At 39.9% G+C, this 134,741-nt stretch overlaps 12 protein-coding genes across 37 annotated transcripts; 6 read left to right on the top strand and 6 right to left on the bottom strand.

Moving 5' to 3' along the window:
• Positions 1 to 251: 251 nt before the first annotated feature.
• On the top strand, positions 252 to 9,527 carry LOC105183208 (protein kibra; the record flags this gene model as incomplete). The annotated part of the gene is made up of 7 exons (XM_025307706.1): positions 252 to 1,957; positions 2,491 to 2,577; positions 3,394 to 3,583; positions 3,775 to 4,239; positions 4,336 to 4,551; positions 4,893 to 5,371; positions 5,700 to 9,527. Coding segments are annotated over 7 exons (3,660 nt in total), but the record flags the coding sequence as incomplete, so codon positions are not given.
• A 569-nt stretch (positions 9,528 to 10,096) lies between these two features.
• NdufV3 (NADH:ubiquinone oxidoreductase subunit V3) lies at positions 10,097 to 11,139 on the top strand. The gene is made up of 3 exons (XM_011141622.3): positions 10,097 to 10,264; positions 10,373 to 10,490; positions 10,564 to 11,139. The coding sequence occupies exons 1-3, from the start codon at positions 10,229 to 10,231 to the stop codon at positions 10,707 to 10,709; spliced, it is 300 nt and encodes a 99-aa protein (XP_011139924.1). The 5' UTR covers positions 10,097 to 10,228; the 3' UTR covers positions 10,710 to 11,139.
• Positions 11,140 to 15,499: 4,360 nt separating this feature from the next.
• Positions 15,500 to 24,581, top strand: LOC105183507 (Farnesyl pyrophosphate synthase). Of its 2 annotated transcripts, none has more exons than XM_011141752.2 (7): positions 15,500 to 16,076; positions 21,729 to 21,897; positions 22,692 to 22,832; positions 23,291 to 23,494; positions 23,605 to 23,769; positions 23,930 to 24,142; positions 24,331 to 24,581. In XM_011141752.2, the coding sequence occupies exons 1-7, from the start codon at positions 15,916 to 15,918 to the stop codon at positions 24,529 to 24,531; spliced, it is 1,254 nt and encodes a 417-aa protein (XP_011140054.1). In that variant the 5' UTR covers positions 15,500 to 15,915; the 3' UTR covers positions 24,532 to 24,581. The 2 variants fall into 2 exon arrangements, with proteins under 2 accessions (XP_011140054.1, XP_025163479.1); XM_025307694.1 differs by lacking the exon at positions 15,500 to 16,076 and adding an exon at positions 16,956 to 17,318.
• Positions 24,582 to 24,964: 383 nt separating this feature from the next.
• Positions 24,965 to 27,795, bottom strand: LOC105183581 (nucleolar protein 8). Of its 6 annotated transcripts, none has more exons than XM_011141946.3 (8): positions 27,772 to 27,795; positions 27,388 to 27,432; positions 26,755 to 26,870; positions 26,491 to 26,658; positions 26,210 to 26,409; positions 25,774 to 26,027; positions 25,443 to 25,700; positions 24,965 to 25,362 (listed from the first exon to the last, which is right to left on the bottom strand). In XM_011141946.3, the coding sequence occupies exons 3-8, from the start codon at positions 26,860 to 26,862 to the stop codon at positions 25,211 to 25,213; spliced, it is 1,140 nt and encodes a 379-aa protein (XP_011140248.1). In that variant the 5' UTR covers positions 26,863 to 26,870; positions 27,388 to 27,432; positions 27,772 to 27,795; the 3' UTR covers positions 24,965 to 25,210. The 6 variants fall into 6 exon arrangements, with proteins under 6 accessions (XP_011140248.1, XP_025163544.1, XP_025163546.1 ...); XM_025307759.1 differs by lacking the exon at positions 27,772 to 27,795 and adding an exon at positions 27,539 to 27,661; XM_025307761.1 differs by lacking the exon at positions 27,772 to 27,795 and adding an exon at positions 27,545 to 27,661 and having other exon boundaries at positions 27,384 to 27,432.
• Positions 27,796 to 36,681: 8,886 nt separating this feature from the next.
• Positions 36,682 to 42,423, bottom strand: LOC105190525 (sodium-independent sulfate anion transporter). Of its 6 annotated transcripts, none has more exons than XM_019844783.2 (12): positions 41,782 to 42,423; positions 41,342 to 41,620; positions 40,473 to 40,668; positions 40,138 to 40,358; positions 39,887 to 40,067; positions 39,280 to 39,444; positions 38,934 to 39,095; positions 38,575 to 38,715; positions 38,326 to 38,471; positions 37,550 to 37,720; positions 37,312 to 37,468; positions 36,682 to 37,144 (listed from the first exon to the last, which is right to left on the bottom strand). In XM_019844783.2, exons 2-12 carry the CDS (start codon positions 41,549 to 41,551, stop codon positions 36,966 to 36,968), a joined length of 1,929 nt encoding a protein of 642 aa, XP_019700342.1. In that variant the 5' UTR covers positions 41,552 to 41,620; positions 41,782 to 42,423; the 3' UTR covers positions 36,682 to 36,965. The 6 variants fall into 6 exon arrangements, 5 of the variants coding, with proteins under 5 accessions (XP_019700342.1, XP_019700343.1, XP_011151607.1 ...); XM_019844784.2 differs by having other exon boundaries at positions 41,342 to 41,615; XM_011153305.3 differs by having other exon boundaries at positions 41,342 to 42,423.
• Positions 42,424 to 42,588: 165 nt separating this feature from the next.
• LOC105190522 (uncharacterized) lies at positions 42,589 to 59,078 on the bottom strand. Of its 5 annotated transcripts, none has more exons than XM_025307722.1 (15): positions 58,612 to 59,078; positions 55,529 to 55,766; positions 55,198 to 55,316; positions 51,777 to 51,868; positions 51,591 to 51,650; positions 50,115 to 50,141; positions 46,825 to 46,934; positions 46,499 to 46,621; positions 46,146 to 46,298; positions 45,883 to 46,064; positions 45,279 to 45,587; positions 44,862 to 45,052; positions 44,528 to 44,716; positions 43,606 to 43,662; positions 42,589 to 42,861 (listed from the first exon to the last, which is right to left on the bottom strand). In XM_025307722.1, exons 3-15 carry the CDS (start codon positions 55,289 to 55,291, stop codon positions 42,628 to 42,630), a joined length of 1,821 nt encoding a protein of 606 aa, XP_025163507.1. In that variant the 5' UTR covers positions 55,292 to 55,316; positions 55,529 to 55,766; positions 58,612 to 59,078; the 3' UTR covers positions 42,589 to 42,627. The 5 variants fall into 5 exon arrangements, with proteins under 5 accessions (XP_025163507.1, XP_025163506.1, XP_025163509.1 ...); XM_025307721.1 differs by lacking the exon at positions 58,612 to 59,078 and adding an exon at positions 56,628 to 57,172; XM_025307724.1 differs by lacking the exons at positions 43,606 to 43,662; positions 58,612 to 59,078 and adding an exon at positions 56,628 to 57,169.
• Positions 59,079 to 59,186: 108 nt separating this feature from the next.
• Positions 59,187 to 76,011, top strand: Npl4 (nuclear protein localization 4). 2 transcript variants are annotated; one of them, XM_011153304.3, is made up of 13 exons: positions 59,187 to 59,207; positions 59,885 to 59,965; positions 60,037 to 60,238; positions 60,482 to 60,623; positions 60,691 to 60,828; positions 61,836 to 62,139; positions 62,478 to 62,615; positions 62,702 to 62,849; positions 63,072 to 63,232; positions 74,892 to 75,043; positions 75,256 to 75,394; positions 75,480 to 75,805; positions 75,915 to 76,011. In XM_011153304.3, the coding sequence occupies exons 1-13, from the start codon at positions 59,187 to 59,189 to the stop codon at positions 75,919 to 75,921; spliced, it is 1,959 nt and encodes a 652-aa protein (XP_011151606.1). In that variant the 3' UTR covers positions 75,922 to 76,011. The 2 variants fall into 2 exon arrangements, with proteins under 2 accessions (XP_011151606.1, XP_019700336.1); XM_019844777.2 differs by lacking the exon at positions 75,915 to 76,011 and having other exon boundaries at positions 75,480 to 75,908.
• On the bottom strand, positions 66,192 to 74,768 carry LOC105190523 (uncharacterized). Of its 9 annotated transcripts, none has more exons than XM_011153296.1 (4): positions 74,495 to 74,768; positions 70,324 to 70,653; positions 69,289 to 69,438; positions 66,192 to 69,142 (listed from the first exon to the last, which is right to left on the bottom strand). In XM_011153296.1, the coding sequence occupies exons 1-4, from the start codon at positions 74,555 to 74,557 to the stop codon at positions 67,748 to 67,750; spliced, it is 1,938 nt and encodes a 645-aa protein (XP_011151598.1). In that variant the 5' UTR covers positions 74,558 to 74,768; the 3' UTR covers positions 66,192 to 67,747. The 9 variants fall into 9 exon arrangements, with proteins under 9 accessions (XP_011151598.1, XP_011151601.1, XP_011151602.1 ...); XM_011153299.2 differs by lacking the exon at positions 74,495 to 74,768 and adding an exon at positions 74,340 to 74,448; XM_011153300.3 differs by lacking the exon at positions 74,495 to 74,768 and adding an exon at positions 73,800 to 74,030.
• Positions 76,012 to 76,281: 270 nt separating the features above from the next.
• On the bottom strand, positions 76,282 to 77,628 carry LOC105190521 (EKC/KEOPS complex subunit TPRKB). The gene is made up of 2 exons (XM_025307725.1): positions 77,318 to 77,628; positions 76,282 to 77,191 (listed from the first exon to the last, which is right to left on the bottom strand). Coding segments are annotated over exons 1-2 (549 nt in total). The 5' UTR covers positions 77,319 to 77,628; the 3' UTR covers positions 76,282 to 76,643.
• Positions 77,629 to 78,529: 901 nt separating this feature from the next.
• Vps52 (vacuolar protein sorting 52) lies at positions 78,530 to 82,130 on the top strand. The gene is made up of 9 exons (XM_011153288.3): positions 78,530 to 78,941; positions 79,134 to 79,309; positions 79,390 to 79,774; positions 79,849 to 80,031; positions 80,154 to 80,279; positions 80,440 to 80,624; positions 80,731 to 80,815; positions 80,923 to 81,126; positions 81,201 to 82,130. Exons 1-9 carry the CDS (start codon positions 78,696 to 78,698, stop codon positions 81,624 to 81,626), a joined length of 2,016 nt encoding a protein of 671 aa, XP_011151590.2. The 5' UTR covers positions 78,530 to 78,695; the 3' UTR covers positions 81,627 to 82,130.
• A 182-nt stretch (positions 82,131 to 82,312) lies between these two features.
• On the bottom strand, positions 82,313 to 108,375 carry LOC105190527 (uncharacterized). 2 transcript variants are annotated; one of them, XM_025307683.1, is made up of 8 exons: positions 107,658 to 108,375; positions 88,970 to 90,768; positions 87,873 to 88,390; positions 85,048 to 85,163; positions 84,662 to 84,799; positions 83,875 to 84,076; positions 83,407 to 83,631; positions 82,313 to 82,917 (listed from the first exon to the last, which is right to left on the bottom strand). In XM_025307683.1, exons 1-8 carry the CDS (start codon positions 107,778 to 107,780, stop codon positions 82,829 to 82,831), a joined length of 3,210 nt encoding a protein of 1,069 aa, XP_025163468.1. In that variant the 5' UTR covers positions 107,781 to 108,375; the 3' UTR covers positions 82,313 to 82,828. The 2 variants fall into 2 exon arrangements, with proteins under 2 accessions (XP_025163468.1, XP_025163470.1); XM_025307685.1 differs by having other exon boundaries at positions 88,958 to 90,768; positions 107,658 to 107,844.
• Positions 108,376 to 115,466: 7,091 nt separating this feature from the next.
• On the top strand, positions 115,467 to 120,770 carry Stam (signal transducing adaptor molecule). The gene is made up of 10 exons (XM_011153287.3): positions 115,467 to 115,715; positions 116,351 to 116,511; positions 116,588 to 116,833; positions 117,152 to 117,224; positions 117,317 to 117,526; positions 117,610 to 117,729; positions 117,839 to 118,027; positions 118,108 to 118,334; positions 118,574 to 118,824; positions 119,460 to 120,770. Exons 1-10 carry the CDS (start codon positions 115,670 to 115,672, stop codon positions 119,572 to 119,574), a joined length of 1,638 nt encoding a protein of 545 aa, XP_011151589.1. The 5' UTR covers positions 115,467 to 115,669; the 3' UTR covers positions 119,575 to 120,770.
• The last annotated feature ends 13,971 nt before the right edge of the window (positions 120,771 to 134,741 follow it).

Genomic DNA, 134,741 nt, shown 5'->3' with positions numbered 1-134,741 from the left:
ATAAAGGACAAGTACAGGATCAACGAAAACCTGAGACCGAAAAACATACGTGTTTAGTTAATGAATTTATATTAATTCTTATTGAAGTCATTAATTACATTATATTTGATTTGCGTATCAGCTTCAGTATACAATTATACCCTTATTAGCCCTCACTCTGTACTTATTCTTCTTAATGATGGAAAAAAAGTTTTATACCAATTTCCTATGAACAATTTTCCCTGCGAATTATTTCAATGATCCAACATTGACTCTCGGATGAAAACGTTATTCAAAAACTTTCTTCGCGCTTTCTTGGTTATTATTTCCATGTTCTCCACGAAGAGAACTCTGACCTCTTCACATCAACCATCTTTTTTAGTGTGGAGCAGAAATTGAGCGGGCATCATAGCGGCTGTTACAACATCACGGAAGCGCAGGCGATCATGACGGAACTACGCAATATCCAGAAGTCCCTGAGCTCCGGCGAGAAGGAGAAAGCTGAACTGATGCAGTCGCTGGCTCAGCTTAAGGATGAGCTGACGAGGCTTCAGTTTTGCGAAGGCAGCCCGGAGGCCAGTACTCTCAGTCTGCCACAGGAGAAACTCAGCACGGCCTCCCAGACCGATCTATCGGGCGAGCTGGTGCCGATCGGCACCCGATTGGCTGAGATGGCGCGCATGAGACTGCAATATGATGAGGCGAGGAAAAGGATCCAGCACATTCAACAGCAGTTGGCGGATCTCGAGGAGAAGGTGATGCCGGGTCAAACCGAAAGCGACAAGGACAAGTTACTGTTGTTCCAAGAGAAAGAGCAACTGCTGAGAGAATTACGTAGCATTACGCCGCGCACGAGGACGCAGCAGGACATGAAGAGGATCCAGTGCGAGATCCGTAGGCTTGAGCAGGACCTCAACAACGCGTTTGAGCTATCGAACAAAACCATCACCGACCGCGTGCGATTGCACGAGGAGAAGCAGTTGCTGTTGCAACAGCTCAGAGACGCCCTGCGTTCAATGGCAATGTTAGAGGGTCAACTGAAGACTTTGAGCGCTAGTACACTATCAGTGAGCAGCAGCTCGAGCCTCGGTAGTCTCAGTACCACCAGCAGCAAGGGCTCTCTAAGTTCGGGGTTGAGTTTCACGGACATTTACGGCGGCCCACAGTGCTTGAGCACGGGTAGCTCGCAACAGGAGCGACCGGTCGACATGGTGGACCTGCACAGACGTGTAGAAAGACTGTTACGAGGTTCCGAGCAACAAAATAACCTAATTGGCACACCGTCGCCCGGCAGGTCTCAGCCCAGTCTCTCACCGCGGTCAAGCTTGTCCAGTGTGAGCCCTCCGGTGTCGCCGTTATACGAGAACGCGCCGATAGGTCCACCACCTACATATGAGCAAGTGGAATTGCAAAGGCGGCAGCATCAGAAAGTAACACCAGCCGCGACAACGAGCGGTATTGCGTCACATCTGGACGGAAGCCAGTTAGAGGATCGTTTAACGGAACTCAGGCTCAGTCAGCAACAGCAACAACAGCAGCATCAACAGCAACAGCAGCACCAGCAAGGTGTCGTTCCTCAGGAGCAGATCTCGTGCTCATCAAATGGTTTACAGGAGCGTCTGAAACTCGTGGTCAGTCCTCATCCGCCGGTTGAGTTGCAATCGAACAACATGTCCCAGGGTAGCGGTCTTGGCAGGCCCGGGATGCAGCTACCAGCGTCATTGCCTCAACAGGAGCCGCCACCCTTGTCACCGATCAGTGAAACACCACCACCTACCGGGATCAGGTCGAGGGCTAGTAGTTCCGGCACCAACACCAGGTCCGTGTCCGCTGCGGTGTCCGACGAAAGCGTCGCCGGTGATTCGGGCGTCTTCGAGGCGTCCAATCGTAAAAGACTGTCTGGATTGATTTCCGACGTGGACCTATTGGCGTCGGGTGAAATGAGCCTGGAAACGGCGCAAGTGCAGATCAAACTGAGGTGCGTGTGCTTCACTTTATTCACTTGAAATTTGCAATTGTTGTACGAGTGAATACTTTTTTACGCGATATACCAGGTAGCCCACTTAAAATAGCTCGAGAAAAATGCGTTATTGTTCGAAAAAATATTTAGGGTAAAAGTTTGAACCAACATCAGGTCAAGGTTTTATCGCCCCCTTAAACCCAAATAACTTTCATCTGAGACATTCCTTCGAATAATGCATTTCTTTCAAAATATTTTAGATAGGTATTTAATGGATCACTATATATGCGTGTGTGTGTGTGTGTGTACAATATTGAATTATTCGATAAGTTCGTAGGGATTTGTGCAAACAATCTGAAACTAAAATTTTTATAATTAGGCATAACTTTATTCGGTATTGTACATTGTGACCGTTTTTCTATGGTAGAAGATTGTTATGAACGAACTTATTGAACAACTCAATTGCTGTGGGACTTGTGTGCGTGCGATAAGATTTTGGAATTGGATCTTGGAATGTGCGGTTGAATTAAACTCTACAATGTATTCATTAGGTATTCAGTGAGCGACGGATTACTTCACGTTGGCATTGAACGCGCGAGGAATCTGGCGGCGCTTTTCATACCCAATAATGCGGAAGTGTAAGTTTCCTAATTATATCCAAACGACATATTTGAGATATCCGTAAGCGATGATTTTGATGATACGGGGGTTAGCTGCTCAATCACCATTTGAGATTCCACTGATGTAGCTGCGATTGAAATGTAATTATAAAATTCTCATCGGCTGGATCATCGGCCGACCGTTGCCTTTTCTCACTTATGTTGCATAAGAATTCGCTATTATCAGCGATATCGTGTCTCGTAATTAGCTTTACGGCCTCACTTGGGAATTCATCCTCACGGCCATTGTGCATTCGGCCAATGACCATAAATTCGCAAAACAGCGTGATGCTTCGATGGATGGTGAAGGACAGACAGATTAATGTACAGTTACTCGCGAACGTTTGATTGATGATCCACCTTTTGCGCGTGATAGCGGTGAGTTAACGTTTTCCAATTCCACCAGTGAATAAATTAGAGAAAGAGAGAGAGAGAGAGAGAGAGAGAGAGAGAGAGAGAGAGAGAGAGAGAGAGAGAGAGAGAGAGACGGCGAGAGAATAACTCACTCTCTCTCTTTCTTTCTCTCTATCGCTTCCCGTTCGAGTAGTTTAGAAAATAATTGATAGTCAATGATGATGAGCAAGTGATTATGGTCCGTCGAAAACGAGTGAGAATCCCAGTAGCACACATCTCAATTGAGCACAAGGATCAGTCAGATTAATCAAAACGAACTTGACCCAATCGGACTGCCCAACTTCGATTGGTTTGCATCTGATTAGTGATATGTGCAGTCGCAATGATAGTTCCCCGAAAGGTAACCTTTCGTAATGAAAATAATTTCTCCCTTCATTTCAGGTACATCAGAGCTGCTTTGCTGCCGATGCAATTGCCCGTCAATCACATGTGTTGCACGAAACCCGTCGTGGACCTGCGAAAGCCAACCTTCGGCGAGACATTTCCGATCGCTGTGCCGCTCAATAAATTGTACACGAAAACGCTGCAAGTGAATGTTTGGTGTACGAGCAACGAAGCCGAGGAATGCTTGGTAAATCTGCTCAAATGATTTGTTCTTGGACATCTTTTTTATCTCGACGTATTTTAGAAAAATTTGAAGAGTATTTTTTTGCTCCCGACCTCATTAAGATGACTGTTTTAAGAATCTTCCCAAAAGCTTATAAGCACGTTGCATTTGATTGTGAAATTAATTTTTATGTGAACACCATTATTCTGTTACAGGGTTCTGCGCAAGTCTCGTTGGCAGACTTCAGCCCAGAATCTCCTAGCGTCAAATGGTACAACATACTCTCCTTCCGCTTCATGCAACCGTCTGACAGTCCTAGCGCTAGCACCAGTAACAACGCGTCCACAAGCGTCGTTCGGCAAGCCAAACACGACAAACAGGAGTCAGATATTTCGGTATACAGGAGCGCGCAAAACACCAAGGAGGAGAGCAGCGACGAGAGCACAATCATCAGTTCTCAGACGTCCACCTTGACGAGAAATCAAGGATGCGACGAGTTGCAGACTGCCGTGTCGCTGAGACTAGAGGAGTTGGCCAATTGTCTGGGTAGCCCAGAAGAGGAGGACGAGGGGGGAGGCAGCGGTAGCGGAAGTGGGAGCGGAGGCAGTAACAACGAGGAAGACATGGCTGAGGATTTCATGGCAGAGGACAACGTTCTGGAAGATGTTTTGGAGCACGAGGTACCGTCAGTGCGCTGAGAATTTGATCTCGAATCCTCTCTTCCATGAAAATAAATTGTTCCACTGTTAATCTCCAAATGGTTCTCTTATCTTTAGGAGGACGAGGAGCTGGACGATGAAACGAGACAAACGGAAGACAAAGAGACGAACACCGAATGTGTGTTTATTCCGGAGCAAGGGAAGCAGAGGAAACTATCCGCGGCTGGCGTTGCGCCCGGCGCCGTGCACGACGACAAGAACTCAATTGTCATCAAGAGGAGTCAGACATTCTCGCCGAGCGCGGCTGTCAGTAAAAATCATTATATATGTCGAGTAAGTTTTTCTTCAACGAATCTTTCTGTCAACTTCCTTTTTTAGGCAATTTCGTCTTGTCGCTTGCCATTATGCGCGCGCGCGCGCGTCGCATGAGTATTTAACATTTAGCTAGGAGAGAATAATCTTCAAATCCTTGTAACTTAAACAAAATTCTTGTTACTTCCATTATCTATTTATTTATTATCTCGTGCTGCTCGTGTCAGCTGTCGTTACTCATTGGCTTTCATTACCTACTGGCTTTTGTTACTTATTAGTTTTACTTAAGTTTCCTCGCCACAATCAAGATATAAATTTTTACAGACAGTCTGTGTAATTCTATGTCTTCTCGTTATTTACAGCTTAATCGCAGCGACAGCGACAGTAGCATGCCCCTTTATCGCAAAGGTGGACCTTTCCAACGGAATTCGGTAGAAAGACGTTCGCTGCGATGGCGCCGACCGTCCTCGGCCCTCAGCTGCAAAACCACCTCGAAGAAATCATCCCATCTACCGCCTACAGCGAGGACATCGTTGGACCTTGAGTTAGATCTCCAGGCACAGCATGCCAAACTGAATAATCTCCAGGACGAGCTTATGAGGTTACGGGAACTGAAACAACGGTTGGAGCAAGCGCGCGAGAAGGGCGACGCCGATCTAGCGACCTGGCTGTTAGAGGATCACAAGTTCCAAAATCTCATGGCGCTGGCTGAGAACGGCAAAAACGGCAGGAGCGCCGAAGAGAAGAAAGTAGATAAAATGCTGAAGAAAACTTCGAAGGAAATCTACAAATTGAGGAAGACGAAAGTCGCGAAAGGAAAACCCGATATAATATCCTTCAAGTAAGTGACGAATATCAGACTGTAGTACTTGTCTAATAATATAGCAGAATTTTAATTATCCATCAACATACGAGACCGAGATTATGATAGATAATAGAACATACACGTTAAAAAAGTTATATATAGCCATAGAAATTATACAACATGGATCGAAAAATTAATGTCGGAGTCATGAACGATTATTTTAAACATCCTGTATACGCAATAATTCATCAACTATAGAATTCTAATTTCTCATTTGGATCAATTAGGTTTATAGATAATTCAAGTTCATTACTCCAGTCTCCGTATTGAACAAATGAAGATTATCATTGCTTCCTTGTTTCAGGGAGAAAATGGCCTTCTTCACGCGCGTGAATTCGAACGTTCCTATTCTGCCGCCGGAGGACTTCGGACCGGACGGCAATATATATCCGACGATGGTGGCACAAGCGCACATGCATAGGAGGTACGCGTCGGAACCCGTAACCACTAGCACTCACAATAGCTACGTTGGAAACTCGACGATGCGACCAAATAGCGTTCCTAGCGGCAGTTCCGCGTCGCCTTCGGCCGTGAGGAGTGTCAGCGTCACGGTGGACCGGAACACGGCCAACACGATTGTGTCGACGAACACCGACGAGGACGTCTCAACCGCCGCCAACGATATCACTAACAAGTCGGTGTCTACTAAAGGTCGGCCAACGGCGGTCACGACATCGCTGGCGACGACGGAGTCGAGCACGCCGGCTTCGGGGAACGGCGAGGATGAGAGTGCCAAGTCCATCGAGAAGAACAACGGTGGTAACGGGGAGCCAAAGAGGTACGAGTACGTTGTCGACCGAGTGTTGGGCGTGGAGGTGTGAGAACGGAAGATCGTAGGGATGGAAGTTGTCGACGAAGGCAACGAAGTGACGAAGCGACTCGCGCGCATGAAAGCCACGCGTTCGAAGCTGCGATCTTCATCCAGTGTCGTGAACACTGAAAGGAACAGTGTCTCCCGAAACCCCTCAGAGCGCGCGGTCTGCAAGGAGGAAAATTGAGTCGATCGCAGCGTGGTTAGAACAGGCTTCCTAATTCTCAGTATCAGGTGCCATTGTCCTCGGACTCTCACTTAGCGCCTTACTTTCCACCGAATGCGATCGTTGTTCGATTTGCGGCGCATCTGTGCCAATGCTGCGTGTGCCTATTAGAAGCAATTTGCCGATGGGCGTATAATATATAACGAGGGTGCGCGAGTGCGCGGCACATTGTGTATATATAAATACATACACGTATACAATAACGCAAATTATTTAAAGAGAAAGAAAACACAGTGCACTACTCTTCAATAGGTTATTTAATACTGTTAATCCGGCTCGTTCCCGGATCCGCGTTTCGCGATTGCAGTTGTACGCGAGATTATTGCGATTATCGAGATTATCGTTCGTTTCCTCTGCGTGTGCGTCGAAGCACATAACGACCCCACCGAGCAGCTGGTCTGCAACTCGAAAATTTTATGAAGGGTAGGAATGGAGGATGGGAAAGAAAAAGGGAGAAAGAGGGGGAGGGAGAGGGAGAGAAGGTTGCATCGAATTGAAGAGCTCATTTCCAGATCAATATTCGTATTCTTGAAAAATCGGGTTTGCGTCTCGTGAAGATTCTTTTTTTGTTATGCTAATGTGGAAGCGTCTGTCATCTCTTAAAAATCAAAACTTAAAATCTAGAGAAAGCAATTTAATTTTGTCTGGATTATGCAGAATTATTCGTTTTATGGAGTCGAGTTCTAAATAAGTTTTCAAAATGGGTTCTTCCTGACTTCCTTTTTTATTTATTTATTTTCAAATAAAATATTTCGTTACACATATAAAGTCATTCGTTGAACATAAAGTTTTCCAATATTTTCCGTTATTACTGATTTGTTCCAATCCGATCGTCAGTTTATCATTTTCTCTCTGTATTAACATACAGAGAAAGATAAATGTATACATACGCTATTTAATTTAGATCTATGTATATATTATCCATATGATCACACGTCAAAAGTTATTTATGACTCATTCGATATAACGCATGTTTCTTTTTTTTTCTTTTCTTTTGTCCTCAATTTATCAAGAATTAAGCATATTCATTTTAAGTGTCCCTCATGTTTCGCATCGATTTCGGCGACGAGGATTATTCAATATAATGTGCCTTATCATCGTGTGAAAGAAACGCTCTCAAACGCATAGGATATCGTCTACATCTGAAAGTACACTGATATTTTGATACTCGCGTGTTGATACAATGAAGATACAAGTTCTGTTGATCGGTCGAGGAGCTGATTTTGCGAAAAAATTAGCAGAGTATAATATTTGAACATTTTCAGAACATTCGTTTGAAAAATGGTGTATATTTTTATTTTTCTTCGATGCCTTCCGAGACGAGTCCATGATAAAATGAAAGAACCTATTTTGCAAAAAAATATTGAAACATAAATACGATCATTAAACGTTGATTATGTTACAAAAGTGCGTCGAGGAAAACGTTCAAATTCCACTGCAAACAAACGACAAAACAAACAGAAAACCTTTCTACATCCTGCAGCAGTTGCATCGCAATTCTCTATTGTACATAAGACGCATGTAATTGGCGTTTGGGCGAAAACGCAACAACCCGAAAATACTCATCGCTATTTCTATAAACAAGCGACAACGTTGTGACACGGTAATCTAAATTAATAATAGCTTTTTTCTTTTCTTCTTCCAAGGCGGACGCATATTTTTTATGCCAATGTAGAAATTATACTTCTGTCTAAGAATAGAAGTTGTCTTGATTGTAGAATCACGATGAATAATTATTTCATGCAGAATGTTTCTTCGGGTTTCCACTTCCTTGTTGATGATGTAGTTCGATAAGAAAGAAAAGAAAAGAAAAGTGGATTTAGTTAACCGTGGCTAGTACCGTGCTATGCAACTGATTTTGAAAAGTGAATCCCGAACACGTCAGTTGCGGCGCTTCGAAACATCGAAAGATCGTTTGTTGACCGCGACAATGCGAGAAAAAAATGTATCGTATCTGAGTTATATGTCGAAAGAAGAAAAATTCCGAAAATTGAGGTTGACATCGTCCTTAACACTGGAACGGCCGTCATCTTATCGGCGGTTTTTTTAGTAAACCGTTTTTCCTTTTTGCTGAGAGCTGAGAGATCTAACGATTGAAAGCTTTGATTAGTGCACTTTAACGAAATTAACGACGCGCACATGGTAAGAGAGACGCTTATTGCTCGATTTGGAATATGAATTTTTTTATTTATTTATTTATTTATTCTTTTTTTATATTCGAAGTGAGCTCGGCCGTTCTAATGTTAACGTAATGAAGTATGTTGAAATCGTTTTTAATGCCGCTGATAACTTTATAAGAGGTATCATCAAGGTAACGGATGCCATATTATATATATACCGAGGAATATGGTCAATTTTTATAAGGAGTTTGGGAAGGTGGGGGTTGGCGAAAAACTATTGAAAAGATTTTTGTACATATTTTTGTACATACGCATCTCAACGAATATATACGCGCGTTTATACATATATAAATAAATAAAAAAAATATATATATATAAATTTTAAATAATACAAAGAATGTGAGAGGACGTTTCTTGTATTATTTACAGATGTATTTTTATTTCGGTGAAACGTGCGTTCGATTTTACAGAGCGTCTCGTAAACCTGCAAGTTCGTAGAACTTTAATTACAAAGTTGAATACGAAAAAAAATAAATATATTGATGTGTGTGTGCGCGCGCGTACACGTGTATGCATGTGTGTGTGTGTGTGTCGCGCTCGCGCGATTGAGTATGTGTGGAGACCGATATCAATATATGTAATTGTTTTCTCACCCAAGTGCCGGATCTATTACGCTCATGTATTTAATTAATGTTATATTATTGTATTATTTACTACCACATAGCGCCTTTCTGTATCAAAGTAGGTATATAATGATAACATCGAAGTAACGATGGCGATTTAATAGTACTACTAAGAAATGCTAGACGATAAACGTAATTTCATAAAGAGACATATCTCACGCAAAAATATACACGTACACACCATTACAGGAGACACGCAGGCCTCACACGTACAACCACAATCACAGTTTGATTTGTAAGTAACGGTTCGTATGGTAACGATTAAAAGGACAAAATATACTCTTGCCACGTTCGTTTGCGTGTAGTATACGTTCCCCTCACCACCGTAAAAAGAAAATTTGGAGGTAAAAATTCTCAAATAATATTTATTTCATCCACATCGAAATCTCTAAGTGAAAGTCGCATTCTCTAGCTCATGTACATAATACGCCAAATATATTGGTATAGTAAAAAAATTAATTCTCTCATTTATAAAAATATACAATAAGATACATGAATGTGAAATAAAATTGCTCTTTGTAAAGCAATATTTAATTTCGTAATATATTTTTCATTTATTGCGACCTAGGCACATTTTACTGGCTCAAGTTTGAAAAAGTAATGCAATTTTAGAAAAAAAATATTTAATATACTTTATTATAGGTCTTTAACTCAGACAGAGAAATAGGTAATTTTTTTACTTATTATTTTGATAATTGATCAGCTGATTAATTACGGAACGTATTTAAACCAGTTTAGAGCCTACCAAACCTTACAACTAAAACCAAAGTTTCCAAAACTGATTTCGGAACAGGCCTGAAGTTGGTTTAAGGCCTACCAATCTTATAACTAAAACTAAAGTTTCCGAGACTGATTTCGGAACAGACCTATTATAAGAAAATCGGTCATAACCAGACTTCTGCTAGTACATACATGACACGACTATAGAATTCACCTGGTAATCGGTGTCGAAACAAATTTATATTTATTTCTCGAATATTAATAGTTATCAAAATGTTACACGTAATAGTAAAACATACACCGTTGCAGGTATGTACTGAGAATAATTAATCCGTGTTTAAATGTTGTGATCAACTCATTGTTTTTAACATCTTCTCGACACATTTTTTTTTTAAAGAAAGGGATTATTGTTTTCAGGGATTGATTTCTCTAAGGATACTTAGTGTACAAATTTTGGGCCGATTTACTAGTCAATCTACTATAAATACAAATGTACAGGGACTCAGCGAGAATTGTGTCAAAGTGCCAAATACTTGTAAGACCTTATGTTATTGTCTCATGACATTGTAACAAAGTTAAAATGCTGATTCTAATTTATTTTTGTTTAGCTGTAGGACCAGATGCTTCTAAGGAAAAAGAATATAAAAATCCTGAATATTTTTGTTATCACGTGAATACAATCGCAGAAGCAGAAGTAGAATTAGCAAAGTATAGATTACCAACACCATCTAATAAAGAGCCATTTCATACATAAATATATCTAGATATATGAAGTCACAAATTTGTTTAGCTCGTTCATATGCTAAAGGTACTTGTAAACATTACTATCATATGATGATGTTTTTGAATGATGCTTTTATAGAGCTTTCTGTTTTCGTATAAAGTGATAATCTTTAATTAAATATATAATTCTTTTACTTATCATCTATACTTGTTTCTTAAAAGAGATAGAGTGACAAAAGCATAAAAACTTTCAGCTGAGATGAATATTTAAGCATATTTAGTATATTATTCAACAATATATATATTTTATTTATGAATGAGCAAGCAAATTTATCCCAGATTTCAGTAATAGTACTTTACCTATTCAAATTGTAATATGTTGTGCATTATGTTCACATATTTACCATGGACTGTAATGGTTCATGTCTTTTATTGTAGAAAATACAAAAAATAATAGAAGAGAAAGCTTAACGAATATTATTTTCTTGCTTAAAGTAAACCAATCTAATATAATAATATACCAGGAAGATGCAACTGTATTTTTGTTTTAAATAGGACCTCCCTGTGTTTTTGTGTAAGTTGATTGTTTAAAATATTTATTTAAAAAACCTAGCATAGTACAATGAAATTAAAATGAATAAAAAATGAATCTCAATATTGGCATACAACTGAAATATGAATGAATTGGCAATACTGTACAGCAATACCAATTGTGTTTAGAATGTGTATCGATTCGACACAGCGCAATTGGACAAAGTACGTGATTAGTTGGATCTAGTGATTTACCAGATGAAGCTTTGTCTCGGCAGAGAGAAACCTGAGAGCGGCCACTGGGCCGGTTATGCCGGAACGCTTTTTCCGACGCGCTCCCGGAGAAAATGGGTGTGCACTATGCCCGTCCTGACGATAGCGGGGAAGTGTGCACGGTTCTTGTTCACTTTACTTCCTTCAGGAAGATAGTGAGATAGAAAAGTATAGACGATCAATCACTTTCTGTCTTTGACTACGTTTACACGGCTTCTAACTTCGACTTAGTAACTACCGTAGTTAGTGCAGTTTCGAAACCGATTAGAGTATATTTCTAGATCTAAAAGAATACACCAATCGAATCAAAGAATTCACTAACTAAAGTTGTTACTAATCCGGATTAACTTTGCCATGTAAACATAGTTTTTGTCGCACCACCGATGAGCGTATGCACGGCAGGAGAAGACACGAGGCGAGTCAGCGGCAAATCTTATCGCTAAACTAGAATCTCTTGTTTTGCCCTTTCGCCTTCTCATCTTTCACGCAACGCACTACCTGCAATTCGGGAAGAAATATTTCGAGACCGCGTGGACAACTTCTAGCAATGATACAAAATGACGCTAACAGGGGTGGCCATTTTTATAATTTTTATATTCAATTTTATAATTTTCATATTTAATTATGAACATATACATGCATATGCGTTGTAAACTTAGCCCTGATTGGTTAAATTTCAATCCAATACTCAATCCCAATCCGTAGTCCGATCACAGACTTCTATAGTATAACTAGACTGTTAACTCCCTTATATACTGTAGCACAAAATTGACTCCAAAAAGTATGTATTACATAAGGGAATCAAACATCTGCGTATGCGTGAATTGGAGTCCACAAGGAAAGGGGATATATAAGCAATATGACCCATTCAATTAGAAGAAAGGTGTTTTGATTCAATCAATCAGACATGAATGTCGGACACCAGGACGGTACATACTTTTCGGGGTCATGTATTAAGTCGGAGTTAGCAGTCTAGTTATACTATAGAAGCCTATACTATAGAAGTCTAGTTACACTATAAAAGTCTGATACGGACACTGCGTGTAGCTCCGAATTAAATCAATCTATCATCAACAGCCTTCATCCGCACCTCGTGCACTCTGTGCAGATAAATAGTTCCACCACGGAAAGAAATGAATCACCGCGATTGGTCGGCTCAGCTTCCTGAGTATCCCGCTTGTGGCGCTGTTCGCAGTTGCCTTCGTATTTAGTTATGGCGCCGGTTACGGGCTATGTTAGTATGCGAGAAACTGTCGCTTATGAGTTTTCATGATTTTGACTCGCTGAGTCGTAGCTGAGTCTCGTGCCTTAAATCGTTACCGGGAGTGCCGAAAGTAAAGTTCGCGCGTGTGTTATAGCGGAATGACGTTCGTTCCGCCCGCGCGAAGTAAAGTGAAATGAATCGTCGGAATGCCGAGGAGAAAGTTGAATGCGCCAGTTGCGTAAGGGCAGCTCGGTTTTTGCGTCGCGGAACTTCGTTTTCGATTCGTCAACCGAGTCTCGGCCGCGAATTATCGTTAAACATCGAGCTATGGCACAACTTTCATTAAATATTCTCTGAAAATGTGCATTGTTCGTCGGGAGGGTCGAGTAAAGTTTCGGGGGTTTTTCCTGTCATGGCCGACTTCTTGGAATATTTCAAACGGAACGAACGGTTTCGAACAGAATATTTTGATTGGCTAGTACGCTAGTGATACGTATTCACCGATATACGCACACATTGCAAATTGCGACCGTCGCATTGCAACGCTTAGTACGTGAATTCCAAAAGCCGATTGTGCGTATTTTCCGCGATTTTGAATTACCAAAGATCAATATCGGCATGTATTGTTTCGTCGAGAGTACCGAAAGCAAATTTCGGGCATTTGTCATAGCGAAGTATCGTCAAGTAGTCGAAAGTAAATAACGAACGGATCGTAACGAAACCGGGTCGTCGGGAGTGCCGAGTGAAATTACGCGCGTTTGTTGCTTAAGATTTGTGTTGTGATGAAGTGTTGTGGAAAAAAATGGCCTGTTATTGTGCAAAGTTAAATTTAGTGTTTGTGTTGTGAAAAATATTAAGTGCCCGAGGATATATTTTGCAAGGAGGGACATCAGGAATCATCGAGGGGTAAGTTTATTTTATGTACATCACGCTATAACAATTCGCAGTTACTCGTTTCGCGATATTGTGTTTTTTATCTTACGATGAAAAAATTATCCAATGAAAAAATTGATGAGGCTGATCATGGTTGTGAAACGAAACATAAAAATCTCATTTAAATATTTTGAAACAATACATTTAATGTTTATTGATATTTTCATTCTTAATACGAGTTCATCACATTTTATATCTTTAATTGCATTTTATTAACCCATTCTGAATGAGCAAACGAAATGTTATGTTCAATCTGAAAGCATTACTTTTTCAACGAGTACGCTTGCAGGTCTCCATGATTCTTAGAACTCACTGCCCGTGTAAATGTCTCGTCAATTTTTGGAACTCGCGCCGTCACGCGCTTACCCAGACGACGTGTCGTAGCGAATTATATTTTTTTATTTACTTTCTCAAATGTTTACTTACTCTCTACGCTATCCCAAAAGCTGTATTAATCTGGATTTTAGGAAAATTATAGTCATATTGCCTTAAAATTAAATAGTATCATTTCTTTCGATTAGGATAAATATTTCCATGATATGACGTATAACAAATCTGCCTTTTTGCTAACAAGGTAAAAAAATGCCAAATTCACGCGTTCCCTTTCATTCCTGTTCATTTATTAATATTATAACTAACTATAGCTAATATTATAATTGTAAATATACAAAAGCAAATGTTTCTAAAAAATATTATTTTATATGATAACAAATCTAAAAACGTTAACATGAAATATTATTATTCAAATTCTATTTTTTAAAAAAGGATATTAAATAGTTTAACCAAATAAAAATAACAAAATCAAATTATCATTTTATTTGTATTTTCTACAAAAATAATGATATCACAAAATTTATTATAAGTATTGTTACAAATTATTATTTTCTTCATTATGTTTTGTTATTGTTACCTCAACCAAATAAAATTAAAATATTAAAATAAAATATAGTTATTTAAACTTATATTTTACATATATATAAAATTATATATAAAACATTGTTTATAATGTGTTATTTATTTTACATTTTTAATTGATGCAATATTTCAATGTATATTTATTTTTGCAGAAATTATTGACACTCAACCTAATTTTCTATATCATGTCTTTTGTGGGAAATATAAGTTTAAATAACTATATTTCATTTTAATATTTTAATTTTATTTGGTTAAGCTAACAATAACAAAACATAATGAAGAAAATAATAATTTGTATCAATATTTGGCGTAAATTCGGGACTTCGGTGTCCCGGGGGTGTGTATCTATTCGACATAGCACAATTAGACACAAAGTAAATGATTGGTTGGATCTAGTAATTCACCAGATAATACTTTGCATTGGTTGGTTGTGTCCAATCATGCTGTGTCGAATTGGATGCTTCTCGTTGATTAGGAGTCTCTCTCGTGTCAATTTTAATTAACGACGCTGTTTCACTCTAACTTATTGCACCAATTCGAAAACGAACAAACCTATTGGCTCAAAGTTAATCGAAAAAAGTGAAATCGGTTTGTAGTTGATGTATCATTAATGTACATATGAATCAGCCTTAATTCTTACAAATATTTATGGTCTGTTCTTTGTAGTTGCACTATTAAACTGGTGCAATAAGTTAAAGTGAGACAAATATAGGTTTTCTCATTCTAGCTTATTGCACCAGTTCAGCAGTGCAGCTACAAAGAACAGATCATTAGGCTGTACTCCAATGTTCACTGCCAGCATCGAAGGCTATAGTTCATGTCACGTATACTATAAATTTTCAGCGCTGTCAGTAATTTTGAAACACAGCCCAAAGCGTACGATCATTTTCAAGCCGAACGCTAACAGCCGTCCCCCTCCCCACCATGCGTTTCTGATAATTCCTAGTCATGCACTTTGTTGTCTCGTCCATTTAATTCCTCAAGACCGGCACTGATATAAAAGAGAGGCGTCCGAGCGAGCAGCGCAATGCGTTCGCGCGACTCGCTCCGTTGCAGTTGGAACGATCGCTTCCGGCCTCAGTACGCACGTCAAGGCGCTTAAACTCTTTCCTTTTCTCCTGTTACTTCTCTATCCTTCACGCCGTGTCGCGTGTCGCGCAGCACGCCGAATTGACGTGATCGTGACTCACGTTTAGTGCAAAAGTTCGGTCCGGTTCGGCATTTACCTCAGTTCGTGTCGACTGCGCGCACGTTCGGTGTGCGAACGAACCGAACGAACTCGATTGATCGAGAGAACTCTTCTCGCTCTTGTCGCCGTCCCGCTTCCTCGGCGTGTGTATATACCGGAGAGGCGAGGTACGTGAGCAGGTACACCGTAAATATGTCCGTCGCGCGGAAACGGCTGCTGTCGGCGTTCGGTACCGCGCGGCGTCACGTCACCGTCGCCGCCGCCACCGCCGTTAATCGCGCGCACGTCGCAGGAACGGGCGTGCAACGCGCGTGCTCGACACATGAAAAATTGAGGAATCCGTCGTACTGGAGGTGAGCCTGCGCGTAACTTAGAGCACGTTCCATATGAGCTTGCATAAGGCGATTTTTGGCGATCATTTGGAACCTGTACCAGGTTGTCACTGGCCTAGTTTACATTAAACATTTAATATATGTACTAAATATTCTTAAAGCACAAGTGTCCAAAATATATTCCAGAGATATCCAAATATTTCCGAGACGTTTCTATAATATATTTTAAACATTTATGCCGTATAGATATTTAGTACATATGTTAAATATTTAGTATGAACTAGCCCAATGATAACCTGGTACATGTACCAAACGACCGCCAAAAATCGCCTACAGCCATGCGAGACGCGTACAAGTTACGCATGATGCATCCTAAGGATCTAAGGTCTTATCCGTTAGCATTTGCGTCACTTATGTATATTTGTTTTTTCTTCCCTTTTTTAAAAGGATATTTTGCGATGTTATCCTTCATCGGAATGCGCAGCGCTAGCTGCGATCTGCAATTCAATGTCTTGCTATCTAAACATATCTACAGCTGAAACTGTATCCATGCGTCCATACGTGACGTTCCGAAATATTAATAATTCATGTTAGGTGCCGCACACAAATATGCTACATTATCTGATATGAAATATTATGTAAATAAGATAAGATAATGAAATCGCGCATTACGATTGGAATATCGAATATCGAAAAAAAAAACCGATCAGTCAAATGAATTGCGTTTCAAAGTAAAAAGGAAAGAAAATTGCAACATCATATGTAAACTTTCTTATCATTAAACAGTCGTTTATTATATAAAGAAAGCGTTACATCAATAATTTCCCATCCAACAATGTAAGTGCATTGTAATAGGCATTAAATATAAACATTTTAAGACTCGCCATACAGTTTATACGATACTTTTTGTAAGTTAGGGCGCGATTACGATAAACTGTACGTAACGGGACGCGACGGGACGTGAAGTGACGTGACGTGAATTTGGCGTTTGAGGTTATATTTGATATTACGATCACCGTAACGTGCCGTAATAATGAATTCTGCTGTGAGGCATTATCAATTTGTAAATTTAATTTTGGCCGGGTATTTGTATCTTCAACTGTGGAAGAGGAAACGAATACGAACCATTGGTGTGAGAGATATTTTTCGAAGAAGATTTTCAGTTTGGTGACGGACGGGCATAACCTGGCATAACGTTGATTGACTGAAAGTGTCACATGAACAATCCGACTTGACGGAACGCAACATCTACACTTGATATTGGCAAGCTTCACGTCGCGTTAAGTTCCGATATTTGTAAAGTCAATCGTAACTAACCGCATATAAAACAATGTGTTTTAGGTTTTGTGTCACTTCACGTCCCGTCGCGTCCCGTTACGTTAAGTTCATCGTAATCCCGCCCTTAGATCGTAATCGCGCCCTTAGTCGGCGTCATTTCCTTGATAATCATTACGGAAGATATGGCTTTACAAGTTGCAAAACATTTTGGCCGTCGCTCTTTGTTTATTGCAAACTTATGAATCGACAAGTATGTCAGGGTCATCGAGGGTCGCTACTGATGTTAATATTTATCGATGAAGCTGTGATACATTGTCTGCCAAGACGGCAAAGGCGACGATAAATATGTATGATCGCGACCCTCGAAACACAATGGCATCTTCTTTTATACAAGTGTAGTTTTTTATACAAGCGAGTTAATTGCACAAGTGTACGTGCGATGTGCATCAGCGCGCTTATCAGCTGACGGACGTGCTGTATGAGATGTACAGCGTAACGTACTTACACGTACAATTAGATACGTCATATAGTGTTTACTTATTGTCGGTTTCGCACATTGCTGGAGAATCTGTGAATCTCCTTCTCTCTTGAACTTGCGTGTTCGCATGTGGCCGCGAATCGGTGTTTTTGTCGCATCCAACGTGAGATTCAGCGGATCACGCGAGATCTTTAAAATGCTCGACGAAAACAATTTAATTTGACTTTCATTCTTATTTCTCCGCTTGATATTATAAGAATTTAGTTTTTCGGGATGATGTGGGAAGATTTTCATCTGAGACTTCATTTCTGGAAGGATATTTAAAGCGTTGCCAAAAAAAATGACGGATGTGTTTTTATTAGTCTTTTATTAGTCTTTTATTAGTCCTTTTCATCAATTTTTTATTAGCGTTTTTATCCACCTTTTTTGACGGTAATGTCATGTGAACCATGGACGCATATATGCAAATTTCGAACTATTTCGGTACATATTCTTGACATGAGCAACAGTCATTAATTTTTGTGTCCAACTCTCTTGCTGAACATTTATGTTCGTGTCTTTTTATACATGTTAGGGGTAGCAATAAATAAGATTTTATTCGTGTTGGTCTATTTCTTTTCTTTCTTTAGTTTTCAGGAAGTTATTAGAAACCAACCAGATTGGCATTTTGAACTACCTGTTATATTATTATTTATATCATACCTATTATATCATGTACCTCATATACCTATTATAATACCTATTATTATATATATTATACTATACCTATTATTTTATCATTACGCAATGAACTTAGACTGGTTTATCAATACTGATTTATTGAATTATTGATTTCCACAAATATTCAATAACTTAAATTGCTTTAAAATACATATCAGTGTATCTCCGATAAATAATATATTATGTAGCCGATGTACTTGCTGCAGTTGACATTTTTGTAACAGATGGTCTTAGTACGGAATTTGATTCTTCCCGCGATGCTTCCTGCATTCGTCAATATCGAAAAGTAGAGATGGAGCATATGATCCCAAGAAAAAAGATAAAAATAAGAATACATAAGAAAATATCGCGTATATAAGCATTAAGTCATTGCGCATGTATATTTTCAACGAAAAGCTGGTATACTAATTTGCTCTTCTCTTCTCTCCCCCCCCCTCTCTCTCTCTCTCTCTCTCTCTCTCTCTCTCTCTCTCTCTCTCTCTCTCTCTCTCTTTTACTTCATCTTTCTTGACAAATATTAAGTTTAGACTTAATATTCTATTTTGCATTACTGGATATTGATATTTTGACTAGATAGTGAAAATGCATCTTTTCCTCAAGAGCAGAAACGTGAAAAGTTTCATGTGAAGAGTTTAACATTTCCATAGTTCGCGAAATTATGTAATCATGAAGATTGTCGAGTTCCCGTGACACATTTTATATTTCCGCTTTTAGAAAAAATTATATGATTGCTACCCTGAGCATGTTAATGAACCTTGTCGTTGTCATCTTTACATCGCATTGCACCGATGTTTGCGCCTCAACATCTCTCTTCCCATCGGCCGGTTCTTGCCTAAAATTAATAAATTATTTTCACACAAATCGCAAGAAATCACGCGTGAGTAAATATTAATAGATAATTAAATAACGCACGCACACACATATACACACAGAGTGGTTCAAAAGCTGAAGGCGGTGCGTGCATGCGCGCAACTAATGAAGCATAACGTTGTGCTACGTTTTTTTGTTGTTGGAATTAAACAATCTGCATATCTTTAATTAATACATTTTCAATTGCAAGTATGACGTTAACTAATAATTTTAAATACTTATCAGCGGTCAGATCAAATATATATAAAAGTGAGAAACTAGAATACTTTATATCTTCTTTTTTGCCATTTAGTTAAAGAATAGAAAATACGCGAAGAGAAAAAAGAAAGGATAAAAAGAACCGATAATACCACATTGACGTACACCTGCTCTGCATATGCGTTTGCATGCGTGTAAAATATATATTTAAAAGATAAAGGAAGGATAAGAGAGAAGAATTCATGATTAAAATCGAATAGGAATAGTCGATCAAAAGGTTTAAGGATTGCACACTAGACGAGACTGATATTGAAGTTTGAACGATATAAAATTCATTAAAAAATATTACAAAGCGAACGCTTCGATTCCAGGTTTAATGACATCACGGTTAGGATTTGTCATTTCATACATGTGGTTTCAATTTTATAAATTTCCCGTTCTTTCAATTTTCGACTATATAAACTTTATAAGAATGTAAAAAAGCATTTAAAGAAATCAATTCATAATTTCGTCAATGCAGACAGCCTCTGTCACGTTGATTTAATCTTTTAATATATTATGTAAAAACCTTTACAAATGACCACTTAACTTTTCATTTTTTTTCTTCAGTCTTATCGCTCGTGGTAGCATGGCAGCTTTCCAAACTCTTGCCCACTCTTTTTGTGCTAGAAAATGGGCTAAAAATTATGTATTTATTAGTTGTGACTATATTATGTAATTTTGTAACATTTTTTTGTGGCTGCATGCGGCTGTCATCGTTTTTCTGTCATTTTTTGTCATTTTTTTTTGTACCTAAACTTTAGGTGACAGTTCATCTGAATGGTTAAGAGGTTAATAAATAGGTTTATACTTTATATTATTAATTTTATATTATTATTTATATAATATTAATTTTATATGTTATATGTTGTAAAATTTCTACCGTAATAAATTTTAAATAAATCTACAAAGTAGATATAACATAAGTATTGTAAAAAATATATATAAAAGTGAGAAACTAGAATACTTTATATCTTCTTTTTTGCCATTTAGTTAAAGAATAGAAAATACGCGAAGAGAAAAAAGAAAGGATAGAAAGTGAAGAAAATAGGAAACAGAGAATAAGCTTCGAATTTATTGAAATTATATTCATGCTTTATATAAAATACTGCTTATACCTGTCGCGATGGCGCCTTGGCCGCGTTTTGACGCCGCGCGACGATCAGCGCGAGGCGCGTTATCACTCAGCCCCTACGCACACAGCTTGCCGCGGAGCGTCTATAGGCCGCGCTGGGCGTAGAAAACGCCTAACTCTGCGCTGTTATAATTAAAAAGCTATTACGATTTTCACATTATGGCACAGGACTTTTTTGTTCCTCTCACTCAGCTCTATATCCTTACGGAACCTGTGTCCCAAAGTTCTGAGACACCCTGTATAGAACATACATTTTAAGGTCTATAGTATTTTTGAAGCAAGTTCTTTTGTGTGATCTTTCTCTGTACTCCCTTTATACATATGGTCTTTTGTTGAACGATACATTGTTATTCTAATGTACTTTAATATCTAAACCGAGTTAAAATACAATAATTATTCAGTTTCCTGATTTTCTTTGTTGAAGCAAAAAAACATTCTTTGTCGTACTCAACAAAAAACTTCAAAATTTGCAATATACAAGATAATGAGTATTGATTCAATGTTATTCCATCGTTTGTTATTTAAAGCCTTTCCTTTCGGTCATAACACCGTTAAGCATCAGTTTAAACATATATATCGTACGACGTTAATTTTACAATAGGCCTGTTTCGAAATCGGTTTCAGAAATTCGGAATTTACATAATATAAAAAATGTAGAATATTTTGTATTTTATTTATCTCATCAGGTAATTTGAAGTTAACGTAAAAAATACACTTCTTTATAAAACATTTATTATACATATTTATTTTTAAAATATACATACTATAAAAATATTATAGGATATTTATTGCAAAACCGTACCCAATGATTTAATAATGTCTATCATAATATGTATTAATCGAATCCTATATATTATAATATCCTGAGCGGTTTACCCCTTATCGCAAACGAAATATGTTGTAATTTTCTATTGTTGTTTGTAATATGTTCTAATTTATTTGTTAATTTCTTTAGGACAGTGGACGGTAATATACGAATGGTCCATTCCATGACACAACCGACATGGGTAACAAGTAAGGACGAAAGCCGCGAATTGATGGCCGTGTGGCCGGATATTGTTCGGGATCTCACAGAAGTTTGCCAACATTCGGACATTCCAAATATTAGTAAATGGATAGCGAAGGTAAGTCATTGTTGATTTAAAAAGTGTAGATCAGGAAAGAACAAATTGATCATTTGGGCAAAATAAACACATTGAAGATGAAAATTGATTCTCAATGAATTAAAAGTGAAAATTAAAATTTATGCAATAAATAAACACGATTAATAAATAATTTCATCCTAGCATAAATAAATTTCACTAAAGGGGTTAGAAAAATTACATAAACATTATGATTCAAAATATATAATATGTAATGTAATGTAATTAATGATGATATTATGTAGGAGGGTAAAATTTAAATATTACGACTTAAATTTCCTTTTTCTTTATGTGATTCACAAAAATGTGCGGTTTGAAAAACCGCAATTAAATTGTCATCAAGACTTCAGAATATCTGAGCGGAAAATCAATAAACGAACTGGTGTGATATAACAGTAAGATAAGATGCAATGAGAAGATAAGATCTAATGAAAAGAAAAGTCAAGTGTTTTTCTGTAAACTGGACGTAAGGTAGCGTTCAAACGTCAACTTTGTAATCCACAAAAGGCACAGATTTAATTTATATACTTAATATGTTATAGCAATACAATAAAGCAACGTAAGAAAAATTCCTTATCAAGACTTCTATGATATATATACATATATGTGATTATTGAAACAATATTATCAATTTTGCGCGCAATAAATTTTATGTCATAACACTTTTCTGTTGCAGAAGATAAAAAAACATTGTTGAAGGTTTCACTAAAGTTTAATAAGAAGTTTATAAGACGAGAACGATTTGTAAATGTATATTTTATATTTCTCTCGTATAGGTGTTACAGTATAATGTTCCTGGAGGGAAGAAAACTCGCGGTTTAGCGTTAGTTTACGCTTATAAAATGCTGGTATCCAGTGATCAAATTACAGAAGAAAACATTCGGGCGATACGGATTTTAGCATGGTGTGTGGAATTAGTGAGTAATTTTTTTTACCTTCCTTTTCTTTTTTTGCCTATTTCATGTAAATCAATACTAAACTAATTGAAAATTAATGCTCTTGACTCCTAACCGCGGAACTCTTGATTGATCTCATCAGAAGTGAAGAAATTCTACTAAAAAAAATTTTTATAGATTACTTAGAAACAGAGAGATATATTCATAAGATGATACTTGTAATACAGTTGAACACATTTCCTATTCCAAAACTTTTCTTTTACTCTAATAACTAATGAATGATACAGTAACCGGATGTGGTACCGTCTTAACTCTCGTATTTATTCTTCGTGGCGAATCTCATGAAAGACCCTGTAAACTCGTAAAATTTAAATATACTTTTATAAATATCTATTTGTACCCGTATAATTTATACGAACTTTAGTAAATCCACCCACGATAATCCCATGTCAATTTTGATTATATATTTTCTTGTACAGCTACATGCCTTTTTTATTATGATTGACGATATTCAAGATCGGTCTCAATTTCGCCGAAATCAACCGTGTTGGTATCTACATAATGATATGGGTTTAGCTGCAATTAACGACAGTTTAATGATAGAGAGTATTATGTATCAGCTACTTCGGAAGTCCTTTAGTGGGAAAAACTGCTACGTCGACCTGGTAGAAACATTCCAGGATGTGAGTGATGGATATATTCCTCTTGTTTACATACTTCAATAAAATTGCTAGTTCACCTATCATGTCTCTTCTTTTTAATCGACCGATTACTCATAAAAGTATTTCAATAGATCACTCTGAAAACTATTTTGGGCCAATCTTTAGACTTGCAGTCGACTAACTTTGGTAAAATGCCGAATTTGAATTTATTCACCATGGATCGTTATAATTCAATCGTCAACTATAAATCGTCTTATTACACGTTCATTCTACCAGTAACTGTTGCCATGCATGTAGTAAGTATTTATTCGGGTTTTGTTTATATTATGCACATAAGTGTTATTGCATATAAATATGCAACAAATTTTTTACTACTCATGCTTGATAATTAAAGTAAATATGTAATTATTTAATTTAATGACATCTTCAGCAGTAATTTCCATTGCATCGTTTTAGGCTGGGATAAAGGACCAAGAGATGTTCAGGCAAGCAAAGACGATTCTGTTGGAAATGGGGCATTTCTTCCAAGTACAGGATGATTATTTGGACTGTTATGGAAAACCTGAGATTACTGGTAAAATTGGTTCCGACATAGAGGAGGGAAAATGTACGTGGCTGGTCGTTGTGGCTCTTCAACGTGTCACACCAGAACAGCGAAAAATTCTAGAAGTGAGTATAGAAGTGAGATTTACTAAACGACACTGTCCCTGTTACTTACAATTAGATCTTTCTCTAAATTCTGCCATTCTATTAAAAGATAGGGAATCGATGGAATAAGTAAAATAATTTTGTAAATATTATGCATTTTGTGAAAATTATCACTGTTATATCAATTACCTCTGTTTAATATCATGCAGGAATGTTATGGAATCTCAGATCCAGAAAAAGTAAGATGCGTGAAACAACTTTATAATGATCTCGGCCTAATGAACATGTATTCCATGTATGAAGAAGAAACATACAATTTATTAAATACCCACATACAACAGATGTCACGAGGCCTTCCACATGGTATTTTTTTGAAGATATTGGAGAAACTTTATCATAGAGAATCATAAAAGCGCATTTTTTATATTAAAAGCACAGACTGATATATCGAAAAAGATGTGTATATATATATATAATAAGTAAATATATATATATATTTGTTTGTATTGTAAATATATACTTATATATTTACTTATACATGTATGTATATATGTATATGTGTATATGCATACATACATACACATATATATATATATATATTTACTTTATTACATTAAGTTTAAAGTTACTGAAAGATGAATTGTGTCAATATAGAAAGATATTGAATTATTTTATTTTATTTCTCTCAATATTATGTCCATCGGATTCTTTCTAAGAACATTATCAAATATTATTTAAATTATATTAATAATCTCAGGTGCTCTTGGTAAAAATGTTGTGTATAAGAAAATAATTTTTATTGAGAAAAATTAAAGATTTATAAAATATTCTATATTGTGTCACATGGTATGTATAAGAATTCCTTTTAATACATAAACAGCTATGTATTTTTGTCGAAAAACTATATAACTTTTATTAAAAATGGATTGCAATTTGTTAAACTTGTTAAATTATTTCTGTATAAAAATCGTTCTTCATAAAAAACGGTCAATAAACTCATAAACTTGTATATATACAAATTACAATATATATAATATGCTATTTTACATATCAAACTTTCATATAGAATCGAAAGACAATGGAAAAATATTATGATCTTTTTAATTTCCTTTTCTTATTCCATGACTGATATTTTCTTTCATTTCTGCGAATCTTTGTACGTACGATAACTTTCAACTCACGTCTCAAATTCTTAAACTCATCATTTGATACAGCTTCTATGTTGAAGAATCTCACAGCCTCTGAAAATATATTTTCTGCCTTACCTACACTGTAAATAACGTTTCTATTATTTTGATAATCCGCCGTTAAATATACATACCGTTAAATCGCACATCATCGTCTTTTAAAAAGAGAGTATCTTTATATCCAAACAGGCCATTTATACAATTATTATCTTCAGACTGCTCAACCACTTGTATATCCATATCGAATGTTTCATTTATATTTTCATTATCAGATTCGTATTTAGATGTATTCTTCGCACTAAAATGAAATTTAAATTGTTCATCTTTATCATTTTTCCTAGATATATCGGCATGATTAATATCATTATTTTCAGCGTCACGGTCATCGACATCTGAAAATATAAAAATTAGAAACAATCAAAAAGAGCACAAAAACATAAATATGTTTAATGTTGAAATAAATACCTGTATCGTTCTTTTCTCTCCTGCATGTTTTCAGTAAACTAAATTTTTCGTTGTTTTTCAAGCTTTCTGTCAGAGTTTCAGATATAGTGTAATATATATCTTTGGATACTTCCACAGGTACAGATTTCTCGATTTCTGCCTTTTCAGATTTCTTCTTCTTGGAACTTTTCTCCTTTGTTTCAGATTGTATAGGTTTCATTTCATACTCGCAATGTTTTTTTTCAGTTGGATCATACCGTATCATCAATCCTTTTCTATAAATTTGATAATTACACACAATATTATTTATGTACAATAACTTAGAAAGTTAAATTTGATGGTAGATTTTGTAAACTGTATGTTGCATGCTATGTTGAATATAATTTTGACAGTAGTAAAACAATTTGATATTTCAGATAGTATACATAGAATCAACCAAGCTTTTATATATTCCTACTTAGATGTTTTTGCTTCTTGACTTTTCATTGTGTGTGTAACAGGTGCTCCCAAGACACTTTCTAATATATTTAGTTCTCTCTCCTTCTCTTTTTGCAAGTCACATTCATTAATATCAGCAATAACTTCAACCTCATTCTGATGATCATTTTCAGTAAAACGTTTATCTAAGGTAAATCTTGCATCATAACCAAGAATAACCTGTTATAAGAAACAAATTGTATCAATAGCCAATTAATCAATGAATTTGGAAGCCAAGTTAAATAAATATAAGATATCAACTTTTTTATGTTTTTTAGCGTTGAATGTATCCTCATTCCATAGAGAATCTTCATTATCATTATTGTCGTCATCAAACAAATTAACTTTTTTTTTCTCTTCTAGTTTTGGACTTTGCTGATTTTCACCAAAGTCATCGTCAAAAATAATTTTGTTATTGCGTGTGTTATGCTGTAAAAATAAGATAAAGTAAAAATAATCATAGAAATAAAGATCATGAAACACATTGCGTTCATCACATTCTTACGAAGTTAGTCAACTTCTTACTAAATTAGCTAATGCATTCTGTATAATCTTCTCCCTTTCTTGAAACACCAGTTTCTTCTCCTTTAAAGATTGCAAACGCTTTCTTTCAGCTACATCAATTACATTCATTTTTAAATCTGTGATTAAAAGAACATCAGTTAAGAAAATTACAGTTTAAACAAGGCAGCATCTTCTTATGTTAATACTAATTTTATTCCTTAATTTGGTAATATTAAAGAAAAGAAATTTCCTTACCAATTTGGATACATAATATTTATGATATTATGTAATTTGGTGCATAAAATATGAATCTAAAAATCAAAATTGTTGCTCTTAAGTGAAAAAAAAGTTATCAAATGTTAAAGGAATACTATAATAAATGTTAAATATTCTAAAATATTTTAAATATTCACCACATTTCGAATTGCCCGCACTTTTACTCACTGTGCATGCTCATGTGTAGTCAACAGATTTAACTACAAAATTGTCATCAATTACTTAATAACTTTTTTCTTACTTGAGAGTAACGATTATAATTTTGAAATTCATATTTTATGCGCCAAATTATATCATGTTGTAAACTTCCAGCCAAAACAGTAAGGAATCATTTCATTTTTTCAATATTAACCTTAATTTATGAAAATACATACATACATTTTATTCTTCAGTAATATGCGTATATGTGTATTACACGTGTTTCTAAAATAATTCCAAAATATGTTAAAAGGTGAAGTAGCACTGACATAAAAAAAAAAAAGCAAACAAGAGCGAAAATACGAGTATTTCTTATTAATTCGTCACGAACAAATACTATTTGATATTCTTCTTCTTCAGTAAATGGCTCTGTGCATACAATAGATGCTCCAACGCCACTCACACACTATTTGATATTGGGTCTGTTCTTTATAGCTGCACTACTGAACTAGTGCAATAAGTTAGAATGAGAAAAAATATAGTTGTCTCATTTCAACTTATTGCACTAGTTCAGTAGTGCAACTATAAAGAACAGATCCTTTAGCAGCAGAAAGAAAACTATACCGGCGTTTTAGTTGACAGCTTTCCAATGGAGAATTGAATTCTCCATTAGAAAGCTATTCTCCTATTGGACGTCGTACGTCGGACATCGGACGCAGTGTGAATCCTCCATAATTTTCAGGACTGTTTGATGTGCCATCTACATCAATTTTAAGTTGGAGAACTACGTCATTATACAATACCACCAATAAGGGCTGTGTTCCAAAATTCACTGCCAGTACGGAAAATACATGGTTTGTGTCACGTATATTATAAATTTTCAGTGCTGGCAGTGAATATTGGAACACAGTTAAGATAATATAAAAACTGACAGCCCTGAATAAATTTTCGTATCAGCCGAAGAATATGGTCGTCGAGCATTTAATTGCCGAGCAAGTGGACGACAAGTACACTCGCGGACATAATAAGCCTGTTCGTTTTGTCTGCACTGCTGAACTGGTGCAACAAGTTGAAGTGAGAAAAACTACATTTGTCTTACTTTAACTTAACGCACCAGTTCAGCAGTGCAGACAAAACGAACAGGCCTAATAGTTGGTGAGCTTGTTTTAGTAACCTTCGGAACGCATTCCGACTCGAGAGGGATGAGAGCTGCTGCTCTGCCTGCGGAGCACGCCTGCGCAGTGACTCACAACGATAGGCGAAAAATGACATATACGAAGTGTCAAATAAATACTCATTGACGTTCGCGTGGAAGATATTCCGCAGAACTTGCCGTGGCTGCGCACCGTGGATTTCGGGCAAATATTGAACTGAAAAAAAGATACATTTCAGTTCATAACAAGAAACATAAATTACGTTGGAAATTGCTTTTAATATATGTGATATATGTGATATTTGTCTATAGCAGAACAGAATTAATGATAGGCATCACAAGTAAAATGTGATAATTATTTGAGACCAATATTTGTAGGTAAGAACTTGCGTAAATGTAGATAAAGGTGCCTCATAGCCTCACTTCTCCTTTAACTCATCCTTCGCTATCTCTGTGAGAGGCTTATTCTTGTCCACGATACCAGACAAAGTTTCGAGGACAGTCCCTGGAGAAATGAAATATATGCGGTGGGACATATTGACTTGTGCATTCGTGGCAGCTAATGATTCATCTCGTCCATCTCTTTCAAAAGACTTCAAAATGGAAGTCATATCTTAAAACGATATCTCACGTATCATTTCCACGCTTAGGTGGAAAGGTAAATATCTATAATTATGTTTTATATTGTAGATACAGTGTGTCAAAGTATTTCTTGAGAAGAAGAAAGTAGAAAAATATAATGAAATAATATATTATAATATATATATATTATAATAATATATTATAATATATATATATTATAATAATATATTATAATATATATATATTATAATAATATATTATAATATATTTGTCTCACTTTAATTTATTGCACCAGTTCAATAGTGCAGCTACAAAGAACAGATCAAATATGTCCCACCGCGTATATTTCATTTCTCGCCTTTCGTTGTGAGTCACTGCGCAGACGTGCTCCGCAAGCGGAGCAGTGACTCTCATTCTTCTCGACTCGGTATACGTTCCGAAAGTTGCAAAAAAATGGGTACTTACTATATGTCCGCGACCGTACATGGTCGCCGAAGGTGCTTCGGCTTCATTTCTATAGGCCCATGAATATTTTTGGAAAATGTAAAAGATTTTTTCAGGCACTTCCGGTGATCGTAGAAAGTCACGCGTGGTATCATTTTTTTATCTCGACGAGCACTACCGAATGCAATCCTAAAAGTTCACAAAAAGCGCCTGATTTAGATTTTTATTTTTATAGGTACATGAAATTTATGGAAATCCAAACAAAACGCTTTTCGTGAACTTTTGAAATTGCATTCAGTTGTGATCGACGAGACGAAGAAAATGACACCTTTCCTAACTTCCTATGACCACTGGAAATATTTGAAACTCAATGTTCCATGTTTCGGAAAAAAGTAAATAATTTTTCAGGCACTTATAGTAACGATATATTTATACGATATTTTTATATGGCTAGTAATTTGTATCGCGATGGTAATCAAGATATTATATAAGGTAAATATTCGTGTTATCTTTAGCCAGAGAGGAAGCTGAGAGCGGCTAACACGGCGTTTTCGGCGACACCGATTTTTCGCACTGGAAATGGGCGCCATCTGCATCCATTTTGAGAGAACTACGATGCTACATCCACTTTTAGGTCTTGGTGGTAAAATCTGCATGTGGTGGAAGTCCGTGCTAAATCCACTATCAGGCGGTTTATGTCCGTGCTGCAACCATAGTTACTATCTCTATGCCAGACTATGCCCGAAGGTTTAAAAAGAGCGGGGGGGGGGAGCAGGGAAAATAAAAGTACATATTAAATATTAAATCCTCTACATACATGTTGCCGTATCAAAGTCTCCTGTATAATAAACGATTTGATACGTCTGGAGACGCATGATGTATCGTTGCTCGCGTCCCGTTCCCTTCGTCCTGCTTCTCAATTCAGCATCCCGTCCGCTCCGGACATTCGCTCGTGGCACTGACAATGGCCGTCGGTGAGCATTTGATCCGCTCGGAGGAGCACATGTTAATTAACGCGACGAGACTCCGATTATAAATATCCCGCAAGTCGACGAAATATTTGAACTTTTAAAAAAGGCATCAAAGAAAATCACGTTGATGTTGTCATGGGTGAAATCTCACCCTGGTATATATTTTTTTATTTTCGAAATAAAAAAAAGCCAAACGAATGCAATTAAATGTTATTTATTATCATTGAATATTAGATGAAAAGTAGAAGAGTTATTGTCCGCAGCGGATAATCTAACATTTAATAAGAACGAGACAAAATTCGCATGAGATGAAATTCCACTCTTTAATGCTACCATGACCCTTAATTATTCTCCGAAAACGGCGTTACAATAACTTTGACATTCTGTACAATTAGTTGCTAACATATTTTCTAATCGTACACATTCCTCTTTAATTAATATAAAGCTAACAAATATCCGATGCTTCGACAGAATAATTTTCTTTATTTTCAGTAATCAATAAATAGTAAATCAATGTCGCGTACAGTTGAAAGGCCTCCTCGCATTTCCCTCGTTGTCCTGGAACCTTCGAGAAAAGAAAAGGGCAAGTCTCTCTTGCTTCAACCGCCGCCAAGGCCCGCAATGTTTACATCGCGCCGATTGTGTTGATCGGCTCGCGAGCGACGACACTTTTTGCCCTTCGTTTGACGTTTGACGAATTTTCCGGGAATAAGTCGGAATTTCTCAGTTGGTGCTACTGTTCTAATATATCACTTCTTTTGTACAGTAGAAAAGTGTTGCAGAGTTTTATTATAGTTATAAGTTTTACTTGTAAAAACTTATGTACACATATATACAATAAAAAAAATAATTTGAGTTTGATACTTCTAAAAATAACACAATACGTGTTGCGTTTGTACTTGGCACCTTTTTTTTACCTTTTTGTTTAAAAAGGTAAGTTTTATATAATTAAATATACATACGTTTCACGTATAACGTGAAACGTTATAACGTGAAACGTTGACTTGGAATACTCCGTGCCCACGCATGTTATTCATAGCGACGCATTCATACTTTCCCTTATCTGTTACATCGGATTCGATAATCTGCAAGGCACCTGAAACATAAAATGTGATATTTCGAACAGCGTTCCTCTCAGAATTTTCTTGTCCAAAGAAAGATCAATGATGTGATCGCAGATCTCGTGTATGTCATGTCAAAATAGAGACAGTTTGAATTCAGCGTAATATGATTCTTGGAACAGACGTAAATAATTATTGTGAAGTTTGAAGCGACTCTCTCTCTCAGGCATGCTTTGAAAACACGAGTTGTTTTCATTTTCAGCTAACGGACGACGCAGGCATTAACATTGATCGGCAAGATGGGGGGTAACCGTGCCTTCCCGATTGTTTGTTTTCGTACGCTTATATATGACTCCGTGATTGCGGAAAGGACATTGCGCCTCGGGCCGACGAACGACGCGCATGCCGCGACGCAGAGCAGTGTCGGTTAATACGCGTTTCTTTGTCCCCGAATCTTACTTGCGCGAGTGTTAGAGCTAGAGTCAGTGTCGTCGCCAGTGCTACGATGGAGTATCCGGGGGTGCTGCGACGAAGGACCAGAACCAGGAGGACGTCGGATCGAGAAGTCAGGATGGAGAGAGGACTTGGAGCGCGCCGAGAGACGTAGCCGAGGACAGCGATACATCATATATGGTATTCGAGGTACCTCGAGTCATTATTATTACGCAGGATTTTTCTGATTTTAATGGACCTTACTCGAAGTAAGGACATACCCGAGTCGAAATTAGATCAGCATTCATAGTTTATCATCTGAAAAATAATAAAATAGCTTGAGATTTGATTATTCGTTAACCTAATTTCACGTAACATGAGTTCTACTTTTCTTTTCTCATAAAATATGAATGTTTATTCAAGCAAGATTGCTGAGGCAAGCTAAGGTTTTTATGAACACAAATTTTTAATTATGTTCTTAATAAAAAGTTGCACATAATTTAGAAAACTATGAATAATGATCTTAGAATCTGATATAAATTTTACAAGTGTTGATTTTTATTCGTCTAATAATGCTCAGATTGCTGTTTTCGTTTAGAATCTGCTAGAATGTCCGTTTCTCATTCTTATTTATATTTCTTATTGTACCGAATCTGAATTAAAATCTCTATTAGTGAAACAGCATTATTAGACATAACCGTTGTCTTTTTGCAGCTTCAGCTCTTTTAAGAGCTACAATTCTCATCATTCTCATTAGAAAAAAGAAAAGAAAAAAAAAGAGAAGAAAAAAGGAAAAAAGAACTTTAAGAATGATGAGAATAAAAAGTGTTTTTCATCTCCCATTTCCTCTAATTCTTATATGATTATTTAATCCTTATATATTTATCTCACGTGCAGTTCTAACAAAGGCAGTTCTATTTACGTTTTTATCTTTGTTCTCTTTCTTGCGCTGTTAAGCGAATATATAATCAATATCAACAAAAATTGCTCATTTAAATTAAGAATATAAGGATTAAGTACATATATATTATCGAGATAAACAAGTATTAAATACGAGTATTAAAAACTGCGGAATACGTCGCTGTTGAAGATTCATCAAGGGCGAGACTGCGAGAGTAGCCAGATATAACGTTCAGGTAGGACAAAGCTTGTTCACTATTGCGCACCTAGATATTCTACATTGATTTTTCAAATTGGATGCAATTTGCAGGATCAATGTAGAATTAATATTTCGACTCGGGAAAAACTCGGGAATGAGAACGAATTGTCATTGCACTTGGACAATCTTCTAACACTGATTTCTGGTATTGATCGATATCCGATTTTCGGTACTGATTTACTCTTTCATTCCTCTACAAGAAAAAAAAATTGATACGACTCGTCCATTTAACCGCGTTAAATTGATGAATAAATTAAATATTGATCGGTCTTCAATTTTCGGTACTGATTTATTCTCTCTTTTCTTTTATAAGACAAGAAAAATTGATATGAATCATTCGTTTATTCGAGTTAATTTGTTGAATAAGATTAGACGGGTAAGTACCTGAAAAATGAGAACAAATTGTCATTGCACTTGGACAATTTTTTGACACTGATTTATGGTATTAATCGACATTCGATTTTTGGTACTGATTTACTGTTTCATTTCTCTATAAGAAAAAAAAATTCATACGAAGCGTTCATTTATACGCGTTAATTTGATGAATAAATTAAATATTGATCGGTCTTCAATTTTCGGTACTGACTGATTCTTTAATTTCTTTATAACAGAATAAAAATTGAATACGAATCGTTCTTATATCCGACTTAATTTGTTGAGTAAATTAGTGGGGTAAGTACCTGCAAGATGAAAACAACTTATCATTGCACTTAGACAATTTTCTAACGCTGATTTATAGTATTAATCAATATCCGGTTTTCGATACTGATTTAGTCTTTGATTTCTCTATAAAAGAAAAAAAGATTGATACAAATTGTTCATTTATCCGCGTTAATTTGATGAAAAAATTAGATATTGAACGGTCTTTGATTTTCGGTATTGATTTATTTTCTCATTGTTTTACAAGACAAAAAAGATTTATACGAATCGTTCGTTTATCCGAGTTAATTTGTTGAATGAGATTAGAGGGGTAAGTACCTGAAAAATGAGAACAAATTGTCATTGCACTTGGACAATTTTTTGACACTGATTTATGGTATTAATCGACATTCGATTTTTGGTACTGATTTACTCTTTCATTTCCCAATAAGAAAAAAAAATTCATACGAAATGTTCATTTATCCGCGTTAATTTGATGAAAAAATTAAATATTGATCGGTCTTCAATTTTCGGTACTGACTGATTCTTTAATTTCTTTATAACACAATAAAAATTGAATACGAATTGTTCTTATATCCGACTTAATTTGTTGAGTAAATTATTGGGGTAAGTACCTGCAAGATGAAAACAACTTGTCATTGCACTTAGACAATTTTCTAACGCTGATTTATAGTATTAATCAATATCCGGTTTTCGATACTGATTTAGTCTTTGATTTCTCTATAAAAGAAAAAAAGATTGATACAAATTGTTCATTTATCCGCGTTAATTTGATGAAAAAATTAGATATTGAACGGTCTTTGATTTTCGGTATTGATTTATTTTCTCATTGTTTTACAAGACAAAAAAAATTTATACGAATCGTTCGTTTATCCGAGTTAATTTGTTGAATGAGATTAGAGGGGTAAGTACCTGAAAAATGAGAACAAATTGTCATTGCACTTGGACAATTTTTTGACACTGATTTATGGTATTAATCGACATTCGATTTTTGACTGATTTACTCTTTCACTTCTCATTAAGAAAAAAATTTCATACGAAACGTTCATTTATCCGCGTTAATTTGATGAATAAATTAAATATTGATCGGTCTTCAATTTTCGGTACTGACTGATTCTTTAATTTCTTTATAACAGAATAAAAATTGAATACGAATCGTTCTTTTATCCGACTCAATTTGTTGAGTAAATTAGTGGGGTAAGTACCTGCAAGATGAAAATAACTTGTCATTGCACTTAGACAATTTTCTAACGCTGATTTATAGTATTAATCAATATCCAGTTTTCGATACTGATTTAGTCTTTGATTTCTCTATAAAAGAAAAAAAGATTGATTCAAATTGTTCATTTACCCGCGTTAATTTGATGAAAAAATTAGATATTGAACGGTCTTTGATTTTCGGTATTGATTTATTTTCTCATTGTTTTACAAGACAAAAAAAATTTATACGAATCATTCGTTTATCCGAGTTAATTTGTTGAATGAGATTAGAGGGGTAAGTACCTGAAAAATGAGAACAAATTGTCATTGCACTTGGACAATTTTCTGACACTGATTTATGGTATTAATCGGTATTCGATTTTCGATACTGATTTACTCTTTCATTGCTCTATAAGAAAAGGAAAAATTGATACGAATCGTTCATTTATCCGCGTTAATTTTTTTTTTATTATATATAAGTGGTCCATGGGACGATTAAATATTCGAATACATGTTGCCGTATCAAAGTCTCCTCTATAATAAACGATTTGACACGTCTGGGGACGCATGATGTATCGTTGCCCGCATCCCATTCCCTTCGTCCTACTTTTCTGTATAAAATGTCGAATTGAAACGTATTAAAAAGTATTGACATTTTCAATATGTCTGATTTCTGAATCTTTTTGATCCGAAGAAAAGGATTGAAAAGTATTAGTTTCCATTAAATTTTACTGCGCTAAATGCGAGACGGTCTTCTTTCACCCGAGTGCCTCACCAGGGAAATTTCTCTGGTACGCTAAATCCCGTAAGGTCATCAGTCTTTGTAGTATATCTCGTCGGTGCATAAGGTTTATATTACCTGTACATACATATTTTGAAACATTTTCTTTGGATATTATATCAAACGAATTTTGCGTGTCACGTAATATCCTTCGGACTACACGGACATTATTATTTTGATCAATTTGATTTCTTTAGTATTCATTGAATTATCCAGAACGCGCAACTGCCATGTTGAACGACTCAATTGTCGTGTGAAATGTTTCGATTTTCACAAATTCATATAAAATTTTTCATTTTTCACTGATTCACAGAAGTCTTTCACTTTTTATTAGTTCACGCTAGGGAAAAGATTCATGATCGCTGCCCTGAGCAACTGCAATGCTTTTCGAATCATCTATGTCGGCGCGCTTTTACTCCTCAGATTTCTGTCATTAATAACTCTATAATTATTGCGAATCTCGCAAAATGGTATGGGACTTTTATGTTTGTCTCAACCCAATCTACCCTCACACTTCGGGTTGGCAGCTAATTACCGGACACTTCGTATGATCTTCATGATATTAATCATACAGAATGTCAATACTTATTTTTTTTACACATGTTAACATGTTAATTCATGTTATAAACGCGTAACAATGTGCGAGACCGTGCTTGTCAAATATGCTATTATGGTTGTAGCACGGACATAAACCGCCTAAAAATGGATGTAGCACAGACTGCCACCACATACAGGTTTTACCGCCGAAACCTGAATGTGGATGTAGCCTCGTAGTTCCCCTCTCAAAATAGATGCAGATGGCGGCCTTTCCCAGTGCGAAAAATCGGTGTCGTCGAAAACACCGTGTTGGCCGCTCTCACGTTCCTCTCTGCTTTAGCATAGCTAAAATATTTGGTATTATCATTGCTCTATAATTACCTCCGGGCCCCTCGGGCCTCTTGGCCAATACGAAAATTTACCCAGGGCTGTTAGTCTTTATATTACCTCGTCGGTTATACCATTTTCAAACGCTGTCCGTAGTCTTCAGTTAATGCATAATTATAAGTATAGAATATACTCTTGTATTGAACAATATAATTATTCTTTATTAATTGTTATTATTTATTTTTAGTATAGATACAATGGTGGCACGGCGATGATCACGATGTTGACGACGACGACGATTGTCACAATACAATGCTGCCCATTTGGAAGAATAAGTCAACGCAAACACACGTTTAAAATACGTTTAAAAGTATTTTTATAAAATCCCCGTCAAGTAATATGTTACAGAGGATAACTTTTGAACATAGCATGCGTTCTGAAGCGTAGCTTTATGACAAAGTTAGCGTTATAACTGATCATCGAAGAGGACAAAACAAATTTGTTTTTGCGATTATTGTAATTTTGATTCGCCGGATAACATTACTATCATTTCCTCAGCAATAACTTCCGAGTCTTTTGGTTGTAAATGTGGATTTGAAAAATTTTCTTGATTCGAGTTTTTCACTTCTTCCACTTTTTTCGACCTGATATTAATAGAGTTTTCAAACTGTCTGCTAGATAACGTATTATCTGCAAAATGAAAGATTAAATATACAAAACATTCCATTTAATTTGATTTAAAAATTTTTTTAATGGGATAGAGTATAGGACGTAACTAAATTAATTCTATAAGTTTCTCCTTAACTTTAAACCTAACTTAATCAAAATAATATATCAATTTATCTGATCATACATACTATGAAGAACATTCGTGATATTCTCTTCGTTCCCGATCAGACGAATATATTTGTTATCGACAAGTACGTTGATACAATTTACAATGTTGGACTTAAGATGCAATAACCAGAATCGATCTTGCTTACGGTTCAACGTTATTGACAACATTTCGATTCCCTATCGCGAGAATCATGAATATTTTATGAAAGCATCAAATAATCGAAGAAGAAGTATTCATTTCTGCATTGTAAAAATTACCTTCATTGTAGTATAATCGATATTAACGAATCTCTCGCAGTTCACAATCAATGGAACGTCATCTTCTTCGTTTCTTGCTAAGTTCATTACTTTATTAATAAAGAAAGTCATTGCAGGGTAAGAAAGATACGTGTCGAGCTCCAACATTATGTACCTAATTCCTAAATCAGTCTAAAAAAAAATACAATCACCATATGCGGGGGGTTGTAACCAAAGAAATAATCATATTATCGTCATGATAATCGATGATGTAGTCGTTTCTGCCATTTATAGTTCATAGCGTAGTATAAACCGATATCGTTTTAACACAGCACTCTTTAAACAATGAAATCAGCTAATCTGCAATAATCACACCTGTGTTTACGCAATTTGCTCGAAACGCTGAATATTTTATCCTGCTAATTTAAAAGATTGTCGATCTAATGAGCATAACAATCATCATACGTTTAAGCCCTTTGATCTTTTATTATCTTGATAATGTCAGAAGTAAGAAAATATATGCATAACGTTCTTTAAAAATACATGAAAGTAAAAAAAAAAGATAAATGCCATTACGAGATAAATTCACATAAATACACTTAACAAACGACATTTGCAGACTTGTAAAACATTAAAAAATAAACTTAACTTGCAACTGATTAAGCACATTTTTAAAATATTCCGAAAATTTTCCTTTTATCGGAGCAATCAATAGACAAAAAATTATATAGCTCAATATTGGTTACAAAACGAAATACAAATGAATAATAAGTAGAATAAGTTTCCCGACTTCTCACCTTGCGATGGACGACTTGAATCGTCGGTCTTGCGGATGGCCGAATGAAGAAAACTAAATTGTAAACAATACCCAGAAGCAATCCAATCTCGACGTTGACAAATATGCAGATTAAAAAAGTACCTGCCACCGCGACAGCATCGGTTTCTACAAGGAGCAAAGATATTAGAAGCATCGCGGTGCTTTATCTCAGATCAGTTTTTGTGTAACGCACAGATGCGCTCTACGCAGGAACAATAATGATACTAACTGCATCCTTTCCAGAGCAATTTTATGATCCTCAGGTCGATCATGAATATCACAGCGGTTATCAGCACCGCCGCTAGTGTAGCGCGTGGAATGTAATAAAAATACGGTGTTAAGAAGCTCAACGCCAGTAACGTCATGGTACCTGCGAAAAGCTGCGTCATTACATTGTTTTCTTGTCATTAGTAACACGATAACATAATTATATGCTTTCAGGCAGTGTTGCTAAATTATTTAAAAGTAACCGGTTGCCTTATAACGTAGGTATAAGTTATGTAACGAGATTATACTTTTAGAAATAACTTTCCCTCACAAAAAAATATCTAACAAGAATAATTGATATCGTTTATTCGTGGTTATTACCGGAGTATAAACCAGCCATAGATGTTTGTATGCCACTGGCACTACTGACAGCACTTCTCGTAAATGCGCCAGCGGTCGGCATTGACGATACAAAGCTGCCAATTATGTTGCAAAGACCGAGCGTCAGCATTTCCTGCGTAGCGTTGACGTTAGCACCCTTTGCTGTGGAAAGATAATTCATTTAAAAAAATATGAAGTCTTCGTTAAATACAATAGTAATTTGCAAATTCCGTGCTGTTAGCTTTAAGTCTAAAATTGCGCACTAATGTATGACATTTTTATGTGGCGAGGATTATAATTCGCCGTCGATAATGCCAATTTGATTTGAAATTAAGTCAGTCGATACCAAATGCTTTAGCTATCGCTACGTTCGCCAAGACCGATATGAGAGGAAGTATGACAATGCCCGATCCATAATGAGAGCACATGTCAAGGAATGTGTAAGTTCGATTGCCCACTTGCGCTGAAAAGGGCGGTAGCGATATGGTAGGCAGGCCGGATTCGATTTTCCCTACAAAGAAGAAATAATATGTAAAAATATTCTGTATCTTTGATTTCTCTTTCATTTAATAACATTTTTTTTTTCAACGGGGACATATATCATTTCATACGATTATATACGTGACCATATAGAAACAAAATGCACATATATGGATTGTATATAAGTATTATATATAATTTTATTTAATTACATGTAATCTTTCTTGATCGGGTTCAAAATGGTCTGAACTATTTATTTTTTTTTTTTTGATGATGTCAAGCTGAAACACAGTTAATGAGCCAATGAGAGGATAGAACTTCTGCGAATTAATCAGAAATAAGTATTTTCATCAAGCTATCGATTGCGTAGACGAATATCTCGTTTATTTTAACGACTTTACAGTAACTATTAATTTCATCAAAATATTATTACTATTACTTAACGTATTGTTTTCTATAGAGAATAGTAATACCTGACAGTCTAAAAGGTGCAGATCCTGTAGTAGTTTCAAGTTGATAGGCTATCGTGGTTGTTATGAATACAATAATAGCATTCCGACCAATCGAAAAGTACCACAGTACTTTCTTCATTAGCACGTTTTTGGAAGGATTTCTCTTGTCTCCTGTGCAAGGACAGTTGATGTCTTTCAGACTCTACGCAAATATAATTTATATCATGCTTCTATAATCGTTACAGGTTCATCTATTTAATCTTAAAACTCACTCTGAAAAGCAGAAGGAACAAGATGCTACAGATACCGAGAGCGAGATCGGGTAGCCTGGTGTTGCCGATATTTGCACACAATTTGTACAGATTATCGACAATATTAGCTGATTTATACTGTAATCCTAGGAGGCCTTGTAACTGGGCAATGATTATAATCATCGACGTCGCTGAGGTAAAACCTGACGTTACCGGCATTGATATAAAATCCACCAAGAATCCTAGAGAAGTTGACATCGAGTATAAATATTAAATCATAAATTATGAGACATAAGATAAAGTGAGAACAAAAGGATTAGAATTTTAATCACTATAGATAATATCGCGATACTAGCCTAAATTTAGTACGCCCATCAAGAGCTCCACGCATCCAGCCAAAAAACACAGGAGCACTATAAATTCTATTGGCATGTCCCGTGTATACTGTAGCGTTAAAAGGGCCATTAGAGACGATGGGCCGATTGAGACTTCTCTGACGGTGCCGAAGATAATGTACAGGTAACCGCCCACGAAACAAGAATACAGGCCGTACTAAACATTATTTATAAACATTATTTGATACTTCCGATGTATTTTTACAATCGCATATATTATAGAGTCATGTTTTAAAGCTATAATAAAACAAATTTGGAAAACAGTTTCATGTTAGCTTCAAAGATTATAATAATAATAATTATAATAATAATAATTCAAAACTTAATGAAAAAAATAATTGAGATTTTAATAATTTGTTACTTATGTATGTGTGTGTGTTTTATTTTTTGCAATGCGAATTGTTTTCGAGTTTTTTTTCTTGATTGATCTATGGAAATTTATTTCGCCTCAGTATGGAGTGGCATGAGTACATTCCAATATTTCATATTAAATTAATGTAACAACATATTTACAGTGATATACTTATATCGGTTATATGCTACTAATGTGATTAAAAGTTGGTTTATAGAATCGACTAGAATGAAACGTGACGACGTTATTTAATCGCAAAGGAAGTTAAATAATGATAACGACAATAAATTACTTTAGAGGAGTAACTTTCCCAAGGGTGTAATATACGCAGTGCGTTGAATGAAAATATTTTGCACTTAAACATATTCTCCTCTGCTTCTTATCTTAAATTTTTTTATGTACGTTGCATAGATCAATAATTTGTCGAATCAAGACGATACAAATGACAATAGGAGGAACAAAAAAGGAGTTATAATACCTGCGCTGTCAGGCCGGCTAGTGCAGCGTAAGCTATACTTTGTGGAATCATAGTGAGACCCAAAGTGATACCCGCAATGAGATCCGATATAGCTTTCGTTCGATTGTATCGTGGTAACCAGCCGAATATCGGCATAAAACGACATTTCCGCTCCGTCGACTGCAAGCACTCCGCGTCAACTCCAGAAACTTTTGCAGTTGTGGACATCATTCGAGTGATTATACAACGGTGATTATTACAAGAATCAACAAATCCACTATCCACACTTGTGCGACTGAACTTGAACGAAATTTAACGGGAGATAAGTGTGAGTCCGACAACTGCAGCGGAACGTCGCGTAACGTTCTCTGCGCTTTCATTAAGTCATCGTGGATCTTATCACGTATATTTCTAAAGCTTCGTATAAACGGAGGCCGAAAAGAAATGCCGCTTAATTCTACCTGTGCTCTTAATGACGCTTTCCTTATGCGCGTGCACTGTTGACAATTTGATAAAGATCTTCACGTGTGGAGAACCTTGGCGCAAGATTGATAGGTGTTAATGAGCAGCTTCCTTAGCAGACTCTGCTATTTACAATCGTCACCGTTTTAATTGAAACACGCAGTGGATTAATAATGACGCACTTCAAACTTCTCACATATGTCCCTTGACGGTATCGAGGGAAAAGACGTTCCGTGTCGTAGAGCTTCGTTCTAGTTTTTTAAGCGTTTATTGCGTTCTCACGCAGCGCTTTTTGTCGCGTCAAATGTGGATATTAGCGGTGGAGTGTCTGGCGCCTATGGCTCGCCGTTTTACTTGATACAGCTGATCTGGTGATTCTGTTGCGCCGAATTTCGCCGAATTACATATATGTACGACGATATATTAGGAAATACAGTCGCGCGTATCGGCGAAGGTATCGGGCATGTCATTATATCATACGCCATATTTTTCGTTTCCATCTGTTTTTCATCAGGGCAGCGAGGCGTCGCACTAACGTCGATTCTCTACGAAAAGATTATGCTATCATAATACAAAAGTGAAAAGAGGATTGAAAATATTCGGTACCTCGCATGACATCACAACAATAATTATAATATAATAATAATAATAATAGTAAAATAATAATAATATTAAAATGACAACAATAATTAGTAATAATCATAATACATAGCATGTGCAATAGAGACAAAGAAAGAGATTGATAGAATTTTTAAGTTAAACGTCCATCTTGGGCGTGGTAGAAGCGCATGTGATTTCGTTTCGCGTTTGGAATATGGCATCTCCTCCGATGTTTTAGTGAATTTTCAGCGTAGTTTCTTGTTGACTTGATCAATCTGCTCGTCGATCCTCTGAGAAGTTCCCCTGAACTTATTCGGCTCGGGTCCGATCATCTGTATGAGCTGGGGCACCTCTTGGCCGCTGATCTGCGTGAAACGCGCTAACGACTTCATGCACGCGAAAAGTTGCTCCTCCGCCGGACTGCCGTTGAAATATTGCAGCAACGCCATCGTTAACTCCACAGCAACATCGTCAAATACCTGCGATTCACATTCTTTATGAAAATTATGAAAAAAATATTATCACGATACTTGTATAAATGCAATCGACTATCAACAGAAGATATATGTCAAAAGAAAGTATTACGATGTAACGTCAGCATGAGTCCAGCAATCAATGAACTATATTACGTATATACATATATACTATATATTACGTAGCATCGAGGTCACAATGAGATCATATCGAAGTCACGGTGATATTTGAATGCTACTTTATCATAAGTATCATGATATCACACTTGTGATAAAGACACACTTGTGAAGAGGACGTTTGCACACCATTATGACTTCAGTGTGATCATATCGTGATCATTGTAATTTTGATGCTATGTGGGGTAATTCAAATTGGAAAATATGGAATTCTAAAACTCTATATTTATTTCGAAATAAATTTAATTGACTTATTTATTTATTTTCTTCAATAACCTAAGATGATCGTATTTCTTCCAAATCTTTTACGGATATGAATGAAATATTTTATTGGATTTAGGTTTTGAAGAAGCTATGGAAGCATCGCTACCATAAGCTTTTTCAGTTTCAATATATGTTAACGTGTATGAAATATCGCGGAACATTTACGAGTTGAGTTGTTACCGTGATCACGATCGTCACGTAGTGACGCATTCGCAGTATTATGTTGCATGTGCGGCACGCAAAACACCGATAATATCTGACGACTTACCACAACGCACGGTTCGACTCTATATGGATTTGGATAGGTACCTTAGAAATGCTGCCTTTCGGTAAAAGTCGCCGTAGATTTTTGCTTTTGTTCATTTTCTGAAAAAACAGTACCCGATTTCTGGAAAGATATCCGTCACACACGTGCGACGCGCTTTGCTGCCTCAAATTAGAGAGCTTCAGTGTGCGCATGCAAATGAGCATCAAATGCGAGTCGTGTATCCCTTAAGCCGTTCCGTGATAAACTAAGAGACGTTCTTTACGCTGACGATCTTTTACTTTTCATTACTCATTCGTGGAATCAGGTTACCGTATTATTAGACATCCACGCATTTAGCATTGACATACTTACAGCTGTTTCTTTTTTTTCATTAATTAATAAAGGCAGCACTTCTATCTCAGGGCATAATGCGAGCATCGTTTGTTCTACAACATCGTGTTCTTCTACGACATCAGCAAGCACACATTCCGAAAGCGGTATTACAAATAAAGTCATATCGAAGAAGAGAGGAAAAATAAAGCAATTTAAATATTAAATAACTTCGGTGTATATTTTTGCCGCAGTGATTCACTTGGCGTTAAGAGCGCGGTGCAAATAAAAGTTTAGATTTATTATTGAAAAAAAGTGAACCTAGGAATGCATCCACATAGCAAAACTTGCAAAAGCAAATCTTGCACAGTGTCTGCGGTCTTTGTCAGAAGTTTACTAGCAGAATGCAGTCAGCAGTTTATGAGCAGACACAGATATCTATGGATCTATTGATAGATCCTAATCGAATCTGTCGGCACACTGCTAATAGATTGTTTACTGGGAACGAATAAAACTCTCACCAGATGACAAGAAGATCCCTTTGATGAGCGAGATAATTATGGCAATGAGTTATGAGAGTGAAAGCGAAAGTTGATAAAAGATGAGTGAGAATGGTTAATTCGGATGGGAAAGGATACAGACCACAGTTTTTACCTCCTTGCAGGCAAGGTTGTGAATGATGGCAGCGCCGCGGATCTGCAGATCTTCTGAATTCGAGAGCAATGAATGCACTGCAACTTTGGTCGTCACCCTTATATTACTGATATTCTGATTTTGATGTTGCCATTCCGATATATAAAGCAACCATTCTGAACTGCTAAGATTTTCGAACATGTTCGCCAACTGTCCGAAAACAATAAAAATTAAAATGCATACATGACTTTTAGAAGAATTTAGGAAGTTATAATTAAACATATTCATTTGAAAAATTAGAAAACTATGATTCGACATTAAGAATAAATTTAAGACAACTAAATTTTTTTCTTACGAATTGCGCGAGTGAGAGTTGCTCTTCTTGTGAATGACGGTCGATATCAAAAGCATAATTCATAATGATATGTTCTCGTCTATCCTGATGTAATAATAAAATCACATCATCCTTCAATGCAGCAACAGACAGTACGTTCAATAATTTTACTCGTGCGTCGTTGTCCAATAACTTATCATAAAGAATTCGACCTGAATCATTTAATCCAATTAGGTACATTTTTACATTGCTTCTAAGAATTAAAGAATTAAAGAAACAAGAACCAGAACCTTGAGAAATATCCATTTTGTCTACTTCTATTAAAATCTCCAACTTGGATATTTCTAAATAGTTTCAAACTTGAAATTTAATACATCTGGCGTGTCTCATAGAGAAGATAAACTCGAGAACTTTTTATGTATCACTTTAATTACTCACCTACAAAGTTTAGGAAATTATCGCCCAACGCCCAGGAGCCCTCATTTTCCAAGACATACAGTCGTAATTCATCCAAACATGTCCGTTCTTCGTCGTTCAATTTTCCCTCAAGGGCATTTACCAAACCTTCATACTGCGCTTGTATGTTTGTCATATCCTTAAAGACTATCGGTGGATCTCTACAACGTTTCCTCTCCTCTTGCTCCTTTCTCTCATCTTCTTCCATTTGCATTACTCGTTCGGACGGCAAAATCTCTGCAGACGCGGATTCTCCGTTAGAAGGTTGCTGTTGCACATCGCTAATAGAACCTAATAAGTGACAATACGAAGATAGCAATTACATTTTTCGTTATAAAAATTTTTTTCAGTTCATAAATCTGAGATCCTATTCCATAAAATAATTTTACGACTAAAATTGTTCGACTGTTCCTTTCTCGTTACTCGTCTTAGATTGTGACATCAGAAACGAAAAAATATGTGCTAAAAGTTTTTGTAGAAGACATGAAATTAAAAAGATATATTCATAAAATAACACGAATTATAAAATTACTTTATGAGACAATGATAAAGTATTATTTGACCATCGAGAAAACATTATGCGTACTCTCGTTTTCTGCCATATCTAAACAGCAATTATTCGGTTCGGTGCTGTTGCTACCGCTACTAGTAGTCTCTTTGCTGCCCTTTTCTTTCTTTTCCTTCTTCTTCTTTTTTTTCTTCCGGTCTTTTTTTGCTAACTTCTCGTTAATGACGTTTCTACGTTCTTCTAACGCAATCGAATTCAATCTGCAAATATATCCCAATTGTGTTAATTAAAGTTTTAAATCAAGATATCCAGGAGTGATCTCTTTATACGCAATATGGTACCTTGCTTCTTCAATGGCTGTGTTCAGGAGTTGATACTCTGGTGAGGCTTCTCTTTGGATCCTCGCTTCGACGAACCTCTGGCCGACTGTAAATCCAGCACTTGCGCTACTGCTTAATGTTTCTATCAATGGACCTAGAGCTTGTCCAACAGGTCTAAAAATAAAGTCCACGTAAAATTTTCATATATTAAGTCAGTCAAAATATTCGGCTTGATTTTTGGCTTATTTGCTGATAAAGATATGCATGTCACCAGATCGAAAAGTTATAGATGTTGACAGTGGCGATTATTTAATTGATGAATAAATTTCTTCTATCGAATATAATAAATTCAATAATTAGATAATAAGACTTACGTTTGTAATATCTCTTCTGGTAAATCAAGAATATATTTGGGAATGCCCTTGCCTACTAAAAAGTTGCTGAGCTCCTCTGTGAAGTAATTACAGTTGTGCTTAAAGAGATTATACGTGCCCGGTCTGAAAATATAGGATTATTTTATTTTCAACATTGAATAAAATCTATTTCTCCTCTCAGATAATAGAATAGAATAATTTCTACATTAACATAAAACCAAATAATTACAAAATAATAAAATCAAGCACTTTCGACATAAAAACGATGAACCAGCAGCAACAAGTCGAAGCAGCTTCCATTGTACATGTTAATTATTATTACTCACGCGAATGTAGAAGTTCCCAGGCCGTTTATATATTCCAGGAAGACTGAATATGGTAGGTAAGTTTCGCCAAGCTTCTCGATTTTTTGCGGTTCTTTTAGTTCCGTGCCGCCCTGAAACACATGAAATATCGATAGTCACTGTTGCGTTAAAATTGCAATGTCCAAGAAAAGCACGTCGCCAGTGTCAATTTCGTGGGAATTACGTCGATCCAAAGAGACTTGTTTGCTAGAAAAATAGATGCAGACCGGAGAGACGAGAGAATGAAAGAGAAAAGAGAGAATAGGAAGAGGAAGAAGAAGAAAAGGAAGAGAGCACCCTCCCTCTCCTGGCATTAGTGGCTATGTAATTTTAGAACTACGACAAATCCGCTCTTCCCTACGAGAAACCGCCGAAAATAGTTGCCGAAAATAGCGCCACGCGTTAGAACCACAAGTTCTTCTAGAACGTAAAGGAAAGATACGTGCCGGAAATGAAGAGTAACGCTAAAGAGTAATAAGAAATGGCAAGAAAGCGTGTATTATGTATCATTATGAGGACTTTTTTTAATAATCCACAAAAAAGTGAAGTGTTGTGTACATCCTATAAAGATATGAATAATAGATAAATATTTATGTTACAAGACACATAGCGATACACAAAAAATAGTAATGCGAGATTATAATTCTGCTAATAATATGAGTAAACAAAAGAAACAGTTAATCCATGTGAAATTCTATCAATATGGATATTAATATTATTATTATAATATTAACTTATAATATTAATATTATTATTATAATATTAATATTATAAGTTATTAATATTTAGAGAATACTATTGGGAGAAAGGAAGGAGAGGACAATGTGAAAGTGACAGAGTGAGAGAGAGATTCTTCTGTGAAAGTTCAAAAAACAAATAAAAATTAACAGTACCACGTATATTGTTTAACTTTCTTTCTAAATGGTACATATAGGTATCATATTTTAAATAATATTTTATTATTATTATTATAAATATTTTAAATCACTAGATACATGTGCCAGCTGGATTTTTTACCGGTACACATATGTACCAACCAATAACTCTGTTGATGAACACATTTTTATTTTAGCACTATGAAGAAAATAAAGCAAAATGAAGAGATGAATTTTGAGCTAGAAGGAGCTGAATATAAAATATAAAACTTATATTCAGGGATGAAAAAGGGTTAAATGTTATGAAAATGCCACGCCAGCTGACATGGTGATCCGCGGTATTTTAATTGTTAAATTGTATCTTTGCAGAAGTTGGATTCGTGAGAAGAAGAAAAAAACAGCAATGGAGTTCGCTTCGACGATTTACCTTTCGCCGCGACGTTTTCGCACTCGCTTTATCTTTCTCCTCGTGATCGACCACACTCACTCAGTATTATGATATTCATTTTCGTCTACGGGATACCGAAAACGCGCGTACTTACGTATCGGAAAAGCTTGCGGAAAACTGCGTCGAAATGAGAAAGAAAAAAGAAGAGATGTCGCAGCGCGGCTATTCTGTTCTTCGCTTCTTTCAAGTGCGCTCCCTCGGTAAATGGCTCGCGCGCAAACTACCACCGCGGTACTCGAAGACGCCACGACGGAGCCTACGAACGCGAGACGCTGAAGACGATGTAGGATGATCGCGGCTTGCAGCGACAGCGCCGGCGACGGCGGCGCGCGCGTTCTCTTCCGACCTCGCTTCTTTTGTGACTTCGCGATTGGCTTTGCGTTCGCGCAATTACGGAATTATCAAACAGCGTGAGTTGTCGATGAAAATGTCTAGAGAGAAGGCTTCGTCGTGAAAGCAACGTCGTTCGTTAATACAGCAAAGTGTTCCAAACAAAATAGCACCTTGCTAATGAATCACAAAGAGTTGTAAGAGAAACGGAAAGGAGGATGAAAAAAGATGATGACACATAATATCGGTCGTGTTGATGTTGATGAACAAACATGGCGAATGCAGTATTCGGAATACAACAAAATATTATACTCGATACAAACATAATATTCTACTTAATACAAAACGATAGATACCAAAGTCATAGTATCAAATTAATGTACATCATAATAGAGCGTACTTTATCAATTAAATATGATTAAAAGACTTATTGACCATGATAGCAAATTCACAGAATTTGAAAGAGAACATGATGCTCCGAGAGAGGGAGAGGGAAAGCAAATGAGCTTTTCTTCTATCTCGATGATTACCAAATCGAGGAAAAATCAATGTTGTATTATACGGAGCATTTGTTTTTTAGAAGAGCACTTCTCGCTGCTGATAAAAACAGTTTACATAAAACGAATATAAATTCGCGGACGTTTGTAACGCGTAACTATTCGCCAAGTCTCGTAGCCGAAGGTGCCGGTGGGAGGAAATGAACGTATTGGTTACACCGTGCGTAAAGCGATGCGTACAATTATATGCACGTTAGTCATATTCTTATCCGCGTATTTAAAGCGCATCAGTCGGTACGGATAAAGTAATGCAATCGTAATGATTTCATCGTGTTGCTTTTAGACGCGCTGCGTCGTTGGTGTTGCGATTATTAGTCCCACGGAGATTTCGCACGCCAGAAGATAGCAACCCGAGTTCGCAACGGAAGAGTCGCGTTGGCTGGCAAGACAGACTCGGAATATTTTTATAACTCTAGGAAATTTCATGAGACGTATATTAAATTTCCGCAAATATCATACGCTATTCAACGGATATTCATAACGGATGGTTCTACTTCGAGAAACTTGGCGATTCATTCTTTTACCAGTCACAATCGTCACAGACACATAAAATGTCACTGTTATAGCGACACGAAGCTTTCGCGACGATGTTAATTGGTACAGAGACTATGTTTACGACAAGATGTAAGCTTCTGCGTTTAAAAATTCCTGAGCCTGATATGTCCCCATAGTCGAGCTTTCCAAATGCCAAGAAAATAATTGAGCTGCCACGAGAGGACAGTCTTTCCACTTCTATCTTAATCTCAGACAGGTAATACAAAATCCTCAGTGCTTCCTCGCAAATCACTCTCGCGTATACCTCTCAACACAGTACACGAACGGATCTTGAAAATATGGAAAATATTTTCTGAGTGTAAAACAATATAGGGAGAGACTATTCCAAGGCGTCACCTCTATCTGTTCGGTGAACGATAAGAATTCAGTTAATGCTGCTGCTCAGGACAATCATAAAGCAATCAATCAGGGAAACATTTTGTAATGCATGCAGGATATATGTATATATGTATGAGGGGGGGGGCAGGGGGTAAGTGGGTAGTGCGTAATGGATGCACATGGACTTACCGACAGCCTTTCCGTCTTACGTCGAGTCTGGACGCATCGGGTTCGGTACGGGAACGAGTCGCAGGAAAAAGAGAAAAAGATAGAGAGAGAGAGAGAGAGAGAGAGAGAGAGAGAGAGAGAGAGAAAGTGAGCATGTGTGTGTGTGTGCGTGTGTGTACGCAGCAGGATTATTTTTAGATTGAACCGCACCAAATTTAGTTCCCGCTCGTGTCTAGCGTATCGTATGGCTAGCCGAACAGACTCAACTCTCTACGACTACTAGACCTTCCAATCGGTCACGACTTCAGCTACCACCGGCAATGCATCCCGATAGGTCTCGCATCGCGACGGGAAGCAGCGAGGCCATTAATTCTCACTTGTTGATAGCGCCCGGTTATTTATATTGCACTTGCCCGCGCGATACCGTTGCGCGACGTCGCTACGCGCGAATCCTTTCGCCGGACTCGATGCATTGTTCCGCTGAAGAAAAACGATACGAACTTTTGTATCGTGAGATAATGCGTTATTCTTTATGATGATGATCAAGATGGACTAAGTTTATACGGTAGCCTAAAATCAATATAGTGGCACATGTAATCTATGTTTACACCAACGGCGTTTTAACAGTAACAATCAGTAATATGTATTTGATTCTGATTAAGAGACTAAGTAATAAATAAAAGATAAGACCTAAAGCAAAAATTTCAAAGTGAGGACCGAAAAGCTTTACGCATTAAATTATGCATAATGTTCATAATTTAACAAGAAAACGATTTTTGTGCGCGACTAACAATTCGACTCTTGTTAGTCCATTTATTTATTTTCAATGAATCTTTATATTAATTTATTCTTAATCTTAATTTATTTTCAATGAATTTAATGATCTCTGCTATTGTGAATGTTAATGTTACATATTGTATACAAACGGTTATATTACATTATAATTATACTCTGTGTGCATGCGTGTTATATATAACATTATATAGTAATTATAATATTGAGAATTATGAAATCAGTTTTATGTCGATTATATATAATATTTATAACACTATAAACATATATAATTTAATTCTTAGAATTGCAGTTCTCACTTTGTAATATTTGTTCCGAGACTTCTTTTACTTATTTCTTGGTTCTTTAATCACAAGCAAACATTGTGGATTATTGCATCTTTTTTATGCTATTCATATCAATGTAAACTATAGTTTCGCAGTACCTTTACAAGCAGATGTTACAAAATTAGCTTTAGATTTTAAGTTATTATCAGTAAAAACAGTGGAAAAATGTAGTATCACATCAGAGTGTGCGATATTTTTTCGTATATTATCTAAGGTGAAGCTGGTATTAATTCAGTAGATAGAAATCGTTTCGTGCGGCTTTTCAAGGGCGCCAAGAACGTAGTATCAAGATTAATGCATTGTTGATACTGGCAGGATATTACACTTAGGCATCTGACGTTCCTATTCGACGTGTTCTATCGTTTGAAAATATACTCACGAGGAAGAAAGAAAGCGCCCGAGAAAAGTAGCGAGTACGCCATGTGGACCACCTGCATGACTGACAAAGCCTTGCGTTTGTTTAGCGTTTCGTATAAAAGTAACGTAAGTAGTGCTAAACTAATCGGTCGATATGCGCTCGAGAGATCAGCGAACGGCATAGTCGTTGATACAACGAGTTACTTACAGGTCGGATGCTCTGTATGCCAGCTGGACCGAAGAAATATTCCCTTCCATATGCGACTATTGCCGTGTGCCATATTCCGTCCAATTGGCGACCTGTGAACAAAAATTAAAGATTAATGTCTTAAGACGATTTTGCTTATTTTTGAGATATAATTGACTAACCATATAATTAGCTCAATTTAACCTTTTGCGTAGCACTTTTTTTTACCTGACGCATTTCTGTGAAATTTTACATTTTTATGTTTTTTAGATCGCTGATTATATAAATTTGAAGTCAGATTTCAAAAAATCAAAATGGCTACCATATATGGATAAACTAGTGTAAGTCTGAATAAATGCAAATCAAATATAGATATAGAAGATTTTTTTGGTGGCTTTCCTCACGAAGGATTGTTTTTTACTGAGATCGTCCAGCGATAAAAGTTTCCGTACAAAATTCCTTCGAAGATCATAGTGAAAAACTAACTGGTACGGATCTCAAAGGAATTTGAAACTATGAAAATTTATTCTATTTGCGTCTCCATTGGCGTGATCCAACGAAATAACCTCGAGACAAGCTTAAGCTCATATACGCGATACTCTTGTTCAAGGACCGACTCAACAGAGACAACAATATTTGCCACGATTTGTCCTCGTATAAATTCGCTCGTTGGAACGGTGCGTAAAACGCGAAAACTCGCGCGCCCAGATGAGACTAGAGCTTGCAGTACCTCCTTTCGTACCTCCTTTCGACCCAATTCTGTACCGCGGAAATAGCTAAGTACATCCGCGTACACGTCGCTTCGTGGCTTTCTCATTGCGCGCTGAGAGTGAGAGAAGTCGCATCGACCCCGCAAGAAATAACCTGACCGTTATAATTACTTTCAGAGCGATGCGAGACGCAACGTTGCCTGGACGTTTACTCACTTCAGGACGAATTCGAAAATGCAAACTTACGTTAATGATATCGAGTAAGAATCAGACATATATTCCGCCGACAAAACTATTCATAAATAAATCATATGAATATGAAAAAATATACAAATTATTTGTACAGAATATTCAAAAAATTACTAAATTGAAAGAAAGGAGTATGCTAAATAAGAATGAATAAAAGGTATGAGTATAAGTTAAGGAATTGTAAATCTACTTCTTGGCTGTATGCCGAAGTATAAATAAATTGATAATATATAATAATATCTTTTTATAAAAATAAATTATATAGTAATCTTGATATTAAATTATTCTTTTTTTTAATTCGCACAATTCCATAGAAATATGCAGTGATTTTTGGAACACTCTATACTAAAAAGTAACTTATTGGTGTGTTCAATATCGGTATGTGTAGGTGATAACAATAAAATATTTTATCGCTTTATGATTTCTTATTATCCTCAAAGAAATAAGTTGCATGTATAATAAACTGTTTAAAATTTTACTCGATATTTGTTCCATTGCAACTTAACGTAACCGCCACAATTTGCTCAAATCAAACGGATTTTTTCCTCGATGTCGGAACAAATAACGGAATGCCGATTGTGCGTGCACACGCTGCATTCGCTACACTCGAAAATAGACGATCTTTTCGCGAACGAGCGAACGAACCTTGGACATGTGACGTAAACGGCCGACGGTGAGTTGTCGACAACGCGTGTATGTCGTGCTTTACGCCGTTCGCATGGAATTTCGTTCAGAATACAGAACGCGCTTCGTTCCACATCTTCACGCACTTCCGCGTCACGTTATACACATGATTCCTCAAATTATTGCCACCATACACCGTGTACATTTATACGCTTTCTACAACACCTTTCGCTATTTCGATCTTTCGATCGGACCGACAATTTTTTCCTGTAATCTTGAAAATGTTGCCAGCGACACATATCACGCAATTTTCCTACCACGAACCAATTCAACGATAGGATGATTATTACTATGAATAACTCCTAATTTTGCTAATTGCAGCACTTACGTCATAATTAACCATTCTATTTGTACACTAATGTAGTACTATTTTGGATTGGTTTCCTATTCTTATTTCGTGTTACATATTTTTCATATTTCGTACAACATCCTCTTTCTCGATACTATTTTTATATCGCCTCATACAATTTGCAATTTAAGTACATTGACTGAACCTATCACAAAAGACGGCCGGATACGATAACAATACGACGACGACGCACTTCTGAATCATCATATTCAGCCCAAAATGCCATCGCTCGCGGCGGTTGTTTAAATATAAATCGCCTTTGATCCAAAATCATCGTACAATTTGGCAAGATTCGCGCAGCGTTAGCGATGTTCGATCTCTCCCGCCGAGAAGAGCAATGACGACCGTCACGCGCACACGCGCATAGTGCGCAGTAATAAGTCATAATGGAGTAATAACCATGACTAGCGAAATTGAACAGGTAAAGCCGAGACTCGATCGTCTCTTTGGCGAGAGGAATTTTCATAATCACCACGAAGTTCTCTAACTTTATATTGGAAACTCATACACGAAGTAAGATGAGTTATATATTCTCTACATTTTTTTTGGAGTAAAATTTTTCTCCAGGGGTAAAGTGAAAGCCGAGCCGTTCGAGTTTCAAGTAACCTCTCGCTCATATTGAGTGAAAAACAAATGAGTTCTTCACTTTGAATTGTGGAACAGATATTTTTGCTCGAAATTAAAGAGTGAATCGGATATATACTCGATATTCTATTGTCACAAGGAGACGTTTACTCTGATCGATTGAAACGTTCACTTGTACTTAGCCAGAGAATCCACTTTAAACTTCGGTAAGATATTCTTTTTTATGGTAGCAGAGTAACTGTATCTTCACTATCGTTTTAAATGAATTTTCACACGTTTCGTGTAAGGTCTCACTCTAAAAAATTTCAAGATCACTTTCTTTTTTATTATTATTATAGCGTGCTATTCTCGATTGCCTTTCATTCTAGAGGTCGCGGTCGTTGCTTTAGGCGGCAATAACAAAGAAAGAGGTGTTGTATGCTACATTTTCCTTTCTTTAAATAACATTCTGCCAATTCAAGGTAAAAGAGTTTAAAATTATACCAAGTGGAAACACACACGGCGATACGCAACATTTCTCCTCGATAAATATCATTGGGCTATTTTCTCGATTATTAAGCTCAATGCTAATGACTTTTCTTGAAGCATCTTTTATCTTTCAATCCTCTTGAGTTCAGTTTAACTAAGCTTTAGTACGTTTGACAGAAAAATTAGTAACCCCTATTTAAAATTTAATTCCTATTTTAAATATTCGTTCGTTCCTTTATTATCTATGAATATAAAAAAATAATTTACTCCTTTAGTAATATTTTTCAAAAAATATTTCGTAAAATATTTCTAAGAAATCATCTACATTTTTTAAATTCAAAGATACAAATTCATAGTTTACGTTTTATATGAATGCTGATGATATTTTTTCGCTCACCTATAAGTAGTCGCGACATCATTGCTGCCATACCCTTCGTAAGATCATAAATGTATAACTCCACTGTTGTCTTCATATCCTCCGTGTCTTCCATTTTAACTCTTTCTCTCTCTTTCTACCTGCGAAAGAAGAAATTCTTTCTAATCAAAGTTTGATTGAAGTTTTTGTCGCCAAATTATCAACTTTTAAATTATTCGTTTTTTCATATACAAGATACTAATATATCTACGTAAAATGATTCACTGTATTATTTTTGATCAACGGATTTAGCCCTTCCCTTTTTTTCAAATAAATGGACTACTCCCAATATATATACAGCATGTCGACGTACCTTTATGACTTTGTTGTCCTGTCGGACTTAACGACTTGAAAGATGCAAATATATCACTCGTCCCGAAGTGTGCCGAGACGTGCTTCCACACCACCCTGTAGGTGACCCGAAGTGTCTCTCAAAAACACGTCACAGTTTCGACGGGAAAGCGATGAGACAGTGCGTCGGCCACGAAGTCGTCCCGAAGCAGCTTTTAAAATATCCCCCGCGTTCTTAATCAACGACAGTTAAGAAGGCCCTAAATACCAAAAATAAAAATCTCAGGTCAAATTCTTTTACAAGGTAATTTTCGTCTATTTCAAATGCACAAAGAAAAGTTATAATTCTTCTATTGTTTTTATATTCTATTGTTATTATATTGTTATTAATAAAAAGTAATATTTTTTAATAGTGCGTTGAATTCGTCTCAATGTCATCTATAATGTTATGTAAAAATGATTGCATGGTGCCACTTGAAAAATTCTAGATAATCTTGATTTTTTATAAAATGTTTTTTAGAAAATTTTTAGAAAATGTTTTTTTCAAATTCTTTTATTGCAAGATACAGCCTGTGTAAAGCAGATGAATATTCACTTTACAACCTTTTCTTTTTAAACTGTCGAAAGTGTTTAAAAAAAATCGTATATCTAAAAACACTGTATGCCATAGAAACTTGAAAAATAATATTCGATAAACAAAATAAGAACATTAATTTATGAAAACTAATTTTTATTAGTAATACAATTTAATCGGAATTTATAAGTTCCGCACATGATAAGAGGCTGAGGTGAATCAGCAGTTTAGACGCATTTATCTATATACAAGACGTCATTAAACGATCATTGAACGATCTTCGTACTGTGTCAGTACGTTTATGAAGCTGCTTATGATCTATTTGAAATAAATTAAACAACTAATTGTGACGTGAGTTTTTTATTAAATACAAATACTAGTTAAATACTCGTTATAATGATATAGCTAGTTCGAAAACTTCAGAAAACTTCAAAAAGAACATGAGCTAAATCATTTAAAGTAAAGAAGATAAAAGTAAAAAGCCGACGAAAAAGAAAAGGAACAAGAAAGAGAGAGAAAGAGACAACGTGCAGTGACAACAGCTTACCTTTCTGCTCTCATTGACGGCTAACAGGTGGATCGGTTACGATTTTCGCGGGAAGGGGGCAGAACAGACGCGCGGGAGGCGGGCCTTTGGCAAATGATAGGATAAATCGATCACAAAACCGACGACGACGACGACGACGACGACGACGACGAGGACGATAACGACGGCGACGGCGAAGAATTAACGATGACCGATGCAACGAAGCGTGATATCAAGAGAAACTTGACGCGTGCTCGGATAAACTTTCTCGGAAGACGCTCTCTCGCGCTAGATGACTACCGGCCAACAAATGCAACTGATCGCTTCGAAATCCTCATCGGAATACGCACTCGCTCGCTCTCAGCGTGAAGTCCCTCACGCACGGCGCGGTAGTCGTTCTTGGCAGGAAGAAATGGTAAAGAGGTAAGAGGGTCATAGCGGAGGCAGCAGCGTCCGGCTATGCCTACTCGTGTAACGACTCACGAGATACAGCCGATACGGCGATGTCGCTTATCCACATCAATAGCTATCCGCCGCTCCGAGATGATACGAAATTGTTCCATGACGGTGAACAATTGCAAATGGCGCTCACCTCTTTTCTTATTCGTTGCTACTTCAGTTAAGTTAACCGTTTAAACTTATAAAATGGCCACACATCCTCTAAACCATGAATCAATCAATTCTTGATAGGGTTGAAAGTAACCCGGCGAGAAGCGACTCGTTGATCGATATCGAAATCGAATCGATGTCGAAAAGTTCGAGCCGACATCGCTTCGACGTCGATCGACGAGTCATTTCTCAGCGGGAACTCGTTACTCGTTAACGAAGTTAGAGCTATAATTTTTTTTATATAATTACAACTTAACTTAATTATATTATTTTAGAATAAAATGAAAGTTGTTAATATTATTGTTATATATTGTTCATTATGTATATTACTGATATCACATATAATAAAATATTTTAATATTTTAATAAAAGTTATATTGAGTTTTAATAAATGTTAAAACATATTTTATTTATTTTATTAAAAAAACTATTCTATTATTTTAATAAAATCTATTAAAATATTAAAACATTATATTTTATCATAATATATATATTACCTTATTGTAATATATATTTGTTTATAATAAATTTATCAATATTTAGAAGAAATATATAATTTAATTTTTTTTATCTTACAAAAGAGAGATTGCTATACGTGGCTTTTGATTTGCAATTTAAATAATTCTTCAGACCCATGTGTTGTATAAGACACTTTATAGATATATATCTTTTTACCTCAATATATTTTAGAGGAATCTTGAGCAAGTATTTTCTCGATTCTAACATCATCAATCAAGATCATTGCAGCAAGAGATCGGAAATTTTCATTTAAAAACATTTTGAAGTTTTCATTTGTCATTATTTTTATATTAATGAAAAGTATTCACGATCGACCTTCGAGTATCTAAATAAAATACGAAGCACTCGACGTGATAGCACTGGGCTTCAGGGGTACGAACAAAATTCTCGTTGGACTTCAGAAGTGTACGCGAGAGGACGCCGAATGTCGCTTCCAGAGCGCTGCAACGCATGATGCTACGCTACATTACGTTACGTTACGCTACGCGACGCGCACAACCGATTCTTGAGCGTGACGTTGCGCGGCGTATCGACAGCGTGTTTTCAAAAAAGTGCAGAATAGCGCTCTCCAAAGGTCAGCGTCCGGCTTTACGGTGCTGTAAGGCAGGTTGCATAGTGCGTGGGGTGTGTACGCTCGTTGTATGGGGAAAGGGCTTGTATAACGTAGCAACGTGAGTCGTCTTTTGTTTTTTCTTTTTCTTTTCTTTTTTTCCATCCTCATTATCGTCACCGTCATCGTTGCGTGCGCGCGATCGCGAAATTCGATAGACCGTATTCGCAACAACGACGAACGAAGAGAAGGCCGCAGTGGAAGAGACGAGCGGAGTTGCGAAGAATATTCGCGCGGAAGAACGACGCGCGCATTAAGCAAACTCACCAGTATTCACGTCGACAAATCCCTTCACGGGGACGCGCACAGCAGTTCGCGATTCAACTGGATCGGGGACCTGCCGCTTGCTCACTCGTTGCAACCGGCTACACTCTACAGTGGCAGGGATAGCTGCCTAGTCAGTGAGGATTCGTGCGCGAGAACGTTGTACCGCTACTCGGCTGATTCTCACTTCGCTCAGCTGACGGGGACCCTAACTTTCTTTCTTGCTTGCTCACTCGTGAGGCACGGTGAGAAGACGCACGCGATCGTCAGGCAACAGTGCTGGACTAGAGTTGGATTATTAGTGCGTGCGGCTGTCGTCGGCAGGAACTGCGTGATAATATCGATACTCGGGTCGGCAGCCCCTTCACGCCGGTGATCGCGCATCACTCGCGGGGATCGCTTCGCGGGGGTGTCGAAGAGGTTAGGGCAACCCTGCCACCAGGGAGACGTTGACTCGACAGTTTTTTCGCTCGCACCTTCGGAGCATTACGCGCGACTAGGGACTTTGGCGACGGCGTGCTTACACAGTATATGTATACAGCGGGCTGAACAGCTGATGCTCCAACGACACCGGCAAAATGTCAAAACCCAGGCAATTTGTAAGTGAACATACAATGGCACAGCGGACGATGGACGGGTTGAATCATGAACGCTCGATCGCGGCTTTTCATCGCGATGTATATATACTGCGCGAGCGGATCGCGGTTACGCGCGTTATATTCTAACGTGTACTGAAAAAATTCCCAGACCCACCGAGAACCGCAAACGGGGACTAATGTTCGGATCTCCGCGTAATGTTATCTGCTCTCTATGCGTCTCCCCTTACGCGTCTATTATCTGTATTTTCGATAACTATGAGCGGCAGCGTACGAACTGACGTCAGAATACGCGCTTTTTTGTAGCATTCTACTTTCGTGACTTGACACTTCCTTGGATGCATAATTAATTATGTAACTGTTACAGAAATTTTGAGAAATCAAAACTCATTCCATTTAATCAAAAGTCACCCATTAATACTGATATATTTAATTAAATGTCTGGGATTATTATTGGCATTGTATTTAGTGTAAAAATCTTTTTGTATGAAAATTATTGAACTATTTTCATGTTTTTGAGTATATTTTATGTGTAAGTGAATAAAATAAATATAGCATATACTTACAATATATTATATGTTTTGTAACAAACGACTTTATCTTGTTACTAATGTTTGGATAATCGTTTCTGTTAAATAAATATGTATTTGTTAGGTCATTTTGTGTTTATCTATTTACAGACTCTGCGTGTGCAGTCATCAGAGGGAACAAAACGTATAGAAGTGCAAGCTTCTGATACACTTACCCGTCTTTATGAAAAAGTATATTTCAATTTCTTTTATGACAGTCTTTATGAATAGAACAAAATTCATCCTGTTTATTTTTAATCTAGGTATATGAAGCTTTCAATTTGAGTAGTTTTGGATTTAATCTGTGTAAGCAACGAAATCATAAGGATCCACTTATATCTACTAAAAGTAAAACAGTATCAGGGATTGGTCTTTGTCATGGAGATATGCTTTATCTTGTGCCAGTTAATGGTACGCAGTTATGGAGTACTCCATCAACCAGCAGTGCTTCTGTTATTTCCATAGGTATTAATTATTTATATAATTAGATAATTAAGAGTATTGCATGAGATAACCAAAAATATTAAGATAAGACGTTATTCACAAATGACTTTCATATTATAAGCGAAAGTAACAAAGATATTGCTACGATTAAAGATAATATGATAAAATTATCACAAAGTGATAATTATATGTGTGCAATCTTCTTAATATTCAAAAGATTAGATTTGATATTATAAGCTATTTTATATATTTAAAATAATACAGAACCAGGACCAATGGATACCACAGGAAGTACAAATCGTACATCCGGCCTCTCACGATCTCTGCCAAATATAGTTGAGAACGATGTCGACGAACAATTGTGGAAGCTTGATGGTAAAATCCAACGTAAACGTGATGAGAAGCTGTAAGTATTGCCAAAAGATTTATAAATAGTATCAAGGTAAAACAAAGAGAAATTCGCTGTTTTACAGTTGTCGACACGGAGCAAGAGGATGCTGCGTACATTGTTCACCTTTGGAACCTTTCGACGAAATTTACTTAAAAGAACAGAATATCAAGCATCTGTCCTTTCACTCATATCTCAGGAAGCTCACTGCCGGAGTTGATAGGTACGTTCTATTTCGTACCAGAAAATGTTTATTATAATTTTACGCATATATAAATAGAACCGAGCGTGAAAAAAATCATAAAACCAAACGCATATATTATATGATGCCCTCATTGAGGTTTTTGTTTCCTCGTTCATGTGGTCATCTTGAACTATAATAGCCGAAGCAAGAAAGATCCCAAAAAATTCTTGTAACGTTGAAATAAATAGATATATTAGATACAAAATGATGCAATTGTGATTGAGCAGATTTATAAAATAGTGCAAATATTTTCCTTTTGCTCTAATAATTAATAAATAACTGAAATTAATGTGATAGAATCATAAGAGGAGATAGGTTGAAGAAGGGTTGCTTGTTATATCATTTTATTAATTATTAGGACAAAGAGAAAGGGTATTATTAAAAGGAAGGTGGAATTATTGTACAGATCTGCTCAATCAATTGAATATCATTTTATGGATATATATTTTTATTTCAACATATTTTACAAGAATTTTTAGCGTGTATTTTCTTCTAACATCATCAATCGGGAGTTGCGCGATGAAGAATTAGGAAGAACTATATCTAAAATCTAAAACTTTTATCCAAGAAATCTTTGTGCATCCTCTTGTCAAGAAGAAATGCCCATAGTAAGTTCAAAATAGGACATGTTAACACATGTTGACAATCAATAACGTAAAAATATACTTTCTGCAGATTAATGTTGAACTGATCGGGTAAAATTATGCGTTCGAAATATGTTGTTAAATTTTTATGTATCATATTATATGTTTTATTAATACTTTTGCAAGCAAAATAATACCTTTCGATATTAACGAAATTTTGCCAACTGTACATGACATTCTGCGTAGCGCAATATTAGCTGGCAATGTGTTAATATTGATTTTCGGTAAACTTTTACGTTAAAATCATATATCTATCATATAATTATATTTGATTTATCATATTAAATTATATTGAGACATGACGAAAAACACTCAACTGTATATCAATATATTTGTTGCCAGGGGCAAATTTATACAATTAGATGATATAAGCTGCCGTGTAAAGACTGGCTGCAAAGACCATCCGCCGTGGCCACGAGGTATTTGCAGCAAGTGCCAACCACCCTCGATTACGCTCAATCGCCAGACTTATCGCCACGTGGATAATGTCATGTTCGAGAACGCTAGTTTAGTGGAGCGTTTTCTCAATTACTGGCGCGGCACGGGCCTCCAACGTATCGGTTATCTGTACGGTAGATACGAAGTACATTCAGATGTCCCGCTGGGAGTTCGAGCTGTCATTGCGGCTATATACGAGCCACCGCAGGTATGTAACATCGCGTTAATCCCCAAAAGATCTATGAACGTTCATTTTTCGTTAAATTTATTGCGGAAATTTGTAAGATTTCACGATTGCGCGCGCGTGTATGTATGTATATATGTGTGTGTGTGGGCGCGCGCGCGCGCGCGCGCGCGTGTGTGTGTGTGTGTGTGTGTGTGTGTGTGTGTGTGTGTGTGTGTGTGTGTGACATCGGCAAGACGATTGAATTATCTTTACGCATCACAATGTTAACTATGTAGAAGAAAAAAAGTTGTTGTGAAATCTCATAAATTTCCGCGGTTTGTTAATATTGAACTCTATTGACCGATGCGTTGATACATTAGGAAAGTACAAAGGACACGATAAGACTTCTACCGGATGAGAGAGAAGCTTTGGTCGAAGAGTTAGGCCGCATGCTTAATCTATGGCGAGTTGGATGGATTTTTACTGACCTCATAGCCGACGATGTCAAGAAAGGAACGGTAATTTTATACTAGTTTCTTTTTTTTTTTATTTGTATAATGGATCACGCATAGCGGATTAACCACCATAAGTTTTATTCGAGCAGGTCAAACACGTTCGTAATATAGAGAGTCACTTTCTATCTGCTCAAGAGTGCATTATGGCTGGATACTTCCAAAACCAATACCCAAATCCCTGCCGTTTCTCGCCTAATGGTTATTTCGGTTCGAAATTTGTAACCGTTTGCGTTACGGGTGAGTTAAATCTTACTTCATTTTGTACACATTGTTGGAAACACTCTTTGAAAATATTAGATTAATTCGTCATTCAAAGGTGTGTTCGTCGTTTCTCTTTTTTCTACATTAATGTGAGTGCATACATAGGACAGATGAAAATTTTTGAAATGGATCTAACGGACATTCATGTTTCCAATGAGTTATAGTCATATAAAATAAGTTTCTCCTCTGCCATTACAGGTGATGATAAGAATCAAGTTCATATGGAAGGTTATCAAGTATCTAATCAGTGTATGGCATTGGTACGAGATGGCTGTTTGGTTCCTACGAAAGACGCACCGGAGTTAGGCTACGTAATTGAGTCGACCGATAAACAATACGTCCCGGATGTCTTCTATAAGGTAAGTTCAAGTATATCAATCTCACTTTTTTTTGCTTCATGTCCCGTTACATTGTTTCCATTAAGTTCCTTTTAACCCCTTAGCTATCAATGACGGAAATATCCACGGGGAGGAAAATAATAAAATTACGAAATTACGGACACGAAATCAGAGAATGACATTAAAGGTGATAGAAAGTCACGATGGCATATACTTTTCTTTTTGCGGATATTTCCGTCATTAACAGTTAAGAGCTAAAGTTTTTCATATGTCTATTTTAATACTTATTGGAAATACATCACACAGGTGTGTAGGTATAAAATAAGATTACATACAAATTATTATACTTTCATGAGAGGAAAATATTTTATAATAACACAAGATCAATTGATTAAAAGTACACTTAAGTCGGGGTAATGAACGTACATTTCGTACATGTATAATGAAATAAAATCATTTTAATGACACGACTCTGTGGAGTGTGTGATTGCCGCGAGGCCTGAAAAAAAAGAAAAAATAGTCATAATTTTTGTGTTTTCAATGATCGTGTTTCCGCCTTAAATTCAAAATAAGTGAAAAAAACGCGAGGAACAGGGAGGGAGACGAAATAAGAAGGAAGGCATGAGAGAAAAACAACGGCGAGATAGAAAGGCAAGGAAAAAACTTATCTAAGTGTTTAAAGCCGTTCTTAATCGTTTTAATCGCACGCGAGAGGCAAGGTAAACTGTCGGTCGTTAGAATCGATATTACAAGCTATGTGTTGTTACCTCATCACGTTCATAAAAATATATATAGTTTATATGTACATACACGCGCACATAGATATCCTCTCTCTCTCTCTCTCTCTCTCTCTCTCTCTCTCTCTCTCTCTCTCTCTCTCTCTCTCTCTCTCTCTCTCTCTCTCTCTCTCTCTCTCTCTCTCTCTCTCTCTCTCTCTCTCTCCTCTCTCTCTCTCTCCTCTCTCTCTCTCTCTCTCTCTCTCTCTCTCTCTCTCTCTCTCTCTCTCTCTCTCTCTCGCTGTGTGTGTGTGTGTGTGTGCTGTGTGTGTGTGTGCGTGTGTGCGCGCGCGCGTGTGTTGTGTGTGTACAGGTAGGCCTGTAATTTCGCTCGTTTCGATAAATCTGTATTTTTTTCTCATGATTGCATTTACATGATTCGATTTTATGCACTATGGTTAAATTTATCGAAGTCTCATTTTTCTTTCTCTCTCGAAACGAAAGAGTTCATTCATTCACTCGTTTATATTCGCTCATTCGTTCATTGGAACACAACCCTTCCGGTCGTCATGTACTTAAGATAGTACACGTACAGGAGAGTTATATCATGTAAAGAAAATGTGACGCTTTCCACATATCATCATTACGATGTCGCAAAGAACCGCGCGCGATGCCGCTCAGGAAAGACGCATTTTTCCCTCTAATCCCCATTTATCAGCTAATCACCAACAAGTGTTAAAACTTTCAAGTTCAACATCAAATGAGGCTTTCTTCAAGAAGGCATCCACGAGAGCGTGCAATTTTGCCATACATAACGGTAAACGCATGACCGGTGTGCCTTTGTACATGTGTGGAAATACACTCGCGTGCAAGTTTCGTGAGATTTACTCTTAACGCTAGAACGAGTGTGTTGTGCGCGCGTAATAGATATAATACACAACGACGCTTAGGACTTTTATACGAGGAGTTCAGACGAATAGTTACATCATATCATAATACTTTGATATACAGCATCGAGGAATGATCCATTTATATGTAAATATATATATACGTATATATATATATTTACATATGTGTGTGTGTGTGTGTGTGTGTGTGTGTGTGTGTGTGTGAGTGAGTGAGTGAGTGAGTGAGTGAGTGAGTGAGCGAGCGAGCGAGCGAGCGAGCGAGTGAGTGAGTGAGTGAGTGAGTGAGTGAGTGAGTGAGTGAGTGAGTGAGTGAGTGAGTGAGTGAGTGAGTGAGTGAGTGCGTGCATGCGTGCGTATGTGCGTGCGTGCGTGCGTGCATGAGTACGCGCGCATATACATATGTATTTACACGGTGTTTCATTTCGATTAATACAATTGAATATCTCAAAACGTTTTTGGGCTATCGAAAAATGTTTCAGATTTAAATTCAATCCAAGATGAATACATGGTGGTAATATTACCGTGATGAAATGTTGTTTTAACCATTTCAAAGCAATTTTAATATTTAAAAATTTTACATGTTCCTTTTTCAAAAATCGAGAGAGATTTTATTCATTATCCTGCAAAATATAAAATTATTAAAAAACAATAATCGAACAATGAATGCATCCCGAAATATTTCATTTATATCTTATATTTACAATACAAAACATAAGTTATTTTTTGCCACCATATAACTATCCATTTTTCGATCTTTCGATTTTAATATCTTTATATGCAGAATTATAAGAAAGAAATATAGACGCTACTAATGTTTGCACACATATATAGTGCATGTTTAAAATTAACGTTTTTACGCATTTATTGACTTTTCGTCGTTCTGTATGTAAAAACATTGAGTTAATTAAAAATTAAGTATTTTACGACATATTTTATATTTTATGCTGACAAATAGAATAATTACGTACATGTACGTAAAATACGTACATACTTTTATACATAGAATATAACGAGTGGAATCAATTTACATAAAAAAAAAGGTTATAAATCCATTAAAAGAAAAGTTGACTTTGAAAAAAAAATTTTTTAGCCATAATAACATTTATTCCGAGATATTTTTCGATAGTCGCATTTCGGAAAACACTTTGATATCAAGTGTTCTTTGGGATATACAACTCTATTTTCATTAAAATAGAACACTGTGTGTGTGTGTGTGTGTGTGTGTGTGTGTGTGTGTGTGTGTGTGTGTGTGTGTGTGTGTGTCGCGTGTACATATATGTGTACGATTATTTTGTATATACGTGCGCATACGTGCACATACATACACACATATACATGTATATTTGTATATTTTAGTTTTTTTTTTTCCTTTCGTTCGTTTCTCAAATAGACGATGACGAGGCTTATGGTCTATGCAATAGTAGTAATAGTAGTAACAGTAGTGTAGTAGTAATAATTAGGCCTTGCATATATTTGCATACTGAGATCTAATCTTAAATACAATTAATTCACGTCAGTTCGCTATTTTGGACGCAAAAGAACAAAAAGAGAACGGCTCGCGTATTCGAGCGAGCGCTGGAATTCTTCCTCGCGAAACGCGCGCGCGCGAGTTACGAATGTTCCTTTTTGTTTCTCTTTTTCCCCTTTTGATTCCTTTTCTCGCAATCCTGGAACGGAAGAACGCGCGTGACCTATGTCGACAGGTGCTTTATACGTAGATTAACTTTTTTTTATATTAGCTACGTATCGCCGTTTTTTGTCGTCTTTTTAGCTAAATATTCTAAACGAGGCCTGCGTATACGGAATTGTGAGACACGACTTTTAGACAAAGTTGCAAAGGTGCGCGCACGCGTGCGTATGTACCTGTTTGTCATCCACGAGAGAATCACAAGAGTCGATATATTCAACGTGCGTTATTCATCGATATACGAATGGAACCGGATACTGTGTGCGTGCATGCGCGTGCGCTCACATATATGTGTCTGTATGTCTGGTCTGTACACGCGTATACAGTTAGCTCGTTTCTCGACTTTTTTTTTTACTATACTTAAATTCCATGTCTACTCGTGTTGCCTCTTGTTGTTTATTCATCTATCTACGCCCTAAAATATCAGCTGCGCCCGCAGATGGAGAACTATACTGTGGAGTCGCACAGCGAATTCTCATTCTATCTATCTCGTCCCGGTACGCGCGACACGCTTTATCAACTATAAATAACGATATATAGTAATAGCGGAATAACGTCGATAGCCAAAATAAATGTCGGACCTTTCTCTTTCTAAAAAAACAAATCGTCATATCAGCTAGAAGTCGTAATCGATATCACGATCGATCTCTGAGGTACGTATGTGTGTTTTGTCGATCATATCGTCGTTATTGTTTAAATACAGAATCTTGTCAGATTCCCGGTCAATAGCAAAATATGGATCTTTATTTCTTCTTTTTTTTTATATCTTCTCTCACACGCGCCCACGTTTTAAAAATATAGATTCGACATCTCTTTTTAGACACTATTGTTAACAGTTAATTAAGTTGCGTGGCTCGTACAGAGCGTTCGAGGATTCGTAGAGCTAATGATCACCGCGACGGTACCTCCGGAGCGGACATCTACGGCGATGTTTAATAATAAAATAATAATAATTGTCTCCCGTCGTTAGACAATTACATATACGCGATTCTTCCCTCTCTTTTTCAATATTTCCCTTACATATTTTTTTTTTATAGCCGAACGCACGCGCGCACGGTCGCATATTTCGGGCATACCGTCGCGACTTCCTTCTCTTCTATCTTCTGACAACGGGAAAACGTTATACGGCTGGTTTATATACGGGGTATTAATCAACATTCTGAAACCCCCTGAAACTGTATACGATACGTCAACAACCGCGCGATAACCGCGTCGTGCGTAATTGTTACAATTTACCGCACTTCGTGATTAGAATATTCTTAGTAGGCTTGCCGGTCTGGTCGCCGAACGTAGATATCTTCTCCACTAACTCCAGTCCCTCGACCACGTGACCGAAAATGCCGGTGAAGCCGCGCATCTCTTGCAGTATTATACGAAACTGCGAGCCAACCATACCTAGGTTATCGTGTCGCTTCTGCGTACGTCGCATCCCCACCGCGCCCCTCACCGCTGGAAATTTGGTGTCATCCGGCATGAAGTAGCCCTCATCGAATATGCTACGTCCGCCACGGCCATTGTTCTGTTCAAAGTCGCCCGTGATCACGGACTCACCCTCCCAACATTGGAATATTGTGCAGCCTTCGTAGCTGTAACCAACATCTCCTGTCGATAGCACACTGAAGTTCTTCGACATTTTTGGCGCCGCGTCCGGTCTCACCTCGATCACGATGCGACCATGCGGCGAGCCGTTCACTTGGATATTGAAGTAGTACAGAGGATACGGATTCGTAGGGCCGCGTAGACTCGCCGCCGTTATTCCACTTGACGGTGCTTGAGGGGACGAATGTACGGTTACCAGACCGCCACTACTGCTGCTACCGACCGTATCGGTCATGAATGTCGACTGTTGCTGCTGTGGATGTAGCATAGCGTTGGATGCCGCGGTTGGTACGGGTTTGACGGACGGTGATCCGGGTGGAATGAGAAGTTGCTGCGGCGGGCCTGTTTGGACCGGCGGTGGGGGCGGTGGTGGGCCTTGATGGATATGAACGGAGCCCGGTGGTGCTTGCTGTTGCGGCATAATAGTCGAATGATATTCGATCGTACCATTCTGCATGTGATGCTGCTGCTGCTGCTGCTGCTGTTGTTGCTTACTGACAACATGACGCGTGTACAGTTGCGACATACAATAATTCGCGAGAAATAATATCGGATTCTGTGAAGCCGCCAGATGATTCTGCAATCGACCGCCACCGCTATTGCCCACCATTCCTTGAGAGACTATCGGATCTCCGGTATGAATGCCAGCTAATGCCTGCTTCAGCAGCGCGAAGTCGAAGATCACGCCGGAATTCCCGATTAGATCGTCTAGCTGGCATTGTAGCATCATCTCTTGATACTTGGACTGTAACCTCTGTTTCTCAAGCACAAGTTGCGTATGCAGACTATACACGTCGCCCGGTGTCTCGCTCATCTGCAGGCCGGCCTTAGTCTTGCCCAAGGTTTCGCGCGCATCCGTTATCTCGGGGAAGTGGCTCCAACCATTTTGCAGATCTGTCTCCACATGTGTCTTCAGCGTGACGCACGCTTCCAGCACCTTGATAAGAAATTCGCGTTGCTGCATAGCCAGTCTTTGAATCTCCGTCGACAGTTTACCTACGGCGACTAACTCCAGTTGTACCTGCACAAACGAGCAAAGTCACGCATTTTTCACCTTGTTTACGCCGGATTCGCACCGATGCTCACGGTTCTCTCAGTCGAGGTCAGTTTCGCCGAGTCAGTCCTGACTCGAGAAAACTACTAGAAAGCGCGAAACGAGAGACTTACGTCAGATATGAGCTGTTCTTTGGCATCGGTTTGCGACTTGATTTGATGACCCGGGTGCTCCTGCGGAGTCGCACACGCCCTACAGAGCGCCGTGCAACATGTTGCGCACCACAATGCCAACGGCATCCCGTGCGTATGACAGTTTTCACTCTGCGAAAAATGTTAATTTGTCCATCAGCGACCGCTAGATACGTCGACTCTTAAGTGCGAGATTTACAATCTCTTGTGACAAAATATTAAGAGGTGTGACGAATCTCTTCCATACGTTTTCTCGCACGAACGTTCAGCACACTCCGGTTAAGAGGGAATTTTTCATAACGCAATGTACAACAAGAGACAAAAGGCACGACAGAGAAATCATATTTCAAAGAAAGCCGTCCGCACGTGGCGGGAGGAAAGAATGACAGCGCTCTTACAACATCATCCTATTACTATTAGAACAATTCCGCTTTGCTATGGCTTCGCGTTTGTAACGCACGTCTCTCTCTGTCGCGTATTGCTTTACTCTTCAACGGATACTCTTCTCCCATTCCTCTCGGCATCGACGGGAATTTGTTGCACCCATCATATATCGCGCCATAGCGATCGCGTCGCACTCTCGAATAATCTCGTTCGCGACTAATTGAGCATAATCACACGTGAAACTGATGTACCGTTCGCCAGGGAACCAAGTAAGAATAGACTGCGGGACAAACGTGGAATTGATTTACAATTTTCGAATCGTGTCATTGCTATTTTCATCGGCTCGATTCACCATTTCAACTTCTTACAGTCATATAAGTAACTTGGCAATAGAGACGCGCATATTAAATTCAAATGAATCGGATTGGTAGCTTAATCAAAACTCGCAATCGTGTGTTTGGTCAGTCATGTACTTGCGATTACTCGACAAAAACGGCCGCGCTTGAAGCAGACAGTCGTGCTCTCACATAGCAAGCTATGTTTCAACATCGGATGTTGAACAACATTATAAATATTCAAAGGCACAGGCAAAAGATCTCGCGATTCGAGTGATCGACCAACAGATCACACTACCTTTCTCTCCTTATCACCGGGCTTGCCGGGCGCGTTGTTCGTCGTGAGTTTGAGGTGGGACAGATTGTTAGCGAGGGCAAGTAGAGGAGAGTGAGTCGGCAGAGCATCCGGCTCCTTGTCACCCAGGTCCATCGTCTTCCAGCAATGCGCGCACAACACCTCGCGTCTCGTTGCTTTTTCTGTGAATAGTTTGCTCTCGATGCAGCGCAGGCAGAAGTAATGCTTACAGCTGAGATACTTGGGACATTGCTCCGCGTCATTGTACTTCTGCTTGCAGTAACTGCAAAGCGTCAGCTCCTCCAGGTCCGTTAACACGCTCGGATCCAGCATCTGGAAGCATAACAAGCGTGCATATCTTTGTTCCTTTCGCTCTCTTTCTCTCGCGACTTCGCACATGTGCGTGTTATATCGCGCGAGGGAACGACAACGCAAAGACGAGAAGCAGCGAGTTTTCTCACGAAGAATATCGACGAAATGCGAACATACAATTTCCAGCAACGCGGGGTTACCCGGTGTCGTAATCGTGATTGTCGATGTTGAATGTAAATATATTTACAAGTGTGGACATCGCGATAACGTGTGTGTGTGTGTGTATGTGTGTGTCAATTCGCGCACGATCGCGATTTCGTTAAATTGAAGTCCCAGCATTAGCATGCAACAAGAAAGCCGAGATGAGTACCAACAAGAGAACAAGCTATCGTGTGTCCTTTGCAGGAAGAGGAATGCTCTTCGGAGAACGGATGATAGTTCTGAATTTTATCGAGAGACACGGGCACATCTTTACGCGAGAAACATGATCGTTCGTTTCGCAGCTCAAGTCGTGGCGCGCGCGACTTCCGTCCGACAGTTTTGTGTCACTCGTCGCAACGGAATGATCGTACATCAGTCCCATTCATCGTTTCGTTGAATTTATCCGGGCTGGATAATTCGGGTATAATCTTACGAATCGTGAACGCAGGTAACGCCAGTCTCGTGCTCTGACGTGAGCGATGGCGTTTCGGTCCCATAGCGCCTACGCAGCTTAACCTCTAAAATCCTCATGCGACTTGCGTTCTGTGAGTTACACGTAACGCCTGCTCGCTCCTCCTCCTCCTCCTTTTCCTCCGAGCGGCACGTGAATGATAAGATGATATGCGACATGAATGATCGAAGCGTGCAAGATCTATGCCTCATGCTATACACGACAAAACAAGGAGGATCTCTTATAGTTGCCATGTTTTCGAGAACGAGTCGAACGAACGTTCACACCGTTCGCAATCACCATTGCCGTGTGTAGTGGACTGGACGGTCGATTCACTCACGGAATCTTATGTGTCGCTCGCGCGAATAGCTCTCAAAGGTCGAATCATCATCTCTCGTTATGTAAACAAAACGTCGTTCGGAATACACAATACTGTCCGCCTCTTTCTCTTTCCCTCTCGCGCGCGTACGTCACAAACGCACACACATCCGCACGGCACACGGCGCGCGTACTACTACGGTAGCATTCCTCCGGAAATCTTTCTCTAGTATTTGTTGCAATTACTACAATCCATGCGCCGCCGCCGTCGCCGCCGCCGAGTCGAGTCGACCGCCGTAGACTCGTCTGTCATTCCGCTACCACTGTGGACTTGCCCGATTTCAAGTCCGCGTCGGCCCGTGCGATTCCTTGACCCATATCGCACTCTGTGCGTCATCAAGTCATCGTTTAAGTTTCCTCGTTGATAAACGTGTCCCGCGCGGCAACACCATCATCGCCCCTCGCCGTCTCGTCGTCGCGAGTATTGTTTATCGCGTTTATCAGGCGCGTCGTCGCGATTAACTGACTGGCTCGCTCGCTTTCGCGTCGATGCGAGAACTGCGATTCGGGAAACGGGAGAATCGATACGCGCAATACATACACGTGACGACGGTAAACATTCGCCGCACAGCCGTTCGATTCCTGCCGCGAACGACGGAGACCGCGGCTGGCTGGCCGAGTCGTGAAAAGGCGGGAAAGCGTCACATACATGAACTCGTCCGTGGAGACGACGCGCTCGCACTTCTTAACCCTTTGACGTCACGCGTGACATAAGGTTCGTTCCTTCTAACTGCACGCGCGCGCGCACACTCTCTCTCACACACACACATACACACACACACACACACTCTCTCTCTCTCTCTCTCACTGTATCTGTACATTCCCTCGCGACTTTTCTCTTTTCTTCTTCAGTCAAATTTTTTTGGATATACGCTTTCCTCTCGCTCTAGATACAAAACTAAATGCAAATAAGCGCGATATAACGCGGATAAAAAAAAACTGACCTGTGATCCACGTAAGAATAGTAAGCGTCACTTCCTGTTATCGCAGGTGACTGATGCAGATTTTCTGTGTACAGGTAGTTCTTACAGCGTCGGTATACCGGTTTTTACGGACGCGTATGTGTACACGAGTGTGTTAGTGCCGCGACGTCCCCGGATTTATCGGACGCGAATTTGCAGCTTCGTTGGCGCGTTCGCCATATTCCAGGGACCGATCCGACCTCGTGCGTATGCTTGCTTGCGTGCGTGCATGCACGAGCGAGATCCCCGTTAGATTGGGTTAGGTTAGGTTAGGTTAGGTTAGGCTAACCTAGGTTAGGTTAGAGTCGAGGTTGGGTCAGGTTAGGTTAGGTTACGTAGTCGATTCAATATTCATCCGTCATGATATCGCGTCGCGATAGATAACGTCATTATGCAACGGAGTGCTTCGAGAAGAGCCCCGTCGCGAAAGATCGAAGATAAAGAATGATATTCGCGACGTATACGCACTCGCGCGCATGCGTCGGAAATCCCGCCAAAACCATCGCAGGGGAGTTCGGAGCAGCGACGCCTCGGGGAGCATTCGCCATTCGTTACACACACGATGCCTCTTTCGCGCGCACCGAGCAGAAAATGGTGGGGGTGGGGAGGACCATGTCCTCCAGGAGGATAAAGGTAGAGAGGAGGTAAAAAGCATCGGGTGTCGCGGCACTTGTTCGCGATATCGTTGATGCTCCGGTGCTGCTCGTACGCAAAGTGCAACGCCGTGATAATGAGCGGCAGTCCAGTGTACGCGTGATGTATGGAATTCATTATCGCGCCTGCTTACCTGCTACACGCGATAGCTACGCCGTGTCCGTCGCGATTCGTGACGCGCGCCAACATTCAGGTCGAAAACCGCTCGTGGACTACTGCGTGTCGGACGGAACGGATTCCGCGGGAACGTCTCGCTCTCCCTCTGTCTCTTGACGCGCGCGCATTACTGCTCATTCTCTCTCGCTCGCGCTCCCGCTACCCTCTCTCTCCCTTTCGCTCGCTCTCGCACGTCGACTTTGTCCTTTTTGTCACATCTATACAGACATTCTCATGCATGTGTAAGCGACACATAACACACACACACACACACACACATACACATTGGCAGACGCTCCGACGTCTTTTTCGCACTCCCCCACCGTTCTCCCCCAACAATAGGTGATCTGTAAACGCTACCATACCGTATATACGTGTTTCACGATCGTTTCCTTGCCGCGTTATAGAGGCAGATCGTTGGCACTTGCCATCATTCGCGATGCATGCCACGACGATGTCCACTAGCCGACGTTCGTTCAACCAACGTGCAATTTGGCGGCGACTTTAATTTACATTGAGCCGGAGCATTGCGCGATTCCGCTCGCATCGAGCAACCATCACTACTAATACAATTTTTGTTGTCGTGTCGTCGTCGTGTCGCCGTCGTCGTCGTCGTCGTCGTCGTCGTCGTCGTCGTTGTCGTCGTCGTCGTCGTCGTCGTCGTTGTCGTCCTTGTTTTTATCGCCTTAGTCGTCGCAATTATCGTGTTCGTTGCAATCTTTTTGCCATGGAGTCGCGTATGCTGAATTTTATTTTTCTTTCTTTATTCATGTAAATCTACTAGTATATTTGCTCGCTTTATATATATATATATATGTGTGTGTACATATATTTTTTTATATTTTCCGCGTACGTGTTTATGCATGTTTATTGAACGTAATGAGTTAGTGTAGCAATAACATTACCGACGCGGCGCGCCGACTCAAACACGGCGTGGCTACTACGAGCCGTCAGCTCGTTCGAACGTTTTGCCACATCATGATGTTTGGTTCACTAAACTATCCACTAGCATGGCGACGACCGACCGACCGACACACTGCGGGGCGTGCTAGTCGCTTACAGCATCTGTTGTTTCTGTCCTCTTCCCTTTGTATCCGATCCCTTTTCGTCTCGCTCCATCCATTTGTCTTCATCCCTCAACATCCCATATAGGTATATCTCTTCCAGTGAATCCCCCCGCCAAGTGTTCTCCTTCCTCGTCGTTGTGTCGTCATCGTTGTCACCCTTACCGCTGCGCGCGGCTCGATGTTTATCATGTGCGCAGGACGAAACATCGTCGATGGCGCATATTTCGTATTGCAATGCGACATGAATGAAGGGAATAGTTATATGATGTACAGTGCGATCATATAAAATTGATTAAAACATTGAGCGAATTTTGAAAGGGAAACAGAAAATTCACACACATATGTATATATGTATGTGCGTGTATATATATAGCATAGATTTATTTTTAGGAAAAGGACACATATGGGAACGAGGTGTCGAGATTAGCGAGACCTTTACCAGTAGAATATCTGCTAGTGGATGTACCTGCATCCACACCGCTTACTCCTCAATTTACTTTCTTCACGGATGACAAAATCACTCCATTTCCAGTCGAAAACAGGTATAATGGTCCCAGCTTTGGGTAACAATTAGTTAATTAATTAAAAATTAAATTAAAAGTTAAAAGTTTAATAACTTTTAGTTTTATGTTTTATATATTAATATTTTTTTTTTAACTGGACAGATGGAACAATAAGTTGTTAATTATAAGTATATTATACTGTGTATGTGTTCAATAGTTGTTGCAATTATACTAAGGCTTTTTTATTTAAGGCAAATTGATGGACAAGTTCAAGAGTTTAGTGCGTTGTGCACTTATATGCAACAGTTTAATGCAGATCAATTCTTGGAAGCAACTTCTGATTTTCATTTGCTGCTCTTCATTGCCACCATGGATATGTATCCTATGAAGGTATCAAATTGTTATTATTATTTACTCTTGTTATCTATTTATATACTTTGTACATGTATTATCATCATATTCCTCCATTTTATAGGACTACATGTTGCCTTTGCTTGAAGCTATTCGCAATAAGGATAAACAGAAAGCAATGAAATGGGCACATTCAGAACATTGGGCAACAGTGGAGCAATTAATATCCGCATCCTCCACCTCACGTTCACCGCAAGTATCTTTGGGCAGTAACTCGAGAACGTCATCTTCTGCAGTTGTAGAGGGTAATGGAGGAGGAACAGGTGTTGGTACAGAACCTATGGCAGCGAGTCCACCTGCAGATCGACCTCAAGCTCTCTGGACCTGCTCCCACTGCACTTTTCTTAATGCTGCAGATTTAGCAACTTGCGAGATGTGCAACTTACCAAGGTACTCATAATACAAACCTGTGTACGCCAAGAGTGTCAACAACAAATCCAACGCGTGCGTTTATAAAAAAAGGGGTGCTGTCTTTAAATCTACTACTTTGCTTCTGCAGGATCTGACATGTACTGTGTCCCTGCGGATATACCAATTGTTTTCTACGCATCTTTGGCCTTATTTATGAGTGAATAAAAACGAAAAAGACAAAACTATATCCTCCGATTGACATATACTAGCCTCCTCTTTATCTTGCCCTCACCTTCACTTAGCTTTATTCCTTAACATATCTTTTTTATTTGCAGCCAGCTTGCACCATTTAAACTAGCTGATATCTAGACCTTAATCCCAATGAAGCGTGTGAAGTTTTGAGATACAAATTAAATTCTAAATTCAAATTGAACATTTACTGTAAATTTTATGTTTGCAGAGATGATCTTGACGAATATGATGAGGAAATGATGAGAGATATGTTTTAATACAGATTCAAGAATTTAATCAAGATATTTTAATCATATATATTTATGTAACTACATAACTTTTACAATGTATCGATATTTTTTTGAAAGATAGGTTAGTTAATTATTATTCTCCAGTATATGTAGAATTCACGTATATTATAATACATGATTTCAAGAAAATTCAAGAAAAAAGCAATCATGAATGAAAACATGACAATAAGAAGGAAATGTAAGTATATAAGTTATTTGTCAATATATGTTATATATTCTATATGCACTTCAACTATATATATACATATATATATCAAATAAAATTTCTCATCTTAATAGCAAAAGATTTGTTCTTAAGTGGGTTATTAGATAACTTCTTACTTTGTTTCTTAATCTCATTTTATTAACATAAAGTCTTTGCAACTGATTCTTGATACTACAGCGCCAGTCAGATCAGAAATACACAATTCATCTTCGTTGATTTTGTAAGTCTTTTTCACAAGATTTACATCGGTGAACTCTTGTATCCTGGAAATAGATATCCTCTCGCCTTTGATACTACACAAGACATCTGCTGACATTGTTTGTTTTTCGTCAAGCTTGTGTATTAATATCACTACGATATTCTTGTCATTATCACTGATACCAAACGCACTCAGAGAGCGTGATATATTTTTCGTCATTGACAAGCAAAATAGTATCTCTGTGTACACACTTTTAGTGGTTAAACGATTTCGCTTAGCATTCAGAGCGGCTTTATTGGTAGCTACTACCGCTTGTAAAGCGTCTACTATGAGAGAAGCTTTCGTTATGCAACAAGAAAGTTTGCCATTGATGATTTTTTCATATATTTCGATGATATTCGTCACATCAACGAATAAATACAACGTGCAGTAAAGTTCAGTTTCTGGATCTAATTCTACGCTATAGTCTTCCATATCCACTGTTAGAATATTAGTAATATTCAATTGATACGTAAATATTGATAATCACAATTGTTGAATAATTAATTCTAGCCTTATATCTATCTCTTATATTCTTTTTTTATATGACTGACAGTATGCCTTACTTGTTCTATACTTATAGTGGCAGAGAGAAACCTGAAACGCTTTTGGATTCTGTCGCGTCCCCTAAGAAAATCTGTGCACACTACATCCGTCCTGACGGTAACGGCAAAGCGTGCACGGTTCTTGTTCACTCTACTTCCCTACAAGAGATAGTAAATTAGACAAGTACAGACGATCAATCGCTCTCTCTTTGTCGCACCACCGATGAACGGACCGCGCGACAGGGAAAGGCTCGGGATCCTCTAGCGTCCTCTTAGGAATATCGTGGCCGAAATATGAAACAGCTCGAAATAAGCATAAGAATGGTAACAGATATGGAATAACGGGAAAAAGGTATCGGAAGATATCAAAGGCCAGTAGTCTTATGGCCATTCTACAATAAGCTATTAGTTATAAAACATAAGAAAATAAACCAATTGGAATTCTTCATTTATAGATTGGAGGATTTTGATTGGTTTATTTTCTTATGTGTATGACTAATAGCTTATTATAGGCTGCGTTCCGATATTCACTGCCAGTATTGAAAATCTATAATATATGTGACATAAAGTATATATTTTCAGTACTGGCAGTGAATATCGGAACGCAGTCATAGAATGGCCATTATATTTAAGATCATCTTAAGTTCACTTTCAGATATCTCGTAGCCAATCAAGTAATTTGTACAGCATCTGAAAATAAACTTAAGTTTGTTTTCTATTGCTGAACTGGCTGCACTAACTTGCACTTATTCTCTTCTTCTCTCCCTTTCACTAACTCCTAGATGTACATCTATTTCTTTTTATGTTCCCTGAAAACAGACTTCTTAGACGATCTTAATTATAAGATTCGACTATGAATACCAAAAGTTATTAATACCAAAGTTATTAATACAGAAAACAGGCCAAATATGTATATATGTATGTCTCTTAAAATTGCAAGATGTGGGAAAATTTAGAATAATTTTTATTTTAAATATATACACACGTTGGCATTCCTTAAGTTAATAATTCGAAGTTAAAATAATACTAAAATTGCAATCCGAAACACATATAGTCTGTTCTTTTTAGCTACACTGCGGAACTAGTGCAATAAGTTAAAATGAGACAACTATATTTTTTCTCACTTTAACTTATTGCACCAGTTCAGTAGTGCAGCTAAAAAGAACAGACCAATATACAGAAGTGTCATTGCGAAGTGTCAAAAGTTAAGGAGAGACAAGGACGGTGATCGATTGTCTGTCCTTGTCTAATTGACATGACCTAACCTTCCTGTCCTTGCATTTATGCGAGCGGTTGTATGGAGAAATTTGACAATTAGAAATTAATTCTGTTTACTTCAAGACACAGTGATTGTGCTTCTTCGATGCAATAATATATTATTTGATTAACGCATAAATTTATGAAATATTCGAGAATGGCTGAAATTGATATTTTCGACAATAACGAAGAGCAACTGCCTCAAGATCTCGGTGACGATGTCGTCCAGGAGGTTCTCAAAACTGGCACCGATTTGCGTCAATATTCTAGGCAAATCGAAAAGGAGCTGAAAGAAGTCGAGAACAAATCAATCCAAGATTATATTAAGGAGAGTCAAAATATAGCTAGCTTGCACAATCAGATCGCCGCTTGTGACAATATTTTGGAGGTTAATTTTTTGCTATTAATTTATTATATATTATCTATTACATGTTATTTTACAAGAGTCTCTTGGTTTGAATTTCAATTTACGTTAAAAATGAAAATGTAATGTATGACTTATATAATAAAGGAACATCATTAATGAGCAAAAATTTGTCAGGGAAACAAATTTCTGAAGAAAGCTATATTTTATTTACAGAAAATGGAGTCAATGTTGATGAATTTTCAGTCAGATCTAGGTAGTATTAGTTCAGAAATACTTTCCTTGCAACGTAAATCTGTTACTATGAGTCAGCAGCTGTCTAATAGACAGCTAATACGTGGTCCACTTAGTCAGTTTATTGAGGACATGACTGTATCAGAAACTCTAATTGCGTAAGGAATATTTTCAAATATTTAACAAGAAAATGTTATTTAGACATTTATAGAAATATGCATTGAATTTCTGTGGATAGAGGCATTATGGATTGTCCTGTGACTGAGAAGGAATTTTTAATTCAGCTGCAAACTCTCAATCATAAAATTAACTTTGTGAAAGAACAAAGTTTTAAAGAAGCAAAGTCATGTTTTGATGTAAAGGATATATTAGAGAAACTGAAGGTGAAAGCAATGGCAAAAATTAGAACTTACCTGCTGGAGCAAATTTATAAGTTCAGGAAGCCAATGACGAATTATCAAGTGCCACAGAACAATATGTTGAAATATAAATTCTTTTTTGAGTTTATTATGGCAAATGAAAGAAATGTGGCAGAGGAAATCTGTGGAGAATACATTGATACCATGAGCAAAATATACTACTCGTACTTTAAGTCTTATTCGTCAAGATTAATAAAATTGCAGGTAAGAGCAGAAGACAAAAAAATCAGTATTATTTAAATAAAATGAAATAATATTACACTGTTTATTTTTATAAGTTTGAGGAGAAAGCTTCGAAAGATGATTTAATGGGAGTTGAAGATACAGCAGGTAAAAGCATGTTTCATAAAACAACATTAAAACATAAAGGTACTGTCTTTTCTATAGACACAAGGGGTGAAGTTTTGTCTTCGCAATTAGAAGCACCCATAATTGTTCCACACACTGCTTCTAAGATGCGAGTAAGTATATAAATATACTTACATACTACTTACTACATAAATATGTAGATATATTTGTGACTGTAATATTTATATAATTTTTCCTAAAAAGCATATCGCATAATTAATACTGTGATTTACAGTATCATTATGAAGCTTTGTTTAGAAGTGAACAATATGCTTTGGTTGACAACGCCTGCCGAGAATATCTATTCCTCACTGAGTTTTTCAAAGTCCGTAATATGCAGGCATTGGATATTTTTAATCAGGTAAGTTAATAATATACAATGATCTGTTTGATTCATAAGATATTAAGTTAGCTAAAAATGTTGATTCAGTTTTTTTCAGTGCCAAACTGGATAGTGATTGTATTCTACAAAACTTTTCGATTGACCAGATATATAGATTTAAACTAAATTTTCTCGACAGGTCATGGGGAAAACGTTGAATCTCATGATTAAGAACTTGCAGTCGTTTGTTGACGACTGTTACGATACAATTGCCCTGTTCCTTTGCTGGCATTTAGTGATGCGTTATCAATTAACGTGTCATAAGAGAGCAGTACCAGCATTGGATAAACACTGGGAAACTTTGACAGCTATAATTTGGCCTAGGTATTTAAACCTATTTACAATACAAAAATAATCGTAACAATAATTGCTTTAAAATGCTGCAATGTTATGGTATGTTAGGATTTGAAAATTTATATTCACATTTTAGATTCGTATATGTGTTTCAATTAAATATCAAGAGTATACAAATGTGCGACCCGATAAAATTCAACAAGGAAACTGGTCCGCATTATGTAAGTGTCTATATATTATTATTCATAATGTTGTTATATATAGCATCATATACAGCAATGTAATATATTTATGCAACTCATGATTCTGTGAAATCGCAAATTTCTAGATTACTAGGAGATATGCAGAGTTCAGCGCTGCAATGGTAAGTATAGTCGAAGGATTTCCTTGCGAAGGGGCAACTCAGTTATTAGCAGAACTGAGGGAAGCTGTGCAGTGCTTCTTGTTCAAAATGGCGGCTATTTTTCCAAGCAGAACGCAGCAATTAGTATTTCACATCAACAATTGCGATCTGGTGCTTGGTGTATTAATGGTAAGGCAAATTTTATTTCATATATAAAGTATATGTACGTAACTTTCTTGATAGAAGGTGTGTATGGATCGTAGGAGAGAACGCAAGATCCTTCGAAGGAAGCGGAGAGCTTCCGCGAGCAGTTGAACACGTGTTCCGTCGAGTTCGTCGAAGAGGTGTTGAGCCCGCACTTTGGCGGTATAATTCAGTTGCTAAAGGAGTCCGAGGTCTTGCTGGAAAAGGGTCAGACCGACGACTTGAAACGGCAGGAGGGAAAAGCGCTAGCTCTTGTACAATCCTTCACGAACAATTGGAAACGAGCGTTGGAGGAGATATACCGGGAAGTGTTGCGCTCGTTTCCCAGTCTCGTACTAGGCGGCATACTGGTGCAACGTGCGATGACGCAGTTGGTACAGTACTATCATCGTCTTCATAAGATCTTGCCGCCGAACGCGCGCACGCAACTCACGAATATCCACCATATCATGGTGGAGATTAAGAAATATAAGACGAATTATTAGACGAATCGCCGATGAACTTAGTCTTGCTTGAACTTTCATATAAAAATTAACTGTCGCTTGCTCATTGAAAGCAACCTATTCGTTATATTGTATATATTAAACGAACCAGAGCATAATAATTCTCTAAAGTGATTATTATTTATTATACAATAGGATGTAAAAATTTTTTATTTTAAGTTCCTGCTTCTTCGCCGCAGATCTCTTTATTAATGACGTCAGGAACGAGAAAATACACACTGACAGTCCTTGCAAAGTATGATGAAGTAAAAGTGAAATGCCGTTCCATAGATATATCTTTTTATTTCGTTATCTGTAGCAATTTTTAGTATGAATTTCCTCGCTTCTGTCATCATAATTCAAAATAGTTGCGGCGGGAAAACATGAACCTTAATGAGAATGTTTAGAAGTATGAGGTAATATTCTTGTAAATATATGTAATAATCGTAGGGAATAGATTCTGTACATTTATTTATAAAATAATACAAGCTATAAGATAATACTAAGCATGTCTTGCGTTACCACTCTATACAATAGCGATTAATTGTCCGTATTTTTTTCTCCTGTGCACATGGCACACACACAAATCATATATCATATATGCATATATACAGGATGTCTGGAAATTCTTGATACAGCTGTTGTATATAAGTCATAGAACAGGTCAAACTGAAGAGGAAATTTATCATTATGCAGCTTTTGCAATATTTATCCAGAGCAAAGCGTACTTCTTTCTCGTATCAATCGCTGCTCACTTGGGCTCGTATTATCAGTTGATACTGATTGCTGTTGAGAGGTCCTGAGAAACTTTGCAAAACAGTACATAGCTTTCCTCTTCGGCTTGACCTGTTCCGCCTATATGCAATGGCTGTGTCAAAGATTTTTGAACACTCTGTATTTCGTATAAATTAGTATGTATACACGTGCGTACACGTTAAAGGTGACGTCTCGTTCTTTGTCTTAATATTTCGACATGCACATCTATGGCATTAACGCGTTAATTTGAACGATTAACGAGGATCCATTTGCGACGTGACTCTGCCGATTGAATTGGATACTCTGCCAGTTGATTCGTCGTGCATTTGATCATACTCACACAGGGATTTCACGCTCGTTGATGCATACATATCGTTCGAGAGATTGCCGTGCACAATGCGTTCTAATATTATGAATATCACCTGCGCGGTTCATTATGTGCCGCCGTTTTACAGAACACTGTCGATCGCGTGCAATACTCCGTTCGTCGCCGGCACGTTATGCGTTAAGACGTGTGCTTCGTTCACTCGTACTCGTCCTGAAATGTGACAACGCGCATTCTATTAGCCCATGACTGTTTATTAAAAATGTCGAAGTAAACGATAGCCAGACATCAAACAATAGTCAACATTGCTTAATGTTTATAAGGACACACGATATTCAATGATCTAATTAATAATAATAATTATATAATTATTAATTAATTGAAAACTGAAGCGAAGAAGAAATTTATTATTTTAGCGCTCAAAGATGTGAGAAGCTTTGAAAATGTTCTAAAATTATTACAACAAAATTATTCAAATTTACTATTAAATTTCACGATTACTTTAAAATGGTTTTAGAAAATTATGGCATTACTTTGAAATTTATTACAAATGATTTAAGTTGCTTCATCTGTCGTTAATAATATATTCATCAAATTATTTCAATTGAAGAATTTATTATTCGATCGAACTTTGCTGTCGAACTTCTGAAATAAAAAAAATCACAAGTATAGAATATGTAGAAAGTTGTTTAAATTACTCACCGCTGTTCTTGTGGATGTGAACCGGTGATTGCGGACGAAGGGTGTCCTTTTGGATATAATACCTCATCCCCGCGGTGTAAATCGTGGTAGGGATCACATGCTTCGAGATTATCGTTTTCGCCGCTTCCGGACCGTCCTGCTCGGTCCAAATTGGGACGCCGTTCTTCGCAGACGCGTCGGTGAAAGCGGAATCAGTCGGTGCGAAGATGGTGAACGTCTTCGGTCCTACAAGAGCGGTTTATGGTGAGACGCCGAAGATGAAAGCAATCACGGACGCTTCAACGTAATTAGCCAAATTCGTCAACAGTGATTAAACGTGAGAGATCAATCCAATTTTTGCGTCGGTATAGCGGTATCGATCACCTCGAAAAGAGAATTCTTTTTTCGGTCGATTTTTAGATCGACCTTACTCTCTTTCTTTTGTACGTCATGCGACAACGCCTTCGTTGGCCTCAGTTTTCGACTTGCCTGCAAGCGTGTCCTCTAGGCCCGACGCGTGGAGTATCCTGAGGAACGTAGTGAACCTCCTCTCGCGGTCGGCTTGCAGCGTTTGCACCAGGTCCCCGACTGGGAGCGGGAACATCACCCGGTCGACGGCGTGGGCGATACCTTGAGGAATCTCGATGTCCCGTTTATTGGGCGCGACGCGCGCCCCATTTATCGTCGTCACCTATTTGCAAACAATGCGAAAGGTGAAACTTGCGATCACGAGGTTGCAGGAACTAATTGCGGTATGCATCCCGGACCTTTTTACATATATTACATGCAAGCGGGCGCATCTTGCGAGAGGTACGACGGCACGATGGAGATCTCACATTGAGCAATATCGAGTGTATTCATCGAGTGAATGGGAGATTTCCAGCGTATTCATGAAGGTCAATAAATTGGATCACGCGCAAACACGAGCGCACTTAGCGCGCTAGGCGTCCATAAAAATAACAACGCGCTGACTCACGGAGCATTTGTAATTTATAGCCAGGCCTCGAAGAAGTTCGCTTCGAAAGAGAGAGAGAGAGAGAGAGAGAGAGAGAGAGAGAGAGAGAGAGAGAGAGAGAGAGAGAGAGAGAGAGAGAGAAAGAGAGAGAGGAATGATGTGGCGGTGATGCAAAATTGACGATTCCATTGAAGAGATTAAGTTTAATTAAGGAGATGGGTGAAAGAGATTAGGACGCAGCTGCGATACGAAAGATCTTGGGAAGACGAGCGAAGTCATACTACCGTTGCGAAAATGGACAATTCTAAAATGCGACATTACTTTTACGTCGTTCCACTCGTGATCCTGCATCGCATACTCGTTCACTCGTAATTGGGTCCCGGCCAGGCTGACGCCGGTCATTTCGTCCTGCAGGGAGTCGATCCTGAAGCCTCCTGGTATTACATGGTGAAGAAGGAGCTGCAAGAATCGGAGATTCTTTTATTATTTACCCATAAATAATATATAAAAATTATTGGTCTAGGTCTGGATCCCATTTTTTTAACACTCTGTATACATTTTATTTTATTTGTATCTTTGGATATATTCATATTTACAGCGAGAAACACGAATCTAGTTCTACTGATTTTTTTTCTCAGTTAGAATTGAACGGTTTTGAAAGAATTCATTGTTAATTTTCTTAATTACTAATGTCACATAATCCGTACCCCACTCAGAAGCCGCGGATTCTCGTGGAATTTCTGCTCGGCTTTTTCCGGTCCTCCCAGTTGTACTAACAAAGTCCTGAACGCTTTGTCCGTAGGGACGAATATAGTGTATGGACCTGTTTGGTAATATTACAAAACAATTCAACTGTAGATTGTTAAATGTTCATAAATTTTTCTTTAAAATGATCGGTAGTAACCGATCCTTCAACAGTAGTTGAAGGATCTTTCCTTCGATATATTATCACAATCTTTTATCACAATCTTTATCACAATCTTTTTATTCACAAAAATCAAATATTCGCGAGATATTGTATAATAATTGATATACAATTATTATTTTGTACACCTTTGCCTCTGGCATTATGAACGTGATACAGCTTTGATTCCATTGAGGAATACAAAATTATTCTCCATCAAGAAGAGTCGAACAAGTCGTGTCGGATACAAGGCAGCCAAAAGTATTGGTTGCAAAGTTTTGCACGAGTTTGCTTTTTCCTTGAATGCGTATCCGAGAGACTTGGTAATTTTGAATTATTTCCCATTTGCATTTGTGCAACATACATTCCAGTCAATTTGCTCGCTTCACGTCGCGATATTAATTTCATCTTACAACATCGAAACGTTCATCGAACGCGAAGAAATCGCGTGCAATCCTCGCTGTATCTCGTTGAGTCGGCGGAAACCGCGCAGTTTTTTGCTCTTGTTATCCTTGTCAATAGTTACGTTTCACTCTTCAGACATTCTCTCCCATACTCGTAAAAGCACGATGCATTAATTATGCGCACACCAGTCCTGTAATCGTCCTGCAAGCGTCATCGTCGTCGTCGTCGAAGGAAAAGCACGCCATCGCGGAGAACGCGGCTCACCGTTACGCAACTTTTCCGATGCAGATTAATAATAAGTGTAAGCAATCACGCGCTCGATAGAGACGCAGTTGCCACTTGCGAAAATTGCCATTACAGGAAAGTAATGGCCGTTCGTTTTTGTTTTTAACGAGCGTGCGAACGCGGCCAATAAAGTCCACTCTGGCATACGGAGCGAGAGCGTCAAACCTATTTTTTTTTTTATTTCTACACGATAATTTATCTCCCGCGAAAGATCAACGAGCAATTTTTGACGGTGCTAATTAATTAAGTCAATTTTGTTAGCTACATGCCGTTCGTTTGTAAGTGAACGAGCGCGTGAAAGGATCGACGCGTTTGATGCGAAGAAGTTCAACTTGAACTGAATTCTTCGCGTCACGTCGGAATGAACATTTTACATTTGGAATTTAGTTTAGAACAAAGTAAGGCAGAAGCGAAAATTCTCTGTTCTCGCATCTCTGGTAATTCGCTAAATGTATTCTTATGCTCCTTGCCCATCCCGAATTTATTCCGGGCGGATCTGAACGGACGACTTTCTCTCTAAAGCCTTCATAGTTTATTTTATACTCAAGATTTTATACTCGTCCTTTTTTTTATTTATTTTGAGATACCTGTGCCATACCGTATTAATAATCATTAGTTGAATTTACCTCACACGCGATATTCGGATCTGAATTTTGAATTATGATCTGAGATTCGTGTTAACGAGTTGACTGCCACGATTGCAGTCTCCCATGACGGGCGCTATAATGTTGCCACGCCTCGCTATTTTACATATGAAACGTAGCCAACTGCGTGCAACAAATTAACACGTATAAAGCCTGAAGAACTCACATTCCCACCCCAAGCTTGAATCTGAGCGCTTTAACAAGTGCAGGGCGTTATTCGTTTCCTACACGACGCTGTATCAAGGGGGCGAATCATGAGCGGCGCTGTCGCACCGATTATTAACAGCGCGTAATTAAATCGCGTGCTTTACTTTCGGAGGTCCCATGTAAACCGCGTCTTTGTTCTCGTAAGATGGATGAGACGACTGTGACGAAATGGGCAGCGAGTCGTGAGAACATTTTTCCAACGAATGTTGCATGACTCTCCGGAGCGAGGGATACGACGAGTAGCGGATTGTGCAAAACAGCGCGGCCTGTCTCGCGCCAACGGGATCGTTTGTACAATCATTTAGGTCTGAAAAACTTTGACGTAAGTCATCGCGCCTTTGCAATATTGTCGGACGTGCCTGCGGCGGTCGTGTTGTTGCGGGAAACGCGATTTGTAAAATTACACCTTACCACTTCACGCCGTCTCTTGCTAATTTTATGCTTTTAATGTCACTTTAGCATTGAAGTCTATTGTCCAAGTCTATTATATAAAATACTGCCTATTATCTATTAATAAACGAAACTTTCTGATATTAGTACAGACTGCCTCGTTACGCCGCCCGGTGTGGAAAATGCGACTTGCAAAATTACGTCCCACTGTGCTACATTTTAACGATCTTAATTTTTTAATACCAATTCAGTAGCAAAATCTACCGTCCAAATCTGCGATATACTATTATCTATATACTAATATTAATCTTATTGATATCAATATCAGTTATATTTCGTTACGGTGCATTCTCCCCTTGAATTAATCATTTTTTTTATATGTAATATTACAACGCTATTTTTGCAATAAGTAAGTTATCTTTTACCACACAAACTACTTTTAATATTTTCGCTTTAAATTTGTATATTGGAAGAAAAAGAAGAATTGTTTCTTTTCGGTGCAAGAAACAAATTTTTTTCTCAGAGTAAAAGAAATGTGTGTATATTAATACAAATGAATATATTGCCAGTATTGGTCGAATAAATATTTCTCATTTTTTAGATATTATTTTTCAGCACATGAAACTTTTTATAAATAGTTTACATCTTCCGTGAGAATGATCAACGTGTTTCTTCAGCGTATTTGCAGTCAACTCACCGGTTTCGTTCAACACATTGTCCAGTCCCGACTGCCTCAGGTACTTGGCCATAGCGAAGAGACCCTCTTTCTTCAGCATCGTGGCCAAGCTCTCAGTTGATGCCTGGGTCTTGATGGCCTCTGTCGGGGACAACGTGGTACCCTGGTAAACGACGTTCTCGTTCTGCAAACTGGACGTCGCTGTGCTGGGAGATACTCTCAACGTTGGCGAGGTGGCCGTTGGGCTCGCTGGGAAGTGGATGTAGGAATTGGTCGTGTGGTGCGAGAAGGTCACCGGCGATGTCGGCGTCGTCACGATTTCGTTGACCGGCGCCATCGTCGGGATGAATTGACTCCTGGTGGACGGGTACTTGGTGGTGACCCGCGGTATGTGGTCCGACAGGCTCGTTTTCGGGCTGGTGTTCAAGGTGTTGTACACATGGCCGGTGACGCTGGACGCGGAAGTTACGTATTTGTCGGTGGTGGACACCGAGTTTGGCGACACCGTGACATAAGGGAAGTAGTCTGTCGTCGACTTGCTGCAAGTTCGATTTCCACACTTAGAACAGCACGCTCGTCACTCATCTGTCCGTCGTTCGTTCGTTCGTCCGTTCGTTACGTTAAACGGTTAATCCGACAGTCGCCGTTTCTTCATCTCCATTTAACGTAAGATGTTACAACCGCTTCTTTATTCCATGCCGAATCGCAGCGCTTGCTACAATGTCGGCATGATTGACTAATCGACGGACAAAATTAACAAATATCGAAAAGACCCGCCTAAAGACAAGTCAATCTTCTTATATTTATTTAAGATAAAAAGTTTCTAATTCATCGTAGAATTATATGTAAAATCCCATTTTTATTCTCTTATATTTTACAGAATTCTATTCATACACTCCTCTCATAGTTTAGTCGTGTTTGGTCTTTACTTTTGCTTTTATTTCGCAAGAAAATTTCCTCATCAATAAATGTTATATGTTATATTTAATCCTCTTTAGACTTTTTTCCATTTTTCCAATTTATTAACAGATAAAAAGGTCCCTCTTTTTTCTTTGCACGGCTTTAAGTTTTAACAAACATCGGTTTTTCCTCGCGTTATCACTCACCCTTCGTTATACCTGGCCGAGGTGGACCTGACAGTAGGCCTGAAGGTCGTAGTGGGCGTGCTGGTGGAGTGATGGTGCGACGTCTTGGTTGTACCCTGAGTGGACACCAGATTGGGATCGATGCTGGATTCGAAGTGTTGCTCGAGGTTGGAAGGAGTGGTCGGCTGAAGCGAGCTCGGCGGTAACTTCAGCTCACCCTTTTTGATTCTCTCAACGATGGACTCGACATCGGTGCCGCTCTCCTTCTCGGCATTCCCCTTCACACCCTGTACCTTGTAGCTACCGTCCGGCTGCTCCTCCAGCACGACGAACGTCACCTTCTTCGCCGGCAGGTTCTGGATCGGCGCCTTGCCGACCTCCTCCAGCTTGCCGTCGCTCTTCTGCCGGATGATCTCAAAGTCGGCGCCTGGCGGCAACACGCCGCCCTTGGTCAGCTCCTCGAAGATCGCCTTCGGCGGTTTTATCGTGGTCGTCGAGGACGGCGAAATCGAGGTCTGAACGGGGCTGCCGCTCGGCACGATGGAGGACAGACCGTTCGGCGCGTGAATCACCTGGAGCTTCTTGCCGTTCGGCAAGATCAAGTCGCGGGTGGTAACGTTCCTGACGTCGTCATCGCCGGACTGAGCCAGTGCGATCTTCAGTTGCTTCAGCAACACTTCCCTCTCGCTGGACTGCGGAGAACCCTTGCTCCTGGAACCGCTCTGTCTCGCAGTGCTGGGCTTGTCGGTTTGATAAATCACTTTGACCTGCGGCCTTGGCTTGTCCTGCTGCACCAACTGACTCTCCTGCTCCTGAATCAGGCTTAGTAAGTTATCCGGTATGCCCGACGTATCCTGGTGAACCTTGGAGACGACTGTTCTAGAAAGCGGGGGTGGTGGGGTGGTGGTGGTGGTGGTGGTTGTTGTTGTCGTTGTCGTTGTTGTGCTCGTTGAATATTTCTTCTGATGGTTAGCAATTGCCTTAAGAAAAAGCTCCGCCTCGGACGGCGTGATCCGCCGCGCCGTCGGCGACGACAACAGCAACGACGACGGGGTGGTGCTTACGGCGATGGGAACGGATGTCGCGGTCGACGGCGACGACAGCAACGGCGGCGGCGTAGTGGAGGTGAGCCTCTGAAGCTGCTGGAGTCGCAACAGCTCCTGTTGCCTTCGCAACTCTTGCTGCTCGTACAGCAACTGTTGCCGTTGCTTCTGCAACAACTCCAGCTCGCGTTGCTTTTCGAGGTATTCCTGCAGCTGCAGCGTCTGTTGGTCGCTGAACAGCGGCTGCGACAGATCCTGATGGAGATTCTGGAAGCCGTTATTCTGGTATTGGTTATTGTATCGTTGCTGCGGTTGCTGTTGCTGTTGCTGTTGCCGTTGCCGTTGCTGTTGCTGTTGCTGTTGCTGTTGCTGTTGCTGTTGCTGTTGCTGTTGCTGTTGCTGTTGCTGTTGCTGTTGGTACTGCTGCCGCTGTCGTTGGTACTGCGGTGCATTTCCGTTCACGAAGTCCGAAGCAGTGCCGAGTTGCTGAGCGATTTTCTGCTGCTGCTGTTGCAGAAGCTGCTGCACCTGTTGCTGTTGCTGCAACAATTGCTGCAACTGCTGCTGCTTCGTTCGGTCAACCTTGTACTTGGCTAGGGAGGGATACGGCGTGCTGGATTGCTGATACTTGGGTGTCACTTGATCGTACGATTGGAAGGATCCTATCCGCGAGTTCTTCGACTCTGGAATGGGACGCCGGTACCGTTGCTGATGTTGCTGCACGTCGCTCAATATCTGGGCTTGCTGGGAAGCCGAGAGACGAGGTCGCGGATCGTGCACGAGGCGGCTCTGTAAGATTAGAAATTTATATAACATCATGCATGCTTTGAGGATAAAATTATAAAGTTTACTTTTTTGAAATACTGACAGGTAATGATCAATAATAAAATAATAATAAAATAATGGAAATATATAACGATAAATATAATAATATAATATAATATATTAATTATATAATTATATAATGAGAGAGAATAATTATATAAAACAAGAAATTATTGAAACACTTTTGTAAGTCAAGGTTTTAGAAAATATGAGATATAAGTACGAGTAACACACTTGTTTTTGCTTCCAACTTTACCATTTCAAAAGGTCGGTTTATACCGGAAGCTTTTTAGTGCGTTAGAGCACATAGTTGTAGCGATTGCATTTTTCGTTTATCTCGACGTTGCAATAGAAGTTTTATACACATTTCAGGCATCAAGAACGCGTTAACCGCGACATTATGAAACAGCGCACGATACTTCCAGCGGCATTTACTGTCGGTATCAAAAAATGAAAATGATGCGGACAACGCGGTAACAGTCTTTAAAATTCCGTTAAAGTGACCGCTGCTCGCTGATGATGGCTTTTCAATGATGCAGCAAGAAATCGACGTGATTTTCCTTACGATGTATTGCGACAGCGAAATACACTCGTATAATAAAATTTTTTCATCGGCAGACATAATTTCGAGGGGATTGAAAAGAGGCTGGTACAGACGTGAGAACGAGAGAGGGACTACTAATGGCATAAAGGTCGAGAGTAAACACAATAAAACCCTCGTATATCGCAGAGAAAGTATGACGAATATGAGGAATAAGAAAGTATGAAAAATCGCTCGCCCGCTGCTCGTATTTCCATAAATTACCGTGGCTAATTACATCGCGAGTAACGCATCGCATTCTCATTGCGTTCTAGAATTCCTATCGGACGACAAACGATCCGACAGCGAAAGCAAATCAAATCCGCGCGATTAGACATGTATTAATCTGTTACAAGACCCGCGGTGAGAGAATTATCGCGACACACATTTCGCACCGCGTGAGGCATTCACGCGGAAGCTGTGTGTAGAAAATCGACGACGATTGCATCGCGACTTGCTGAAAGAAAGGAGGAGAGAGAGAGAGAGAGAGAGAGAGAGAGAGAGAGAGGGAGGGAGAGAGAGAGAGAGAGAGAGAGGGGGAGAGAGAGAGAGAGAGAGAGAGAGAGAGAGAGAGAGAGAGAGAGAGAGAGAGAGAGAGAGAGAGAGAGAAGAGAAAATATCTGGCACGTCGTGGCCCTATAATCGCAGATGCTTGGCTTGATCAATGAATCGACATTTATCCTTGAATTTTTTCTTGCTATATAATCCTTCGTGTAATCCTTCTGGTTGTTCCATCATCTCTCTTGCGTTTGGTTAACAGCGAGCAGCGCATCGAAAGGCGAGCGAGGAAATCGTTTACATCTGGCGTGTTTCATTCTTTGCTTTTATCACGAAATCTTTTATCAGCGACATGATCTCCACGTAACTTTACATTTCGCATTTATCTTGCGACATATACTCCTGAATTCTTCTAGCAGATAATCCTCTGAGTAACACCACTGATTGCGCGATCATCTTTTTCGCATTTGGTACGCAGCGAGGAGCGCATTGAAAGACAGGCGAGAAAATCTCCTTCCGTCGTCTCTTTACTATATCTCAATTTTTCTTTTATCACAGAACCAATAACTTCAGTTTTTTAACGTGGCTTTAGTGCGGATCGCTGAGCCTCGCGAGGAATTTCGGAAGCGAAATCCAGATTTCCGGGCTCGCTAATGTCTACTTTGTGATTCGAGTACCGTCGCAACAATATCGCTGCGCGATACAATGCCGAGACCGCGTGTTCTCAAATTCGCGTCTCGCGTTCATCGTGCGCGAGAAAGACGCGCGCAATTAAGGTGGTCGTAATTAAGAGGAGCATTGTTCGATTCTCCTTTTCTCCGTGCGCCTTCTGTTGTCGTCGTCGTCGTCGTCGTCGTTGTTGAAGGCGCTCTTCACGTCCTCGAGAAAGTGCGACCCGCTGCAGTTTCCATTTCGCGCATTTCGCACACGACGTAACGACTTATATATCGCATCCGAACGGAGAGATACGTTATACCGGTTCTTTATATAACGGCAGGTTCGTCTTTCGCGGTTGATACACTCGGTTTTGCATAATTGCGCGCGCTTTTGCGCGCAAGTGCGCGCAGCGCTCAGCGGGCGACACATCGCACGGGCGAGATTAGTTTTTCGCTCGGGAGGAAATTCATTAATTATTTCGTGAATAATTATATCGGTCGAGGTGTGTTGCTCAACGCACCCGGTTTGCAGGTTTGCTGCGTCTAGCGAATTTTTAGCGCTGTCCCGACAAAGCTCGGTGGAATGATTGACCGTTCACTGCCGTGTTAATTTCCACTCGATCATTTCAAAGGTCGAGCCGCGTTTGAATGATCAAATACGCGATAAATAAATTGCAGTGTATATATTTCTTAGCTCGTGTCATCAACTTCTCATCGACTATGTATTTAATTTTTTATATGTAGCTGTTTCACACCCGTGAATTAGTGAGGCACGAATCAAATGAAAGGTCCTTAAGACATGACTAAAAGACGTTTTGCAAACGTTTTTAAGACACTGTAGAAAGAAGTTCTTAAGTCGTCTGTTATTAAATATTTTTAAGACTATGTAACTGTCTACATTACTGACTAAAATTATTTATGTATGCGTCGTTGTAGCAGATATTGTAATAACCCCTCAGTCTTCGTGAGCGTCGTGTGCGGAAAATTTATGGGAATTTCAGAGAAACTTGTTATTAGACCGTGAACCCATTTACTCATTGGTTTACATTACTACATATAAATCAATTTACATAAATTTTATATATATTATTTATATTATATGTATTATTTATTTACATCTATTTGTCTTTTGCGACGGATCATGTTTGACATGCTCAAGCGACCCTGCAAGTGCAGGGTTATGGGTACTGATTTCAATGGCACAAACGCACAAACTGCACACACCGTGACGAGCGAGTTTTGCATGAGGAAGAAACAGTTTTTGCAAGGTGTTCAACGTTTCGCGTGCTGCCCGTTTCTCACATCGTATATTGAGGTCTCAATCTCCCGGCTGATCAACATAATCAATGACTTGTCACCGACTTTTGAAGACACGTTAACGACGAGCGCCAGCTCTCACGACGGTTACTGAGTTGATCAGAAGGCGAGGTAATTAAAGCGGTGAAAAGAAGGAAAAGAAATAAATAAATGCAAATTAAAGGTTCCCTTCTCCAGTCGCTAAATGCGCTAAATGTCACGATCTTCGATATGACGATCGCGTCTCCGTGGAACTTTCTATTTTAGTACTCCGTGTTGCGCGTCGGCGTCGCGGCTGGAAACGATCGGGAACGGCAAATCCTGCTTTTGTAAGCGGCAGTAAAAAGTGGCAACCTTCGAAAACGTTCAGACCTCGTTCGCACAGGCCGGTCTCCAGCGACCGGCACGATCAGACCTCCCGTCGAAGGGTCAGATTTCCAATGGGTAAGCTTTAACCTACAGTTTAACCTACTGCGACGATGGCGAAATTTTGGGGCGTGAATAGCGCAACCCAGCCGGGAGAAGAAACAAATCCATTTTAGTGTAACTGAATTTTCCGTAACAAGCGGAAACTCGACTGCAAGAACAAAAAGATTCCCGTGGAAGATATCTACTCGGACAATTGCTCTCGGTTATCTCAATAGAGTTCTAATCATTGAACTATGTAATAAACTTGAACGAAAGAGCACTGTCATTGTTTCTATTCGACGACCTCGAACCGAGAAAGATAGTTCTAAATAGAATCTCAGCTGAGCAAGAAATAGGACTGTAGCATGTTAAAGAGGTAGAGAGGATGAGATCAATTTACAGATGACCTTTGTCTTATTGGCCGTTTCAGCTTCTGTTAGGCCAATGATCTCTCTCTCATTCCAGTTTGTTATATAATTCAGCAGTTCTGATGGAGCTAAGTGTTCAGATAAGTAAGTGTTTTTAATCGCGGTAACAAAGATATCATATCTTATCACCGAGCTTCTATATGTTTTAAACATTTAATAATAATTATCGGAAAATTATATCACACAAAAATACTGCACACATCTTCATATATCTTTCAGAATTATTTAATATTTAATAATCTTAATAGTGCAACTCAGTGTCTTCGATTTCTTTCGAATAGAAGAAAGAATGAGTTATAGAATTTTTAAGCTTTACCTCAGAATATGAAAACAAATGAAATGAAAGGAAATATGTTACCAAATTCAACATAATTATTTTTTATTTTTTGGTCAGTGTGATATAATTGAAAGAAAATGCGTATAAATTAATTTTTATAATGTCGGGGAGACACCTCATATAAATACATACAATTAATTTCTGACTACTTTAAGTATATAATTAATCGCAATGTGTGTGTCGAAAATATACGAAAATGACACTGCTTTTCGCATAAAATTCCACTTGCGCGTTCACGCGCGTGCGTTGGAACTTTTAGAGCCTTTTCAAGAATCGAATCTGTCGTGGTCGCAAATGAGCCATCTGTCAGGTTTGTCGCTGGTGCGATCGCCTCGAGAAGCAGTCTGCCTCCGTCGGAGGAGGATAATTGAGGCCTAGAAAGCGACGGGAGCCCCGGGAGAAACTTTGGAGAACTGTAGTTAAGAATGACGGGACGACACTCGCTTCGCGATGATTCACCGTCGAGTATTCGTCCATTTTCGCCAAGGATCGCGAAATCTTCTCGCCTTTTCCTCGATTACGCTCACGCGTGTATTGCGTACCTCGCATATCTACCGAGATATGCGTCGGAACAGGTTTGGGGTAATTCTTTCGCGAAAAGTATACGAAAGATCGCAGTCGCGATAACATCTCGCGATAATGAGCGATTAATCACGGCGCGTGCGTTAATAGACGTAAAAAGTACGACGAAGCGGAGCCAACGAGCCAGCGCGCTCAGGAGCGAGTCCTGGTGACCCACCCACACGTGTGCGTCCAGGCCACGTGTTTTGGTCTCGTGTGAGCGATTCTCGTCGATAGGCACGTGCGAGCCGCTATTGAAAAATATCATCGTCGGAATTATAACAGCTTCCATCCAGTCGGAGGTGTCCGACCGAGTGGCTCGCGGCGAAATAGTCCTCTCACTTTCAAGCCGCACGAGTTGACCGCAATCCGCCACCGGTCACCGGTGTCGGGCTTTTTAGAATCGCCCGCGGTACAGAAGAGAGGCTGCATCGGCAATTAGTAAATCTAGCGATGCGAGTCGCGACCTTCGTCGGAATGCGTGTGACCCGTTGAAAATCGAGGGTTCAATTTCCTCGATGGAAACTATTTGCGAGGTTGAGCGTAAAATTTTATTCTCTTAAGACTGCTTTCATGTCCGATGTCGAGTAACTGTTATTAGAATTATTGTTAAAATTTCTGGCTATTCACATTTTTTTTATCGATCGATCACCTTTGAACAATTTTGATAGCAAATTTGGAAAAATGTAACTTTGTAGTTTATCTGGGACGCAAATAGGTTTGCCGTGCTTGTTTGATAAAATCGAAGACATAATCTTTATTTAATTTAATTACTTTTAATTATTCCTTTCTTTTTCATGTAATTATTCATGCACAAACTACGCTATGCAAGTATGCGCAAATGAGCTTTATGCACGCGTTCAATTTCACTTCTTGGATGAACGTAATTTTTAATTAGCGATATTACGCAACCAGGATTATACAATCGCTTATTGATTGAAACATCGACGTTTGATTACTGTAAAAGTCTTGTTATATAATGCATTTTGTGTACATGTAATCGCGGCGAGGTTCTCATTTGTTATTCCTTTGAGCTTGCCTTTGAACCGTTGCCGTGTTCAACAGTCGTTAGTTGTAGTTTAGCAATTTTTATAAATCAAAGGAACAGCGTCGACATCGCTATTTTCTCAGACGTCCAACAAGGCCTTTCTCTCTTTCTCTTCTAACATCCGTACTGGTAATTTCATATGAGTCAGAATTTAATAGAGGAAAGGAAATGACACATACACACACATACATACAGACATACATACATACAGACATTTCGTATCAACCTAATACGATACTACCGCGTTTTCCCTATGTCGTTTATGTCAGATAAGCTCGCATTATTCCGCCGGTCGATTCGAAGATCAAGGAGCGGAATCCAGGCCGTTCAATACCTACAAAAGGAACTGCGAAACTGCGCCTACAATAAACATTCTCCCGTGTTTTTTCTCTCTCCGTCTGTGGGAAACTCGCGGCCACTGGACTGCGAGCGCCTTTGCCTTCACGATCGCCGATCGTCGTGCGACGCTTAATTGCGCTAGTAGATACAGACGGCGCATAGCCGGACGGCACGGCGGCGAGAGAAGGACACCCCTCTTCGCGCGTGTATCCACAGATCGATAATTTGATATCCTGCGTGTCTATTTCTCAACGTAACGTTACATCAACGCGTACATGTAACTCTTGTCAATCGTTTGTTGAACTTCAGTCGTGCTGTGAAGGAATAGCGCCCCGCCCAATTTCCTATTTGTAGAAGTTCTCTTTTAAAGCCCCGTAAACTGCCACTGAATCAACATTTTTGACACGTAATTCGTTGTAAATAAGTAACATGTGGCTTTTATAGTCGCCGTCACGGTTTATTTTCTGTGAATTGTATCAAAAAATACTGGTCTTGATTCCTAGTAAATTTAATATTTCAATAAAGAATATTAATTTGGAATAAAAGTATTAAATTAATATGTAATATATTTATATTATTTATTTTATCAATATTAAAACATTAACATTTAAATTAAAACAAAATTCGGTTTACCTTTTTTTCTATACAGAGTATAAGTTTCATAATATTCTTCATGAAAGATTATATTTTTCTTTCGAATAAATACGATAATGAGCCTTTTTAAAATTTGTGATAAATATATATTGGCACAAATATCAGCGAAATATTCTTTATCGAAAATAACCGTTGTTTAAAAGGAAAAGAGTAAACTAATCGCTTTTCTTAGCAGTAGAATGATATTTTCCTGTGGATAATATCAAAGGGGACAGAGAAAGAGAGAGAGAGAGAGAGAGAGAGAGGGAGAGAGAGAGAAAGAGAGAGAGAAAGAGAGAGAGAGAGAGAGAGAGAGAGAGAGAGAGATAAGTGAAAGTTATGGTTCTCCTCTCATATGGATTTTTCTTTCACGCAGGCGTTCTTCGCATTTCGACACGTTTTTCTGCAAAATTACTCAGTCGTCCACAAAGTTATTGAAAGTTAGTGGAAATCAGGACATTGTGGGTAGATCATGTTAGTAAACGCCACATTACTCTTATTTTATACTCGCGGTTGCGTAATGCCGCGGCATGCGGCGTATGCACGATCAAACGCGTGCATTCACTAACTGGCATGTAAGTGCTGCATGCTCGGCTTATGCAACGAGCGTTCCTTCACTTTTCTGGCCGAAAGAGAGGCCGGCCCGGAGCATTTCCTCGTAAAAGAGGGATTCCTCTGGCAGTCGCGTTAATAGCGCACGATTTCGTAATGTAATATCGCCGCTAATAACGACGTTATGTTTCATCGTAGAAATATCGCATCGCTTTGATCGCCCGATAAACAGCTTCATAAACGCCCGCGCCCTCTAATGTCGAACTTTAATTCTTCGTTTCGCAGATCGTCGTTGAGCGCTCGTTGAGCGCTCGTCGAGAGCTCTCGGCGAATCTTTCTTAATTTCCAGCGGTTGCGCAAGTCATAACCGAGATTACACCATTGTGCTGTTGCGGGGTCTCCCTCCCCTCTTTTTTCTTTTTTCACGCAGCCGACTTACGTATTTTTGTAATCGGGTGAGAGTAGCGGCCGGAAAGTAACGTTACCCTCCGATCGACCAAAGTATTATAGTAAGACTTTTCGCGGCGGTAAGATAATGTCCGCGCGATAACGACCGCTACGTAAGCTCCCGCATAAGCTACGACACGAGCGCATTTAGCTAATAAATCGCTTCGCCTTATCTACTTTGAGAATCGATAGTACTTTCATATCCTTCCCCGGAAGGCGTTGCCGGTGAACTGAGGGAGAATTAGCTTTCCGCGTGAGGCAAACCCAATTCTCGCGGGCAACATTCTTACTTTCATTATGTCTTTTTCGACGTTTCCGCGAACGGACAGACTTCCTTTTTTTCTCCACAAAGTGGGAGTGGAAGTTGCTCGCTGAAAAATCGGATCATGCGAAAGCGCCCTTGCCTCCGGCCGAGAAGGGGCAATTGTGATCAATCGGAGCAAGTCACGGTGAAATGTCATCGATCGGGGAGATTGAACTCCACGCTTGAACCATAGCTTGAACCATCGCTCATCTCGTTTTTCGACATCCTGCTTGTCTGCATGCGTATACAACATTTCAATTTAAGTTCAAAGATTTATATTTATTTTCCAATTCTGTTTTAAATTTGTGGTTCAATTCTCAGTATATGCTTTTTATTTTTATTCAGCAATTACCCCTGTTTTTTAACGTAGCATATGTTTCTTAATGATTAAAGAGTAATTTGTAACGGCATTAACTTTACAAATTACGTTTCAGTTTACGTTATTATTACACTTTCCCCAACTTCACGGATGTTTTAATAGATTTAAATATTAAATCTAGTTTAAATTAATATATTAATTTATTATTTACTCTTTGATAATTAAAAGACAATTTGTAACGGTAACGTGTTAATTGTAATGCTAATACTGTTACAAGTTACGTTTCAATTTATATTTGAATTATTTTCTAACTCTACTTTATAGTTGTCATTTAATTTGGTACGTATTTTTTATTTTAATTTAGCAGTTCCATTCTAATTTAATATTTATTTTTTAGTATTAATAAAAAGTAGTTTGTTACGATACGCGTAAGCGTTAATGATTAAAGAGTAATTTGTAACGCCATTACCATTACAAGTCTTATTACAGACGTGTTGTGTCGTTAGTAACGGTAACGTCAACATGTAATTACATTGCTTGGTAACGATAATGAAAATAATCGCTACTTTTACTGGCTTTTTGCACATGTAGAAGAATACACGTACACGGAGTATACAAGACAGTTACAGTCACACGAGGAAAAGTTCTCCGACACTTGGCGAAGAAAGTAACGAGGATTGCGAGATGTTGTTACTTCCTGGATAACGATAACGGCAAGCGGTTATTTTTGCAAACAAGCAACGGTAATAAGTGGCGAGTAACTTCTTTTTTTTTGTAATGAGCGGTAACGAGCGACGAGGGACACTTTTGAAAAGTAGTTACTTTCTTGAGCCCGAATTTATGTTACCGCTATGTTGAGCCGCGAGACGGAACGTCGCGCACATTCGTCGCGATTATCACGGGACTCAGCAGTAAAAATGCCGGGAGGACGACAGGGAGAGAGAAGTGCGGAGAAAGTCGGCGGCATTTCAAAAAGATCTACCATTCTGCCTACGCCTTTCGAAAGCGCCGCCTGCTTTCAAAGTCACCCGTTCGATCTCACGATTACAATCGATCGCGGACGAAAGCTCCCGCTGCAAATCGGCCCGCGCGTGTTCGCAGACTCTTTCTTCGGGTTCCTTTTGTTCCTCTCGCCTTGAGGACATTCCGCGGGCCGATCGCTCTTACTCTCGATCACATTCGCGTTTAGTGAAAGGATGACCCGCGACATAACGGCGTAAATGAGATTCTCACGCGCCGTTTGGCGATACACATTCGTGTGTTAACGCGAGAACACGATATCACACACGAATCCCCGTGTGTGAGTCACCGCGAGACAATAGTGGCGATAATAAATGCCCCGTGCTCCTGAAAAGTGCTATCGAACGCACGAAGGATGCTAGAAATTAGACTCACACGGAATTACATTGAATCACGTGCGTGAGCGCGAGAGAATTAGGACGCACTAATTGCACCATCGTGTCCGATTGAAACGTTATGTTCTTTATCGTTTCTTTTCTTTCGCGTCGGGCCTTGATCTTTCTCAGAATTATATTATTTAACAAAGGAATATATAGAGATCGGGCCCAATCTTCTGTCTGCAAGATTGATGATAATGATAAATAAGATGTAATAAAATATAACACAAAAGCAATTATATTTTTATGACTATGATGATAAAATCTGATAAAATGAAAAAAAGAACTAAACAAAAAGGCATTATAATCAATTTTATTAAACGTAAAAGTCAATAAGACCAACATTAGTTGCTGTTTGCGGATAGTATAAATTGAAATCGAGAAATGTTTATACATGAAGAGGATCATTAAGAGAGAAGAATTAAAGCTCTTAAGATATGTAACGAAAAGAAAGAACGGAAAGAAGACAATCAAACGAGAGCCATCGCTGCTACTGTGAAACGCTTACGAATATGTAAAATAAGTTACAAATTGCAAAATAATTCAAATCAAATCAAACTCCAACATCTTGCTTACGATTTTGTCAAGCAGATGGGAACGAAAATCTTGACTCACAACGACAGAAATGACTGTCAATCGGCATAATTATCCTTTGTGTGTCAACGATTCTTCGAATTAATCCGATCAAATCCCGATTTGCGCGATGACGTTCTTTCGATATCTTCCCCATCCTGCTCCAAGGTGGATCGTCGGATGCGCGCGAAAATTTCTCTCCGAACAACGAGCGGCGTGTCCCGTTACTGCCGAGCAGAAGATCGACGGGAGAAACTTCACCCCGAGGTCATTCGGAATTCGCACTTTCCGTTTCACCGCTATTACTCGCGGAACCGCCTCTGGCGCGCCATTCGCGCGCTGCATTTCTGCGCGCCCGCGAAGGGACAAGTCGGAAGTGATCCTCGCGTGCATACTTCGCGCAAACGGAAGAGAAGCGCAGAGACACAGAACCGTGATGAGACACAAGCGGGTGGAAAAGCGCGCGCGGAAATCAACAACGGACGACGACGAATCGGCACGCCTCGCGGGAAAATTTCGCACGCGAGAGGAGGAGCAGCCGGCAGCTTGAAAAGTGCCCCGATGCATTTCCTACGATTCTCTCCGCTTACACGTCAGCGTCATTAAATGTCATTAAACACGACAACGAGAGATCCACGTTTCCTGTGCGATCAATAAGTTTTGCGCGCGCGCGCGATCGGCTTCCTGGATTAAGTTTCTTTTCGATGCACGCTTCACCGGCTCTCCCGGAGACGCTCGCCGTGTAGAAACGCGCCGTGAGATTCCTCGACTAACAATAGATTGCGTAATTTCCGAGCGAGAAATTAATTAGCGCCCGTTCGCACCTTTCGCTATCTTTTCCCGTGCGGGCAACGAATTTCTGTGGGTCGTTGTCGCGCGCTGTCGTCGTCATTATTGACGAACCCGCGGCATGTCCGCCCCTGTCCCGCAGACATTCTCGAGGTTGGTTTCTGGAGAAAGTGAGAGAGCACATCCTTCACCTTCACCCATTGTCCTGTATATTTGCCTTGATCTCAAGCATGAGTGTCCTCGAGCGCGAGGTTCATGCCGAAGATCCGCTATCTTCGCTCATCTTGCGTTGATCGATTTATCGTTAATTTATTCGACATTCCGCAGTAAACATTTACTTTCCTTCTTTTTAGATACATTCCTAAGAACGGAGAATTTTTCAGAGCCTCGATCGGAGATTCACGAGAGAAACTCGGATAATATTTTATAACGACGACGATTATTTCGGCGCGAACGAAAATGAATTTCTCCGAGGAAATAATTTCTCTGCGACGAAAGTATTTCTTGTTCCGATTGATTGATTTAATATCTATGCGTCACGCGTGAGTACATATTTTGAAATATTTTATACTTCTAATTGATCGATAAGACAAAAACGAATTATTGTCATGAAATTATATTAATTTCATTAATTATATTAATATTGTAATAATGTATGATATGTTTGTAACAACATTAGAAGGAGAAAATATCTTTAAGAAAACGATTTGAATTTTAAGGTAAATACTTCGTTCGCAGTTTACGCGCTGTCTTGGTACGTAAAATATCTTTATCATCTCGTGTTTTCTCGCAACGTGCTGTATATTTATAAGGAAAATTTTTTATCCCTTCATGCGTGCTCGATACGCTCTGAATGCCCGTTATCGGGCGAGAAGGGAATGTGAAATAAGGAGCATCTCAGCGGGCCAGCAACATTTCAACGAACGGGTGAACGATGAGGGAAAATCGCATTTGCATGCTTGCCGGGCGGCCGCGTGTATCTGCGATTCAAAGGCGATTTCTAACGCGTGTCGGAAAATCACGGCGAAAAACGCTGGCGATTTGTACGTGCAATTACAAGTGCGTGAAATTCTGCCGCTGGATTTGTCTTCTAAAGTGAAGCGCGACGTAACGTCCTGCGAATTGCGAGTTGCACCCTTCTTATGTAAATCGCGGGAAAGCCGTGTGCGTAAACGCGCTCGGGAAGCCGTTTACTTTTTGGTCGCGGGATAAATTTCTTCCGACAGGTAACTCTTTATTTTTGACGCGAAATAAGTATACATTTTAACCGTATGTTTTATGCCAATGAGAATCGAAAGAGGCTTGAAAGTTCCGCGTAAGAATACGCTCGATGCGGTATACATCTTGAGGAAGTTACGATAAATCTGGGCGTGACGCCCAATTTTTTATTTTTATCCACCTTTTTAGTTATAATTCGCGAGCTAAAAATCATCGTGATTTTTCAAAGTTTCTTTTGTCCGCACAGGAACAGTTCCGAGCAATCACTAGATCATTAGACGTCAGGATTATCGTAGTCATTTATCGTGGTGTTTTATATCTTAATCGTAGACAGGATCAATGCGAGTGACTGTCAATTTTCCTCGTACGCGTCTTTTCTGGCTATAATTATGGCGTTGCTTATTTCTCCCTCGGCGAAATCGCGCGCCCGCATGCTGTTTTATTTTATTGAATCTTAATTATACGACCGCAAGTGCGTTGCATTGTTTTTGCGCTCGAAAGAGGTGTCATTCCGCTGCGCTAAGTAGCAATGACAAAAATAATCGATTATGCCGCTCGAACGAGCGCATACCGTCGCGATATTATATGTCGAATCCTTGTGGTCAAGGATATCTTCCGGCGCAACGAGAATACGCGTTTTCTCGCATGTTGCTCGCCGTTAGAAAGTCTCTGTTTGTACGGCGGCGTTTGTACACGGCGCGTACATCTCGCTCGAGCATCTCGGAAGAGGAGACAAACCGGAAGCCACGTTTTAACTGGATGTTTCTCATATTTCCTCTTACAAGCGCGTGGAATACCCCATCGCGCCATACATGGAAACCCGCGTATTTTCTCAGCGGCTCGAGTGAAAGGTTCCCGCGATCGGATACGTTCCACATCGTTTGGATCGCCATGCGTCTCGATGTACCCTCAATTAATGGCAATTAGTTCAAGAATATCTTCCTTTGTCAATTAAGTAGAGACAAGTCGCCGACGCGCACAGCGCTGCGTTCATCATTTTCGACCAGCAAGGAGGTATCGAATTCATTTCTTTAAAAAAAAAAAAAAATCAGGATATTATTAGATAGAGCGCGATTTGGTATTTTCTTATTATGATAACGTAACGGCAAATTTCACTTTCTTTTATCGAGTGATGTAATTTTGTTTTTATCGGAAATACGTCGTCGCAGATTTCATCGTCGGTAACTAGCATTATTCGAGATTTCCACGTTTTCTTAAAATGTATTTCTGCCGAAGATATCGCGACTCGTGTTTCGCAACACGCCTCTCGTCGAGAAGCGTCTGTTCGATCGTGGAACTTCAGCTCGACGAAGAACGCTCTCGATTCATTCGCGGGGAGGTCGATTATCTTCGGGGAAACCTGGCAATTAGAACGAGTTGCCGGCGAGAAGACATACGCGGAACGAAGGATCGGTCCAGAAGAGGACATGGCAGAAGTGAGAGAGAGAGGGAGAGAGAGAGAGAGAGAGAGAGAGAGAGAGAGAGAGAGAGAGAGAGAGAGAGAGAGAGAGAGAGAGAGAGAGAGAGAGAGGTACGCCGAGAGATGGTAAAGAGAGGGTCAAGAGTCACTCTGTCAGTGGGTAAGCACTTGCTGGGGTTCTACTTTCGTGCATGTCGCGCGACGGTCTCTCTTGCCTCACTACCGCGTGCGCTTCGGATAATCAACAACAACCAAATCGTCATTCGGCAGGAGATGAAGAAATGTTCCGGATTACACGATCGGCCGGGCCGGGGCGACGTCTCCGTCATTTCCGCGAAAGCACGTACCTCGGCGGAAGTGAATGGATACACGCCGCGCCGCGTCGCGCCGCGCGGTCAGTAAAGTGCGTTATTCCAATGCGTGGATGTACCGCTTTCCACGAGAGCGATCCTTCGTTTCTCGCTGCAGTTCCAATGAAAAAGACGTCAGCATACGGTGGGGACGAAGGGGAAGGAATAGCAAAACTTGCGAGGATGAAACCGTAAACGATCTCGCGCGAGATCGAAATTCGCCTACGAATGAGAACGCGGGAAAGAGCGACGCGATCCGACGCGGGACGCGGCCGTTTTTTCGCGCGTGTGCAGCCTCGCCAGTGAAATCTCACAGTGATCGTCGAGGAAGATAGACGATGCAACGGGCGCGCTGCAACGGCCTGATTACGTCAGGCGCGGCGCGGTTTCATTAAATCTGCATACTCGCTCGCCAGGGTGATTCGCGTGCCCGCGGCGATACGCGCGTCGGATCGCGCCGATCTCCAGAGAAATTTCGAAACGAATCCAATCGAACGTCGGACGACACGTCGCGGAAATGCGTGCGAGATTGATGATGATGGAACCCGGGAGATTAGCGAGATCACAAAGTGCGTCTGAGTGAAAATGCTTGCGGTTCTTTTCTTTTTTCTTTCCATTTGTCTGAGTGAATCACCACTTAAATTATAAGTGATGATTTATGTAGTTATGTATTTATATATTTATTTATTTATCTCAGTCTCTCATCATCAATTAAGATTTTCCTTCTCATTCGCTTGATAAGATCGTAAGTGTAATACTCAGCTAATTATTATTTCATTATCATTACCAGCATTTTTTTTTAGATTGAAAACGAGCTCGTTGTCTGTATTCCTTCATTAATTAAATGATTTTGAGGAAGGTCGGTCAAGTGACAATCAACGACACGATTAATGTAATAATTGTAATTGATAGTGTATAATAATTATCAATAATATACTTTGCGAGAGTACTTTCTTCCACGCGGGAAGCACTTTACCTTCATTATATCAAAAGTCTATTTTACGAATAGAGAAATTTGTCTATCGGGTGAATTTCTCACAGCAATTAGCCACAAAGCCGAATCGCTCTGTTGTCGCCAACGGCCGTAACGGCGGAGATTTCCTACGATAGCGCAAATTTTACGACTTTTCCGTGGACGACATTTTTACGACGATAAAACATACGATAATGAAGCGATTGCTTTCACCGCCGCTCTCCGCGGCTCGTGTAATTCATTTAGACAGCAAGCGCCGTCTCGGCGATAACTCTGCAAACGACGATATTCAGATTTTCGTCAGTACGGCGAATTTATCGTCGTACAGGCCACCGACTTTATACGAAAATGAGCTTAGGAATCGGCGATGAAATCGCCGTGAGATCTCTGGCTCGTGATACGCGAATTAATGTACTGTGAAGTAACTGCGAGTAACTTCTATCACAGAGCGTTTATTCCCGCCTGTCGATCGAAATGCGTTCGAACGACGCAGCTTTATATTTTGTTCTTTTTTTCGTTTGTATCGCGAGTATATCGTCTTTATCGTCTTCCTCTGTTTCACGGCTTAATGGAAAATTATACGTAAGTCCGCGACAACGTGTCGCTATCTCGTCGCGAAATTGACTCGAGATGAAAGGCGTGGGACGAGGTTCGATCTCTTCTCGTGTCCAGTTGAGGAATAATTCAAGACGTTCCATGATAAAATCCCATCTCGCGTCCTCCGTTACGCTTCCGTTATGTAAATTTTTTACAGGCCGTTCGAAGAAAGTTTCGACACGGGAGAAAGCTACGGCGGCGCGATGGGCTTCATTAAAGAAAAATGAAAGTAATTCCCGAAATTCGGCAAATCGCACTTGACGGCGCGCCGAATTTTCCTCGGTGGTTTCTTCAAATCGCAACCACGTGATCAAATGTGCGATAGGTTGCAGATAAATATTAAGGAATTCGCTTTTCTGGTTTGACACGTCGTGTCCCGCGTTACGACTCGCATTGATTATTTCTAAGGTCAATCAGTGTTTGAATAATCAAGAATACAATAAATAAATGTAACTCATGACACGTACATTTTTTATCCCGTGTCATTGACTCTTGATTAATCGGATATTTAATTTGTTACATGCAATTGACTGTCTCACGTATAAATTACAAGAATTTGTGTAATTGTCACACAGAAATTGTCAATAGAGATTGTCAAATTTATTTTGCTACGCAACATGATAAATTTTGTTACGAAGAGTAGTAAATTTTTCGTCAGTAGATCCCAGTTCCTAAATATATAAATAGTACGCGTGAAGGAGAAAAATAATAAATTAAGACAAAATTTCAACACGTTGCTCGATTAAAAAATAGTAGTTCAGAAATTAAAAAAAAAATTACAAAAGATCACAACGATACGGTTACAAAATTTTACACATCGAATCTTATGCATAATTCTATTCTATTTTTTCATATAGTGCCGGGATAAGTTGTCAAGAAAATATTTCTCGCTAAGTTGCATAATACATTTTCCAACAGTATATTCCAGTTTCCAAAATGTAAATGAAGACTGATACTTTAAGGCAAAATGTCGATGTGTTCCTCGATCACAAAATTTAACTGGCAATTATTACCATCGAATTCTCCCCGTGTAGCGAGACGTGTGGCAGCGTCATGACAGCAACAATCCTCACAGCAATCGTGTCAATAATCCGAATGTGTAAAAGCAGATTTAGAGTTGAGCAACTCACCTGTTGCAAATGCGGCAATTCGGGGCCGTTCAAAATCGCGGGGTCGGCTTCAGCGGCGACGAAGACGTCCGACCTCAGTACCAGTGCGGCCCACAGCAAACACAAGAGATATTTCCGCCTCATCACGCCGGTGAACTTTCCTGGCCGGGATCTCGATCGACGATTCACACAACGGCGAAGCACCTGCTGCTATCCGTCTCTGCGGGAGTTTCACCACCGGTACATCAGAGTCGCTCCTGCTCGTCGGTATCGGTGTTGACGAGGTACTTTCGGCAGCCAATGAGCCAGATGACGATCCTCGGAAACGGAAACTCGCTTCTCCCACTGATCTCGTCCGGTGCGATCAGATGCGGAAGTCGTCTTATCGTCCTGCTTCGGTCTTCGCGATCTCGTCGATTGTGCTTGCTTCTAATCTCGCGATAGAGAGAGAAAGAGAGAAACAGAGAGATAGACAGAAGACAGAGGGGAAAGATGCTGCTCGCGTCTTCCAGGATATCAGGTAATTCGAGCCTTCCTTCCTCGTCCGCGTCCGGGAAGAGGCGAGAGCTGCTGGAGGGTGAACGAGGATACGTCAGCTGCCGGCCGCTTAACGAGTTCACACGTCGACGGCGAGAACGGGTCCGGGACTGTTGGAGATCGGAAAACGTCCGAGAGTTTTACTTCTCCGGCGAGGGAAGAGTTCCTGCGGTCCGCCGCGGTGGGAGACAGCCAGGTAAGACGGTCTCGGTGAACGTCAACAAAGAAGGAACCCACTTCTTCCTTCGCTATTTTCCCTCCCGCTTTCGTACGCGAGATACGCGACGTGATATCGATCGAACGAAGATAAAAAGAGAGGGATCGCTCTCGCTCTCGCTCTTTCTCTCTCTCTCTCTCTCTCTCTCTCTCCTTCTCTCTCTCCCCCTTCCCCATCTCTCTTTTCTCGCGTGCGATGACATAAACCGAGAGTCGGAAGGAATCGGCAGAAACGAAACGAAACGTGCGTCATGCTGCGGCGACTCGCAATATCAAAGCGGAAGAAAAAAGTAGCTCGGCTCGGAGATCGGGCTAATCTTCGGCGAGAGTTACAGTTAATTTGCGCCGTTCGTAAACTGACGACGACGACAGGTTCTCTTGAAAATCTCCGCTGCTTGCGTATGAGTTACACCCGTGGTGTCAAGTGCGAGCAGTCTTTCACGATCAAGATTCCGCCTTACATGCATAAGGTTACACGCGCGCATTGAGGGAGAGTTACGTGCGCTACAGTTTAATAGATTACGCGTCCGAACTTACGAAACAGCGAGGATCGTTCGCAAGAAAAACCGGCGAGACCGGCAGACGAGACGACGGACGTGAGGTGACGGCGCGCGAGGAGGCGACTCGAGTGAAATCTCGCAGACGACTTCTATATGCTAACTGTTGACTATCCACGTAACGTGTCGCGACGGGAGGGGGCGTGAAATCGGAATCATTTTGAATTTCGAATTATTCATTCACGCGCGGGTTACGCGGACAGTCACCGCCGAAGCTGATGTTACATAAATCGGATTTATAATACGTGCCATATAATTATATGTAGATATTTAAAATTAAACATTGACAAATTATAGATATCTGAAATATATAAAGGAAGAGAACGAAGTATAAAAATGCATGGGATTTAAGGAAAATTTGACGATTTAAGGGAGTGTCAAAAGTGACATTTTGTCGTGCGTTTGTTAACACCCTGTGTCTGTGTGCGAAAGCCCTCGGTCGGAACATACACGATGCGGGTGGACGCGATTACTTAATACCGCCGAGATCGAGATCGAGTGGGCCGCTCGAATGGGCCCGTCGGTCCATTACGGTTCCGTCTCCGGGTCTGTCGCGTTCCACAGCGCGAGCAAATGCGCGACGTAGCGTTTTACAGCCGTCTTTTTCGCGCGCGCGCGCCCGCGTTTCCGATAATATAATATAGCGCGGGTACAGCAAGTACTTCGTACTTTATTCCGCAGCTCGGATCGCGGAAACGTCGCTCGCTATTAACGCCGTCGCGACGGACTTCTTGGTCGCGTTCACTCCTCCCTCCCTTTGTTCTCCGTCCGAGCGCGCTCCTGCCTGGTGCGAATTCGCCAATCTGGAGTATTATTCTCTACACGCAGGGGAGATTACGGCCCCGTCGGTGCATTACGACGGCTCGTTGCAAGGATTTGCATAAGAGCTTTCACGTTGAAAAAGATTGAGGAACGCATGGAGCGACCGGTTGGCAACGCGACGCGCGATGGTGTTTTTGCCAAAGCGTAGAAAACGAGAGAAATCGCCAAGTTGGGACGCTCGTCGGAACAAAAGTGATTGTGCTTAATAGACTTGATGCAATTACCTGACTGATACCGCACGCTACTTACTCGTCAGCTGTCGTTGATTGTCAGATGTCTTCGAACTTGAAGCGATCGTTCGGCGCCGTTCCAACTGGCTAGATGGACTTTGGAAATTTTTTATTGCGTTTACGGGGAAAATATACTGTATCGAATAAATTATTTAATTTACATCGTACAATAACGAACATTTTGTTCTACTGATGCGGACATGACATATCATTTTAGTTAAGTTTCGATAATTCAGTTACCAATTAATTTCTTCTTGGTTTTTCTATCTTGTTAATTTATGTAAATATACATAAGAGACCGTGTGCGAATCACTTACTTATAAGAGACGCAACTTTCACAAATCGTAAATTAAAGAATTTCATTCGGACGAGTGAAAATTAAATTCAAATCTTGTCGAAAGACCCGCACAATTTTTCTCTCGGATTGTATCGGCAACACCGATGCTTGTACTGCAATTATAAATTAGTATAAAAAAGAATTACAATAAAATTATCATTATTACGTAATTAAAGCGATAATTAAGTCGCAGTAACGAGTGCAACTAGCAGGTATCGGTAGGCAAGTTGTGTCATCGCGGATTATTTCTCTCTTCCTTTCCTTTTTTCCTGTAGAAACGCTCGATCGATCGTTGTCGGGACTTCCGGCTGCGAGAGGCAATGGACGGACACGAAGGCATGCAGAAATAGATTCGCGCGAAAGTACACGGTGGACACCGTTCACCGGCGTGCGATTATGCCACTAAATCGATACAGTGCACGACGAGACATAATCGAGGAAATTGTGGTGGTTATGTTGTAAGAAAGGATGGTATATTATCCACTTATCGTCGACACGTCGTATTCCTCATCGCACTCCCCTCAGCGTTATTTTTCCCATCAATAACGTCCGTGCAGCGTGTCGTCGCGTTACCTAACTTGCAAATTGCGCCTGGTACTTTCGCGTTATTTCGCTTAACCGCGATTGTACCTTGCGTCGTGCGCACAATGGGACCATCGCCGCATACACGTACCGTTGTAATTTCGCTGCACTCGAACCCTCGTAATTTCGGCGAAGTCACGTCGTCACCGTCGCTGAATGAACCAATCCGCTGGGTGGGCATGAGATGACTCTTGCTGGATCACGATCTCATATCAGTACGAATGCAAAATCGACGTACAAGCCTTGCGAAAGGCCTGCTATTACGAGCAACGAAAACAGATCGTAGAATCGAAGCTGTGGCGAAGTAGGAGCGTGGCTCTCTCTCTCTCTCTCTCTCTCTCTCTCGAGAGAGAGAGAGAGAGAGAGCCAGGAGACTCGTGCAGAGAACAAGATGACTAATGACGTACGCAAGGGGCGCAAGGAGTTATTACGTTATTACGTTAGGGAATCAAAATCATCAATGCGATACGTACGATGTGGTCCGATCGACGACGTCGATATGTTTTGTCATGGACCGCTGCTTTCGGATTAATCGCGGCAAAATTCGCGCCGGGATAGCCGCAGGCGACGAAAACGCGTCCAACCTCGCATCAGCCACCTTTCTCCACTCTCTCGATCGCGCGCACGACGAATTCCTTTCTTTTCGGGCCAATCGCCCGAAGGATTCATCGCAGAAGGATTCATGTGGGGCGAAAAACTCCGCTGGTGTTTGATTGAATTTGGGGTACCTGTACAAGCAGCCGGTGACCTTGATTCTAATGGTAGATTCTTCGGTCAATGTACAGTCAACTTTCTCCAAGATGTTTTCGACGAGACCATTTCTTGCCATTGTTTAATGAAACAAACCTTGGGACAAAAGGAACATGGATGACACATTCTAAAGATCTCGACGACATGTTTAGCGTTTGATCACGATGTTGAGGAGAGAAAGCAAGATAATTAAATATTTATAAAGTTGCTCACTTTTATATTAATGTCGATAATACGATTGTTAAATATTTATATATTGAATTATTATTATTAAATATTGACAGTGTGACGCTGTGTAATGTTAATGCTATTGACGTCACCACCGCAAAGCGTTGTTGACGGCAAAAGATTAAGCCAATGTCTATAATTTTCCATCATCATTTACATTCCATTGCGTATCGCGCGTTAAAGTGTTGGCGTGCGTTCGCTCTCAAGACCATGTTGCAAAACTGTTCTGGCTAGCCTGAATAACTGAGCAGAGACGGAAATTCCTGCGAGCATATTGACTGCGTTTTCAGGTTCACAAATACCCTGACTCTCTCATATTTTATCGGATTACTTTGTAAGTGTCATACGTGACACGTGTAATCGCAAGGTCCTTGCGCTGACACCATCAACCGCTGCTACATGCCGTTGCCTTCCGCGGCATCCCGCGGTCCACTCTCTACCGCATACGATCGCCATGACAGCATCACTGTCATATTGGATGTTGACATTACGAAACGACGGTGTTATAATGCTTCTCAATCCGGCGGATACCAATTAAGACATTAAGTGAGCCGCGTTACGCAAGGCGACAACACAATGTCCGCGAAACTTATCGCGGCTGAGACATCTGCCATGCCGCCATCACACCATGCAAAAGTATTGTGTATGTGGGTGTACGAATATCGCGTATGGGAAAAGAGGCTTTCCTCCTTTCGTACGGGCGTACGGACCCTCGTTAAAAAGCGTTTCACTTGGATGAAAGGGAGCGGAAGTAGTGCTTCTTAACAAGGAAAGGATTATGCGTGTACTTCTCGTGCACGAAAATTCTCCTTGCAATTAGTAGGATGCAAGACTTGATCAGGCGTCTCGCGCGCGGGCTCCCTAAACCAAATTAATTAATTAAATGAATTCACCAAATTCTTTAATCTTTAGGAAGGTTGAACTTTTTGATCAATTTTTTGACCAACTTTTTGCTTACGCTTTCTGCACAATACTGAAGAGATTTTTTTACTGAAGAGTATTTTTCTAATGACGAAGCGTATTAACTCGGTTTATCAACGACCGGACTGCCGAGATCCTGCGACTCGAAGTTACCGAAGTATCGCCGATAAGATTGGGCGAAAGGACGCCGGCCCGTCCATCTTGACGGTTAACGAGATAATTCCACGTGACGCAATGCGTTAAATAACAATAATTCCGTCGCGATGGGAAACACGAACGCGCGCTCGCGACGTTCTTACGGGGATCCTCAGGTCTGCGCGACTGCACCACCTTCGCGGATTTCTTCGGTCGCTAAGGTAATTGCGCGGGTAATTAGCCCGCGCGTATACACCGTCGTCGTGGCTACATCGCATCGCAATAATATCGCGTCGCAATGCGCCGTACTTTCCAATTAACCGGTCGTCCGAACGCGACGGAGAAGCTAAATGGCGCACTCGATCGAGGGAGGAAAGCGAAAGAGAGAAGAAAGACGAAATGACGGATGTCTGAGCCTTTTGAGGCGCGCATAAATCGACCTACTGAGTGTGAACAGATGTTATTAACAAATGTCAAGGTGTTATTAACAAATATCTGTTATTAACAATAATCTCGAGTCGATAGCAATTAAGTGGACGACCGCGCTGCGCGCTTTCACTTCTGCTCCACAAGTAACAACGAAAGCCGACGCTTCCGTCGCTCGTCTTCCTCATCGCGCTCGTTTCGGCTCACGAATTGGGAACGGGTAATACTCGTCGTGTCGCATCACTGTCAGAAATTTCCAATCTGAGGATTTTCCAAGGACGTGAAGAGGATTCCCATCTAGATCGATTGACGAAGGAAAGAAGGAAAAAAGTTAAAATAATAGCTCGGCAATGTAATCAGATTGAACAACAGCTGACCGAGACGGCTGTTGCAACGGCGATAATCTTCGCGACTAAAAGCTCGCTAAAGACATCGCCAGACGTCGTTGACCGCGTATGCGTAACGGCGTAATTCGCTCGCGTTCAAATCAGCCTCCGTTATCGGGCCGCGCGATTGCATCTCGCGATTAATCTTTGCGTCGTTACGCAAAGTCACGAGCGCGGCAATTTTCACCGTCGTAGAAAAAAAGAGAGAGGGCAAGCAAGCACCGCCGTTGATCCGCCATAATTTGCCCGTACGAACCCGATGATGACACGCTGATGGTGCATTATGCGGAGATTACGCGCGCACGCTTCTCCCGTCAAGGTCTCAAGCCATCCGGTGGACGTGAAATTGTTGACGAAACCGCAGCGCGGCTTCCTTTCCTCTGACATTCGTGCGATTTTTTCACCACGATCCTCTAATCGTCGCCGGTCGCCGGTCGTTTCTCCCTCAATCGCGGTAAAAATAATCGCTGGAAACGGCGGACGTTGTTTATACGCTGGAGTCATTATGCGCACGTAAAGTTCGTCGTCGGCACGTGTTACTTTCTGTCACTCGCTCTCCTCGGATGTGCCTACAATAATAAATAAATAAATAAATATTACTTATTGCAAAATTAAATTAAATTACAAAAATAATTCGATCGCTAACGATTAGTCACGTTGAGACTCATTACTGCCTCTTTTTTCTATTATTTTATTAAGAGTTATTCTCCTCTCACTTGTATAATATTTATTTGCATTTAAAATGCAAAGGGTTTATATTTTTGTTACCGGTATTTGTCTGTATTCGAATATATGTGCGTTACTTGCGACTTTAAAGTTGCGACAATTCGCGTAAAAGAGGAGACATCGAAATGTGGTGTTTGTTTGGATAGTTTAGTTGGCAGAGCAGTCGCTCAGAAGAAAATGTTTTATGTAGCGAAGAAATTATATATGCAAACAATTTTCGTCTTACTCAAGAAACAAATAGATTTCCGTAAAATATTATCTTGTTATTATTGAGGCAAATTATTTCGTATTTTGACAGTTTGTCAACTGTCAAAGGGGTGCCAAGGATGCCAAAGGGCATGCTTTCAGGGAGTAAAAGTGATAAAATATTAATAATCAAAGAAAATGTCAATTTTTTAATCTTTTATCATTTTCATTACACATCGAGTACCGTTCCAATTTATTTTTGCCCGTAGTCTGATTACGTAAGATCAATTGTCATTTTAGCCAATATTGCTGTAACGCCAGTGCGACGTAATTTCACGGGTAAAGATCAGTTCTGTTGGTAACATGTTTTTACTCGATTGAAGCACTACCGTCGAGTAGCACCTAATTTGTTTCCGCAAGAATAATTCTGTTATCTGTCTTCCAAAGGATTACGTTCCTTTAAACAGCTGCGTTCTTGCGCGCACGTCATGCATCCACCATGTTCGATATATCGATTCTCGCGACGCTGCTCTTCTTACCGACACCAAGCGCGCAGTAATATATTATTGCGTTAAAGTCGCAAGTGACGCACGCATCTACGACAGAAATGCTGCTCCCTGCGGAAAATCAATCCGTTTTACCGGTGACATCCACGTCGACGCAAATTTCGACTAAATTCTCGCGAATATTCGTGTGAAGTTACCACAGCAACCCACGTTTCTAAACTCAAATCTGCCTCATCGTCGAGGCGACGCGAGGGGTCGCGATATGATGTATCGATTAGTTTGGCAGGTCGAGGACTGCAAAGATGTCCGTCGGTGCAGTAGATTAGAATGTTATTAGTCACTCGGTTGGTCGCATTTGTGAGTAAATACCAGCTGGATGCGCAGCGCGATACCGTGACGGTGTGCTAACGTGTGCGCGGCTACGTCGAGCGGAAGTGCAAAGAGAGAGATCCACCGTTGGGGAGAAAACGGGAGAGAAGAAGCCGCCGATGATGGGTCTCTTCCAGACCTCCTCGCCTTTCGACGCCGAAGTCGGTGAGTAGAGAACGCTACGCCGCGACGACGACCGCGACGACTTGGCTCAGTCGTCTGGCTCGAATTCGTCACGCGAATCGTCAATTCCAGCTGGACGTGCGACCGTCCAGCGCGTCTTAGTCGGCGACTCACGACGAGGAATCGTCGTGAATCGTCGTCGCCCGGCCCACGGATGACAGTCTACTTCATATTAAGCGCATTAAGCGGTTGTTGACATTTGACCTCCGACTATATCGTTGCGTTTTGTGCGTGAGCTCGCGAAACGTCCCCCCTGGACGGTTGAAAATTTGCCCTTGTTGACGTGCTCGCGCGAGTGGCTGATATGAGGCCAACTGGGGCGATAATGAAATTCCGACGATGATTAATCATCAGTTCGCGCTCTGGTGTTTTGATTGGTACTCGGAGTGTCATAGTGTGACCACAGAGAGCGCCCATCTCTTTTTGTTGTACTCTTATCTGCATCTGCTGCTCCAATTGTTTCAGTCGTTACTTGGACACGGTTTCTTTCTACAGAGAGGCTGTTTTTTTTTTTTTTTTTCTTATTCTTAATTCATGCGCACTTTTGAGCTTGTACCTGTTGTATCTGTAGTATTGATCTGTTGTTCTCTGTGCTTTAAACATTTACATTTCATCAGAAAAGGCAACCAACGAGAACAACGTGTCTGAGGAATGGGGTAAGATAATGGATATCTGCGATAAGGTGGGCACCTCCACACAGAAAGCCAAGGACTGTTTACGTTCTATCGTCAAGAGATTGTACTCTCAGGACCCACATGTTGTTGTGCAAGCTATAACAGTTAGTACTTTTGTTTCTGAGATGTTCACCTACCAGTGTACCGCTGCAAATCTACAATCATTCATTTTCAATTCAGTTGTTGGACGCTTGTGCAAGTAACTGTGGAAAGACCTTTCACTTGGAGATTGCATCTAGAGATTTTGAGAATGACTTGAGGAAACTCATTCATCATCCGCAGCAGAAAATTGTGCAGAAAGTGAAAGCACTTTTGAAGAAGTGGGCAGAAGGCGACTTCAAAACGGACCCTCAGTTGAATCTGATTCCAAGTTTGTACAATAAACTTAAAAGTGAAGGCCATGACTTCTCCTCTGTCTCAGAGTCAGTAAGTCTCTACATTGATTCACATTGATCCCATCGATACAAACTATTTGTGATTTGTTTTAAATTGCAAGTCTAGGATGAGCTGCACAATTCAAATCTGTTAGATAAAACTATCAATTATTGACAGCATATTGTAGTTCCCTCTCTTAAACTTGTGTCATATCTTTTTTACTTACTTCACTTTTTTACTTGTTTGCTTTTTGAGCTGTTGGATGTATTTTAAGTAGCATCAATTGATTAGCGATCTAATATATTGGTATTTTAAGATTTCTAACTTATTGTGTTATATTTTACACACGTGCAATACAATGTCTTTTAGCCGAAAGTTAATGCTCCGAATAGGGATCCTAATGTAGTAACAAATTCACAAGAAGAAGCCGACATTGCAAAAGGTAACAATCCAGCTTATTTCCATCATAATATTTTTCACCTACAAACATATTTCTCCTACATAACTTAATAATTGATTTTTCATATTTTGTAGCCATACATCTCTCGTTACAAGAAAGTAAGGTGCATGCTCAAAGCACTTCATCGCATAGTTCGCCAGCCTCTAAAAAGAGTTCCAGTTTATATCCTAGTATGAATTCTGTGCTTGGAAGTTCAAGTACCTCGGAAGGTAGGAAAGTGCGCGCTCTGTACGACTTTGAGGCTGCAGAGGACAATGAATTGACATTTTTCGCAGGAGAAATAAGTATGTAATGAATACACATGAATAGATCATGTGTAGTTGGTGATCAGAAAACAATTTATCAATTGTAACTTTCTGTTTTTTAGTTAATATTTTAGACGACTCGGATCCAAATTGGTGGAAAGGTAGCAATCAAAAGGGCGAAGGGCTTTTTCCCTCCAATTTCGTCACTGCTGATTTGTCTGTCGAACCGGATGAATATACAAGTAAGATATATGTAGTTCACTTAATCTTCTCTGCGACACACTATGGAGTCGACCAAGTGTGCAAGTTCACCGCTCGTAACTAAAGCAACACACGTACACTTGTACACAGAATTGGAACATAGTAGCAAAAAATTAGTGCAATTTGCGGACGAGGTGGAAGTAAAAATGGTGAAACGTGAGCCGGAGGTGGTGGAGGTCGAGATAGACGAGAAGAAGATGGACAGATTGTTGCATTTGTTTCACGAAGCTGATCCACAGTGTGATACATCCGATCCTCAGGAGATGCTCGATCTAGAAGGTAACCGCGTATCTCAACGAGCACGGTGGAACTCGACGAGTCGGAAAGTCTCATGCGAAATCGCATTTTGTATTTTGCAGAACAAGTCACGGCGATGGGACCGCTCATTGATGCGGCCTTGGAGAAGGTAGACAGGCGGCACGCGCAGCTTACTCAGTTGAGCTCCGATCTGGTGGACGCTCTCAATCTCTATCACACGCTGATGCGAGAACCTGCGCCGCCGACGCCTTCTGGTTACACCTTGCCTAAAATGCAGCCGCATATGAATCCTTATCCGTTTCACAATACGGGACCACCACCACCACACGTAAGTTCGCTTTTGAAACATTAGTTTAACATATTTATCTCTGATATTCCTGTATTAAAATAACATAACAAATTTCCAAATGAAAAAAATCTAAAGCGGCGTAATTTCATGCACAAGGACTATTACGCTGCTCTGCGTACTTCGCTTTACACGACATTCGTATTTAGTTCTCACCTGTGTTTCCAATACTTCGAACGATGCGGGGCTGTTCTGACGGTAACGCGCATACCCGTCCACAGATATTTAACGGCATGCCGCATTCTCCGTTTCCCACTGGAGCGGCGACGGGTCCAGGCCCGTTGCCTGGTCCGTACAACGCGAGTATACCGAGCAACGAGTACATGGGTCCCGCCAGTATGCCAAATATGACTCTACCGCAGCCGCATTTTCATATTCAATCGGGCCCTCAGCAACAACACCCGCCTGGACATCCACAAGGACCGCCTTTACCACAGCCCGATCAAACTAGCCTTCCTTATCAACCGCAAGGGTATGCTAGACAATGACGATGAGTCTATTCATCCTCATTCTCTTTTATATCATTTTAATTCATAGTTTTTCTCATTCATTTTTATAATTAATAGTTTTTCTCGCATTATATTACATATCGTCCTGTTGTACAAGTGTATATAATTACTCTACGATCACAGATGAACAGAAAGCTTGTCCGTTATCCTTTGTAGTCCAGTTCCGAACGCATCAGTCTTCTCCAACGGGAGGATTATTCGATTGGGAAAGAAATCTCGTCCCGCTAGACGAGACAGCTGCGTACCGAAACTTACAAAAAACAGCGGACAACCTTTCTGTTCACGATTGCACATTAATGCAACCGGTCTTTACAAATGCAATCTGCCGGTCTCATGACGTTTCTTATACACAAATTACGAAACACTGTTGTGCGCAGTTTCTCAATCGATGCGTTCTCATGTTCTTGTATCTTCGTGTTTTACGAGACGATGTAATCTCTCGTCGACATCTCGTTACGTTTCGTTGGTAATGTCGGACGTTAACAGGAGAATTTTTCCGCGATTCCTTTTTTGCAATTTTTAATCTTTTGCTTATGGAGACGGTACGTTTTATTAAGCAGTGATCATTTACATAATGTTACATCATGTTACGCACCAGATACCCACTACAGACCGGCCCTATGCCAGGGCCGTATGGTCCGCCTGGACCTAGAGGACCGTCTGTAAACCAGCAACCGCAATACGCTCCACCGAACGGGCAACACATGATGTAAAGCGAAGCTATGCGTTACGAACACTCAACTTGTACTCTAATTCAAGCTGTACAATATTACGATATTACAATTATTTAAATAAACATACCCCCGAAGTAGCCAAAGATAATGGGTTTTCAATGGAAGTTTTGCGTTTGTATCTACGTAGGCAGTATCGTTTACTATGCGCCGCGTAAGTGTACACGCGACTCGGAAGGAGCAAAGCAGAAAGTGACTTACGTTGCCTACGATGCATCGATATTAGTTTTGTGATTCTTAGATATTTATTGCTCAGACTGTTCAGTGTTTTAGTTTATACATTCCTCCGGCTCGCTTCATCTCTTCTTTCTCCGTTGTTATTGTTTTATTACGCATAATTTGCCCACGCTTAACCGCAAAACGAAGACATTCGCCGTTGTATCTATATGAAGAAAGTATATCGACATGTACATGAGTTCTCTGTGTTTTTGATTTATCGTTTGAAATGCTGCTTTAATTGTTTAATTTGTTACAGTCAATAAAATAGAAAGGAAAACCAAGAGAATCTCTTTGTTCTACGTTTCTAAGTTGTAAGCGTATGTGTCATAAATTGTAAACTTCACAACATTTCTTAACAACACATCGGTCTTCGTAGATGTCACGAAAATACGCGACGGGTTTTCCGGAACCCACGAATGGATAGAAGCTTGACGAATGTTTTATAGTTTTTTACTCTGTCATTGAGCCTCGATGGAGTTATTTGCGAGATAAGGACTGTGCGATTGTCAGGTGAACGAAGATCAGTGGAACGATGCAATCACTAAAAAGCAAAAAGAAAGAAAAAAAATATATAATCACACAGCTATGCCGTATCGCCGTAGACGCGCGCTTGGCGATTGTCGAACAACGGTCGCGACGAGAAACTCACGTGAACCGAAACGTACTCTCGCAAGAGGAGAACGTCTCGGACCGTGGTTCAGTCAGTCCATTGTGTACAATAAAATTAATTCCTATTGATTGGATCGAGAGAGCCGACTGCGAGGAATTTTTTATCGATTGTTAATGCATAATAGGTGCGCGACGATGTTTGTATATGAACTCAGGTTCGAAACGCGCGTTCTGCCTCGGTCAAACGCGACGAACATGTTTCTCGAGCTTTGGAGCATTCACTTGGAATATATCGAAGTTCCACGTCGTTATGCCTGTTGTACTCTCTGTCGAAAGAGATACAGAGCATACATCGACTTGGAAGCGTGCAATATAGTGTTTTGTATACATGTGCGAGAAATGACAAGACTAAAAAAGGCAGACGGGAAGAAGATTTCGAGCATGAACCTGGATAGCAGCGTGATTCGAAACGTTGTTTCCGAGACAGAACGAGCATGTTGTTCGACGTTGTTTACAACAATCGTGTACCATATACTGCGTGTGTATTTAACGCAAACGGGATAGAGATTATGAGCGGAAGTACGATAGAGATAAAAGATGAGAGGAACAAAACTGGTCCTATGGAGAATAGGCGCAATTTATGCTGTGTATGTTACGTTATATACATGTGTATATATATATATATATATATATATATATATATATCATTAAACTGGCTTTATTTACATAATCAATTATCGCTTAATCACATGTATTCCTCTTCTCTCGTGTGCTTTACACGGGAATATCGGATGGATAAAAATCGTCTCGTAAGCAAGAACGATAATGTACATTATGTATATAAGCGTGAGAAATACATTTTTTCGAAGCGTCCACTCACGTGTTTCTCTGTTCACTGTTGTGTCTTTCACGTGTTGCAATCTTGCGTTGATGAAACCTTGGCGAAATGCTAAAAGGGCTACGACACGAAAGCGTTGTTCGCGTGTAACGGATTGATGAAGAACAGATGTTACTTGTTCGCCTAAAGCGGGAGATTTTTAAAGCACGATTTTTGTGTTCTCTCATGTCCATTTTTAGATAAAAGCGTTTTGCGTTGTCATACATTTTTTAAATTTTCGTGAGTGAAGTTTCGTTTGACGAGCGAATCGAATTCGAGTGAATTCTCCTTTATGAATCGTCGAGTGAATATTTTAACTCGATGTTGAAGAGCGAATGTGAGATTTAAAATGAATTCTCTTTAATTGGTTAAAACATTTATTTGTATAGATTAAAAAAATGCACTCCAATTCTGAATGAAATTTTCATTCTTATGATTCCAAATGATAGTATTTTAAATGTTGCTTCACATATACATTTTCACTCATTTTGATTGACCTTTAGTGACTAAAAAATTTAGAATACACCTTTCGATATCTCGGGAGATTTATGTTTTCGTAGATTATGATTTCGAAATTATATTTCGGGGAATTACCGCCCCCATTTGAATTTCGAGATCACGATTTTTGAGACTTGCATATGTTTATCAATAAAAAGAAATATACAAACTCCAACATATTTTCCATTTCGTTCGTAAGCTTCGTGTAATTCTGAAATCACTCCTCGTCATCGTCTCACCGGAGACGATTTCGTATCCTGTAACTTTGCATATACAATGCAGCTTAGCATAGCTACATTGTGTCTAAGGGTTCCACGGATTCTACGTGACGCACCATTTGTCATACTTAAACTGAACAATTTAATGACGCGTACCGTTACGTCCGATTATAGACTACAGTTAATGAATAGGGGATTTTCCTCATTGTCGCGCATCTTCTGTCTGAGATCTTCTGAATCCGTTGTGTATACATGAAAAGGTGCTTATTAATATCCCGCTTTTTTCCTGCCGCGCCTCGTTGACCTTCCGATACTTTGACGGTAACAATTGCCGCTCGCCGCAACAGCCGCTTAATGATACGCGTGGAATTATTTAAAGTCTACGCGCGCGGAGGCACACGAGAATAATAATATCTCGCATAGTTCTCTGTAATCGAGGATTTACGATCTATGAAACAATGAATTAACCGTCCGAGAAAAACTCGCGCGGGTTAGTCCCGTTATTAATCGCTTATTTTTCTCGCGTGGCGCGCATCCGCGTGCATAAATCGTCAGCCGACTTTTATTCTCGGGCGTGACTTTTCTTTTCCGAATGACGAGTGAATTTTCGGAAATACCCGAGATTCAAACCTTCGCTCGAATTTCCCGAACATTCTGCGTACATTCGCGGCACAAGTTGTCGCTCTCACCTTGAATTCGTGCGGGTGAACGTCCCAATTACGACGATCGAGCGACCTCATGGCGAAAGTAGATTAATAAATTAATAATTAAATTAAATATTTGAGGTTTCAATCGTGTTCTACATTTTTCTGATTTATAAGCAGATTTTGCTCAAGCGATCTTATTCGAATTTGTTACATTCTTCTAATTTCTGGAAAGATACCTGATATTCATTAAAACTGATTTGCGCAAGGAAGATTGATGCGATCGTCGAGAAATTGTTCTCACTAACGCTGTGGGCTTTGAAAATAACGCCTAATAATCGCCGATGAAGAAAACCTTTCGTTCTACGGTGCATCGTATGCACAATTATTCGAGTTGATAAAACGTCGAAGATATCTGTTGATCAATGATTTATGAACATCACGTGCGGGAATTGTGTTTCTAATTGCGAGTGCATCTCAAAGTATCCGTGCATCTCGCGACTGAATATAACGGAGGCATCACTTTACTTTAACGATAACGCATATTCAATGCGCCCAATGAATTACTCATCGGAACAGCGAGAATTTTTATATAACATCCCGCGGATGGGATCATAAAATGGTGTACGAATGCTTAATTATCTTAATCACTTGGTTATTCCAGAGAAGGATAATTTTTCCACGCTTAGTCTCCTTGATATTATACAGAATAATCCTAAAAAAAATTACCGTTGTTGCCGAGTTGCGTTATCTTCATTATATGAATTTATTCTCTGTTCTCAGTGTGCTGCCGTTATCATATTATCGGCAGTGTTACACAAATCGCGTTCTTTTCGCCATTCTTCGCTCTTGCTCCGTTACTTCTACCGAGAGAGTGCGTCGTTTTTTCTTTCTTTTCTCTCTTTTCTTCTTTTCTTATTATATTAACCGTTCACGAGTGTTATATCATTTCGCGCGAATCGATAACGAACCGATCGCTGTTTCCTTATAGCTGTTCAGCTGATAAGATCGTTAGAATAACGACGAGTTAGAATAACGACTAGATTTCCTTGGCAATGGCATTTCTCGACAATGGACCAAGCAGCCTTGGCATTAACATTCTAGATCCTTCGGTTTGGTTTCCATCCGCCGCCGACAAGACTTCGTGACTATCAATCATGATAGCCAAGCCGTCGCGAAGCACCGAGTCATGCGGTAAGACGAAAAAAAGAACGGGGAAAGAAATTCCACCTTGGTCTTCGAGCCGCCCCTTGTCGGCGTAATGATCGTTCGATATCGACGTTTTTTCTTCGACGAACGGATAGCTTCTACAAATGCTCCTTGCCGACCAAATCAGATTCCTAGAGCGTAAGGCTCTAGGCTTACAACGGCCGCGCATTGGATGCCGGTACACGAAATTTATTATTTAATATAACAGTATATAACTCTATGATTATAATAAATTAAGAATACATCTTGCTTGTATTGTTTTGATTTATTCATTTTATCGTTTCTCCTTATATCATCCTTTGATCTGAAACTTTTGGACTTCAATGTATTCGCTCAGAATTAAAGTCCATTTTTATACAGTTTAAAGTTGTTACGTAACTATTAGCAATTTCGCATATTCATACTGACATACACACACACACACACACACACACACACGCACAAGTACGACTCTTACATGTCTCACATTCCAGTTTCGTTGTAGCACTGGATTTACCATGAGCGCCGCTTTTAGGGTGCGGTTCGTCCGGCGCTTTATATAGACATCGAAGCGCTTTTCTACGCAGAACTGATGCCGTCATTATGCAAGTAGAATGCTTGGAAAAGTCTAACGAGCCGTACCCTTAGTCGTGCCTCCTCGTGAACTCCTTCCGACTCTCAAACATCAGTGGGCAAAGTAGCTGAGGTAGCGAAAGGGAGAGGAGATTCAGCCTCTCTCGCGCATTCCCGTAAGAATTACAAGCGACTGGCAAGGATCGTAGTCGCAGGACTCTCCGATTCGCACGATACGTTCTGTAATCGCCGCGATAGTCGCAAATTGGAATTTTTCAATCAAGACACGCCGCTGATTCGTCCGTCCGGCTCCTTTTACTGCTCCAGGCCGTATGTGGCTCAAGGCCGATTCGGCGATTGTTTCTAGGTCTAGGATCGGCTCATCCCAAGTCAAGCTTCGTCGGCTGTATCTCGACGCCTTTCGAGACAAACGCAGCAAGCGCATTGGCAGCTATTTTCGCCCAAGCTGGAGAGAACTCAGCAAGGCTTCTTCCATCGAGACCTGCGAACGTTAGGCCAGAGCTGTGCGATTTATGAAATTGGCTATCGCGATCCTCCTCGCAGGACTCGCGGCGGATGTGCGATTACTGATTGCCTCGAAATTTTCGTATCGTAGGTGCGATTTGAAAATTTTATACCGCTGACACTCGATTTTTAATTATATGTAACTTTAAGTCGCACGCGACTTTTTGCGTCCGCAGGTGCGACTTTTGGCGTGGCGTTTTTACATAACGGTGCATTTTATCCTTTGCACTGGTGTGGAATAAAACTCTGAGGGGAATAAACTAACATATTCTCTCTTTCGTTGTTTTCTTCTTTTTCGGAAACTTGCCACTTTGACGACATTGAAAATAGTTCGTCAGTCGCCGGTGAGTGTTGCTGCGTTAAATGTCGAATTTACGAAATATTTACAATGTATAAATTACAATTCTCCGCTATGTAGCAGATTAACCTTTTAAGCAGCCGATTTAAATGCTGCGAAAATTTATCTGCCGTCTTTCGGTAACGGCCGTTTATACACCCGTTGAGGCTGCGACTGTCTTATTTATACATGCGAATAAAAAAAGTGAGAACTGACGAAATAAGGAACGAGAGATCCAAACTTGTGTGATAGTAAATCATGCATCGCGACGAGACGTTCACCGTGATAGCTGCTGAAATAATACGAGCAAATGTGTGTTGGCGCGACTAATCAGATCAAATTTTTTGGCGACATGATCGTTTAAATTCTGCGCAGCTTCAGGTCAAGTGACAATTCTGGCTTGATTAAAGCTGCTATTCCAACTATTTTTAAGAAATTATTTATAACTTTGCACATTTCCATGCACGGTTAAAATAGTTTAATATTTGCGACTGAGCTGAATGCTAAAAAGGTATCTGCAAGTTTTCCGCGCGGCTCGGGAAATTATTGGCAAATTGAATTGGCAACGAAATCAAAATTAAACGCGTATGCAGTTTTGGAACAAAATGTTTTTGTTACATTGGAAAAAGGAAAAGGGTACAATATCTCAACGAAATCGCAATTAATGTTCTTGCAAATATCGCTGACGCGATGATACACTTGCGCGTTGCGAGTTGCGTTGTCGAAATAAAACCACAATAGCCGAGCGCGCTGATCGTCAACGTACGTATTTTTGCAAGCTTGTGTCGAAACTGATTTTGGAATATCCGCGGTGCGGCCTTCTCCCCTCGAGCGAGTGTTTAGATCGTCACGGAATGACCGATGGAATCGTGCATATCTGCCTACGCAGATCGCAGGTGAATACAGTCGACACGGCGAGATATCGATAGAACGCGCGCGGGAGCTGACGCTACGCGCGGCTGGAGAAACTACGATTAGTTAATCGATGACGAAATTTATTTTCTCGATTGAAAGACACGCGCCGCGCGGAGGAACTCTGACCGGCGCGACGATTTATGAGGTGCCTGATCGCTTAGAGAAAAACGCGCCTTCGTGCAGCGTGTCGGAAAGTGCGAGACCGTCCCTCTGCTGGGGACGGTCTTTTAAAGTGAATCGCTAAAAATGATCGAATCTGCAGAGGAATCGCACTCGCCGGATCGTTCGGCGAAAGATTATTTCACCGACAATCGATGAACACTCACCGGTTTACTCAACGAAATATCTCCCCTCCTCCGCTGCGTCTCATATATATTTCGCTGATCTCAATAACTGAAAGTAAGATTTCGCTGCGAAATCTGTGGTATACAATGTACATATGATAAAAATAAATCATTATCATATTATAATTATATAAAAGTAATTTTTTTGTGATGTATATTTTATTAGTCTTATATGTGTGATTCGATATATATTTTTCTTAGTATGCATGTATATATAATGACGATTGTAATACGACAAATGATAATTTATATTGCAATTATTGTAAAACAACATGATTTATGTAAATATATTCTCTCTACGTAATTTTTCATTCTAACGAGTGCGTTCAGACGGACACCGTTTCCATCGTTTCCGCCGCTCTCTCTCTCTCTCTCTCTCTCTGTCCTTCCGTCGAATCGACGTCGAGAAATCGGCACGCAGCCGGTGAAAATATTCTAATAACAGCAGCGATTATTATCCGCTGTGTTCTCTATATCGAGACTGGGCATGTTTATAGGCAATGAGGACGGTAGAAGCAATGATTACGAAGACCGCAACAGCTTCGGATGGACCGTCGCTCGTTCGATGACGATCGCAGCCCCGTGCAGCGAGACGCAAACTGGCGCGAGATTCCTCAAGGCTACGGATCGACGGTAACTCGGCGCACTTTTTCTTGCATATCTCAGGAAAAACCAATGCTTCCTCTATTTTCCTCAGCTTCGAGCGTTTCGCGAGTTCGGTGAACTTTCGAGGATGCCAATGTCGCGCGTACGCCACGTCGTCCGTCCGTTAAATTCGCGGGTTGGAATTACTCGCGCGGTTTCACCCCGGGGTCGATCCTCGCTAAATACCAAACGCACCGCTAATGAAATGCACAACCTTTTCCCTCGCGCGTTTCACTACCGTTTAATCTACGGTCGATCCGAGGACCGATAGAGGCCTGACCTTTCCGCGTAGTGTGACTTATCTACGATCGAAATTTGAGAGTTAACGCGCGTATGTCAACCCCGCATAATTATTATAGCCGACGTCGTTGTACGGGCCCGAAATGCAACTGCTTTATTAAAACGAAGAGGAGTCGTTGCACAATGCGCGAAGGATGTTCATAGGCAGAGCGCGTTGCTTAACGAGCCGAGAAGCTGGAAATAATCCGGAGGCGTTCTCGCACGGATAATCATAACGGGATTGTCACCGCGGCGAGTGAATTAATTGCCCCTTCGAGTCTTTTTAATTTAGCGGAAATTTAGCGCAAGTGCAAACGGTGTTTCGAAAGTTTCACGTAGAAAGCCGAAAAAATGTTTTCTTATTTTTTGTCACAAGTAACTAGGAAATTGATGAAACTTTTGTTGTTTTTCTCAAGGCTTAATCTCGAATCAATCGATTCTTTCGAGAGAAAACGTTACATGTTTTTTCCACCCTCTCTCTCTCTCTCGCTCTCTCTCTCTCTCTCTCTCTCTCTCTCTCTCTCTCTCTCTCTCTCTCTCGACATCTTTGAGCCTGTCGCCATGAAGAGTTGGATGTTCATGCTTCCTTCATATTATAATTAATGATTGAATGCGGACGAGAGCCGTGTAAATATTTACTGAATAATTAATGTCTTCCTAATCAATCTCTTTATTATGTGCGCGCGCGGCGCGTCCGTCTCGTGAATCGACTTTAACGATTATTTCGGGATGCACACGGGTGTAGTTATTGCCAATGCATATGAAATAATGAAGATTTTACTTTCACCGAAGACCGTAGCGGGACTCCCGCGGCACCGAGACGCCGATTAATCAGCTCCATTCCTGCCTTCTGTGTCTTATTCCTCGCGCGACCTCGTGACGCTTCTTACGTAAATCTGGATGCGCGAGTTAAAATAATAATTGCGATTTCACTTTCGTGAATTAACTGCGCGGTATTACAATTGTACATTACACTAAAAGAAAAAAGACAAGTATCTAAGCTAACCGACAGCTCGAGACATCAATCTTGAATTCGTTTCGTTGTTTTTATTGTCTCGAGCAATGCTCCAATTTATTTTTACACACAGTATCATGACACTAAAGCGCTTGTAATTTTGTGCAAGCAATTTGACATAAAAATTGTAGCAGAAAATAACAATATTCTGCTGGTAAAATTTTCAGAAATGATTTTTATAGGCGTCAAAGTACGAAATAATATACTACATGCAGAAATAAGTTTGTTCTTTAAGCAGGTTGATGATAATTTGCACGGAACTTGTCAACAGATATATATTTTTATGGTAGCGTTTGAGAACAATTGTTTACACGATTCCGACTGACAATGAACAGCAAGAGTTTTGCGAAGAACAGAAGATGGATGTCGATGCGAAGAATTCAGAATTGTATTGCTTCAGACGCGGCAGACATTTCAAGCGGGAATTTTTTCCCGCTGAAGGGTCGATCGAATTGATTTCGAGTAAATCACTTGAGCTCGACGTCGCGCGCGATGTCTCTAACAGAATAGGATGTCTACAAATTTTCAGATACGAAGTACCTTGAAGAAAGTGACGTTAGTCCGTTATTCCTCGTTAAGCCGCTCACGGACGCGCGATAAAGCGCTCCGTCGAAATTGCAACAGTGCGGACTTGCAAAAGAGTACTTAACGTCGTTTTGCAATTAGCGCATTCCAGGCGTATCGATCTCAATGGATTTTGAAAGGTCCGTGGAACTGCGTCGAAGAAGAACATTAAGCGAGGACTTTGCGAAAGGAAGAGGCGATTGTCAACTCCGTTTGAGTAACAACGAGTATTTTACACGATGCAAAATATTTGTCACTCTTTATTAAACTTCTTGCGGCTGAAATTTGGCTGATCGCCCGTTGTTTTTATATATATTTCTTCATTTTAATCAAAGAGATCGCTATGATCATTTAACATCTTTAATATCATACATAATTCCGCTGACTGTGAGTTCCGACGAAAGTTCCGCATCTATTGAAGAGAATTAATTAGTCGATTGATCGCGAGGTCAATCATCGTGTTGGACCGCCTGGTGACTTTCGCACAAACACTCGTGCGCGTTGTGTTAATAAAAGGTAACAGGGTCTGGCGATCTCGCACGGAATTTTGTAAGAAGGAAACGGTGAATCCTGGCGCAGGCTTTCGCAATGATGCGCCGGCAGAACTGTGCTATCGAGATACATGATAATTCACACCATTGTGTTGCCCGGGACAATGTTTATTGTCTAGATTTACGACTTTGGAAGCCGCATAATGTTAACTGTGCAGCCGGCGGCGCCGGTAATTTTACCGAGGGAAACACCTGCAGGAACAGAGTTGTATTTTTACCACTGAATCGTATTTTTGCGTTATCACGACCGATTCCTTTATTACTCGCGAGAGATTCCTCAACTTCGGCGCTTTCCCGTAGGACGCTTTCCAGCAGTTCGAGCCGCATCTGCGTCGCGGGCTTTGCAATAACTAAACGAGATTTATGCGCTTCACGCTTTTCGTTCTAAATTCATCGGCGAGCGTAAACCCTATTATCTTATATCTGCAATCAAGGCCGAAGTAAATTAAATTCTTCGCCGACAGCGTAGCGTGACGTCTGCGAGATGTTTGCGAAATTGCTGGGCGTTGAAGTCTCTTCGCGGCGAAACCGAAGAAGAAGAAGAAGAAGAGGAAGAAGGAGGAGGAAAAGAAGAAGAAGAAGAAGAAGAAGAAGAAGAAAAAGATGAAGAAAAAGAAGAAGAAGACGACGGCGAGATACGCGACGACGTGACAGTTACGTAGCACATTATGTTATTCTAATGACGCCATTTATTTTCCCCGGCGTGTCCGCACACTCGATTTCGATCGAATCTCAACGCGACGCTCATGTACCGCTATTCGTATGGAAATCTATTCTCATTCGCGCGCGTGCGTGTATACTCACGATACATTCACGGCTGAGAGGATACGCGAGTGTCCTCTCGCGATTCGCCGCGTATCCGCGATTAATCTAGCTTATCCGCAAGATCTCCGCGCTGAATCGATCAGCGATCCGCGCGCATCGCAAAGGAATCGCCGAGGAGCTCGTCGCGTCAGCCAGAAAGAAAGAGACCGGGCTGTTTGTTATCGATCAGATCGGTTCATCAGACAACAACGACGACAACGACGAACATCGCTCTGATACCTTGCCAAGTGGTCGTCGTTAGATTCTCCGAAATCAGTCGCACCTTCGCGTTTCGCACTTTCCATCTTGAAGCGACCAGAGAGCTGTAAGCCATTGTAGAAAAGTGGCGGGTTGCGTTGGATTTTGCGAAATCAGTCGCGGGTTCCCTGGATTTCGCAACCATGAAACTGGTTTTCATCCAAAAATGCCAATCGCTGAGACAACGTAACAAACGGTGGTCATCGTTGGCTTTTTTTTCGAAATCAGTCGCGGGCTTGTTCATCTGGAACTTCGCAACCATCTTTCATCACAAAGTGTCAGAATAGCTGTAAAACATTGTAAAACACGGCGGCTGCTGTTGTATTTTTCGAGATCGGTCCTGACTTAATTTACCTTGAACTTTGCGACTGCGAGACTACCTTTCTGCCGTGTCACCATATCTGGCGACGTCCGGAACCGAAGTGTGCGGACCAACGGATTCTACACCATACTGGAAGACGCGCTCAAATGGAAGAAAACGAGAAGCAAGGGGGGAAAGTCTGTGCTTCACCAGTCTGTGCTTTCCTCTTCGAGATGAAAATCTAAAGCGAGCTATTGGATCGAAATTTGGGTTAACCGAAGAAATCGCCGAATGAAGACTGATCAATATATCGTCATGCATGTAATTATGAGAATATAATAGGATCGATGAAATAATTATTGATCAATGTACACGATCAGCCAGACCAAAGCGGTCGGTCGAAGCAATCATCGCACGCAATGACGATTTATTCTCAATGCGAATGTTTGGCCGGACGAAATTTCACTCGACTAACGCCGCGGTCTCATACGTTTACAAATACAGGAGTTTCACTGAGTTCTTCACGGCGACCCGGCATTTGTAAACCGGATACGTCGTCCGGATCCGACCGATCGGATGTTACGTCGCCCATCGAGACCTGGAATTCGCATACGATTGCATACGAAGACGATGGCTTCGGCATCCCCAAACAAAGCGCGCGTCGCTATTTTCGCTCTTTGACGGGGAAGAGTCGAGAATACACGCTGGCTGCGATTACTCGTGCGATCGAGCATCCAGCCGAAGACATGATAACTTCAAACGGAACTTCGCTAACACGACTACACGGTTTCCGCACGCACTTCTCGTCTTGCGCGAGACCAGCGATTGCACATTCGCACGATCTCTCGCAACGGTCCGCGTCGCATTGTTCACTGGGTCGCGCGTTGTGCAAAGTTGTCGCATGCTGTTTCAGGTCGAGGAAAGTGTCGGAGCAGAACTCCCCCCGAAGACATTTGCACTCGCCGTTTCCTGGTGCTGCGTTCCGAGAAATTAATTAAGAAATTAATTAGTCAAGAGATCGAGCAAAATATTCTATTCAGAATTCTCTCGAATTCAGCATGTACGTATCGTACAGAGTTTGGAGTACGCTCGGCCATTTTCCGGATCGAAAGTTACTAAAGACGCGACGAAACGAACGTTTCCTATTTCGTTTGCGTCAGTAAGAACGGTTATTCGCTCATGTGTCACAATTAACTCAAAAAAATTCAAAATGGTACGATTGAATCTAATGCAAATCGATCTGTTTGCATACGCATCATTTTATCGCAGTCGTTATTTCCCGAAATTTTTTCCCGAGGCTCTTTCTGCTTGCAATCGGAATCTTTGTACGAATTTTCCACACCGGGAATCTCCGTCAGGAGATTTGCGTGTTTGCGGCTCACGCTGCGTCGTTGTGCCGGTGCGAACGTCATCGTGGTGGTGAGCGATTAATTATTACGATCGAGCATGTGGAAGCGCCGGCCTCTGGGCGTCACGCTGGATAAACCTTATTGAATTTATCGCAGACGCGAACTTGGCCATTAGGGTAATGCCGTTTACGCGCGCCGCGTCGCGCCTGCATATTAAAAGGCATAAATTTCGAAGAACAAGGTTGCGCGCGTGCAACGCGAGTCGCACGAAAGGTTGACACGCTGGAGACCGGCTGTACTTAATCCGAACGAAGTACCGACGGCATTTAACGACACGAAGGACACGAAGGACGCGAGAAAACGGATATGTGTGTCCCAGCATCCTTCCCCGAATCCTGTGCGCACATCGAGCGCAGCCTTAACGGCGACGGCGACGGCGACGACGAGGTGTCGTCCGTTTGAAAGAAATATTCGACGGTGTGCTTCTCGAGCCCGTCTCGCGTTTGTTTATCGCCTCATACGCGACGCGAAAGAGACAAGTCTTTCTTTTCTCTCGCACGAAGGAAAAAGACGCGCGCGCATGTCTCGCGCGTCCGAATCGAAATAAAATAATTATATTGCACATTTGGAAGAGAGCGTGTTTTCTGCCCGAGAAACGTGAAACACGAGACACCCGCGATTTTTGCCACGACAATTTATCTTAATATTTACGAGAGAGATGCGACGTCGATTTACGACATGTTGTTTGACGAATTCTTCTCCGCTTGATTCCCACCGCTCAATTTTGTGCACAACGTCAGCGAAATTAAGCAGCCTCTTTCCTCAGTAAAAATTTAATTTATTGTACTTGTTATGCTGCATTTATGCTGTTACATTATATTTATATTATCCACAGCAAATGTGTGGTATAATTTTTTATGTTAATTCGGAACTTTTACATTCGCAGATATTTTGCAGCGAACCCGCTGTTTTTTTTTTTTACCGTAATATCTCAGCGTAAGTTATCGCAAATTATATTTTCCACGATCGCATTCGTGACAAATCCTTTCGCTCATGCACATGTGGACCGTTGGGTATCTCAAAAGTTATTTATTATTCCCTCAATTTTTTCCGTTTTAGAGAGAAAGAGAAAGAGAGAGAGAGAGAGAGAGAGAGAGAGAGAGAGAGAGAGAGAGAGAGAGAGAGAGAGAGAGAGAGAGAGACCTTTCGTCTCATTTGCAACTAAATGGACCGGCGTTGCCGGATATCAATTCGAAAATGTCAACAACGTTATTCTAGGAGCGAAGATGTTTTGCCGGACTCTACGCGAAATATATTTATGTGCTGTGTGTGAAATAGACTCGTGAAGACTTCGAGGTCACCGGCAGCATCAAGGTCGACATAAATCCCTCATCCCCAGTAGACCACGCGTGTTATATCCCGGCTATCATGACTTACATAAGAAAGAACGCGCGCGTATCCGAGAGAATGTATTTTCTTCATTCATTTCTACTTTTCGGCCTACTTCGGCAGAGAATGGTCCCCTCATTAACATTCCTAATTCATTCAAGATGTCGATGAACTGTAACGACACACCATTTCACTATCATCGGGTGATCGCTACGCAGTGGAAAGTGCAATATATTAAAAAAATTTCTAACCAATAAATAAATAATAATAGATGTATCTCTCTCTCTCTCTCTCTCTCTCTCTCTCTCTCTTTCCTTTTCTCTATCTCTTTCTTTCTTTTTTATATCATGCCAAAATGATGTTCTCGCAGCGAGATGTAATACGATGTTCAACAAAGCATGTTTGTTGAATAACTGATCCTTTTCCCGCACATTATGTCAAATAAAAATAATATTATGTTGTAAAAGTAAAATTATCTTGGTAGATTAATGAATTTCATTATAATTACTAAAAATTGATTATTATAGAGAGAAAGTTTATTTAACACATAACGTATGGAAAATTGCCTCTCCGATGTCGACACTTTGGCATTGAATGCATCGTTCGCTTCGGCATCCTCTCTCTCTCTCTCTCTCTCTCTCTCTCTCTCTCTCTCTCTCTCTTTCTCTCAATCGCTGACTCGTACAAAGTCGTCACTCACGAATGTTTTATTGTTAAACAAAGCTTTCCTTCCCATTTGCACAGCAATGTATTATATCGCTAATAAACAGTTATGCGTGACAAGTGATATTATTAATTTGTGATCTGTGAATTTGATCAGAGAGCATGCTCTGAATCTCTTGGTTAGATCTAAGAGCACATACCATTCATGTGCAATATAATTTTGCAATAGTTGCAAAGCAGCTTTCTTCGCTGAAGAACGCAGCACGAAGAATTTTCCCTTCGTGGCGAGCGGGCCCGCGGCGTCTGACACAACCGGAACCTCCTCCACTTTTCTGCTAGGAGTGGAAACTCCAAGAATGGCGCACGGCGCGGAGTCCGGAGCGC

Source organism: Harpegnathos saltator, unplaced genomic scaffold, assembly GCF_003227715.2.
Source record: "Harpegnathos saltator strain DR-91 unplaced genomic scaffold, Hsal_v8.6 scaffold93, whole genome shotgun sequence".
NCBI classification, from domain to species: Eukaryota; Metazoa; Arthropoda; class Insecta; order Hymenoptera; family Formicidae; genus Harpegnathos; species Harpegnathos saltator.
Note: the sequence above shows the minus strand (reverse complement) of the source record. Positions and strands in the feature narration are given on the sequence as shown.

Bases quoted from the DNA above. Each gene is read 5' to 3' on its own strand.
- NdufV3 (XM_011141622.3), top strand. From the start codon at position 10,229: ATGTTACACGTAATAGTAAAACATACACCGTTGCAG. The intron at 10,265-10,372 runs GTATGTACTGAG...TATTGTTTTCAG, and splicing joins TAAAACATACACCGTTGCAG to GGATTGATTTCTCTAAGGAT. The intron at 10,491-10,563 runs GTAAGACCTTAT...ATTTTTGTTTAG, and splicing joins TGTCAAAGTGCCAAATACTT to CTGTAGGACCAGATGCTTCT.
- LOC105183507 (XM_011141752.2), top strand. From the start codon at position 15,916: ATGTCCGTCGCGCGGAAACGGCTGCTGTCGGCGTTCGGTACCGCGCGG. The intron at 16,077-21,728 runs GTGAGCCTGCGC...TAATTTCTTTAG, and splicing joins AGGAATCCGTCGTACTGGAG to GACAGTGGACGGTAATATAC. The intron at 21,898-22,691 runs GTAAGTCATTGT...TCTCTCGTATAG, and splicing joins TTAGTAAATGGATAGCGAAG to GTGTTACAGTATAATGTTCC.
- LOC105183581 (XM_011141946.3), bottom strand. From the start codon at position 26,862: ATGAATGTAATTGATGTAGCTGAAAGAAAGCGTTTGCAATCTTTAAAG. The intron at 25,701-25,773 runs GTATTTATTTCA...TTATATTTTCAG, and splicing joins GAGAGAAAAGAACGATACAG to ATGTCGATGACCGTGACGCT. The intron at 25,363-25,442 runs GTATGTATATTT...ATATATTTTCAG, and splicing joins CGATGATGTGCGATTTAACG to AGGCTGTGAGATTCTTCAAC.
- LOC105190525 (XM_011153305.3), bottom strand. From the start codon at position 41,551: ATGATGTCCACAACTGCAAAAGTTTCTGGAGTTGACGCGGAGTGCTTG. The intron at 39,445-39,886 runs GTATTACTATTC...TCTTCTTTGTAG, and splicing joins TGCACCTTTTAGACTGTCAG to GGAAAATCGAATCCGGCCTG. The intron at 37,145-37,311 runs GTATGTATGATC...TTCATTTTGCAG, and splicing joins TATCACGAATGTTCTTCATA to ATAATACGTTATCTAGCAGA.
- LOC105190522 (XM_025307722.1), bottom strand. From the start codon at position 55,291: ATGGAAGACACGGAGGATATGAAGACAACAGTGGAGTTATACATTTAT. The intron at 43,663-44,527 runs GTAAAAACTGTG...CTGTTTTTTCAG, and splicing joins ACAACCTTGCCTGCAAGGAG to AAAATGAACAAAAGCAAAAA. The intron at 42,862-43,605 runs GTACCTATCCAA...TGTGAATCGCAG, and splicing joins CGAAAGGCAGCATTTCTAAG to GTATTTGACGATGTTGCTGT.
- Npl4 (XM_019844777.2), top strand. From the start codon at position 59,187: ATGTCAAAACCCAGGCAATTT. The intron at 62,616-62,701 runs GTAATTTTATAC...TTATTCGAGCAG, and splicing joins ACGATGTCAAGAAAGGAACG to GTCAAACACGTTCGTAATAT. The intron at 62,850-63,071 runs GTGAGTTAAATC...CTGCCATTACAG, and splicing joins TGTAACCGTTTGCGTTACGG to GTGATGATAAGAATCAAGTT.
- LOC105190523 (XM_011153296.1), bottom strand. From the start codon at position 74,557: ATGGATGGAGCGAGACGAAAAGGGATCGGATACAAAGGGAAGAGGACA. The intron at 70,654-74,494 runs GTAAGCGACTAG...TTATGCTTCCAG, and splicing joins GGACAGAAACAACAGATGCT to ATGCTGGATCCGAGCGTGTT. The intron at 69,439-70,323 runs GTAGTGTGATCT...CATTTTTCGCAG, and splicing joins CCGGTGATAAGGAGAGAAAG to AGTGAAAACTGTCATACGCA.
- Vps52 (XM_011153288.3), top strand. From the start codon at position 78,696: ATGAAATATTCGAGAATGGCTGAAATTGATATTTTCGACAATAACGAA. The intron at 80,032-80,153 runs GTAAGTATATAA...TGTGATTTACAG, and splicing joins ACACTGCTTCTAAGATGCGA to TATCATTATGAAGCTTTGTT. The intron at 80,625-80,730 runs GTATTTAAACCT...TTCACATTTTAG, and splicing joins ACAGCTATAATTTGGCCTAG to ATTCGTATATGTGTTTCAAT.
- LOC105190527 (XM_025307685.1), bottom strand. From the start codon at position 107,780: ATGAGGCGGAAATATCTCTTGTGTTTGCTGTGGGCCGCACTGGTACTG. The intron at 90,769-107,657 runs GTGAGTTGCTCA...CTAATCTTACAG, and splicing joins AATTGCCGCATTTGCAACAG to AGCCGCCTCGTGCACGATCC. The intron at 85,164-87,872 runs GTGAGTTGACTG...ATTACCAAACAG, and splicing joins CAATGTGTTGAACGAAACCG to GTCCATACACTATATTCGTC.
- Stam (XM_011153287.3), top strand. From the start codon at position 115,670: ATGATGGGTCTCTTCCAGACCTCCTCGCCTTTCGACGCCGAAGTCG. The intron at 117,730-117,838 runs GTAAGATATATG...ACTTGTACACAG, and splicing joins CGAACCGGATGAATATACAA to AATTGGAACATAGTAGCAAA. The intron at 118,335-118,573 runs GTAAGTTCGCTT...ACCCGTCCACAG, and splicing joins CGGGACCACCACCACCACAC to ATATTTAACGGCATGCCGCA.